This window comes from Bufo gargarizans, chromosome 6 (assembly GCF_014858855.1).
Source record: "Bufo gargarizans isolate SCDJY-AF-19 chromosome 6, ASM1485885v1, whole genome shotgun sequence".
NCBI classification, from domain to species: Eukaryota; Metazoa; Chordata; class Amphibia; order Anura; family Bufonidae; genus Bufo; species Bufo gargarizans.
The window spans coordinates 380,836,623-380,980,801 of NC_058085.1; the positions used below are offsets into that span (position 1 = coordinate 380,836,623).

Sequence of the window (144,179 nt, forward strand, 5' to 3'; positions counted from 1 at the left end):
CACAGGCAAAATACACAAATGCAATACAACACATTAACCTGTGTAGTGCCCACCTTTACCTAGTGGGACACTACATACCCCCATGCTATGACGTTGCCCGTCCTCGGCGCAACATGGAGGGTCCGCCCATCTGGAAGCGGCAACCTGAAAGACAGATGAGAACATGCATATACAGCAATCACCACATTTAACAATATAACAGTTAACAAATAGGGTCACTAAAAGGAGTGGTGACAAGGGGCGTCGTTCTCTTCTCTCAGGATAACATAAGGGAACAGGGGCGCTGACCTGGCGCAGCGTATCAATAAACCAGGATAGTCCATAATAATACTTTAAGTGCAAAGTGTCCATAATAGAACAGTAGAAAAAATGTAAGACAATTAAAAGTTCTTGGAGGCTCAAAGAACAAACATGAGTCTGTTCCCAGGTTCCTTTCTTATCTGCAGCAAGTATTTCACATCAAGCAGTGACAAAGGTACAAGATCACAGAGGCTTGCATATAGTGGAGTCCATCTCTGGGCACATTTCTTTAAAGTAGTAGCAAAATCTCAGAGGCTCTTGTACATTAGAGTCTATCCCTGGGCGCATTCCTTTTAAGATTTACGTTGCATAGTAAAAGTGACAGCACATGAAAATAGTCCACATTATTCAAATGGCATACATAAAATAAGTGCCGTAATACCCTTAATCAACCTGAAAAGGGGGTTAAAGGGTTAAAGGTGCAACATACACAAAATAGGCACAACTGAGATTTTTCTTCACTCTGAGAAAGCAGGCAGGAGGTCCTGTAAACAATATGGCCTTGCTGCAATTGGTATTTCAGTGGCCGACCATTACCACTGAGCCGTGGTTAACTGGCAGCAGCAACAGAGGGCCAAAACAACGAAGGACTCCTGTCCTGAAAGGGTTAATCTACTTTACTTAGGGTCCCTTGGCAAAATAAATCAAATCAAGGGCCTAGCAGGCCAATTCACAGGGGCAAGTCAAATCCACTAGGCATCTCAGTGGTGCTCCCTGGCTCCATTTGTAGACTGGGCCTGTACTGAGGATCAACAGGCGGATGTGCCCACAACACAGTATTGGGGGGCAACTGCAGCATTAATGGACCCCTAATAGGTATTGGCCCCATAGGCCTAGGGGTAATCAGGGTTGCTGACCGCACCGGCATGGCAATTGGAGGTTGCTGCACTGGCCTGGGCACCGCTGCTGCAAGCGGTCCGGTGGGTTCCTGGACGACTGGCTCTGTGCGCCGGTGCACAGCGTAGGAAGACCTCACCGCAGGTGCTGACACTAAAGAGGGCCGGCTGGAAGGGACATGTACTCTCACCTTAGACCCGGAGACGTCCGAGTCCTTAAGTCCACTTTCTTTTAGGTCAGGTGGAGTCTGGATCCTGGCGGAGGCAATCTGGCGCAGCTCACGCAGTGTCTTCTCCAGCCGCACGATCTGGTCGTCCAGGCTTTCGGAGTCGGGATCGCTGTCCTCCGCTGTCGCCGCCGGCACTTGTACAGGAGTTGGCGCATCCTGCGCAGCCGCTGCAGGTTCAGGTGAGGCGTCCGCTTTTCTTCCTCTTCTGATGTTGTCCAGGGCAGCACGGAATCTTTCGGCATCTTCCAGTTCACGGAGAGACTTCTCCCTACGAGGCAGCTCAGGTGAGGGCCATGGGCTTACCCTCTTTTCCACCACTGTAGGTTGCCAAAAGACGTTCGGGCCAATGAAGGAGCCCCGTCCTTGGAAGGCATGATGGGCCGGTTCTGGAGAGCGCACAGGTTCGCGCTCGCAGCCAGGGTGGTCCTCATCAAGGTCCCAGTCCTCCGTTTTCCTTTTAGGACGGGACACGGCAGTGGCGTAGGGGCCTCGCAGACCCTCGGCAGGGGTGAACTCTACTTCCTCTCCCTCGCGGAGGTTATGCAGATGCTCGGGGAGGTAACGCCGCTTGACGGACCTCCGATTCACGTATAAGTCTCTGCCGGTAATATAGTCTTTAATGAAACCGAAGCCTCGGTCCTTGTCAAAGGCCACAACCAACCCCATTCTCCTTTCCAGGCGGGGTTGGGCGTCAGTGTGGCACTCATGAACGGTCTTTGCCAATTCTTCATAGTAGATCTTGGTCTTGGTAGTTTTCTTTATTGCGGCCTCCCGGATCTCTGCCATCAATGCTGACCACTTAAACGAGGGCTGGAAAAAGTCTCTCCAGGAGCCATAGTAGGTCTCCGGTTGCGTCCTCGGTGGCGGGCAGGTGGGTCTCTCCGGTCCCGGAGAGTAGGCCGGTGGAGCGTCCTCTTGCTCTACACCAGTGACGTTCATCTTTAGCAGATCAGGGGCAAACAGCCCAGCAGAGCAGTCTTCACTCTTCAACATGCTCGATCCTTCTCTGGAGAGCGACAGGGTGGCGCCAACAATTGCAGACAGATCCTCCCATTGCACTGGGAGGCCGCCTTCCAGGTACTCCAGTATAGGGGAGGCGGAGTCCATTTCTGCAGACATGCAAATATCCAGACAGGGCGGTGGCGCGGACATACAGCCTTTCCCGCACTTTTCGGCAGAAGGCGCCAATTTTTACCGCCAATTCAGTATGAAGATGACGCAGCAAACAAATCCAGTCAAGCTAAGCGGCCATCTTTGAGCAAAATTGCTGTCTATTCACTGACAGCCAGCGGTGGCTTAAATAAGCAGAAAACAGTCCATACAATACAATCTTCACACCGCAATTATTACAGTTCACTTTGGCCCAGCAATTTTCAATAAAGCAATTAGGGCTTGTCACTTTAAGGCAATAAACAGCACACAGTTTCTGTATCCGCAGTGGCGCGGGAATGTTCGCATCCTGTTCGTGACGCCAATTTATGCAACACGCCAGACCTGCAGGGTATAGCGACAGTGAGGTCACGGTATGGACCATCGAGGGTTACTCACTTTTTGGAGGACCCTGGGCAGGCATGCAGCAGTGAATGAGAGGCAGACACTAGTTCCTCTGGGGGCACGCTCTGAGTGTAGAGACCTGGCCTGATGTTGGGTGAGGTGCCCTGGTTGTTGCAGGTGTTTAGAGTGCCTGAGGCAAGGTCCCTTTAAGGTCCGTGACGCCAGTGCCTGTAACGGTGGCACACCGGTTTTCAGTAGCAATAAGTGAGGTACACGGATGATATGGTGAACCAAACGTTGCTTTACTTATAACAGTCCAACTTTGTACATCAAGATGGTAATACAGTCCTTTACAGTCCCAAATGCACAGCAGTTTTATATCACAGCAGGTTTCAATCTTGCAAGATACTTGGAGGGTATATAGTTAATGCTTGGCAGTGCTATGCTGCTCTATCCCCACAGCTATGCTAGCTGGCTGGATCCCAAGGCCCGGATGCCTATTCGCTGGCTTAAATCCTTGGTATGAATTCCTTCCTCCAGTATTGGCACTTGCTTAAGGTTACAATACCTCTGTTTCCTAGCTGTCTCTCTGCTTCAGGTGACAGGTGACTGCAGGTTGCTCCCAGGAGGTGCTGTCCTACTACTGGGGTATCTCAACTGAGCTATCCTTAGCCTCAGGAGCTTCAGGCTGATGAGGTAACTCCTCTAGTCCCCTGGAATACACTACTCACTCCCCTGTCTGGGCCGTCCTATATATATATAGGGCTTTCTAGCTCCCTCTAACGCGTGGGAGGCTAAGCTGCACCCTGACAGGCCTGACACCCAGTTAACACAGGCAAAATACACAAATGCAATACAACACATTAACCTGTGTAGTGCCCACCTTTACCTAGTGGGACACTACATACCCCCATGCTATGACGTTGCCCGTCCTCGGCGCAACATGGAGGGTCCGCCCATCTGGAAGCGGCAACCTGAAAGACAGATGAGAACATGCATATACAGCAATCACCACAAAATACCTTGCAGATAAAAAAATTATATTTAAAATGTTTCTGTGATATAATCACATTTGCAAGCCCGTGTGTGTCAGGCCCACACAGACTGTACTGTGCCCACTGCCTACCACTTATATAGGTTGGCACAGTACCTTGCACGCATATTACCACTTGACCTAAAAAAAAAAATCTGACAGGCAGAGGCAGGCCACCCCGCAGGGGCCGTCGTGGTCGTGGTGCTGTGATTTCCACTGGCCCTGGAATAATGCCCAGTGTTCAGAGGCCACGTACCCTGAACCCAAAAAATTCTGAGAAAATAGTTGACTGGTTTACACAGGACACCCAATCTTCAACAGCTTTCGCTAAGAACCTTGAAGCACCATCCTCCTCCAGCTCAGCTTTGGTCACCTGCTCTCAAGTTACCACTCTCCTGCCCGCCGCCACCACCACCACTACCACCACAGCCACTTCACTTGATCTGTCAGAGGAGTTATTTACACATCAGTTGGATGAAATTAGTGATGCGCAACCATTATTGCCAGGGGATGTAGATAACAGGGATATGTCTCATTCAGGCAGCATTACACACATGGACGTACAGTGTGATGATGATGATGATGTTGTACCCGCTGCTGCTTCCTTTGCTGAGGTGTCAGATACAAGTGAAGTGGTTGATGATAACAATGTGTCCGTGGATGCCACGTGGGTGCCTGCTCGAAGAGAAGAAGAAGAAGAGGGGGAAATGCCGTCATTGCAAAGCTCAGCAGTGTGGCATTTTTTTTGTGTGTCTGCCTCTGACAACAGCGATGCCATTTGCAACCTGTGCCAAAAGAAACTGAGTCGTGGGAAATCCAACACCCACCTAGGTACAACTGCTTTGCGAAGGCACATGATCCTTTCTGACAGGACACTTGAAGCGGGGCAGGCCAGAAGTTCTATCGCAAACTGGGATAGTTCAGGCCACAGGTCAAGCCTGCACACCCAGTAGTCAAGTGGTTCATCGCTCCTCAGAGTGTCGATATCTGCAGTTAAGGCGAGGTAGTCTGCTACCTGTCGGTCGAGTCGTTCTCTAAGGCTGGATCCCGAAGGGCTGTGAAGATGTGTAGGACTGAAAAAGCTCCGCGTGTCCTCCATCAACAACACATCTGTAAAGTGTCCTGTCCTTGCCGCCATGGTCGTGGTAGGAGGAGGATTACTTTCACCTCTTCCCCTGTTAGATCCCCCTTATAAGCTGTGTAAAGCATATTTTTTAGTTTGGTTTTGAACTGCTGCATCCTTTATGACTTCCGGTAATTTGGTAAAATTTCCGCCACTTTCTGCTTATACTGGGGGTCTATTAGCGTGGCCACCCAGTACAGGTCATTCTCCTTCCTTTTTATACGAGGGTCCCTCAACAGACATGACAGCATGAAAGACCCCATTTGCACAAGGTTGGATGCCGAGCTACTCATTGCCTGCTGTGGTTGGTCTTCCTCCTCCTCAAAGCCACATTCCTCCTCTGACTCCTCTTCCTCATACTCCTCTTGCAGCGTTGCCGCAGGTCCGGCAAGCGATGATGACAAGGCTGTTTCTGATGGTGACCACAACTCTTCCTCTTACTTTTCATGCTCAGCTACGGCCTGATCCAGTACTCTTCGCAGGGCTTGCTCCAGGAAGAAAACAAATGGGATGAGGTCGCTGATGGTGCCTTCGGTGCGACTGACTAGGTTTGTCACCTACTCAAAAGGACGCATGAGCCTACAGGCATTGCGCATAAGCGTCCAGTAACGTGGCGGTCCTAGCACCCCGGTCATACAAATACTCGTTAACGGCTTTTTCTTGTTGGAGCAGGAGGTAGAACATTAGGAGTGTTGAATTCCAATGTGTCGGAATTCAAGCGCCTCACTGGCATGTTGTTTCGGCGCTGAATGTCTGAAAAGTGCGCCATGGCCGTGTAGGAACGCCCGAAATGGCCACATACCTTCCTGGCCTGCTTGAGGACGTCCTGTAAGCCTGGGTACTTAGACACAAAGCGTTGTACGATGAGATTCAACACATGTGCCATGCACGGCACATGTGACAACTTGCCCAAATTCAATGCTGCCAACAAATTGCTTCCATTGTCACACACCACTTTGCCGATCTCCAGTTGGTGCGGGGTCAGCCACTGATCCACCTGTGCGTTCAGGGCGGACAGGAGTGCTGGTCCGGTGTGGCTCTCTGCTTTCAGGCAAGTCAACCCCAAGACAGCGTGACACTGTCGTATCCGGGATGTGGAATAGCCCCTGGGGAGCTGGGGGAATTCAGTTGATGTGCAGCCAGACGCCGCAGCAGAAGAGGACTCAGCCGAGGAGGTTATGGAAGAGGATGGAGTAGGAGGAGTAGAGGAGGTGGCAGTAGGCCTGCCTGCAAGTCGTGGCGGTGTCACCAACTCCGCTGCAGAGCCACGCATTCCATGCTTGGCAGCCGTCAGCAGGTTGACCCAATGCGCAGTGTAGGTGATATACCTGCCCTGACCGTGCTTTGCAGACCAGGTATCAGTGGTCAGATGGAACCTTGCCCCAACACTGTATGCCAGAGATGCCATTACTTCCTTTTCAATCAATGAGTAGAGGTTTGGGATTGCCTTATTAAAAAAAAAAATTAGTCCGGGTACCTTCCACTGTGGTGTCCCAATAGCGACACATTTTTTGAAGGCCTCAGACTCCACCAGCTGGTATGGTAAAAGCTGGCGGGCTAAGAGTTCCATCAAGCCAGCTGTCAGACGCCGGGCAAGGGGGTGACTCTGTGACATTGGCTTCTTACATTTCCTTTACAGACACCTGACTGTGGGCAGAGGAGATGGAACTGCTCAAGGTGAGAGGCGGAGTGGCAGGTGGTTGAGAGGGGGCAAGGAGGACAGCAGTGGTTGACGTGGGTGAAGATGCTCGACCAGCAGGAGGATGGTGGCTTTGAGCTTGTGTGCTGCTTCTACTCGTCATCATGTGTTGATCCCATAGGCGTTTGTGATGTGCGATCATGTGCCTTCGCAAAGCAGTTGTACCTAGGTGGGTGTTGGATTTCCCACGACTCCGTTTCTTTTGGCACAGGTTGCAAATGGCATTGCTGTTGTCAGAGGCAGACGCACACAAAAAATGCCACACTGCTGAGCTTTGCAATGACGGCATTCTCGTGGTGGCAACAGCATGCGTTGATTGGCGTGCTGTCTGGCTGACCCCGGGTGCCGATACATGCTGTCTGACTGTGCCACTAGCTCCTTGGGACGACCTCCCCCTGCTTCCAACTCGTCTCCTCCTTCTCTCTGTCTCCCCTTCTGAACTTTCCCCCTCTTCTTCTTCTCTTCGAGCAGGCACCCACGTGGCATCCACGGACACATCATCATCATCAACCACTTCACTTGTATCTGACACCTGAGCAAAGGAAGCAGCAGCGGGTACAACATCATCATCACACTGTACGTCCATGTGTGTAATGCTGCCTGACTGAGACATATCCCTGTTATCTACATCCCCTGGCAATAATGGTTGTGTATCACTAATTTCATCCAACTGATGTGTAAATAACTCCTCTGAGGGATCAAGTGAAGCGGCTGTGGTGGCTGTGGTGGTAGTGGTGGTGGTGGTGGCGGCGGGCGGGCGGGAGAGTGGTAACTTGAGAGCAGGTGACCAAAGCTGAGCTGGAGGAGGATGGTGCTTCAAGGTTCTTAGCGGAAGCTGTTGAAGATTGGGTGTCCTGTGTAAGCCAGTCAACTATTCTCTCAGAATTCTTTGGGTTCAGGGTACGTGGCCTCTGAACACTGGGCATTATTCCAGGGCCAGTGGAAATCACAGCACCACGAACACGACGGCCCCTGCGGCGTGGCCTGCCTCTGCCTGTCATTTTTTATTAGATAAGTGTTACTATGCGTTCAAGGTACTTGCCACCCTATATAAGTGGTGGGCAGTGGGCACAGTACAGTCTGTGTGGGCCTGACACACACGGGCTTGCAAATGTTATTAGATCACAGAAACACTTCAATAGAATTTTTTTTATCTGCAAGATATTTGAGTGAATGACACCCTGTAATGGTATGAGTGCAGGCCTAGCCACTAGCCAGTGGGTACAATACAGTATGTGTTGGCCTGACACACACAGGCTTGCAAATGTGATTAGATCACAGTTAATTTTTAAATATAATTTTTTTTCTGCAAGTTATTTGAGTGAATGACACCCTGTAACGGTATGAGTGCAGGCCTAGCCAGCCACTAGCCAGTGGCCACAATACAGTCTGTGTGGGCGCCTGACACACGGGCTTGCAAATGTGATTAGATCCCCCCAAAAATATAATTAGATTTTTTTTTTCCTGCAAGGTATTTGAGTGAAGACTCAAGAGCCTGGAGAGTCTGTTCTTGAGTGGCTTCAATTTCCTCCACCATGTGTCCCACTTGCTTGAGATCTGATTGCAGGGCTGCTATTTCCTGTTTATGGGAGGCTTCCAACCTTGAAAAAAGAGCATTTAGCCCATGCTTAGTGGGTAGAGCCTTGAGGTGGACTTTTCAGTCCCAATCCCCATCCGGTGGGGTCTGCGTCTCCAGCATGGCTGTGTTAGCCGGCAGCCCAGGGGATCCATGTGACAGTGGAGAAGAGCCAGGTGTGGAGCGTCTGCTGCCCGCCATTGCATGGGAGGAAGGAGCTGCTGAGGAAGGGCTATTAACAGCCCCTGCATACGATAAAGCCCCTGATGAAATCAGCGGTGAGTGACTGGAGTTCGGGGATGCGGCTATAACGGCTGCCGCGACCTCCTCACCATTAGCAGCGTCCGCCATCTTGTGAAGCGTGGAGGCTTTAGCGCTTCTCACCGGCTGTGAGCAGGAGGCCAGGAAGCGTTCAATGGCTCCGGAATCCCTCTCCATTGGGGCCGGAGTGGATGAGGTTCTCTTCCTCCTGTTTTTCATGGGGTAAGATAGGCTGAGTGTGGCTTGTATCGGGTATGAACACCGGAGACAGTCAGGAGCTCAGAGTGCGCGCTGCTCACTCGGCCATTGGCAAGCCCCCCCCACGTGCTTTATTTAGTGTGATTTGGGATCACACATTCTCACACTATTTGTGCACTAGATGGCTGGTCTATCCGCAATAGACATTATCTATAGATCTTCGGTCGATTACTCAGTTTATTTTATGTTTTACTCTTTTTATGAGCTCTATACGTGGTGAATGTACACATTAAGGTGAGCAACATAGTCTTTGTCACAAACTATGTTGTAATCGTCCAGATTTTAGCTAAGTTGTCCCTACTGCTGTTGTGACCTTTCCTTTGTGATTTCTTACTATTAATATTAACATTGGTCATTGTATGGGTTGAAGGGTCTAATGCACCGCATTAGTAGGTAGAAACATGCTATCGTAAACCAATTAAATACGTAATGGGTAGTTGTATATAGAAAAATGTGTCACTGGAGCTAACTACCTAAAATATAACTTTTAATGTAAATAATTAAAAAATTACTACAACGGAGTCCCTCGTCTGGGGACTGATGGACATACAACACTTACAAACAAACACTCAGAGCCTATTATAAGAAGCAGACGGGATGGCTGGTCGTGATAGTACAACCGGGAGACAACCATATGGGTCCCTAATGTGTCTCTATGGTGTCCCTGACCTTGTCTCAGCCCAGAGATGCACCCTAATGGTGGGAGCACTCTGTCCCCGTGCCTAACCTGTCTGTCCTTATGAGGCCCTTGTAGCACAAAGACCCATATGGATGTCCGGGTCATGCATAAATGATAACATCTAGAAAAAAACCGAGCAGGAGTCTCAGTTTCTCCACAGCAACCAGCAATGAATATGATTGCAGCAGTGTAATTCACTTGCCAATCATATTGGTGAGTGCAAATGAACGTCAAATGGGAACGATCCAGCACAATATCTGAATCCCACAGTGTAACAACGATATTTACAGTACTATGGAAAAAATCACCATCTTCCACAATAAACGAAATTTTGCACTCAGCATTACATGATAGATTACACTCTTCCAAGAATAACGAAATATTGCACTTAGTATATCAAGATAGATTACAATACTGAAATGCAATCACAATCTCAGGAGGATAATTACAGTGATGTAATACACCCACCAAACGTGTTAATTGGTAATTTATACCGTCATGGAAAGATAGACCGACAAACTGATTGGATCCCCAATGTAACAACGATATTTATGATACTATGAAAAAGGTCTCCATCTTATATGAATAACGAAATATTACCCCCACTATGGCAGGATGGTTTACAGCGCTGTAAAACAGTCTCAGTCTCGACGCGTTTCCCCTTAATCATAAGGTTCATCAGTTGCTGCTAAGATAAAGCGGCTACATAACAACCGTTCAAAAAATATAGTACCATGGTTAGGGTCCAAAGATCAAAGAAAAGAACCAAGGTTGCTGGAGCACCCCGAGGCGGTATACCACTGTAAGAGACCATACAGATAATACAGGAACAAACAAGATGGTGTATAGTGATGATATACTTATCCGGTCCAGAAGGTCTCACAATCCAGTGGTCCTCAGTCAGGGGTACTCCAGGGGGCTGAAAAAATGATGCTCCAATTTGCAGGTCAACACACTAACTACTTATACCCTACAGGTGGGGGCGGTCCCCCATAGTCCTGCACCAATCACCTTTCCCCATTAACTCATGTGACCCCACATCTAGATAGACTTGTACAGGGTCCTAGGGGAATCCTACTATAATAGTGAGGGTATACTGAAAATTCAATGATTATTGGGCTTAAAAGAATGACCGATTTCTCCTAGAGCTCACCTCACTGCTTGCAAGGTGGTTACTAGTCCCAGATCATGGTTGGAACGCACGCCGAGATTACCAAGATGGCCGTGCGTTCCACCTACGGCAGCCAATCACCGCCCGCCTGCGTCATCAGTGCGCTGCAGGCCCAGGCTCTTGCGTTCCATAGCGGCTCCAAAGGGGCGTGGTTATGCGTTCCACCGTCAGAACAGCGCTCCCACGGCCCCGATTCGCCAGTTAGGTATGTTCAAATGTGGCAGGGGCATCGGAAAGGAGTACAGAGCCATACTATTAGGATGAATGGATGGGCTAATAGTGGAATAAAATATAACCCATGTGGATGGACTAGTAAAAAGAGTATCTCACAACAGTAGGTCAAACGAACATATGTAAGGGACCATACTAAAGCAAAAAGGGGGGAACTTATAGAGGTATTCCTGGCCACTTGCAGACAGGTAAAGGGTTAAGAGCATATGCAAGAGGCCATACTACAGCAAAAAGGGGGACTTATGAAGATATTCCTGACCACCTGCGGATAGATAAGGGATTGGGGACGAGTAGTGTGTCGAATATGTTTTCAATACATTGATACAAAAAAATAGATGATATACAGACCCTTCTGATTTATAGGAGTCCTAAATTCTGTATATTAACACTTCACGTGTCGATAGGCTTTTCGTTTTTTGTCAAAAGAGGATGAAGTAACGGGTAGAGCAGAAACAAGAGTACCAGGAACCAGATACATTATAAAAAACAGGAGAAGGTAAGTTGTTCATTCAAACCCGCTGGAGATTGCGACTGGAACCGGAAGATCCATCCCGATTCCTTCTGGAGGATCCTACGGTCCCAGTCGCCCCTCCTGGGTGAGCGTCTGACCAGTTCCAACGTGGAAAAACGAAGAAATCTCGGATCACCACGATGAACTTCCCACATATGATTTGCAAGTGGGGTGTCTTTTTTGTTTTTAATATCATTAAGGTGTTCAAGTATGCACTTACGAAATTCTCTAAAGGTTTTGCCCACATAGTCCTTAGGGCATGCGCATTGAGCCAGATAGACCACCCCCTCGCTACGACAGTTAATAAAGTCGCGGATATCATATGTTTTCCCCGTAACTGAGCATACATTTATTTTTGTGTTATTGATATTTTTACACGCCAGACAGGATCCACACCCGAATGTACCCAGTGGTTTCCGATCCAGCCACGTTCCCTTGGGAGCAGGTCCCGAATAGTGGCTATGCACAAGTCTATCGCGGAGGCATCTGCCCCTTCTGAACGTGATGCTGGAGCGAGGGGGAAGTCTATCCGATACATCAGGGTCCATTAAAAGAATAGGCCATAGTGGGGGTAATATTTCGTTAATCATATAAGATAGAGACCTTTTTAATAGTATCATAAATATCGTTGTTACATTAGAAACATGCTATCACCTGTAGAATGGTAAGTGGCCCCTACATGATTATAATCGCAGTAATACTAACAATGATTCTGATAAGATAATGATGTTGTGTAGTGACATCAATAATGTAGGTTTCTAATGAAACTATTTTGTTATTGTGGCGGAATGAATACTAGTAAGGGTTATACAGGTCCATCCTATTATGACCCCAGACACTAAAAGTTACGTGATGCCAATAAAATGTACCCACTAGAGCAGGGATGCTCAACCTGCGGTCCTCCAGTTGTTGTACAACTACAACTCCCACCATGCCCTTCTGTAGGATGAAAGCTGTAGGCTCTCCGGGAATTATAGGAGTTGTAGTTTTGCAACAGCTGGAGGGACGCAGCTACGGCTAATACAGCGCTGGAGGCTGAACATTATTGTTTCTGCACACCCGCCATCAGAGGCGTGCAGCGTCCTTCTTTGGTTTCTTTTTTGAGTGCTGGTAAACGCCAAGTATATGGGCGTGCGGTGCTCAACTAACCTTGTACTTTGCTCCTTCTGCTCCTAATAACACGGCAATATAAACCTAGGGGGCAAAGAATGCAATACTTTATGTGTGACAGAAGGGCGACTATGTGATATGAAACAATGAAACTGAAAGTAGCCACCCTCCTGCACGCAGCAGGATTTAGTAATTTGGCGGATAGCCACATAGTTTTAATGATCTAAATAAGCGTTCTTTTTCAGGCAGTCATTTTTTGTTTTGCTGGTGACGCAAACTGATATATTATTTCTAAGTTAATCCCCTGGCTACTCATACCACCCTCAAAAGACGGACATTATTCCACCGCCCCAGCCCCGCTAAGCCACGCTCCGACCCTGTTAGGTCACGGCCCCACCAAGTGAAGGGCAGAATCAACTTCAGGTCAACTGCCAAGGAGGGAGGGAGACTTTATCCCTGCAGCTCACACTCAGACAGCGCTGCTCACTGAGCTGTTCACAGAATAGCTCTGCATCCATCCAGGCCCTGTGCCGGACAGAGGAGAGGGAGTTTGAAAGCCGGACTGTCCTGCCTAAAACCGGACCTCTGGCCACCCTACACAGACTGCTCCCCCATTATACAGACTGCTCCCCCATATCTCCTCTCTCACACACAGACTGCTCCCCCATATCTCCTCTCTCTCACACAGACTGCTCCCCCATATCTCCTCTCTCACACACAGACTGCTCCCCCATATCTCCTCTCTCACACACAGACTGCTCCCCCATATCTCCTCTCTCACACAGACTGCTCCCCCATATCTCCTCTCTCACATAGACTGCTCCCCCATATCTCCTCTCTCTCACACACAGACTGCTCCCCCATATCTCCTCTCTCACACACAGACTGCTCCCCCATATCTCCCCTCTCACACAGACTGCTCCCCCATATCTCCTCTCTCACATAGACTGCTCCCCCATATCTCCTCTCTCACACAGACTGCTCCCCCATATCTTCTCTCTCACACACAGACTGCTCCCCCATATCTCCTCTCTCACACAGACTGCTCCCCCATATCTCCTCTCTCACACACAGACTGCTCCCCCATATCTCCTCTCTCTCACACAGACTGCTCCCCCATATCTCCTCTCTCACACACAGACTGCTCCCCCATATCTCCTCTCTCACACACAGACTGCTCCCCCATATCTCCTCTCTCACACACAGACTGCTTTTCCATATCTCCTCTCTCTCACAGACTCCTCTCTGCTCCCACAGACTCCTCTCTGCTCCCCCATATCTCCTCTCTCACACACAGACTGCTCCCCCATATCTCCTCTCTCACACACAGACTGCTCCCATATCTCCTCTCTCACACACAGACTGCTCCCCCATATCTCCTCTCTCTCACAGACTCCTCTCTGCTCCCACAGACTCCTCTCTGCTCCCCCATATCTCCTCTCTCACACACAAACTGCTCCCCCATATCTCCTCTCTCACACACAGACTGCTCCCCCATATCTCCTCTCTTACACAGACTGCTCCCCCATATCTCCTCTCTCACACACAGACTGCTCCCCCATATCTCCTCTCTCACACACAGACTGCTCCCCCATATCTCCTCTCTCTCACAGACTGCTCCCCCATATATCCTCTCACACAGACTGCTCCCCATATCTCCTCTCTTACACAGACTGCTCCCCCATATCTCCTCTCTCACACACAGACTGCTCCCCCATATCTCCTCTCTCACACACAGACTGCTCCCCCATATCTCCTCTCTCACACACAGACTGCTCCCCCATATCTCCTCTCTCTCACAGACTGCTCCCCCATATATCCTCTCACACAGACTGCTCCCCATATATCCTCTCAGACAGACTGCTCCCCCATATCTCCTCTCTCACACAGACTGCTCCCCCATATCTCCACTCTCACACAGACTGCTCCCCACTATCAGAAGGCGGCGCAGGCAGCGCGATGACGTCATCCCAACGTCTGAGCTGTACAGCGCAGGACACAGGCCGGAAGAGGCCTGCATCGCATCGCTGACATGGAGGTAAGTATGTTTTGTTTGTTTTTTCTTTATATATACACAATACTTTTACTGGCACGTGGGGGGCTGTTATTACTGGCACATGGGGGGGCTGTTATTACTGGCACATGGGGGGGGCTGTTATTACTTGCACATGGGGGGGCTGTTATTACTGGCACATGGGGGGGGCTGTTATTACTGGCACATGAGGGGGGCTGTTATTACTGGCACATGAGGGGGGCTGTTATTACTGGCACATGAGGGGGGCTGTTATTACTGGCACATGAGGGGGGCTGTTATTACTGGCACATGAGGGGGGCTGTTATTACTGGCACATGAGGGGGGCTGTTATTACTGGCACATGAGGGGGGCTGTTATTACTGGCACATGAGGGGGGCTGTTATTACTGGCACATGAGGGGGCTGTTATTACTGGCACATGAGGGGGGCTGTTATTACTGGCACATGGGGGGGGCTGTTATTACTGGCACATGATTGGGGGCACTATAGGGGCATCTACTGAGGCCACAAAGAAGGGGTATTTTATATGGGGCGCTCTGTACAGTACAATTTTATATTGGGACACATTACAGTGGGTACTATGGGGAAGGGGGGAGAGAAGTACTATGAGGTTATCTACGGGGGGCACTAAGAAGGGGTATTTTATACTTGCAATTTATGGGGGACACTGAGGGCATCTACTGGAGCATTTTATACTGGTACATTATGGGGGGCACTAGGAGGAAGGAGGATGTAGAGCACTATGGGGGCTCTATATAGGGGTATTTTATACTGGCACATTATGGGGCACTATGGGGTCATTAGCTCACCTGGGGGCATTACAAGAAGGGGTATTTTTTGCACTGTCACATTATAAGGAGAATTATTTCTACTGGGGGGGCATTATGGTGGGCTTTATTACTCCCCCAAGGTATGACCCCCTAGTAGCAGCACCGGCCTCTCTCTGCTCTGCTATCCCTCTGCCCCTTCTCCAAATCTGTCACGGCGGGCATGCACTCCGAATAACAGATAACGCACCAACCAGGCTCTGGACGAGAGACAGGGGAAGGGTCACCTCCTAGCTAATCCCTGACCTCTTTCCCTGCACTGCTCAGCCCACATACAGACCTTGAAGGTAGGTGTGATGTGTCCTCCAGCCTGGGCTGACAAAACCCTGAATTCCCTGCGATGGTGAAGTGGGGAAAAAGGAGCAGTCTGCTCGCACAGAACCTGGATGGGAAAGATGACACAAAACAACCAAACTTGAAATGACACTTATCTTCCAGAGCAGGAACAGACAGCCAACCTTCCCTCCTAGCTTCCCAGACCACAATGATTAGTATAATCCGCTCAGATCACTTGGCTAGAATGCCATTTAAACTAATGACTCCACCCAGTGCACCTGATGAGAGGCGGATCCAGCACGGCACCAAAACAAACACTTACTTCGTGCTGCTATCCTGGCCAATCTCCGCACATCGTCAGAGTGGGGCATGACAGTACCCCCCCCTTCTATGGGTGACCTCCGGACACCCCGGACCAACCTTATCTGGATGGGACCTATGAAAGGCCCTCACCAGTCGGCTGGCATTGACATCTGACGCCGGAACCCACATCCTCTCCTCAGGACCGTATCCCCTCCAGTGTACCAGGTACTGAAGGGAACCCCGAAGAACTCCCGAGTCGAGAATCCTGGAGGAGATCTCAAACTCCAAGTTTCCCTCGACTAGAACAGGAGGAGGAGGCAATGGCGATGGTTCCACCGGTTTCACTTATTTTTTTAGTAAAGACCTGTGGAAGACATCAAGGATCCTCCAAGTCTGCGGAAGATCCAGCCGAAATGCCACACGATTGAGCATCGCAGAAATTTTATACGGACCAATAAATCTTGGACCCAGTTTCCAAGATGGCACTCTCAACTTGATATTCTTAGTGGACAACCACACCAGATCACCCACACACAGGTCCGGACCAGTCACACGTCTCTTGTCAGCCATTCGTTTATACCTCTCATCCATCCTCTCCAAATTCTCTTGAATCCTCCGCCAAATAGAGGACAAGGCAGAAGAGAATCTCTCCTCCTCTGGCATCCCGGAGGAATCAGACCCAGAAAAGGTACCAAACTGAGGATGGAAACCGTATGCGCCAAAAAATGACGACTTACCCGTGGACTCCTGCCTACGGTTATTCAACGCAAATTCTGCTAAGGACAAGAATGAGGACCAGTCCTCCTGATTCTCAGCCACAAGGCACCTCAAGTAGGTCTCCAGGTTTTGATTAGTACGCTCCGTCTGACCATTCGACTGCGAATGAAAAGCCGAAGAGAATGAAAGTTGAATGCCAAGCCAAGAGCAGAACGCCCTCCAAAACCTGGAGACAAACTGCGTGCCCCTATCAGAAACCACATCCGAAGGAATACTGTGCAATTTCACAATATTATCCACAAAAATCTGCGCAAGAGTCTTAGCGTTACACAGACTCGTTAGTAGTATAAAGTGAGCCATTTTACTGAAACTGTCGACTACCACCAAAATTACTGTTCTCCCAGAGGAACTCGGCAGGTCCGTAATAAAGTTTATAGACAAATGCGTCCAAGGACGAGATGGAATAGACAATGGAAGAAGTGAACCAGGCGGTCGAGTATGAGCAACCTTTGACCGAGTGCAGGTTTCACAAGCTGTCACGTAATTCTCAATGCTCTTACGTAACCCTGGCCACCAGAACCTCCAGGACACCAGATCACAGGTGGACTTACCACCAGGATGTCCAGCGAGAACAGTATTGTGATGTTCCTTGAACACCTTGTATCGTAGGCCCTCAGGAACAAACAACCTCCCTGGGGGACAAGAACCAGGAGCCCCATCCTGGGCTCCCAACACCTCCATCTCCAATTCAGGGTACAGAGCGGAGACCACCACCCCATCCGCCAAAATCGTCGCCGGATCTTCTGAATCACCTCCCCCAGGCAAGCTGCGAGACAAGGCATCTGCCTTGACGTTCTTGACCCCTGGGCGAAAGGTAACAACTAAATTGAATTTGGTAAAAAAAACAGTGACCATCTGGCCTGCCTAGGGTTCAGACGCTTGGCAGATTGCAGGTAAGCCAAATTCTTATTGTCTGTATACAACGTAACGGGGTGAGACGCCCCCTCTAACCAGGGACGCCATTCCTCAAAGGCCAGCTTGATAGCCAACAACTCCTTATCCCCAACATCATAATTCCTCTCGGCGACCGAGAGCTTCTTGGAGAAGAAGGCACACGGGACCCACTTGCCAGGAGATGAACCCTGTGACAGCACCGCCCCAACCCCCACCTCTAATGCATCAACCTCCACCACGAATGGCTGAGACACATCCGGCTGCACCAGAATGGGAGCAGATGCAAAACGCTCCTTAATAACCGAAAAGGCCTGCAATGCCTCATCCGACCAGACAGAGACATCGGCGCCCTTCTTGGTCATATCAGTAAGAGGTTTAACTAGGGTAGAATAATTCGAAATACATTTTCTATAGTATTTCGTAAACCCCAAGAACCGCATCAAAGCTTTCTGATTCTCTGGTCGGTCCCACTCCAGAACCGCCCGGACTTTTTCGGGGTCCATACGAAAACCGGAATCAGAAAGCATGTATCCCAAGAACGGAAGCTCTTGCACCGCAAACAAACATTTCTCCAATTTGGCATATAACTTATTCTCCCGAAGGATTGTCAAAACCTGTCTCACATGATCCTGATGGGTCTTCAGATCAGGAGAATAAATTAAAATGTCATCCAGGTAAACTACTACGAACCTCCCCACCAAGTGATGAAAAATGTCATTGACGAATCGCTGAAATACTGCTGGCGCGTTCGTCAACCCAAAAGGCATTACCAGGTTCTCAAAATGACCCTCGTGCGTATTGAAGGCCGTTTTCCACTCATCCCCCTCCTTGATCCTGATCAGATTGTATGCTCCTCTCAAATCCAACTTGGAGAACACCTTGGCTCCAACAATCTGATCAAAAAGATCAGAGAGCAAAGGCAGGGGATATGGATCCCGGACTGTAATACGGTTCAATTCCCGGAAATCCAAACACGGTCTCAGTGATCCATCTTTTTTCTTCACAAAGAACAAACCTACTGCCACGGGAGACTTAGATGGTCTAATATGACCCTTTGCCAAACTCTCGGCGACATACTTTCGTATGACCTCTCTTTCGGGTTGAGAGAGATTGTAAAGCCGAGACTTTGGCAACTTAGCCCCCGGAATGAGATTCACTGGAATATCATAGTCTCGATGAGGGGGCAATTCCTGAGCCCCACCCTCCGAAAAGACATCTGCAAAATCCGAGAGATACTGAGGTAAAGCCGTAATGGACACACCAGAGATAGAAGTGCCAAGACAATTATCCAAACAAAAATCGCTCCAACCAATGATTTGTCTCTCTTGCCAGTCTATTATTGGGTTATGTCTAGTCAACCATGGCAACCCCAACTCTATTGGCGCTGGCAAATCCTTCATGACAAAACAAGAAATAATCTCCGCATGTGAATCACCCACCCTTAAATGAATCCCATGAACAATGTGAGTAAGGCTCCTTTGAGAAAGAGGGGAAGAATCAATAGCAAAAACACAAATCTCGTTCTCTAACGTGCATGTACTTAGTCCTAGGTTTTGAAGAAAAAGAAAGTCAATTAGGTTTACACCAGCACCACAATCAAGGAATGCATCAACAAACACATCTTTTAAATCTAGCACCACCATAGCTGAAAGGAAAACGGGAACTGCAGGGAGCTTGCACACCTGTCTGGTCCACCACACCATTCATACTACCAATTGTAAGGGAAGTTTTTTTTTTTTTTTCTCTTCCACCTGTAGTTTAACATAAGGACAAGAAAAAATAAAATGACCCCTCTTTCCACAATAGTAACATAGATAGTAGAGACTTTAGAAAGGTGCACAATCAGAATGGCAAGATATCTGACCTAACTGCATGGGTTCCTCCCCTACCCCAGAGTTATAAGTAATATCACCCCGGGCAGTAGGTGAAACAAAACCACACACAGGAGGGATCCCCTGCACGGAGGGACCCTTACACCTCTCTCTGATACGTCTATCCAACCGTATAGCTAAAGACATTGCATTCTCTAGAGTATCCGGGTACTCATGAAAAGCCAGGGCATCTTTCAACCTTTCAGATAACCCCTGACAAAACTGACTACGTAAAGCGGGGTTGTTCCACCCCGACTCAGTAGCCCACCTCCTAAACTCTATGCAGTAACCCTCTGCAGTATGTTTACCCTGTAGTAGGTTACGCAATTTCGATTCTGCCATCGGGACCCGATCTGGGTCATCGTAAATCAATCCCAGGGCTTTGAAAAATTCCTCCACCGACCGGAGGGCTAGAGAACCGGGCGGCAGAGAAAAAGCCCAGGATTGCGCGTCCCCTTTAAGCAAACACATGATGATACCAACCCTCTGATCTTCATTACCTGATGAAAATGGACGCAGTCGAAAGTACAATTTGCATGACTCTTTAAAGCGGAAAAAATCATCCGTACCCCTGTAAATTTCTCGGGAAGAGCGACTTTAGGCTCCCTACCAATTTGACCTGTACCTGATGCCAGAACCCTCTGACACTGTGTGACCGAACTACGCAGATCCGCAACCTCTAGGGATAAACCCTGCATGCGGTCAACCAGTGCATCAATTGACGCCATCACAAAAGCGCTGAGTAATGGCAGTCACAGTATGGCGGATTATAATGTCACGGCGGGCGTGCACTCCGAATAACAGATAATGTACCAACCAGGCTCTGGACGAGAGACAGGGGACGGGTCACCTCCTAGCTAATCCCTGACCTCTTTCCCTGCACTGCTCAGCCCACATACAGACTTTGAAGGTAGGTGTGATGTGTCCTCCAGCCTGGGCTGACAAAACCCTGAATTCCCTGAGATGGTGAAGTGGGGAAATAGGAGCAGCCTGCTCGCACAGAACCTGGATGGGAAAGATGACACAAAACAACCAAACTAGAAATGACACTTATCTTCCAGAGCAGGAACAGACAGCCAACCTTCCCTCCTAGCTTCCCAGACCACAATGATTAGTATAATCCGCTCAGATCACTTGGCTAGAGTGCCATTTAAACTAATGACTCCACCCAGTGCACCTGATGAGAGGCGGATCCAGCACGGCACCAAAACAAACACTAACTTCATGCTGCTATCCTGGCCGACCTCCGCACATCGTCAGAGTGGGGCATGACAAAATCCTTATTATAAAATCTTTCTTATTAGGATAAAGCACAACATCAGCTCCACTGAGCCCCCGGCCAAGTGTGGAAGTGGCGTCCGAGATCCCCAAGGGCCAAGTAATTGTAAGTTTTCATGTGAAATATGTTTGTTATACACATATAGCCTACACTGTGCCCCACAATGTACAGTAGACCTCTACACTGTGCCACACAATATACATTATACCGCTACACTGTGCCACACAATATACAGTATACCGCTACACTGTGCCCCACAATATACAGTATACCTCTATACTGTGCCCCACAATATACAGTATACCTCTACACTGTGCCACACAATATACAGTATACCTCTACACTGTGCCACACAATATACAGTATACCGCTACACTGTGCCCCACAATATACAGTATACCTCTACACTATGCACACAATATACAGTATACCTCTACACTGTGCCACACAATATACAGTATACCTCTACACTGTGCCCCACAATATACAGTATACCGCTAAACTGTGCCCCACAATATACAGTATACCTCTACACTGTGCCACACAATATACAGTATACCGCTACACTGTGCGACAATATACAGTATACCTCTACACTGTGCCACACAATATACAGTATACCCTCTACACTGTGCCACAATATACAGTAAGTACCTCTACACTGTGCCACACAATATACAGTATACCGCTACACTGTGCCACCACAATATACGTATACCTCTACACTGTGCCCACAATATACAGTATACCTCTACACTGTGCCACACAATATACAGTATACCGCTACACTGTGCCGACACAATATACAGTATACCTCTACACTGTGCCACACATATACAGTATACCTCTACACTGTTCCACACAATATACAGTATACCTCTACACTGTGCCCTACATATACAGTATACCTCTACACTGTGCCACACAATATACAGTATACCTCTACAACTGTGCCACACAATATACAGTATACCGCTACACTGTGCCACACAATATACAGTATACCGCTACACTGTGCACACAATATACAGTATACCTCTACACTGTGCCACACAATATACAGTATACCTCTACACTGTGCACACAATATACAGTATACCGCTACACTGTGCCACACAATATACAGTATACCTCTACACTGTGCCCCAAACAATATACATAAGAAAACCTCTACACTGTGCCACACAATATACAGGTATACCTCTAGATTGTGACCCACAATATACAGTATACCTCTACACTGTGCCACAATATACAGTATACCTCTACACTGTGCCCCACATATACAGTATACCTCTACACTGTGCCCCACAATATACAGTATACCTCTACACTGTGCCCCACAATATACAGTATACCTCTACACTGTGCCACACAATATACAGTATACCTCTACACTGTGCCCCACAATATACAGTATACCTCTACACTGTGCCACACAATATACAGTATACCTCTACACTGTGCCCACAATATACAGTATACCTCTACACTGTGCCCACAATATACAGTATACCTCTACACTGTGCCACACAATATACAGTATACCTCTACACTGTGCCACACAATATACAGTATACCTCTACACTGTGCACAATATACAGTATACCTCTACACTGTGCCACACAATATACAGTATACCTCTACACTGTGCCACACAATATACAGTATACCTCTACACTGTGCCACAATATACAGTATACCTCTACACTGTGCCCACAATATACGTATACCTCTACACTGTGCACACAAGAGACAGTATACCCGCTACACTGTGCACACAATATCAGTATAGCCCTCTACACTGTGCCACACATAGACAGTATACCTGCTACACTGTGCCACACATATACAGTATACCTCTACACTGTGCACACAATATACAGTATACCTCTACACGTGCCACAATACGGTATACCTCTATACTGTGCCACACAATAGACAGTATACCTGCTACACTGTGCCCACATAGACAGTAGGACCTCTACACTGTGCCACACAATAACAGTATACCTCTACACTGTGCCCCACATATACAGTAATACCTCTACACTGTGGACTACACAATATACAGTATACCTCTACACTGTGCCACACAATATACAGTAATACCTCTACACACTGTGCCCCACAATATACAGTATCCTCTAACTGTGCTACACAATATACAGTATACTCTACACTGTCCACCACAATATCAGTATACCTCTACACTGTGCCCCACAATATACAGTATACCTCTACAACTGTGCCACACAATATACAGTATACTCTACACTGTGCCCACAATATACAGTATACCTCTACAACTGTCCACACAATACAGTATACCTCTACACGTGCCCCACAATATACAGTATACCTCTACACTGTGCCCCACAATATACAGTATACCTCTACACTGTGCCACACAATATACAGTATACCTCTACACTGTGCCCAAAAATATACAGTATACCTCTACACTGTGCCACACAATATACAGTATACTGCTACACTGTGCCACACAATATACAGTATACCTCTACACTGTGCCACACAATATACAGTATACCTCTACACTGTGCCACACAATATACAGTATACCGCTACACTGTGCACACAATATACAGTATACCTCTACACTGTGCCACACAATATACAGTATACCGCTACACTGTGCACACAATATACAGTATACCTCTACACTGTGCCACACAATATACAGTATACCTCTACACTGTGCACACAATATACAGTATACCTCTACACTGTGCCTCAAAATATACAGTATACCTCTACACTGTGCCACACAATATACAGTATACTGCTACACTGTGCCCACACAATATACAGTATACCTCTACACTGTGCCACACAATATACAGTATACCTCTACACTGTGCCACACAATATACAGTATACCTCTACACTGTGCCCCACAATATACAGTATACTCTACACTGTGACCAACAATATACAGTATACCTCTACACTGTGCCCCACAATATACAGTATACCTCTACACTGTGCCCCACAATATACAGTATACTCTACACTGTGCCACACAATATACAGTATACCTCTACACTGTGCCACACATATACAGTATACCTCTACACTGTGCCCACAATATACAGTATACCTCTACACTGTGCACACAATATACAGTATACTCTACACTGTGCCCCACAATATACAGTATACCTCTACACTGTGCCACACAATATACAGTATTACCTACACTGTGCCACCACAATATACAGTATACTCTACACTGTGCCACACAATATACAGTATACCTCTACACTGTGCCACACAATATACAGTATACCTCTACACTGCTGCCCACAATATACAGTATACCTCTACACTGTGCACACAATATACAGTATACCTCTACACTGTGCCCCACAATATACAGTATACCTCTTACACTGTGCCACACAAATATACAGTATACCTCTACACTGTGCCACACAATATACAGTATACCTCTACACTGTGCCACACAATATACAGTATACCTCTACACTGTGCACACAATATACAGTATACCTCTACACTGTGCCACACAATATACAGTATCCGCTACACTGTGCCACACAATATACAGTATACCGCTACACTGTGCCACACAATATACAGTATACCTCTACACTGTGCAACACAATATACAGTATACCGTCTACACTGTGCCACACAATATACAGTATACCTCTACACTGTGCCACCACAATATACAGTATACCTCTACACCTGTGCCACACAATATACAGTATACCTCTACACTGTGCCCCACAATATACAGTATACCCTCTACACTGTGCCCCACAATATACAGTATACCTCTACAACTGTGCCCAACAGTATACAGTATACCTCTACACTGTGCCCACATACTACAGTATACTGCTACACTGTGTCCCCACAATATACAGTATACCTCTACACTGTGCCCCAATATACAGTATACCGCTACACTGTGCCACACAATATACAGTATACCTCTACACTGTGCCACCAATATACAGTATTAACCGCTACACTGTGCCCACAATATACAGTATACCTCTACACTGTGCCCCACAATATACAGTATACCTCTACACTGTGCCACACAAATACAGTATACCTCTACACTGTGCCACACAATATACAGTATACCCTACTACACTGTGCCAACAATATACAGTATACCTCTACACTGTGCACACAATATACAGTATACCTCTACACTGTGCCACACAATATACAGTATACCTCTACACTGTGCCACCCAATATACAGTATACTGCTACACTGTGCCCCACAATATACAGTATACCTCTACACTGTGCCACACAATATACAGTATACCGCTACACTGTGCCACACAATATACAGTATACCTCTACACTGTGCCCCACAATATACAGTATACCGCTACACTGTGCCACACAATATACAGTATACCTCTACACTGTGCCCCACAATATACAGTATACCACTACACTGTGCCACACAATATACAGTATACCTCTACACTGTGCCACACAATATACAGTATACCGCTACACTGTGCCACACAATATACAGTATACCTCTACACTGTGCCACACAATATACAGTATACTGCTACATGTGCCCCACAATATACAGTATACCGCTACACTGTGCCACACAATATACAGTATACCGCTACACTGTTGCCACACAATATACAGTATACCTCTACACTGTGCCCACAATATACAGTATACCTCTACACTGTGCCCCACAATATACAGTATACCTCTACACTGTGCAACACAATATACAGTATACCTTTACACTGTGCCCCACAATATACAGTATACCTCTACACTGTGCCACACAATATACAGTATACCTCTACACTGTGCCCCACAATATACAGTATACCTTTACACTGTGCCCCACAATATACAGTATACCTCTACACTGTGCCCCACAATATACAGTATACCTCTACACTGTGCCCCACAATATACAGTATACCTCTACACTGTGCCCCACAGTATACCGCTACACTGTGCCCCACAATATACAGTATACCTCTACACTGTGCCACACAATATACAGTATACCGCTACACTGTGCCACACAATATACAGTATACCGCTACACTGTGCCACACAATATACAGTATACCGCTACACTGTGCCCCACAATATACAGTATACCTCTATACTGTGCCACACAATATACAGTATACCTCTACACTGTGCCACACAATATACAGTATACCTCTACACTGTGTCACACAATATACAGTATACCACTACACTGTGCCACACAATATACAGTATACCTCTACACTGTGCCCCACAATATACAGTATACCTCTACACTGTGCCACACAATATACAGTATACCTCTACACTGTGCCACACAATATACAGTATACCTCTACACTGTGCCCCACAATATACAGTATACCTCTACACTGTGCCCCACAATATACAGTATACCTCTACACTGTGCCCCACAATATACAGTATACCTCTACACTGTGCCACACAATATACAGTATACCCCTACACTGTGCCCCACAATATACAGTATACCTCTACAATGTGCCACACAATATACAGTATACCTCTACACTGTGCCACACAATATACAGTATACCTCTACACTGTGCCCCACAATATACAGTATACCTCTACACTGTGCCACACAATATACAGTATACCCCTACACTGTGCCCCACAATATACAGTATACCCCTACACTGTGCCCCACAATGTACAGTATACCCCTACACTGTGCCACACAATATACAGTATACCTCTACACTGTGCCACACAATATACAGTATACCTCTACACTGTGCCACACAATATACAGTATACCTCTACACTGTGCCACACAATATACAGTATACCCCTACACTGTGCCCCACAATATACAGTATACCTCTACAATGTGCCACACAATATACAGTATACCGCTACACTGTGCCACACAATATACAGTATACCTCTACACTGTGCCACACAATATACTGTATACCTCTACACTGTGCCCCAAAATATACAGTATACCGCTACACTGTGCCACACAATATACAGTATACATCTACACAGTGTATTCTGTTCTATAATAACAGTCTTATACAAATGGCAATATTAATAGCAGCACCTAGGTAATTGTAGCAGAAATTGATTACAGTATCAAAGATAGTTATATAGCAGCAACTAAAGACGGCTTGTTACAATATTAGTTGTTAAAACACCAAAACAAAATTATCATGAATATCTCACATGGAGTTAATCGTATATCACCTACAATGCTCAAAAAAGCATCCACACAGAGAATTATTATAATCAATTAATTCCTTTATTAGACATCCATCAACGGTATATCATTAAAACATACATGAAAACAGCAATCATGGGAACACGACGGTGTTACAAATAATTGTATAAAAACAGAGAAAGCTCCAGACCAGAAAGGGACTAGTATCCCCCCGTGCAAAATTGGGGCAGTGTCAGCTTAGTGGGGCACATATAGCAAAAATGCACCCAGAGCATGCATAATAACACACTACAACCAATGGAAGTGTGAGCCCGAGTGCAGCCCTCACAGGGCAGAAACTGCAGGGGGAGAAAAAACAATTAAAGTGCATCAATGCAACAAATCAACTTCCTTACTGACCCTGGTCTGAAGCAGCCGCCCTGATGATCGTTTCGCTTCACGCTTCCCCTTCTATAGGTGCGGGAGGTGTTCTAATTGCAAACAAACCACCTTTCAAAAAAAGACCACAGAAGTGCAATCGAGTGCAAACAACTGCAAGATTGAAATAAATTAACTGCTGACACGCAATTCAGATAATGTGCTGTACTTGATCCAATGCCCTTGTGGCAAACGGTATATAGGACGGACGAAGAGACTATTAAAAACTAGGATAGCCGAACACATCGGAAATATAAAGAAAGGTTATGAGAAACACATCCTGTCGAAACATTTTAAATACCACCATAACCAAAACCCCTCTGGTTTAATGTTTGTAGCATTTGAGAAAATACATAAACACTGGAGAGGGGGTGACCATGTATCCAGGATGTCCCGACAGGAGTCGAGAAGAATTTTCGAGTTCGACACCATTCAACCAAATGGTTCGAACGCAGAGCTCGAAATCTTTGGTTTCCTGTAAAAAGGGACGCCCCTGGTTGACGGACAACGGCGGTTGCTGCTTTGTATCAGCACCCCCGTTGTCCCTTGGCCAGGGGCCTCCCATATAACCCCTATATATTCCATTGAAATTCTACATTCTTGGAGAACACTCTTTTTTATATATATTTATATATTTTTTTATACATTTTATATTGATAAATGATGTATGCTTTTGAAAAAACATTTCATGTATGCTTTTTAAATATATTTTATATGTTAACATTTGGATGCAGCATAGGGTTAATACAACCTGTATTGTTGGAATGATTGAATATCCCGATATAGAGAAATAAAACAGAGAGAGTTAATCCTGGATTGAATTCAGGTGTTTCCAATCAACTTGAACTAGATATAAGGATGACATAGTGTGGAGTCTGCTTGACCACTGAGGAAGGAGCGAGTCTACGCTCCGAAACATGTTTGGGTGAACAAGCATACAAACTGAGGCTCACAGCATTGGAGCACCGCAGAGAGACACTCACGGTAAACTAAACTGACCTACTTCCATATAAGCGGATACCGGCAGCTGATTATAAAAGCGAATCGAATAATGGAGGGGCGAACCTGAACTAAGCAGAGACGCCGCCATACCACGAGGGACGCTGACTTTTCATCACCGCTGCGATCGGCGTTTCTAAAAGGAACAATACAAAGGACGGTCTGTGTTTAAATTCCATGCGGGACGCCGCATTAGGGGACAACCGTGAGTAAAATTATCATTTTCTATATAACGGAGGAACTACTGGATATATAAAACGTGACTGTACATAAAGGTGCGATCATCTGCACCGTTCAGCAAAGGAGACATTACCTCCAACAGCCACTATAATATCGGTGCCATGACATGCTGAGATAGTCTTATTGCACACAATGCACGCTTTAAGGATGAACTATCGCTAAAACCATTTATCAAATAACCATAGAGACTCTCTATTAACTTCCACAACAACTAATATTGTAACAAGCCGTCTTTAGTTGCTGCTATATAACTATCTTTGATACTGTAATCAATTGCTGCTACAAAATTACCTAGGTGCTGCTATTAATATTGCCATTTGTATAAGACTGTTATTATCACTGTTTTATGAATGTTTAGTATTTTAAATTGTTATCTAAATAAAATCTCACTTTCTCATGAACCCATAAATTGAGTGCCTGCCCTGCATTACTTTATTTTCGAAATGGCTCCTTTCACTGAACCCACCTCTATTATCTTATCTTAGTATTCGACTAGAGGTAAACAGCAATGATATCCTTTTGGACTTTGATTCAAGACCGTGCCTTAATTGCAAGTGATGATAAAAATGCACGGAAGGTAGACTGAACTCCGAGCACAATGGCTGAAACAGTTTCAAAGTACCCTGAGAGTATAACTGGCTGATATTCCAGAGGCCATTCCTTTCCCATTGGGAGAAACCTTCCAGACAAAACAGCTCAGACAAGGCCTGATTACGCCATATAGGTGAGATGTGTATTAACCCTGTGATTCCCAAAACCTCTTTAACCACCTCAGCCCCCATATGCTTAAACCCCCTTAAAGGGGTATTCTCATCTTAATGATCACTGTTAAATCTGTTAATGATTTAACAATGATCATTCTTCTAAATATATTTAATTAACAAATCCCCACCCCTTAGAAGAAAATAAACCTATACTTACCTGACTGTTGCCTTCTGTCTCCCCTGGTTACGGCCACCGCTCTTCTCAGGAATCGCGGTGGCCGCGCGTGCACAGACGACTTCTCTTCTCCCGGCCGCCGAGGCCGCGCATGCGCTATGGTGATTTCTTCCTGGCCAGTATACTGGCGCATGCCCGGCCTCGGCGTGCGCGTTCAGTACAGCCCGCGGCCCGGCCCGGGAGAAGACCTCAATCAAGGTGGAGCCAGCCCCCTGCCGAAACCAGGAAGTGGACAGCGCGCCGGGAGCAGGTAAGTATGAACCGGCGTGTTGAGAATACCCCTTTAATGACCAGACCACTTTTTACAATTCTGCACTACACTACTTTCACAGTTTATTGCTCGGTCATACAACTTACCACCCAAATGAATTTCACCTCCTTTTCTTCTCAGAACCTTCATTTGGTGGTATTTTATTGCTGCTGACATTTTTACTTTTTTTGATATTAATCGAAATTGACCGAAATTTTTGCCAAAAAATGACATTTTTCACTTTCTGTTGTAATATTTTTCAAATAAAACTACATTTCTATATAAATTTTTCTCTAAATTTATTGTTCTACATGTCTTTAATAAAAAAATGCAATAAGTGAATATTTATTGGTTTGATTAAAAGTTATAGCGTTTACAAACTATGGTGCAAAAAAATGAATTTACGCACTTTGGGACAGATTTATCATTCCTCTGACCGCTCACTCCACTGTCACATATGGCTAAAGTCAGATTTATGACCGTCCCTTTAAGACTGTAATATATGTGGTTTGACTGCAGCAATTTATACGTCAGTAAGCAGCTTTGCAAAAGTCGCACGTTCTATTAAAAAGTCTCATAAGATAAGCATGGTCCTCACTGGAGTGAAATTGCGCATTTCTTTGCGACTTTTTTGTGACTTTTTAAATAGTCCCGATAGTAAATCTGTCTAGAGATTCATTTACAAAAGAAAACACGCCCACTTTCAGAAAACTGGCGAGCATAGTGCAGAGCAGAAAAAAGTCGCAAATTTGTGCGCAGTTTTAGGGTTTGCGCATATTTTTTTGTGACTTTTTCACTCCATTATTCTGACTTGAGCTAATGATAAATCTGGCCCTTTGACTTTCTGAGCACCTGTCATGTTTCCTGAGGTTCTACAATGCCCAGACAGCAGAAAACCCCCACAAATAACCCCATTTCGGAAAGTAGACACCCTAAGGAATTCACTGATGGGCATAGTGAGTTCATGGAAGTTTAAATTTTTTTGTCACAAGTTAGCGGAAAATGATTTTTTATATATATTGTAAGGGATTAGGTAGCGGGGCTGTCGTCTCCTGGGTAGACAGGCTCAGTTTAGCAGGCACACCGACGAAGTTACAGTCCACACGGCAGGAACTTCGTTTAACTGACCTCAGCCAGTTTTATTGTCAGGTTGAGGTACAGAACATAAAACATAGCAAACAAAAATCCTAAGCCTGTCCGGCTCTAACTATACAGCATGAAACCTCCCTGACCAAGTGCCGGCCTAATACCAAGCACCCAAACAAAATAGCAAAGTCCGTACCTCTTGTAGTGCTCTCACCGGCTCCATGCAGGTAACCTGTTCCCAGGCTGAGCGAGCTGTGTCTGCATTCTCAGCCTTATATCAGGCCAGCACACCTGAGGAGTAATTACCTGACAGCCCAAAAGCCGGACTGTCCGGATGGAGGGGGGCCCACCCTTCTCTCCCCACTCCAGCAACACAGGCCCTAAGAACAGGTTTTATGCAAACCCGAATTGCACAGACCTCTCCTGAACATTTCCCTGGTTGCTTTTAAATGACAGAAGTGAGAAATCTTGGGCACACATAGACCCCATCCACTACTAGTCCAGACACTCTGTCACATATCCTCCCCCCCTGTTTCAGACCCAGGGCTGGAACACATCTGGACATCAGACAATGTACACGGGACAAGGCATCTGCATTTCCCATTTGGGTCCCTGGCCTGTGCTTTACGGTAAACTGGTACTCTTGCAGGGCTAAGAACCATCTTGTTACCCTCCTATTTTTTTCCTTATTCTCACACATCCATTTTAAGGGAGCATGATCCGTGACCAATTCAAAGTGACGGCCAAGCAAATAGTAGCGGAGTGCTTCCAGGGCCCATTTAATAGCGAGGCACTCTTTTTCCACAATTGCATATTTTTGCTCATGGTCATTAAGTTTCCTGCTCAGATACAGTACAGGGTGTTCCTCTCCATCCCTTACCTGTGACAGTACTGCCCCCAGTCCCACCTCAGACGCATCAGTCTGTAGGACAAACCCTTTCTTAAAATCTGGGGTTATCAGCACTGGCTGAGCGCACAGGAGGGTTTTTAAAGTCTGAAATGATTTTTCAGCCTCTTGTGACCACTTGACCATGACAGAGTCCTTCCCTTTTGTCAGGTCCGTTAATGGGGCTGCAAGGGAAGCAAAATTAGGTATAAATCGCCGGTAATAGCCTGTAATCCCCAAGAAGGCACGGACTTGCTTCTTGTTTACCGGTTGAGGCCACCTTTGTATGGCTTCGATTTTGTTTAACTGGGGCTTTACTAGGCCTCGGCCTATGATGTAACCTAGATACTTAGCATCTTCAAGACCAATGGCACATTTTTTGGGATTAGCTGTGAAGCCTGCCTCACACAGGGAATTGATAACCGCCTGCACCCTAGATAGATGGGATTCCCAGTCTGGACTTTGGATGATGATGTCATCCAGATATGCGGCTGCGTACTGTCTGTGGGGTCTTAAAATCTTATCCATCGCCCTCTGGAAGGTTGCAGGGGCTCCATGCAAACCAAACGGCAAGACCACATAATGAAACAACCCATCAGGAGTGGCAAAGGCAGTTTTCTCTTTGGCCTCACTTGTCAGGGGAATTTGCCAGTATCCCTTGGTTAGGTCTAGAGTGGTTATATACCTGGCATTTCCGAGCCTGTCAATGAGCTCATCAACACGGGGCATTGGGTAAGCATCAAACTTAGATATGGTGTTCAACTTTCGGAAGTCATTGCAAAACCTCCAGCTGCCATCTGGTTTGGGGATCAGAACTATAGGACTGGACCACTGGCTATGGGACTCTTCAATTACCCCAAGTTCCAACATTTTCCTCACCTCTTCAGAGATAAGCCCTCTCCTGGCCTCTGGTATTCTGTAGGGCCGCAGCTTAACCCTTTTCCCCGGTTCTGTAATGATGTCATGTTTTATGACAGAGGTGCGACCTGGGATCTATATATTTTTTTTTACAAAGTCTCATATTCCACTAACTTGTGACGGAATACCTTGGGGTGTCTTCTTTCCAAAATGGGGTCACATGTGGGGTATTTTTACTGCCCTGGAATTTTAGGGGCCCTAAAGTAATTTGGAATCCAAATGCGTAAAAAATGCCCTGTAAAATCCTAAAAGTTCTCACTGGAATTTGGGCCCCTTTGCGCATCTTGGCTGCAAAAAAGTGTCACACATGTGGTATCGCCGTACTCAGAAGAAGTAGGGCAATGTGTTTTGGGGTGTATTTTTACAAACCGGATTCCAAAAAAGTTGGGACACTAAACAAATTGTGAATAAAAACTGAATGCAATGATGTGGAGATGGCAAATGTCAATATTTTATTTGTAATAGAACGTAGATGACAGATCAAACGTTTAATCCGAGTAAATGTATCATTTTAAAGGAAAAATACGTTGATTCAAATTTTCATGGGGTCAACAAATCCCCAAAAAGTTGGGACAAGTAGCAATAAGAGGCTGGAAAAAGTAAATTTGAGCATAACTAAGAGCTGGAAGACCAATTAACACTAATTAGGTCAACTGGCAACATGATTGGGTATAAAAAGAGCTTCTCAGAGTGGCAGTGTCTCTCAGAAGCCAAGATGGGTAGAGGATCACCAATTCCCACAATGTTGCGCAGAAAGATAGTGGAGCAATATCAGAAAGGTGTTACCCAGCGAAAAATTGCAAAGACTTTGCATCTATCATCATCAACTGTGCATAACATCATCCGAAGATTCAGAGAATCTGGAACAATCTCTGTGCGTAAGGGTCAAGGCCGTAAAACCATACTGGATGCCCGTGATCTCCGGGCCCTTAAACGACACTGCACCACAAACAGGAATGCTACTGTAAAGGAAATCACAGAATGGGCTCAGGAATACTTCCAGAAACCATTGTCAGTGAACACAATCCACCGTGCCATCCGCCGTTGCCAGCTGAAACTCTACAGTGCAAAGAAGAAGCCATTTCTAAGCAAGATCCACAAGCTCAGGCGTTTTCACTGGGCCAGGGATCATTTAAAATGGAGTGTGGCAAAATGGAAGACTGTTCTGTGGTCAGACGAGTCACGATTCGAAGTTCTTTTTGGAAATCTGGGACGCCATGTCATCCGGACCAAAGAGGACAAGGACAACCCAAGTTGTTATCAACGCTCAGTTCAGAAGCCTGCATCTCTGATGGTATGGGGTTGCATGAGTGCGTGTGACATGGGCAGCTTGCATGTCTGGAAAGGCACCATCAATGCAGAAAAATATATTCAGGTTCTAGAACAACATCTGCTCCCATCCAGACGTCATCTCTTTCAGGGAAGACCCTGCATTTTTCAACAAGATAATGCCAGACCACATTCTGCATCAATCACAACATCATGGCTGCGGAGGAGAAGGATCCGGGTACTGAAATGGCCAGTCTGCAGTCCAGATCTGTCACCTATAGAGAACATTTGGCGCATCATAAAGAGGAAGGTGCAACAAAGAAGGCCCAAGACGATTGAACAGTTAGAGGCCTGTATTAGACAAGAATGGGAGAGCATTCCTATTTCTAAACTTGAGAAACTGGTCTCCTCGGTCCCCAGACGTCTGAGTGTTGTAAGAAGAAGGGGAGATGCCACACAGTGGTGAATATTGCCTTGTCCCAACTTTTTGGGGATTTGTTGACGCCATGAAATTCTGATTCAACATATTTTTCCCTTAAAATGGTACATTTTCTCAGTTTAAACTTTTGTTCCATGATTTATGTTCTATTCTGAATAAAATATTAGAAGTTGGCACCTCCACATCATTGCATTCAGTTTTTATTCACGATTTGTATATACACACATGCTGGGTGAGAGAAATATCTCTGTAAAAGACAACTTTTCCCATTTTTTTTATACAAAGTTGTCATTTACATAGATATTTCTCTCACCCAGCATGGGTACATGTAAAAATACACCTCAAAACACATTGCCCTACTTCTTCTGAGTACGGCGATACCACATGTGTGACACTTTTTTGCAGCCTAGGTGGGCAAAGGGGCCCACATTCCAATGAGTACTTTTAGGATTTCACAGGGCATTTTTTACGCATTTGGATTCCAGACTTCTTCTCACGCTTTAGGGCCCCTAAAATTCCAGGGTAGTATAACTACCCCACAAGTGACCCCATTTTGGAAAGAAGACACCCCAAGGTATTCGGTGAGGGGCATGGCGAGTTCCTAGAATATATTTTATTTTTGCACAAGTAAACTGCAGCTCTTAGTCTACACTATTCAGATATCGGTGGAAGTCTTGCAGTTGTTGTTCAGTGCCAGACCAGATGAGGAAGATGTCGTCTATGTATCTCCACCACCCCCTGATGTGCTGGGCATGGTGGGAGCCATAGACGACATCTTCCTCAAATCGGCGAATATAGATATTGGCGTACGTTGGGGCCACGTTTGACCCCATTGCCACGCCCCGTTTTTGGACATAATAAGTGTCCTGAAAAAGAAAATAGTTAAACTCAAGTACAATTGTGAGAAGTCTAATGATGAAAGAACAGGCCTCAGATGTCAATGATGACATATCCAGCATGCTCTGAACCGCAGAGATACCTTTTTGATGGTCATTTGAAGTGTATAGAGATATGACGTCAAATGAAACCAAAATAACAGACCCAATCTCCTCCAGATTAATCTTCCTCAACTTCATCAAAAAGTCGGCTGTGTCCCTGATATAGGACTGTCCACTAGTGGAGAAGTCACGCAGCACCTTGTCTAAAAAGATTGCTACGTGACCAAACACTGAATCAGTCCCCGAAACAATGGGGTGCCCTGGTGGGTCCACAAGTGTTTTGTGGACCTTTGGTAATACATAAATCACCGGGGTAATGGGGTGAGAAACAGTCAAGTACTCACAAAGTCCCTGATCTATAATGCCTGCGTTCAAAGCGTCGGACACACATTGTTCAATCAATCGTATAATCTTGAATTTAGGATCCTGTAATACCACGCTATACACTTTGACATCACCTAGTTGCCTTAGAATCTCTTGAATGTATTTTGCGGTGTCCATTACTACGACTGCACCGCCTTTATCGGCGGGTTTTATCGTTAGATCAGTATCCCTTTTTAGTTCAGTTAATGCGTATGCCTCAGCCGCAGTGAGATTAGGGAATCTGAAGCTCTCAGAACGCGGGAGAGACCCCAGCTCCCCGATCTCGGATTTGACAGCCGAGACGTACGCATCAATAGCTGGTTCATTTAACACTGGAGTAAAACAACTTTGATTAAATAAATTAAACATTTGACATGAGAACTCACTCGATCTCTTCACCTGCTCCACACTGGTTCCATGGAACCAAACCTTGAGTTTCAATGAACAAAAAAAATTATTCAATTCAGACTCCAAATCTAGCCAATTTACCTGTGAGTTGGGACAGAAGGATAAACCCGTAGACAGGACGGGTAACTGTGCAGGGGTTAACACTTTGGAAGACAAATTGATGACAGCTATTTCTTCACTTTTTGATATTGTGTCCGTGTTTTCATATTGCGTTTTTTTTTTACTTCGTCTGTACCGACGGCCGCCTCTCCTGGTGCATTTTCCTTTGCTGTATTTGAGTCCCCTTTGTTCCCTAAAACTTGAATAGGATGAATACTCACAGTTCAATGATGCGTTACAACTACAGTTACAATAGCTACAATTTGAACTAGAGGATGGTAAAAGAATCAAATGGGCCCGGGACACTGAGGACTATAAAAAGGGCGACATTTACAATTGGCAACCTGGTAATTCGGTATACAATAATTCAAGGGATAACAAAAAACCAAGAAGAAATATTCAGTCGCATAAAGTAGAAACAGAGCCTTTTTTTAGGGAACAAAGGGGACTCAAATACAGCAAAGGAAAACGCACCAGGAGAGGCGGCCGTCGGTACAGACGAAGTAAAAAAAGACCGCAATATGAAAACACGGACACAATATCAAAAAGGGAAGAAATAGCTGTTATCAATTTGTCTTCCAAAGTGTTAACCCCTGCACAGTTAACCGTCCTGTCTAAGGGTTTATCCTTCTGTCCCAACTCACAGGTAAATTGGCTAGATTTGGAGTCTGATTTAAATTTTATTTTTTTTGTTCATTGAAACTCAAGGTTTGGTTCCATGGAACCAGTGTGGAGCAGGTGAAGAGATCGAGTGAGTTCTCATGTCAAATGTTTAATTTATTTAATCAAAGCACCCCATTGTTTCGGGGACTGATTCAGTGTTTGGTCACGTAGCAATCTTTTTAGATAAGGTGCTGCGTGACTTCTCCACTGGTGGACAGTCCTATATCAGGGACACAGCCGACTTTTTGATGAAGTTGAGGAAGATTAATCTGGAGGAGATTGGGTCTGTTATTTTGGTTTCATTTGACGTCATATCTCTATACACTTCAATTGACCATCAAAAAGGTATCTCTGCGGTTCAGAGCATGCTGGATATGTCATCACTGACATCTGAGGCCTGTTCTTTCATCATTAGACTTCTCACAATTGTACTTGAGTTTAACTATTTTATTTTTTTCAGGACACTTATTATGTCCAAAAACAGGGCATGGCGATGAGGTCAAACCTGGCCCCAACGTACGCCAATATCTATATGCGCCGATTTGAGGAAGATGTCGTCTATGGCTCCCACCATGCCCAGCACATCAGGGGGTGGTAGAGATACATAGACGACATCTTCCTCATCTGGTCTGGCACTGAACAACAACTGCAAGACTTCCACCGATATCTGAATAGTGTAGACGAAGAGCTGCAGTTTATTGTCACCTATTCGGATGTCGCTGTCCAGTTTCTTGATGCCAACGTTATAGTGTCTAATGGGTCTTTAATTACACAACTTTATACAAAACCAACAGATAGAAACATGACGTTGAGGTATGAGAGTTGTCACCCCCGCAGCATGGTGAAACATTTACCATATTCACAATTCTTGAGGGCAAGGAGGATAGTCATAGAATATAATACCTTGGACATAACGGTTGATGATATGATTTCTAAATTCAAGCAACGAGGGTACCCTAGTACATTATTAGCAGCACAGAAACAAAAAGCGTTAGCTTTAGACAGGGATTCCCTATTGCAGGCTAATAATAAAAGGAAGACAGAGAACAGAGTTACATTTGTATCTACCTACTCTGAGTACAGCAGTGATATAAACAAGATCTTGAGGAGGCATTGGCCAATTTTAAGGGGCTGCAAAAAGGTGGTGCCGGAATTTAGGACACCCCCCCTATGCGCTTATCGGAGAGGTAAAAATATCAGAGACCAGCTAGTGAGAGCTGACTTTGGACCCAAGATAGTTACTAGGCAAACTACGTTGGCACCATCGGGCACTGGATGTTTCCCGTGCCTTCATTGTGTCAACTGTCGTTTCATTTGCAGATCTAGGATATTCACACATCCTAATACGGGATTAACATACCCCATTAAGTTCCATCTGTCATGTGACTCTACTTTTGTAGTGTACGTTCTCTCCTGTCCTTGCCAGTTACTATATGTAGGCGAAACCTCAACGGATCTAAAGACCAGGCTCAATAATCACCGATTTACTATTAGAAAGGGCCGTACAGATCTTCCAGTACCAAGGCATTTTGCATTAAAAATACATAATGAAAAAGATCTAAGATGCTGGATCATAGACCAGATGCAAATGCCCCGTAGGGGTGGTGACCGTATAGCTCTACTTAAAAAGAGAGAATCATTTTGGATTCAGACTCTAAACAGTCTACATCCTAATGGACTAAATATAGACTCTAGGTATGGAGGTGGTATGTGAAGAGGCTTGTTTGCCTATATAGCTGTAGATGAAATGTGAAGTTTTTCTTCCTGCTGGGGACATGTTCATTGATAAAAAATATATTACAAAAAATGAAAATTGAAAAAAGTATTAACAAAAATAACAATGTGTAAAACAAGGGTATAAGGTTCTTTTGGTGTTATATTTATCACTAATATTTCTGTATCATTTCAGGAACACTTGAACTCTGGGGGAAGATATTATGGAAAACTGATGAGCCTGGATGGTGGATGAGGAGCCCACAATGAATCTCTTCCTTTTACTGTGAAAATGTTACGTTTACTCTCTGGGGGTTTGTGCGGTTGTCCCGATTGTATAGAATAGAGGATGTTTGTCTAAAGATAATGATATAGTTTATATTGCTGACTTCTGACCCTTTGTAAACTACTGTTCTGTTACATGTAACTGAGGAGAACCCTCTTAGTCACGGACTGTAGCAGGAATGTGACCCACGGTGCGGATGGCACTGACGTGCTTGCAGCAGTGGGGTTACAATTAGAGGAGGGTTTCCCATCTTGGAAAAGAGGGGACCTTATTTACACTGCTGGTAGTGGGATTTACCCACAGTGACTCTATGTAGAACGGCGCAGGATGTCGGCATTTACTATAGTGACTTTATATATCAACTGGTTATGTTCCCTTTCTTAATATGGCGGTCGCTAGCCCAATAATGACAAAGCGCATGCGCCGCTTTCCTCTACCATCGGAGGACGCGGCAAGTGACTGCAATGTGCGCCGGTTGCGTCACTTTCATGTAACGTTGCTGGTCATGTGCGTCACCGCTGGGACGCCTGCCGATGATGTGTATGCGATCGGGACATGCGCGCTAACATCTCAGAGACTCGCTGAACAGCGCGATAGTATGTGGGCACCATCATTTCCCCCAGGTATTAATTCATTAGTTTATTCCTTGGACACATGTTTATAATTAAAGTTTTAGCACCAATTATGTATGCACATGGAACAACTGCGAATAATCATGTATTCGATGTAATAATATATGATATTTTGCCGCATTATGCACTGTCCTCACTTATAGCACCAGTCACTTTATTAATTATCATGATTATGATCGTTTTATGAATATTTGTATGTCTTTTACACTGATTTTTGTAAAGTATCAATTATGTTGATGTATTAATTGGTACACCTTTATATGTATGCTGTGCACTTTTTATCAATGCTTGAGAAAGGCTCATGTAGATCCGAAACGTCGCTTATTGCCACCACATGGGTGAATAAAAACAACATAATGTTTTACTGAAGAACCGTTTTGGAGTGCAGTCCGATTTTTTTTGCTGTGTATATATATATATATATATATATATATATGGGCCTATAACTGCCCATGTATGCCCCAGGTTTACAATGAGTATATATGTGTATATAGATGCGCCCCAAGTATCTATATACATATATACTTAAATGCCCCCCATAGGGACAGCGTTTAGAGCCAGAAGGTGGGGCGGTTTTTGTTTCCTAACCAACCCCCTCCTAAATGCCAGCTCCTGCAGTGGGGTGGATATGTTTCCAGGTGGCTGGTGACTTCAAAGGCTAAGGGATCAATACATCTGAGGCCTTTTGTTGAGTTTATCAGCCTAGTTACTATGCTCTGCCCCACCTTGTGTTTGTGACATTGCTGGGCGTGTGGTGCTGTTGGCCTCAGGGGGCCAATTGGCTGTCCTGTGTGCAGGCATACGTCACAGTCACACTATGATGTCACATCCCTGAGGATGGGGGGGGGGGCTGTTTCTGAGGCTGATATATGAGCCCCAAGCCAGGAACAGGGGTCTCTTGGAAATGGACTACACACAGAGACACATGGGAACAGCTCCTTGAAGGAAGAGAGGCCGATATGCCCCTGGAGATGGCTGAGTATACCCTGGCATGGCATTGTATCTCTGCCCTTGCAGTGCCAACCATATTTACCCCTTCCCTGCCCAGCAGCATCAACCCCTGTTGGTGAAACCCCCTGCAAATACCCTGGCACTGCATTGCATCTCTGCCCTTGCAGTGCCAACCACATTTACCCCTTCCCTGCCCAGCAGCATCAACCGCTGTTAGTGTAACCCCTGACCTCCCTCCCCATTATCCCTGCATTTACCCCTACCTTGCCAACCCTGTTCCCCTGCTCCTCCCTGCTATACCCCTGCAGCAGCCTTCAGCCTGGTGTATCTGTGGCCTGCATTAACCCTTGCAGGTCCCAGTAAGCCCTGCTACTCACAGTCCGCTGCACCTTGTATTTCCTATTTCCCCTAGGGATAGTTTAGAGCCAGGTTGGGTGGGCTGCTAATGAATGTATGTGTGTGTGTGTGTGTGTGTGTGTGTGTGTGTGTGTACTGTATTAGATAGTTTTGTGGGTGGAATTTGGGAACTGTGTAGTGCAGTGAGTATTGTATTCATGGTGCTGTATTGTGTGTATTGTGCATTGTAGGTTAATAATAAATATATTGTATTATTTGTCTTATACCTACTGTGTAACGTGCTGTTATTAGCGGTAGCTAGCTCAGTTAGGCGCTCGCAGCTAGTTTAGTGATTAGCGTAAGGCAAAGTATTGTATTATTAATATATAAAGGTATAAATAGGCGGCATCATCACTAGACGACTCCTCCTATTTATGAATATTAATTATTGATATTTGCATAAATATTGGTAATTAATATTCCCCCTTTACAATACCCCTCTTGCATATGCTTTTAAGGCTTCCCATACAATTGCTAAATTGTCCGAGCCAACATTAATATCAAGGAACTCTTTTAAACATACAGATATTTTGTCACCTGTGTCTACCTGCTGGAGCCAGAACGGGTTCAAGCGCCATCTAGGTCTGGGGCCCTGTCGTGCAGCTCCCAACTCCAGCACCACTAAAGCTGGTGAGTGATCAGAGAGGCTCCTAGGAAGACAGGAAACCTCCCGGACCTTGTCCAATAACACAGGGGATCCTAACATTGCATCAGTTCTGGACACTGAGTTATGCGAGGAGGAATAGCACGAGCACTGCTGCCCTCCTGGATGTTTGTCCTCTAAATATCACATAGGTCATTTCCATAAGTAATCTACTCAGCGAAGTAGGGGACGGTCCCAGAGTGCCCCCTCCCGGGTGGAACTTATCAAGGGATTTATCAAGATACATATTAAAATCACCTACAATTAGAATAGGAACGCCGGAGATTGAGCAGTAAATTTTAACACTTTTTTCAAGATCTCACTTGAAACATAGAAACATAGAATGTGTCGGCAGATAAGAACCATTTGGCCCATCTAGTCTGCCCAATATATCTGAATCCTATGAATAGCCCCTGGCCCTATCTTATATGAAGGATAGCCTTATGCCTATCCCATGCATGCTTAAACTCCTACACTGTATTTGCAGCTACCACTTCTGCAGGAAGGCTATTCCATGCATCCACTACTCTCTCAGTAAAGTAATACTTCCTTATATTACTTTTAAACCTTTGCCCCTCTAATTTAAAACTGTGTCCTCTTGTGGTAGTTTTTCTTCTTTTAAAAGTATACAGTACGGAGGGGGATGTATACAGTGACCGATATCATTCGGAACTGAAATATGGTGCAGTCAAGACATAGGAATCGTCCCTCAGCATCAATGCATGCTTCATTAGAAGTGAAGGGAAGACTCCTATGTACAAGGACACAGACTCCCCTCCATTGGGTGGAATATGTAGAATGAAACTCATGCGCCATCCATGCTCTGTGTACAAGATGCGTTTTATCTGAAGTGAGATAGGTCTCAGACACGCAGATAATTGCCGGCTGATGGACTTGCAGAGCATGGAAGAGCGCATTACGCTTAGCAGACCGGCCCATCCCCCGAATATTCCAAGCTATAACTTTAAGGGTCCCCATCATCAAACCAATTCCAGAAATGTATTCGACTGTTACTGCGATCTCTTATAACAATGTTACTAGGCCTCATATACCACCCGCCACCTGTCTCAAGTACCCCAAAAACACCCGCCCACCCCCCAACATAGACAAACAAAAATACATTTCTTATTTAAAAAGAAGAACTGGGGTATAAAATACCTGATCTCTGATATATCAGCTAGTCAAAACTGTCAATAGATCAACTATTACAGTAATAACAATTTATTAACCATAAAGCAATATAACAGTATAAAGTGCATCTGTTCCTACAAGAAAGCTGAGGTTATTATAAGATATCACTGAATGCACCTAGCCAGGTATTGCCACGTAGATCTGCTTCATGCGCGTCCGGCCACTGGCATGCATCTTCAGGATTATCAAACATATGTGTCTTATCTTTCGTAACCACCTGCAGTTTTGCCGGGTACAACATCGAGTAAGGAAGCAGTAGAATCCGCAGCCTTTTCTTAATGTCCAGAAAACGAGCCCGTCTCTTCTGAACTTCTGCAGAAAAGTCCGGGAACAGAGAGATCCGGCTGCCCTTTATAGTAAGATCCGTACATTCTCTTGCCCCTTTCAGAATAGCATCCCGATCCCTGAAATGCAGGACCTTAAGCAGTAGTGGTCTCGGTGGCGCCCCCGGTGGTGGAGGGCAAAACGGTACACGGTGCGCACGCTCAACAGCAAAAAACGGAGATAGCTTTTCTTTGCCAAATTTCTCTACCAGCCACTTTTCCACAAATGTAACTGCGTCCGATCCCTCTGCTCGCTCAGGCGCGCCTATCATACGGACATTACTGCGCCTCAGCCTGTTTTCCATGTCATCCGTCTTGGATATAAGCAGTGAAACATTATGGCCTCTTTCAGACGGGCGTTGCGGGAAAAGGTGAGTTGCGGGAACACGCACGATTTTTCCGGGCGAGTGCAAAACATTGTAATGCATTTTGCACTCACGTGAGAAAAATCGGCATGTTTGGTACCCAAACCCGAACTTCTTCACAGAAGTTCGGGTTTGGGATCAGTGTTCTGTGTAGATTGTATTATTTTCCCTTATAACATGGTTATAAGGGAAAATAATAGCATTCTGACTACAGAATGCATAGTACAATAGCGCTGGAGGGGTTAAAAAAAATATAATAATTTAACTCACCTTCGTCCACTTGATCGCGCTGTCAGCTTCTCGTCTGTCTCCTTCTTTGCTGAACAGGACCTGTGGTGAGCATTCATTGCAGGAACAGGACCTGTGGTGAGCATTCATTGCAGGAACAGGACCTGTGGTGACGTCACTCCGGTCATCACATGATCCATCACCATGGTAAAAGATCATGTGATGGATCATGTAATGACCAGAGTGATGTCACCACAGGTCCTGTTACTGCAATGAATGCTCACCACATGTCCTGTTCAGCAAAGAAGGAGACAGACGAGAAGCTGACAGCGCGATCAAGTGGACGAAGGTGAGTTAAATTATTATATTTTTTTTAACCCCTCCAGCCCTATTGTACTATGCATTCTGTATTCAGAATGCTATTATTTTCCCTTATAACCATGTTATAAGGGAAAATAATAACGATCGGGTCTCCATCCCGATCGTCTCCTAGCAACCGTGCGTGAAAATCGCACCGCATCCGCACTTGCTTGCGGATGCTTGCGATTTTCACGCAACCCCATTCATTTCTATGGGGCCTGCGTTGCGTGAAAAACGCAGAATATAGAGCATGCTGCGATTTTCATGCAACGCACAAGTGCGTGAAAATCACCGCTCATGTGCTTAGCCCCATAGAAATTAATGGGTCGGGATTCAGTGCAGGTGCAATGCATTTGGAATACTCGCCCCTGTGAAAGGGGCCTATGAATCGCACGTTGAAGGTCTCGCTTCATTGGCGGCACTTGATCTTCCAAATCGCTTCCACGGACCTCCATTACTCCAATCCTTTCCCTCACTTGTACCTTATCTTGTCTGATAAGCCCAATATCTTCCTTTAGGCGCCCATATTAGTGCTGAGTGAGGCAAGCGCTTTGTTACTTTGCGCTACAGCTGCAAACACATCTTTGATGGTCGGTTCCGTTTCAGCAGCAACCACCCAGTCTGATACTGCACCAAACTCTCGGATTTCCACTGCAGGTACAGCTGGCTCTTCAGTCTTCTGGGCGGTGGACAATGTGGAGACTTCCAGCTCCAATTCATATGCGGAGGACGCCATGGTATGTGCGAACCTCTCTAAGCGCGGCGCTACCTCCGTCTTCTCCACAGGCTGCGCAGCGCCATTTTGTGTCATCAGCTCAGCGCTGCCACAGTCTTTTCCTTCCCTCTCCTTTGCTTTTTGACGCTTCATTTTGCGGCGATTTTTCGGCCAGGTGCGAGGGGAACAGTTCTGCCTTCAATATGGGTCACACTCACTATTAGCAGTTCGTAGGAGTATTCTCAGGATTCTGTGCCAGGAGCTCCGCGCCACAAACCCGATCAGGCCACGCCCCCCCATATCTCCTCTCTCACAGACTGCCCCCCCATATCTCCTCTCTCACAGACTGTTCCCCCATATCTCCTCTCTCACAGACTGCTCCCCCATATCTCCTCTCTCACAGACTGTTCCCCCATATCTCCACTCTCACAGACTGCTCCCCCATATCTCCCCCATCACACAGACTGCTCCCCCATATCTCCTCTCTCACACAGACTGCTCCCCCATATCTCCCCCATCATACAGACTGCTCCCCCATATCTCCTCCATCACACAAACTGCTCCCCCATATCTCCTCTCTCACACAGACTGCTCCCCCATCATACAGACTGCTCCCCCATATCTCCACTCTCACACAAACTGCTCCCCCATATCTCCTCTCTCACACAGACTGCTCCCCCATATCTCCCCCATCATACAGACTGCTCCCCCATATCTCCTCCATCACACAAACTGCTCCCCCATATCTCCTCTCTCACACAGACTGCTCCCCCATCATACAGACTGCTCCCCCATATCTCCACTCTCACACAAACTGCTCCCCCATATCTCCTCTCTCACACAGACTGCTCCCCCATATCTCCCCCATCATACAGACTGCTTCCCCATATCTCCTCTCTCACAGACTGCTCCCCCAAATCTCCCCCATCATACAGACTGCTCCCCCATATCTCCTCTCACACAGACTGCTCCTCCATATCTCCTCCATCACACAAACTGCTCCCCCATATCTCCTCTCTCTCACACAAACTGCTCCCCCATATCTCCTCTCTCACACACACAGAGCGCTCCACCGTATCTTATCTTCTCTTATATTACCTTCTCCTCTCTCTCACACACACGCCGCCCTCCGAGTCCTCTTGTTCTCCTCACACTCTTCTAGTATTAGATAAGCCCCTCCCCCTTTACACGCCCACTCCGGTCACTGGTATATATACTGTCTTGCATATTTCACTCTTGAACTGTTACTGACTCATTACTGATTACTCAGCAGCAGGAGATGCAGGAGAAGATGAGCCTTTCTCCGGCCGAGGGCTGCTCTGAGGTAATCTATGTACAAAGTGGCGGCTCACGCCGGGTCTGCTGGGGCTTGTGGTTCTCCTCTATCACTGTAGCTGTGCTCTGCAGGTTGTTCTGGGACTTGTGGTTCTCCTCTGTGTTACTGTAGGTCTGTACTGTAATGTACCATCCGCAGAGCAGAGTGTTAGGTCTGATAGGCAACTGCGAGTTATTCTGGGACTTATGGTTCTCCACATGGTTGTCTGCCGCTCCATTCATAGGCCCCTGTTCTTGGCCCCAGTGGTCCGACCTCTGCCTATCGGATTCTTAAAGGGGTTTTACCTTCTCATACATATCACTAGGTTTTGCCACCAGTGTCAGGTGAGTGCTGGTCCGGCTCCCAGAACAGGCCCCCTTAAATAAAGGAGAGGGCCCCCGCATGCTTGGTGTTCTCTCCATTCACAGCTATTAGACTTCTGAAAAGAGACGAGAGCGCGTGCAATTATTTCCCTTAGCGCTGAAGGGAGAGTGCACTGCGCATGCGTGGCCGAGTCTCCATTCACTGCTATGGGACCACCTGAAATAGGTCAGACAGTGCTCAGCTATCTTTGTATCTCCCATATGGAGACTGCGCATGCGCTGCCGCTCTCTGGTCACTTCGGAGGACCCAGGGGTGGGACCTGCACCTATCTGACCTTGATGTAGTGTCTGAGATGGGAATACCCCTTTAACCCCTCTAAGGCCACCTGCACATGTTGTGTATTACCGCCAGTAGATGGGATTGAAATCCTCTTTACGTGTCGTGGAAACGCTCCACACGATCACTGACTTCCGGAACGGATAGAATTAGATTTTATATCGAGCGGATGTCATGCAGAAAATCCCCCTTGACTTCAGTAGAGAGGTGATAATCTGCAGGAATAATTGCTGATATGGATATTGATGCAGATGATTTGCTGTGAATCTACAAAATCCCCAAGTCCTATATTGGGGGGAAAAAATGTAAAAAAATACTTGACCCCAGTGTTTTCCTGGTCTGGTCCTCTGTACCACTCGTCCTCCTGATCCTAAAGTGACCAACATGGCGATCGCCAGGGGAGGTGAATATTATTTTTATATTTTCTCTGCAGGTTTAGTGCAGATTTTCCACGTCCCGTGCAGGTGGCCCTAGGGCTCACGCACACGGCCATTGGCGGCCGGGGACCGCAAACAGCAGGACCGCAATATACAGGCCTCGGACGCGGGCGCACAGTAGCACGGATGCGGACCCGTTCATTTGAATGGGTCCGGAATCCGGAAGATACGGTGCGCATCGGATCAGATTTTCAGATCAGAAACCTGCGGAAGCACTACAGCCTCTGCACCGGATTGAGGACCCCATTCAACTAAATGGGTCCATGTCTGCGGACGGTGGGCACAATGGGTCTGCAGCACGGGCCTTGCTGGCACATGTTCGTGTGCATGAGCCCTTAGGCTGAGTTCACACTGCAGATTTGGTCCACGGATTCTGCGCCGAAACCTCCTGCCTCGCCATTCAGGAGGCCGCAGATTATTGACACATGGACATTTCCCTTCTTGCTGCGGTTTCCATGCTGACACCACTGCAGTCCGCCGGCCGATTAGTCCTATTGAATGGAGCTAAAACTACGAGCAGACCGCCGTGAAGGGCGAAGCCAGAGGGCTCCTGCTGTGGGGGATTCTGACACTGGTAAAATCCGCCATAGGAGCCGAGGCTAAGGATAGTGTCAGACAAGCGCGTTCAGTCCAGGAAACACGCTCCATGTGTGAGGGTTATGCCCCCGTGACACGGACTCATGTATAACGCTGGGGGCACATTTACCGCGGCGCCCCTGCCTGACCTCCACTGTAATGAATCGTACTAACGGCTTTATGTGAGTACAGTTCACTGCGGCGGAGGTCCGGCAGGACCCCACAGTATTATAAAGCATTATAACTAGGGCTGCAGCTATCGACTATATTTGTAATCAAGTATTCTATCAATTAATCCAACGATTAATCGAGTACTCTAATAACAAACAACTAATTAACAGAACGTTTTTCTTTATAAAAACTCATCAGCCCCTGTGCCATCAGCTTTTCCCCCCGTAGTGCCATTAGGCTGCCTCAGTTATCACTGTGGTGTTACATAGGACTGTAGGTGACAGGGACTGCATTATTTGTAAAAAGGGGCGTGTTCACAGGTTGGCGGGGGGGCAATACTCGGCTTGCCCCGGGTGCTGGCAACCCACGCTACGCCACTGGAACTCTGCCCTGTATGTTCCCTGCTGCTTGCTACCCCTCCTCAATTACACCCCTGTATAATGTACCCTGATACCCCTCAGTTATATGATACTGTATAACTGAGGGGTATCAGGGTAAATTACAGGGGGTAATATAACTGAAGGATCAGGGTAAATTATACAGGGGGTAAAACTAAGGGGTATTAGGGTACATTATTATACAGGGGTAATATAACTGAGGAGGGCTATCTCAGGCAACATGATGAATGGGGTAATATAACTTATATAATATAAGTTATATTACCCCTGTATAATAATGTACCCTGATACTCCTTAGTGTATTTGTGTGTGTGTGTGTATATATATACATACACACACACACACACTATATATATATATACATACACACGCGCACGCCTATGCCAATTCCAGAAATGTATTCGACTGTTACTGCGATCTCTTACAACAATGTTACTAGGCCTCATATACCACCCGCCACCTGTCTCAAGTACCCCCAAAATACCCGCCCACCCCCAACATAGACAAACAAAAATACATTTCTCCTTTAAAAAGAAGAACTGGGGTATAAAATACCTGATCTCTGATATATCAGCTGTCAAAACTGTCAATAGATCAACTATTACAGCAAGAACATTTATGAACCATAAAGCAATATAACAGTATAAAGTGCAGAAGTTGCTACAAGAAAGCTGAGGTAATGATAGGACAGCGCTGAATGCACTTTGTCAACTCCGGTATTGGCGCGTCCGGCCACTGGCATGCATCTTCAGGATTATCAAACATATGTGTCTTATCTTTCGCAACCACCCGCCGTTTTGCCGGGTACAACATCGAGTAAGGAAGCAGTAGAATCCGCAGCCTTTTCTTAATGTCCAGAAAACGAGCCCGTCTCCTCTGAACCTCTGCAGAAAAGTCCGGGAACAGAGAGACCCGGCTGCCCTTTATAGTAAGATCCGTACATTCTCTTGCCCCTTTCAGAATAGCATCCCGATCCCTGAAATGCAGGACCTTAAGCAGTAGTGGTCTCGGTGGCGCCCCCGGTGGTGGAGGGGGAAACGGTACACGGTGCGCACGCTCAACAGTAAAAAACGGAGATAGCTTTTCTTTGCCAAATTTCTCTACCAGCCACTTTTCCACAAATGTAACTGCGTCCGATCCCTCTGCTCGCTCAGGCACGCCTATCATACGGACATTACCGCGCCTCAGCCTGTTTTCCATGTCATCCATCTTGGATATAAGCAGTGAAACATTATGAATCACACGTTGAAGGTCTCGCTTCATTGGCGGCACTTGATCTTCCAAGTCGCTTCCACGGACCTCCATTACTCCAATCCTTTCCCTCACTTGTATCTTATCTTGTCTGATAACCCAATATCTTCCTTTAGGCGCCCATATTAGTGCTGAGTGAGGCAAGCGCTTTGTTACTTTGCGCTACAGCTGCAAACACATCTTTGATGGTCGGTTCCGTTTCAGCAGCAACCACCCAGTCTGATACTGCACCAAACTCTCGGATTTCCACTGCAGGTACAGCTGGCTCTTCAGTCTTCTGGGCGGTGGATAATGTGGAGACTTCCAGCTCCAATTCATATGCGGAGGACGCCATGGTATGTGCGAACCTCTCTAAGCGCGCCGCTACCTCCGTCTTCTCCACAGGCTGCGCGGCGCCATTTTGTGTCATCAGCTCAGCGCTGCCACAGTCTTTTCCTTCCCTCTCCTTTGCCTTTTGACGCTTTATTTTGCGGTGATTTTTTGGCCAGGTGCGAGGGGAACAGTTCTGCCTTCAATATGGGTCACACTCACTATTAGCAGTTCGTAGGAGTATTCTCAGGATTCTGTACCAGGAGCTCCGCGCCACAAACCCGATCAGGCCACGCCCCCCCATATCTCCTCTCTCACAGACTGCCCCCCCATATCTCCTCTCACACAGACTGCTCCCCCATATCTCCCCCATCACACAGACTGCTCCCCCATATCTCCCCCATCACACAGACTGCTCCCCCATCACACAGACTGCTCTCCCATATCTCCTCTCTCACAGACTGTTCCCCCATATCTTCTCTCTCACAGACTGTTCCCCCATATCTCCTCTCACACAGACTGTTCCCCCATATCTCCCCCATCACACAGACTGCTCCCCCATATCTCCCCGATCACACAGACTGCTCCCCCATATCTCCTCTCACACAGACTGCTCCCCCATATCTCCCCCATCACACAGACTGCTCCCCCATATCTCCCCCATCACACAGACTGCTCCCCCATATCTCCTCTCACACAGACTGCTCCCCCATATCTCCTCTCACACAGACTGCTCCCCCATATCTCCTCTCACACAGACTGCCCCCCATATCTCCTCTCTCACAGACTGCTCCCCCATATCTCCTCTCTCACAGACTGCTCCCCCATATCTCCTCTCTCACAGACTGCCCCCCCATATCTCCTCTCTCACAGACTGCTCCCCCATATCTCCTCTCTCACAGACTGCTCCCCCATATCCCCTCCATTATACAGACTGCTCCCCCATATCGCCTCTCTCACAGACTGCTCCCCCATATCTCCTCTCTCACAGACTGCTCCCCCATATCTCCTCTCTCACAGACTGCTCCCCCATATCTCCTCTCACACAGACTGCTCCCCCATATCTCCTCTCACACAGACTGCTCCCCCATATCTCCTCTCACACAGACTGCTCCCCCATATCTCCTCTCTCTCTCACACAGACTGCTCCCCCATATCTCCTCTCTCACACAGACTGCTCCCCCATATCTCCTCTCTCACACAGACTGCTCCCCCATATCTCCTCTCACACAGACTGCTTCCCCATATCTCCTCTCTCACACACAGACTGCTCCCCCATATCTCCTCTCTCACACAGACTGCTCCCCCATATCTCCTCTCACTCTCACACAGACTGCTCCCCCATATCTCCTCTCTCACACAGACTGCTCCCCCATATCTCCTCTCTCTCTCACACAGACTGCTCCCCCATATCTCCTCTCTCACACAGACTGCTCCCCCATATCTCCTCTCTCACACAGACTGCTCCCCCATATCTCCTCTCTCTCTCACACAGACTGCTCCCCCATATCTCCTCTCTCACACAGACTGCTCCCCCATATCTCCTCTCTCACACAGACTGCTCCCCCATATCTCCTCTCACACAGACTGCTTCCCCATATCTCCTCTCTCACACACAGACTGCTCCCCCATATCTCCTCTCTCACACAGACTGCTCCCCCATATCTCCTCTCTCACACAGACTGCTCCCCCATATCTCCTCTCACTCTCACACACAGACTGCTCCCCTCATATCTCCTCTCTCTCACACACAGACTGCTCCCCTCATATCTCCTCTCTCTCTCACACAGACTGCTCCCCCATATCTCCTCTCTTACACAGACTGCTCCCCCATATCTCCTCTCTCACACAGACTGCTCCCCCATATCTCCTCTCTCACACAGACTGCTCCCCCATATCTCCTCTCACACAGACTGCTTCCCCATATCTCCTCTCTCACACACAGACTGCTCCCCCATATCTCCTCTCTCACACAGACTGCTCCCCCATATCTCCTCTCTCACACAGACTGCTCCCCCATATCTCCTCTCACTCTCACACACAGACTGCTCCCCTCATATCTCCTCTTTCTCTCACACACAGACTGCTCCCCTCATATCTCAACTCTCTCACACACAGACTGCTCCCCTCATATCTCCTCTCTCTCTCACACAGACTGCTCCCCCATATCTCCTCTCTCACACAGACTGCTCCCCCATATCTCCTCTCTCACACAGACTGCTCCCCCATATCTCCTCTCTCACACAGACTGCTCCCCCATATCTCCTCTCTCACACAGACTGCTCTCCCATATCTCCTCTCTCTCACACACAGACTGCTCTCCCATATCTCCTCTCTCACACACACAGACTGCTCCCCCATATCTCCTCTCTCACACACAGAGCGCTCCACCGTATCTTATCTTCTCTTATACAGGTCCTTCTAAAAAAATTAGCATATTGTGATAAAGTTCATTATTTTCTGTAATGTACTGATAAACATTAGACTTTCATATATTTTAGATTCATTACACACAACTCAAGTAGTTCAAGCCTTTTATTGTTTTAATATTGATGATTTTGGCATACAGCTCATGAAAACCCAAATTTCCTATCTAAAAAAATTAGCATATTTCATCCGACCAATAAAAGAAAAGTGTTTTTAATACAAAAAAAGTCAACCTTCAAATAATGATGTTCAGTTATGCACTCAATACTTGGTCGGGAATCCTTTTGCAGAAATGACTGCTTCAATGCGGCGTGGCATGGAGGCAATCAGCCTGTGGCACTGCTGAGGTGTTATGGAGGCCCAGGAGGCTTCGATAGCGGCCTTAAGCTCATCCAGAGTGTTGGGTCTTGCGTCTCTCAACTTTCTCTTCCCAATATCCCACAGATTCTCTATGGGGTTCAGGTCAGGAGAGTTGGCAGGCCAATTGAGCACAGTAATACCATGGTCAGTGTTCTGTCCCCACATGAAGGCGAATGAAGGTGTAACTGATAATGACCTTGTGACTGTCCTACCTTCGTATCCAAGCAGTGGAGCAGACCGGACCGGCAGATGCTCAGGTTAGATGGACCCAGACGTAGACATGAGGATGCAATCAAACGTGGATTTATTTGATCCAGAGCAGTGACATACAGTGATGCAGTACTGTAATGCGGTAGTAGAGTAGATGCTGTTGTGTAGATGTCTTATTCTGAGGCTAACTGCTGAGGCAACTGCTGGTCAAAAACTGATGCCTTCACAAGCCAAGATGTGAGTCTCTAGTCACAAGGAGTGCAGCACTGAAAATGGCTACAGGAAGTGACAAGGACCAAGGCTGCTAAAACCACGCCCAGAAAGAAAAACTTTATAGACAAGGAACAAGGCGTGCAGCATACGAATTCCGGCCAGCAGATGGCAGCAGAGAACAATACGTTGGTAACAACATAGTGAAAGAAGATATAATAATACAGTGCAGGAATTCAATTTGAAAAGAACAGCACACTCCCCGTCTGAAATTCACTTTGGGGATTTCACTATGACGAATGTCCATAAAATATAAAACAACCTGTAAAAAGAAACATGTTAGAACGCAAACATAGATTAGTCCAGTTTTCCAAATTGGAATGGAGAAGATCTGCGAAGCTATATACAGTCCTGTTCACCCGTCAGGGACGTTCTCGATGGGTAATATCAAAATGAGTTCGTTGATTGGTCTTGAGAACGTTTTCAGCTCGCCTTTCCTGAAGATCTTCAACTCCACCTTCCGGACCTTACCATCCTTGCTAGGGAAAACCTTTGAAATTAGCCCAATAGGCCAGTCAATCCTTTCGGTTTGTTGCTCTTTCATCAATACAAGGTCTCCTTCCTTCAAGTTTGGTTTGTGGTGTTGCCATTTTCTTCTTCCTTGAAGAACACTGAGGTACTCCTTTCGCCACCTGTTCCAGAAGTAATCTGCTAGGTATTGTACACGTTTCCAGTGTTTTTGATAGATGTTCGCATGAGTGAATTCTCCACTAGGAATAAGCGTACTCTCAGTTTTTTTGGGTAAGTAGAATAGCCGGAGTCAGTATGGCTGGGGTCTCAGGATCCATAGACACTGGCACAAGGGGTCTTGAATTGATAATGGCTGAAACTTCAGCGAGAAGAGTAACTAGAGTCTCATGTGTGAGTCTAGACGAGTTTACATCCATCAACATAGAATTTAAGATGTTGCGTGAGATGCCGATCATTCTCTCCCAGGAGCCCCCCATGTGGGAACTGTGAGGAGGGTTGAAAATCCAGGTGCAACCTTTTTCCGCCAACTGATCTTGAATGGACTTGGTGTCGATGTTAAGTTCTCTACAGGCTCCGATGAAGTTGCTTCCCTGGTCAGACCTCAATTGTTTTACTGGTCCTCTGATTGCGAAGAACCGTCTTAAGGCATTAATAAGGCTGGATGTGTCCATAGATTCTATCACCTCTATGTGAACTGCTCGCACACTCATGCAAGTAAATAGTACGGCCCAACGCTTACTGTTTGCGTGACCGCCGCGGGTCCTGCGTGCGGATACCATCCATGGCCCAAAGACATCTAGGCCAACATAGGTGAAAGGCGGCTCTGTACATAGTCTATCTGCAGGCAAGTCGGCCATTTGTTGGTGTAGTCGTTTTCCTCTTGCTTTACGACAGTGCACACACTGATGCAGTACTTGGGCCACACGTTTTTTCATACCTATAATCCAAAGGCCTGCAGACCGTAATTTGCCCTCAGTAATTTGCCTGCCTTGGTGTTCGGCCCTTGAGTCGAAAACAACCCTAATTTGATTAGGTTTCCGTGGGTGATACACTCCAAATGAAGGCAAGTACCAGCACTCGTCGTTCTTCCCTAAGGATGGAGCTGGTTCTGCATGGTTGTTGCGGAATATTTTGTCGATAAAGGCAACAATGTGTTCTCTCATCTCAGGCTTACTGTTCATGGTACGCTGAAGGGAGTTAAATCTAGACAGAGCTTGTTCCCTATTGTTCGGGAGTCTCACCCTGGTAGCTCGGAAGGGTAATGGAGAAACCCAGTGATTGGTTTCGTCTTTAAGGAACTCCTTGTCCATTATCTTGATAAATTCTCTGTCTTCTACTGACAAAGCTACTTTATCATCGTCCTTGCTTGTGTGAAAGACTAATCTTCCCAAGTTGTCGGCAAAGCAGGGAGGAATGTCGTCAGGTGGTTGTATGAGGTCTGGAGGCTTCTCTTTCACCTCGTAGTGATGAGGGCAAGGCTTAATGCAAGTTGTGCGTCCATCTCCACGCACGTACGTTTTGAAAGAGTGGACTCTTGGTTGATCCAAACATACATTTCCTATGACTACCCATCCCAAGTCCAGTCTCTGGGCGTATGGTGCATAGTCAGGACCATTACACTGTTGACGCACCTTGTGTACCCTTAGATTGTCTCTGCCAAGCAGGAGTAGAATCTCGGCGTTGTTGTCCATAGGTGGGATAACATTGGCTAGGTGCCTTAGGTGTGGTTGGTGAAATGCAGCTTCCGGGGTAGGAATCTCATCCCTATGGTTGGGTATTTGATCGCATTTGATCAGCGTCGGTAGAGGTATTTCTGTATTCCAACTGACGGAACAAGCGATGAATCCTTGTGCCCTCCTGCCGCTAGTCTCTATGCGACCCGAGCAGGTGTTTAAGAAGTAGGGTTCTGACGGTCCCTTTATTCCAAAGGCTTCAAAGAATTTAGGTCCTGCTAGGGAGCGATTGCTTTGGTCGTCAATGATGGCATACATTTTTACTGCCTTTTCTGGTAGCCCCTCCGGGTAGACCTTGATAAGGCATATGCGGGCACAACATTTCTCACTCTGGCCCTCCCCACATACGTCCAAGCATTAACAGGAAACAGCAGTGGCTGTGTTAGCGTTGTTTTGGGGCTCCCCGCCATGACTTGGAGCGGGACTGGTGGTGACAGCAGCCGGTGAATCCCTTGTAAGTGGAGTTGGGTGCATAGCTGAGGCGTGTCTTTCACTATGACACTCCTCACACTTGATAATGGATTTACAGTCCTTAGCCATGTGCTCCAATGAAGCGCAGCACCTGAAACATACCCCAAGCTCGGTGAGGACTTTCTTGCGCTCCTGTATGGTTTTGGATCTAAATCCTCTGCATTTGTTTAGTGAGTGTGGTTTTTTATGAATGGGGCATTCACGATTGAAGGCCTTGTCTCCTGATGAGGTAGTGTACTGTTTACCAGTGGGTACTGCAGATGATGGTAGGTTAGTCTTCCTAACATTCACGCTGCTCTTAAAGTCTCTGTGTTTATGCACAATACTTTCATACCTTGATGATGGCATCGCTGAAGCTGTAGTATTAAACTCCAGGAAGTCGAGGCTGGGGTCATTCCTCATCTGGGACTGTTCATCGATGAACCTACAGAAATGAATAAATGGGGGAAAGGTGACATCATGCACTCTTTTGTACCTTGAGACTGATGCCGCCCACTTCTCTTGCAGGCTGTATGGTAGCTTCACGACAATTGGGTTCACCCCATGGGCAGTATCCAGGTAGCACAGCCCGGACAGACGAGGATCTCTTTTGGCGAGCTCCAGTTCCATGAGCAAATCACTTAAATCCTGAAGCTTGTGGACATCCTTGAGACTGATCTTGGGAACGTTCTGCAGTCTCCTGAATAGTGCCTTCTCTATTGCTTCTGCACTGCCAAAGGTGCGTTCGAGTCTCTGCCAGGCTGCTGCGAGACCTGCTTCTGCTTGTCCCACATAGACAGTTCTAAGGCTCTTGATGCGATTTGTGGAGCCTGGGCCCAGCCAGTTGATCAAGAGGTCGAGCTCCTGCTCTGCAGTTAGGTTGAGGTTGGCGATGGCGGCTTTGAAGGTTGCCTTCCAGGCTCTGTAGCTCTCCGCACGGTCATCAAATTTTGAGAGACTGGTGTTAATTAGCTCTCTGCTCACCATAAACCTGGCAAACTCAGACATATCTGATCTCTCACTGCTTGTTGCCATGACAACTTGTGATGCCCCTGGGGCGTATGGGTTGCATGGCGTGAAAGGGTGAGATGCTTCCGGGTAGAATGATGTTGCTGCAGGGTTGAGCTGTGGTCTAGCCTCTGTAGATTCTGATGACTGCTGCTTGAGCTGTGGAGGTAAGCCAGGAAACACCTGGTAGCCATCTTGCTGTAATAGCTGTCCTTGAGAGGGCGCATCTGGGCGACTGTTATTGGATTGCTCGGGTGCTGTGGGTGTCACTGGCACTGTGGGTAGAGCTGGCTTGGAGGTTTCAGTGTTATTGGCTTGGACAGTACTGCACACTGGGGGTGGTGCAGATAACTGTTTCAGTACATAGTCGCTGGTCCGATCAACTGGATCGTCTATCTCCTCTGGTGGTAAACAGACTGAATCAAGGCCTTGGCTCAATGCTTGCTCAAGTAGTCTTACTTTTGCTAATGCAATTTCCTCTTCCCTCTCTGATTCAAGGATCTTTATTCGAGCCTCTGCTTCTGCCCTCTTGGCTTCTGCTTCCGCTTCGGCCCTCTTGGCCGCCGTCTGTGCTTCTGCCCTCGCAAGGACTTCTTTTTCGGTGAAGGAACGCCTCACTTTGGATTGCTCTGCATTTATGCGGGCCTCTAGTAATCTGTCGCTCAGGGCAGAGGTTCTAGAGCATGATGATCTGTAGGACCGCGAGGAATGTTTGGATGAATGCGATCTGTGTGATCTAGTTTCTTGCAAATGAGAGATGCGGAGTTCCACTTTATCTTTAGCGTCCAGCACCATGGCGTCTCTTTGTCTGTCTATTGATTCTGCCTTGCACAATTCTGATGGGGCTTCTTCAATATTAGAGTCTTTTAGAAAGGTTATATACCTTGTGGACAGTCTCTTATATCTTTCATGGGCTGAGTTCAGCCGCCCGACGGCAACTTGTAAGCTGGTGGCATCGCCTGAGGAGGACTTAAGTCCTGATATGAGGGAGGAAACTCGTTCCCATAGCTCTTCCAGGTTGTCACATAGCTCATCTTTCCTGGTGTGATAATTTTCCGTGATCTTTATAGTTGGTTTGAGAGAGCGCCTTGGTCGCGTGACTTGGTCTGCTGGAAGTGTGGATTCTACCTCCAGCTCTTCATAATGATCAGTATTAGGTTGAATTTGCTTTGTTTCATCATTGGGGAACTGTACGAGGTCCTTTTCGGCCATTTTGATTTAAGGTGCGCTGTCTCTTTAAGAAAATAAACTGAAAATTGCCGTGCGGCTCAGATGAGGCACCCAGATAAGGTTCCTAAAGGTGTTTTGAGAAAATTGCGGGGTTTTGGTTTGAGGGAGGCCCCGCGTGCGTGAACAGTTCTTATATCATGCGAGCAAGGGTTAACATAGGATGTAGAAAGTGGCTTGGCGAGTAGTGGAGGACTTCCAGGCAAGAGTATATCTACTGCGGACACGCCGTGCTTCCCCTTGGGCTTGTGGGACGTGCACTGTTGCCGGGCAGATTTGCTGCGAGTGGGCCTGTTGCAGGGGAGGTTCCTGAGTGTGGCACTGGGCTCTGAGGGAACCTGTAGCCGGGCATTGGACTTTGAGACGGGTATTTACTGGGGTATAAGGCTTTAAGGTAGTTTTTGACTGTTCTGTCCCCACATGAAGGCGAATGAAGGTGTAACTGATAATGACCTTGTGACTGTCCTACCTTCGTATCCAAGCAGTGGAGCAGACCGGACCGGCAGATGCTCAGGTTAGATGGACCCAGACGTAGACATGAGGATGCAATCAAACGTGGATTTATTTGATCCAGAGCAGTGACATACAGTGATGCAGTACTGTAATGCGGTAGTAGAGTAGATGCTGTTGTGTAGATGTCTTATTCTGAGGCTAACTGCTGAGGCAACTGCTGGTCAAAAACTGATGCCTTCACAAGCCAAGATGTGAGTCTCTAGTCACAAGGAGTGCAGCACTGAAAATGGCTACAGGAAGTGACAAGGACCAAGGCTGCTAAAACCACGCCCAGAAAGAAAAACTTTATAGACAAGGAACAAGGCGTGCAGCATACGAATTCCGGCCAGCAGATGGCAGCAGAGAACAATACGTTGGTAACAACATAGTGAAAGAAGATATAATAATACAGTGCAGGAATTCAATTTGAAAAGAACAGCACAGTCAGTAAACCATTTACCGGTGGTTTTGGCACTGTGAGCAGGTGCCAGGTCGTGCTGAAAAATGAAATCTTCATCTCCATAAAGCTTTTCAGCAGATGGACGCATGAAGTGCTCCAAAGTCTCCTGATAGCTAGCTGCATTGACCCTGCCGTTGATAAAACACAGTGGACCAACACCAGCAGCTGACATGGCACCCCAGACCATCACTGACTGTGGGGACTTGACACTGGACTTCAGGCATTTTGGCATTTCCCTCTCCCCAGTCTTCCTCCAGACTCTGGCACCTTGATTTCCGAATGACATGCAACAGTCCAGTGCTGCTTCTCTGTAGCCCAGGTCAGGCGCTTCTGCCGCTGTTTCTGGGGAATGTGGCACCTGTAGCCCATTTCCTGCACACGCCTGTACACGGGGGCTCTGGATGTTTCTACTCCAGACTCAGTCCACTGCTTCCGCAGGCCCCCCAAGGTCTGGAATCGGTCCTTATCCACAATCTTCCTCAGGGTCCGGTCACCTCTTCTCGTTGTGCAGCGTTTTCTGCCACACTTTTTCCTTCCCACAGACTTCCCACTGAGGGGCCTTGATACAGCACTCTGGGAACAGCCTATTCGTTCAGAAATGTCTTTCTGTGTCTTACCCTCTTGCTTGAGGGGGTCAATGATGGCCTTCTGGACAGCAGTCAGGTCGGCAGTCTTACCCATGATTGCGGTTTGGAGTAATGAACCAGGCTGGGAGTTTTTAAAAGCCTCAGGAATCTTTTGCAGGTGTTTAGAGTTAATTAGTTGATTCAGATGATTAGGTTAATAGCTCGTTTAGAGAACCTTTTCATGATATGCTAATTTTTTGAGATAGGAATTTTGGGTTTTCATGAGCTGTATGCCAAAATCATCAATATTAAAACATTAAAAGGCTTGAACTACTTCAGTTGGTGTGTAATGAATCTAAAATATATGAAAGTCTAATGTTTATCAGTACATTACAGAAAATAATGAATTTTATCACAATATGCTAATTTTTTGAGAAGGACCTGTATTACCTTCTCCTCTCTCTCACACACACGCCTCCTCTTGTTCTCCTCACACTCTTCTAGTATTAGATAAGCTCCTCCCCCTTTACACGCCCACTCCGGTCACTGGTACATATATAACCTCTTGCACTTTTCACTCTTGAACTGTTACTCACTCATTACTCAGCAGCCGGAGATGCAGGAGAAGAGCCGAGCTCCGGCCGAGGGCTGCTCTGAGGTAATCTATGTGCAAAGTGGCAGGTCATGCTGGGGTCTGCTGGGGCTTATGGTTCTCCTCTGTATCACTGTAGTTGTGCTCTGCAGGTTGTTCTGGGACTTGTGGTTCTCCTCTGTGTTACTGGAGGTCTGTACTGTAATGTACCATCCACAGAGCAGTGTCAGGTCTGATAGGAGACTGTGAGTTATTCTGGTACTTGTGGTTCTCCACATGGTTGTCTGCCGCTCCATTCAGACTGGGGGAGCACAGGCCCCTGTTCTTGTGATCACCAGGGGCCCCAGTGGTCCGACCTCCGCCGATCCGATTCTTAAAGGGGTTTTACCTTCTCATACATATCACTAGGTTTTGCCACCAGTGTCAGGTGAGTGCTGGTCCCAGGACGGGGCCCCTGAAGTAAAGGAGAGGGCCCCCGCATGATTGGTATTCTCTCCATTCACAGCTATTAGATTTCTGAAAAGAGACGAGCGCTGAAGGGAGAGTGCACTGCGCATGCGTAGCCAAGTCTCCATTCACTGCTATGGGACCACCTGAAACAGGTCAGACAGTGCTCAGCTATCTTTGTATCTCCCATATGGAGACTGCGCATGCGCTGCCGCTTTCTGGTCACTTCGGAGGGCCCAGGGGTGGGAACTGCACCTATCTGACCTTGATGTAGTGTCTGAGATAGGAATACCCCTTTAACCCCTCTAAGGCCACCTGCACATGTTGTGTATTACACCCAGTAGATGGGATTGAAATCCTCTTTACGTGTCGTGGAAACGCTCCACACGATCACTGACTTCTGGAACGGATATAATTAGATTTTATATCGAGCAGATGTCATGCAGAAAATCCCCAAGTCCTATATTGGGGGGAAAAAAATGTAAAAAAATAATTGACCCCCGATGTTTTTCTGGTCTCGTCCTCCTGATCCTAAAGTGACCAACATGGCGATCGCCAGGGGAGGTGAATATTCTTTTTATATTTTCTCTGCAGGTTTAGTGCAGATTTTCCACGTCCCGTGCAGGTGGCCCTAGGGCCCACGCACACGGCCATTGGTGGCCGGGAACCGCAAACAGCAGGACCGCAATATACAGGCCTCGGACGCGGGCGCACACCGCACAGTAGCACGTATGCGGACCCGTTCACTTGAATGGGTCCTCAATCCGAACGGTACGGTGCGCATCGGATCAGAGTTTCAGATCAGAAACCCGCGGAAGCACTACAGCCTCTGCACCGGATTGAGGATTCCATTCAAGTAAATGGGTCCATGTCTGCGGACGGTGGGCACAAAGTGGGTGCCCATGCATTGTAGACTACAATGGGTCTGCAGCACGGGCCTTGCTGGCACATGTTCGTGTGCATGACCCCTTAGGCTGAGTTCACACTGCAGATTTGGTCCACGGATTCTGCGCCGAAACCTCCTGCCTCGCCATTCAGGAGGCCGCAGATTATTGACACATGGACATTTCCCTTCTTGCTGCGGTTTCCATGCTGACACCACTGCAGTCCGCCTGCCGATTAGTCCTATTGAATGGAGCTAAAACTACGAGCAGACCGCCGTGAAGGGCGAAGCCAGAGGGCTCCTGCTGTGGGGGATTCTGACACTGGTAAAATTCGCCATAGGAGCCGAGGCTAAGGATAGTGTCAGACAAGCGCGTTCAGTCCAGGAAACACGCTCCATGTGTGAGGGTTATGCCCCCGTGACACGGACTCATGTATAACGCTGGGGGCACATTTACCGCGGCGCCCCTGCCTGACCTCCACTGTAATGAATCGTACTCACGGCTTTATGTGAGTACAGTTCACTGCGGCGGAGGTCCGGCAGGACCCCACAGTATTATACATCATTATAACTAGGGCTGCAGCTATCGACTATTTTTGTAATCGAATATTCTATCAATTAATCAAACGATTAATCGAGTACTCTAATAACAAACAACTAATTAAAAGAACGGCAAGCGCTTCCCTCACGCTCTGTGGCCACATAACACAAAGGAATCCTTGATGCAAAAAATTGGCATCGAGGATTTTTGTGTCGAGTTACTTGATTCAATCGAGTAATCGTCTCAGCCCTAATTATAATGCATTGAGTCTACATCAAAGGAGCTGCGTTCAGGCCGGGAAATAGCGCTCACCCATGGAGCGTTTCCCGGAACAAACGCGCTCGTCTGAACCCAGTCTAAGACGCCGATCGTGCTGAACATCCGATCAATGGAAGCCACAGATCACTGCAAAGACCCGTCTGCTGTTATCACAGATCAACCATGAACAAGTCAGAAATCTGCGTCTGTGGTACGTCCGTCTTGTCGCTGCTCTCAGAGGCGGAGCTTCTGCCTACTGTGGATGGCGCCCGCGAGCGGTAGGTGATTCAGTAGGTCAGAATTTGAATAAAGTGCCTGGGGTGTAACCACTTACCATATCTCTCCCCCCCTGTGTATTCCTGCCTAACATATTGTTTTTAACCATTTCCTGACCAGTAAACGCTTTTTATTTCTATATCTTAATTTATTTTATGTTATTTTTTTTGTGGCCATCTGCATAGAAAAGTGAAGTAGAACCATCAGGATATAAGCAGACGGAGACTCTCCTGCCCAGCAGGGCTCTATGGACCGGTTCTGGAGAATCTCCGGGTGCAGGCGCTGAATGTGCACATAAAGATTTCGTGTTCTGCAGCTGTTTCCCCCAGTAAAGGAAGATGTGGGGCTAAGGGTCGGACGCCATAAAGCAGCCGATCTAATGGGTTAAATGGCCGTTCCCGCAGCTGGTGGGCTACCTTAGTGTTCCGGCACCAGGAACCTCCTTTCCTGCATCCGGACCGGGATCTCCTCCTGCAGCTGAAGCGGACATTTAACCCACCAGGATTACTGGTCAGAACCCGGGTCCAGGGGCCACACAGAGCTGAACAGGAATGGGTGCTTAACCCTTTAAGAACCATAATCCACCTGCTGGGGGACAAATCTTCCGAGTGCTGCCATCATTCACATGTACCTGGTACCCACATGAGTCTCGTTAGGCATAACCCTCATCATGCGGCTCACATGATGTCTTCCCGCTCCCTCGTTATGGGTCTCATTTTAGTCTTCAGGGTGCAGAGTATATTTGCTGAAGCGCTGCTGCCTGTTCCCCAGTTAGACAGATCATCATCGCTCCTATAGACCGCATCACTTAGGCTACATTCAAACTATTGCATTTCCGGTCCATTTCCAGTACACATTTTTGGCGATCCCGCATGGACCTATTCATTTCTATGGATGTTATCTGTGTGCTGTCCGCAGCTGTACAGAAAATTGTACAACCTGTCCTGTTCTTGTACTTTTTATGGACAAGAATAGGCCTTTTTACCAGTGCGGGATGCAAAAAGACTGCATCCGTATTTTACAGATCCGTGATTTACGGACTGCAAAATTGATACCTTATCCATAGGTTTGGTTATAAGTGTATGATTGCTGGGACCCCCGACAATTACTAGGACATGGGTTCCCAAGTCCCTGTGTGACTGGAGCCGTAGTGTGCAGGTGTCACTGTCTGTTGGATTGCCAGTTAGGCCTCGTTCACGACTCCATCAACCAGATCCGGCACAAGGCGGCCTGCTGGATTTCGCTGCATCTGGCATTGCTGGATTCTCTAGGTCACCCATTGACTGTAATGAGGTCCAGCAGTGATCCGACCGCTTTTCGGGTTTCGTCTGACAGTTGGTGTTTGTGCCGGATCTGCTTGATGGAGATGTGAACAAGGCCTTACAGAGCTTTACTCTCCGTCCTATAGAAATGAATGGAGCAACCGTTACACGTGGGCACCTCCTCTCCATTCACCCCCCCCCCCTCCCCTGCGTAAAGGAGAGGACAACCCCCTGTCCTATGGGGCTATAATTTCAGATTTTCGAGACACAGACCCCTTATTTTCCAGGCGTTGTTGCTCAGCCCCTCCTGATGAATGCTGCAGGGTCTGTTGTCTATCACATCTATCATCCCGTGGGCGGATAATTTGAAATACACCCCCCCTTATGTACAGGTGCTGCTATCCCATTGTGCCATTGTGTGTATTTCCATGATGCCATATACCTGCTTTATACATGTGATTTGTATCTTTCATATAGTTTGTATCATATATTTCAGGTTGTTGCAGAAAGCAGATTTCCATTGAAAGGAGGTGGAAAATGTGAGACCCCAGGAAAGTCCTTCTTACAGCGTTATGGTAAATGTCACCTCCTCATAGTGTGATGTCATCTTACCTTGCATTACAGAGGTTGTCCCACAAAACACATTTATTTGCTATCCACAGTATAGGCGCAGGGCTGGGCAACCTGCGGCGCTCCAAACTACAATTCCCAGCATGCTCCATTTATTACTATGAGAGTTCTGAGAAGAGCAGAGCAAGTATGCATGCTAGGAGTTGTAGTTTCACATCAGCTGGAGTGCCGCAGGTTTCCCACCCCTGGAGCATCTGATCAGCGGGGGTCTGACTGCTGGGATGTACGAAGAGTATGGCATGCACGGGTATAGACCCCGATCTTCTGTAATATCCTCTTTATTTCTGTATGGCCAGGAAAGTCCCAGGTGGTCACCAGGGGAACTGAAGGTGTTTCAGTTCTAGATATTCATTTCTTAATAAACCTTTTGTACACCTGCACATCTGTGCGCGCACCGCTGCAGCCCGTCACTGTTCACAGAATTAGCGGTTTGAGTACTGACTTACAACCGCTGCGCGAGAGAATAGTTTGATGCAACACGCCGTCCGCACCCCTCCCCCGCTGCAGTACAACTGTTGTATTTAGGATAGAAAACTATCAGTCATGGTCTGGAGATGGGGGAGGCTGCTGCCGCTCTCTGTGGGCTTTAGCGGGTCAGTGTGACAGACCGCTGAAATCGGCCAGATCAACACTACACTATATTGACTTGGTGAAAGCAGGATCAACAGCTCAATAAGAACGTAGCGAATATCCCATATACTGCAATGGTTAATTCATTACAGTCTATGGGAGAGGTGATCAGAGGATCACATGTTCAAGTCCCCTAGCAGGATTTAAAGGCTATGGACACCTTTGTAAAAAAATAAAAAAATTTACACTAATTTATTTATTTTGTGTAGAAAATCATTTCTCCAATTGCTTCTTTATTTTATTTTTTTCATTTTTGTTCTACAGCCTTAGGTGCTTCCTATGTACAGCAGGCTGCTCTCAGTCAGTTTACAGAGAATCCGTCATCTGACAGATTCTCTGTAACTCCTCCTCGCTCCACACGGGAGCGCACACTGTCATTCACTCCCTCCCCCCCCCCCACCCTTTCAGTGTAGCCGAGCAGTGCAGAGTGTCAGCTGTAACATACAGCTGACACGCTGCTTGAAACAGCAGACATAACCCCTTCCATGCTGTGGTCCTTATGGACCGCTGTCTAGAAGGGGCTAACCATCAGGCCTCTGCTCTGCTGTGGCATTGGCCTGATAATTGAAGGGTTAACCCCTCCCACCCCATTCAGGATGGCCGTCCCTCCACCCTTTCAACGCTGCCGGACAGAACACCGCCTGCATCTGGCTTGCAATGGTATATCTGAGCCTGATCAGGCTAAGTGTAAATTAAAATACACTGCAGTACACTATACAGAAGAGCCATCAGACCCACTGGATCTTCAAGAACCAAGTGGGTCTAGGTAAAAAAAAAGTGTAAAATTTTTTATTTTTTTAAATCTAACTTCTTCCTATATCCACACATAATTGGTTAAAAAATTTAAAACACTAAAAATGTTTGGTATCGCCGTGTCCGTAACAACCTGATTTATAAAAGGATCACGATGTGAACGCCATAAAAAATAACTGTGGCAAAATGCAAATATGGTAATAATCAAACCGTCATCTCATCCCACAAAAAATGCCGCATGGTGCCCACTGCATACACAGCTCTGCCGCATGGTGCCCACTGCATACACAGCTCTGCCGCATGGTGCCCACTACATACACAGCTCTGCCGCGTGGTGCACAGTATACACACAGCACTGCCACATAGTGCCCACTGCATATATAGCTCTGCCGCATGGTGCCCAGTGTGCTCTCAGCACTGCCACATGGTGCCCACTACACATTGCGTGCACACACACAGCGCTCCTGACTAGAAGACCATGCAGAAAAATATGCATGTCTTTTTTTCCAGAGTAAAATGGCCTGAGCAGGCATCTATGGCGCTTGTACAAGCGTTATTGCGACCTCTGGTAGACACTGAACAAATGTACTCTGTTGTACATAGCATTGTGTGTCGTCACACTGTACTAATCTGTGTGGGAAAAGTGACCGCTCATAGTGCGGACTGCACACAATACTGTATTCAGAACAGAGTGCATGTAGTGACCACGTGAGAGCTGTCAGTAATGAGATCTATATCCTGCTTATAACGCCATGGTTCTGACTGTAGATCTCTGCACTAACGTTATCAGCAGAAATATCTATTGTGTCTACAAATAATGGACTTTCTACATCTACAGAATGGAAAGTGAGAAATAGATCTGCTGATTACAGGCTGTAGCATTCTGTAAGACTCACCATGTTGTGGATTGGAATGAAATCTTACTACCAAGTTACTTGCAAGTTCCAGCAGCCTATATGTAAATGGCTGCTAGCTGTGCTGTGTAACAGGATGTGGGGGCAGGGCTGAGCTGGGTTAACAGGATGTGGGGGCGGGGCTGAGCTGTGTAACAGGATGTGGAGGCGTGGCAGCAGAGCTTGTGCTGGTGCATGTGAAATCCACAGGAACGTCCTCAGATTCTCACAGGAGATGACAGCACTTGGCAAAATTCATATCAGAGCATTTCTGAGAGCATGTGGAGCAAAGCTGATACCAATAAACAAACAAGTGCAATTTTATTATGTGCTGCATTACGGTAAGATATGGGGTTATTGATTTTTAATGCACAAAGGTGCCCATAGCCTTTAAATAAAGTGTAAAAACAGGAAAAAATATGAAAATTCACATCACCCTCCTTAAAAAGACATGCAAAGTCCAAAATAATAAATCAGACCACAAAAAATGAGCCCTCACACAGCTCCATAGACGTAAATATAAAAACGTTCTGGGGTTCAGAATATGGCAAACTTCAGCAATTTCTGACCTAAGACACATGTTAAGGCATATTTATAAATTTTATTTTATTTTTTCAAAAGGTCAATTAAGACCAAATAGGCCTTTCAGCTACATGTGTTTTTTACTACATATTAAAATGTAACCTTTAATGTTGCTAATGATTATGAACATGTACTATTTAAATAAAGCTATCTAAAATGTAGCATGTAAAAGTGATTTTAGACCGCTAGTGAACTGGTTAATCCATTATACCAGAATGTGGTTGTATTAGGTAGTGCAGGGAAAGTGGGTCAGTGAGATCACAGCAATAAATGGATACAGTGGATCCAAACCTAGGATCGAGCAAATAACTAAGTGACACTGCTGAGAATTTTAGATAGTTTTATTTAAAAAGTACATGTTCACAGGGGGCGGACATAAGCCGGTTCAGCTGCACAGGGGCCCGGCGTGTGAGGGGGCCCATTCATACTAGTAAGCGCATCCAGAAGCGCTCACTAGTATGCAAGAGATCGGCTTGCTTACTTACCTCTGCGGCGCTGGTCTCCTCCAGCCTGACTGCGTACGCTGTATGCAGTCAGGTCACGTGTGCAGCGCAGGCTGTTGGAGACAGGACAGGGAGAGCAGGAGAGGTAAGTTTTAATTATTTATTTTAGTATGATCTGAGGTCTGATATCATGGGGCCCTGGGGTCTGTCACATCATGGGTGGCCTGAAATAAGCATATGGGGGTGCCTGACTCTGGGGGTCCGACTCCTGAGTGAGCAAGGGGGGGGGGGGCCTGAATGAGCATATAGGGGGGGCTGAGCCACTGACATATGGGGGGGCCTGAATAAATAACTGATATTGGGGGGGCTGAGCAACTGACATCTGGGGGGGCTGAATAAATAACTGATATTGGGCGGGGGCTGAGCAACTGACATATTGGGAAGGGGCTGAATAAATAAATAACTGATATTGGGGGGCTGAGCAACTGACATATGGGGGGCTGAATAAATAAACAATTGATATTGAGGGGGTTTCCTCCTGAGTAACTGATATTGGGGGGGTTTCCTCCTGAGGAACTGATATGGGGGGGGGGGGGGTCCTGGTCAACTGGCATATGGGGGGGGGGTCTGTGCAACTGATATGGGGGCGTGAATGGGAATCTGATTGGGGGGGTCCTGAGCAACAGATATGGGGGCCTATCTGAGCAAGTGACATATGGGGGGGGCCTGCCTATTTTATATACTGTAATATGCAAAATAGCAGTTTTATATACTGGCACACCTGGGCACCATGGAGGGGGGGAGAAATATGGAGGCCCTATCTTATATACTTGAACACATGGGGGGGCACTATGGAGAGGGAGGAGCACTATGGGGACCCTATCTTATATACTGGCACACATGGGGGGCACTATGGAGAAGGGGGAAAGGAGCACTATGGGGGCATCTACTGGGGACCCTATCTTTTATACTGGCACACATGGGGGGCACTATGGAGAAGGGAGGAGAGGAGCACTATTGGGGTCATTATATAGGGGAATTATACTGGCACACATTATGGGGGCATTTTATTATGGCACATTGTCAGGCACCATGGGGATAAGGGGAGGTGCACTATTAGGGCACGATATAGGAGTATTTTATACTGGCTCAAATTATAGGGCACTATGGGGACCTTGTCTCAACTGGGGGCACTAAAAGGTTTTTTGGGCACACAGTAAGGGGCATTGGCACATTATGAGGGTACTATGGGGACATTGGCTCTACAGGGGGCACTAAGAGGAGGTATTTTTTATACTGCCACACAACAGGGCACTTTTATTTGTACTGTAACACATTATAAAGAGAATTATTACTACCGGGGGCATTATGGTGGGCTTTATTACAGTTGAGGGACTATGAGGAACTTGAATACTAGTATGAGCACTATGGGAGCATTATTACTTCTGGGACACAGTAGGATTTTATTACTGTAAGGGCACTATTACTACTACGTGTTGTCTGGTAGATAATTATTTCTATTGGTGGGACTTTGGGGAGCAGTATTACTGTGGGGGGCACCCTGGCACGGTATCAGCTTAGCACAATTATTTTTGGGGAACATTATGTTCACACTATTGGTGTCCGGGACACTGTTTCCTGGGCGCAGTTATTTTTTAGGACACGGTGTGCCAATAATTATTGAACAAGAACTATCTGTGTGTAACTTGTATAGGGAGCACAGTGGTCACAGTATTGGGGGTGGCAGGATAGAGTGTTCAGAAGGTGGGAGGATGATGGAAAAGTAGGAAACTAAGATGTCTGACAAGTTCTGCAGAGAGAAGAGATGGCTGAAAGAAATCATCATGGCGGTCTGGTCTGAAAGAAGAAGATGAGGACAGAGAACATCTACATCAAAGAAGACGTCACTCGATGTACAAGGTATGTGGACCTGTATTAGACTACTTTCACATCTGCGTTAGTGATTCTGGCAGGCTGTTCCAGCAGAGATCCGGCACTGCTGGATGCAGACACAATGCCCGTCGGCCCCATTGACTATAATGGGGTACGGCAGAGATCCGGCCACAATCTGGCAAAAATGCAGAGAATCAGCGGGATACGGCCGGCCGATTCCTTGCATTTTCTGCCGGATCAGGTGGCCGGAGCGTAGTGCCGCAGGTGTGAAAGTAGCCTTACCCTGTATGTTTTGTATTGCTCTAAGTAATGTTAGGACGGAATAGGTTAGGTTGCAAATTTGGCTTGGGAGGAGGGGGCCCCAGGCACATTCTTTGCACAGGGGCCCTCTACTGTCTGTGTCCGCCCCTGCATGTTCATAATCATTAGCAACATTAAAGGTTACATTTTAATATGTAGTAAAAAACACATGTAGCTGAAAAGTTTTTTTGGTCTTAATTGACCTTTTGAGGAAAAATAAATTAAAAAAAATTAAAAAAGAATATGGCAAAGCACACGAAAATGAAATTTTTTTCCAAAAACACAAAAATAACTATATGAATGTGGTATTCGTTGTAATTGTACTGACCCAGAGAATGAGGGGCATGGGGAACAAGCCCCCCACCCACAGCTATGTAAACAGAAAAATAAAAATGCTATAACTCCGGAGTGTGAAATAGAAAGCGGAAGGTCCTTAGGGCTCATGAACACGACTTTATGCATTTTGTGGTCCGCAAATTCTGGATCCATAAAACACTGTAAAAGGGATAATCTTTTTCCGCGACAATTAACATTGACAATTCCTTTAATAAGCTAAAAACATTTTATTTTCCAGGAAGAAGTGTGACCTTCCCCCTTTGGCTCATCCTGTTTCCACTGGTTATGGTATTAGCCAGTGTTCTACCTCTCGTCCTTGGTGGCACAGGTCAGTGTCCAGTATTTCATGTCCTCATATAGGCAGCGTTCACATCTCTGTGTTGGAGATCCGGTGCAAATGCCGGCTGTTGGCCGGACAAAGAAAACACTGCATGCAATGGTTTTGGTCAGGCCAAGATCTCATTGCAGTTAGTAGAGGATCCAGCAGGCGGCTCTGCACTGGAACTGCCTGTCACATCTCTGAACGGAGATGTGAAGGAGGCCTAAGGGTCAAGTCAGCCCATAATGTTACCCCCCCCCCACCCATGGGGCATTAAGAATAATTGCCGGGATCATGTGACTCATCGCTTTCATCTGCCGTCCTGGGTGGCGCCCAATTATACCCCGACTGTGCACAATGTCAGTCAGTCTGGTAAATATATCCGTGTGACCGACATAATAACCAAAAATGGTCATTTTATAGAAAGCTGTATAAATAAGAATGCCGGGAGCACAAGGCCTTTTATACGTTAAAGGAGTTATTCCAAGACTATAAAATGTCCCCCCATATGCCGGGCCCCTCACAGTGAATACACATACCTGGCTTCCCGCTCCCTGCGCCACTCCTGGTCCCCGCACCGCCGCTGCTGCTTCTCGCTGTGCACGGATTAAAACATATGGGGGGGGGGGGAAGCAGCCAATGGCAGGGACGGGGACGAGCCTCCCTAGTATCGCGGGTGACGCTAGGGAGACTTGTCCCCGTCCCCGCCTGCCATTGGCTGCTTCCCCCCAACACTGTATGTTTTCATCCGTGCACGGTGAGAAGAAGCAGCAGCGGCGGTGCGGGGACTGATTTCATAAATTGTGTTTTTTTTATTAATTATTTATTATTATTATAATTATTATTATGAGCAGAGAAATAGCGAAGAAAGTAGTTTTTTTGTTAATTTGGCCACTACACTCCCTTTACCATATATTACCTTACTGATCTGGACTCCCCCACTCCCAGGGCATTATGGTGGCCAGAAGTAGAAGCATACCTTTCAGCTTTAAAGCAGCATTTTTTCCATAGGCCATTAGATGGCAGCATGTTGTCCTTGCAGTGGCCCTATGCAGTAAAAATCACCTAAAAAGGACACTACTGAGTAAAATAGACATTTCAAAGTATTCAAAGAGGGGTATATCGTAAAACTGCCATTTTTCCACTTTTTGTTGGAAGATGGAACAAAAAAAAACAAACTGCATTTTTTCACTTTGCTGCTAATTTAGCCCAAATTACTGCAAACCTGCTGCAAGCTATCAAGAAAAAGCACCACAATATCAACGCGGGAAACACTCCTGAAAAAAAAAAGACACCCCAATTGTGGGCATCGCCCTCTCCCAGGGCATTTTATGGTGCCCAGAACTAAAGGCATACCTTTCAGCTTAGATACCAGCACGCTGTCTTTGCAACGGCCCTACGCAGCAGAAATGTTACAAATCACCCTAAAAATGACACTACTGAGTAAAATAGACAATGCAATGTATTAAGGGGTTTATTGTCATTCCTTTTTTTTTACACCTTTTGTTGGAAGATGGAACGTGGAACATAAAAAACTGCATTATTTTTTCACTATGCTGCTGATTTTAGCTCAAACTACAAACCATAAATAAATCCTACTACAGCCCTTTGTGTACCAAAAAGGGAACAGCAATATTATACATATTTATCTTTTGCAAGAAAATGTAAAAGCGTGCCCGCGTATGATACACTTTAAAACAGTTTCCAATACACAGTGGTGGCCGAGAAGGGCAGTCAGGGCAAAAGTGTCTTGTGTCTCGTTTTTTGGTTTAGTGTTGGGGTATAGGTATGGGCAATAAAGTGCCTTTCAACCAATCTCCTTATTTCTTCTGCTTCCAGAGGATGGGGCCTCTAACGGGGTACATTCATTTTTTGTATTTTTATTTTACCAGCAGGGATTGTGGAAAACCTCAGCGATTTCTCCTGAATGTGCCTCTTGCTCCTGTATTTGCTTCTTGCAGGCTCTGGAAAAGGGGAATACTTGTGTAGTAATTGCCTATAAATAATTTGTACCCATTAGTTCCCAGACGACTTTTGCATTTGTTCTTAAACCAGCTGGGCATCCTTGGGGGTTTAGTTCGCTGTCCCTCCCTTGGTGCACTCGAAATGCAGAAGTGTAACCTGTTGGGCTTTCACCCAATTTGTAAAGTTTGATGCCATATCTGGCCGCTTGGATGGAAGGAATTGCTTGCAATGTAGCCTTCCTTTAAATTTAACAAGTGACTCGTCAACTAATACATTTTCAGAGGGGGTATAAACAGTTAAACATTTTTCAGACCGGTAATTTAGAAGTGGCCTAATTTTATATAACCGGTCGTAATCTGGAGAAGAATTTGGGGGACACTGACTGTCATTGAAATAGAAGAATTTGAGGAGAATTTCCGATCGGTATCTGGACATAACAGTTGCAAAAAGACCGTATTGTAGTTACAAACAGCTGAAAAAACTGTAGTGGGTCAAATCCAGTTACATCCGATGTAATACCTGGTACAGCAGTAAATTCTGGGACAAACGGGAAGCCTGTACTTGGGGGCTGCCAATTCAGAGAAGTAACTTGAGGGAGCGGTTCAGGCCCTTGTGCCTCTCGGCTGGCAGTTGGTATATCTCTGCTGGTGCCTGGGCGTGTCAGCATCTTGTGGTTTTCTGGTTCTGCAACTCTTTTATAATCGTCCCATGTGAACACTACTGTCTGTGTATATATACTTATAGACATGATTTTTATTTATTTTTTCCTACCTGACTAATCTGGTTCGGGCAAATGGGATTATATATTGGAGATGATATATATCTATATACTATGTATACCACTGTTTGTTCTTCACTCGATCGCACTGTGAAGGCGGGGGAGCGCTGGAGCATGTAACCATATGACCACCACCGACTGGACAATCCTGATGGTCCGCAACTACTATTCTGCCCAGAAACCGATGCTATAGGCTTGAAGAATGAAGCTGGGTACATGGCGGGATGCTCTGCAGAGAGCAGTGAAGCAGCGCTCCCTTACTTTCAGGCTGCCAACATTTATACACGTGCCAACTGCGCAGGGCATGTGTAGTTATCACGTATATAGCCGTATGGAGGTCGGGAAGGGGTTAAGTGAACGGCCTTTAATCCAGCACTTGTTTCCATCTTAGAATGGCAGTATGATTGATGGTCATCCCATAATTCAGAATATTGAATTTTGTCTTTCACAAGATGGAAGAACGGAGCCTAGAAAATTGTTTAGGGAATTCTTAGGGTTTCTTCCAGGATGTTCTCTACCTTCCCAGTAATTGTGCACTAATCTCATACATGTCACACGTGATATCCCGTTACAGGTGAATGTCCTGCCCCTGTGACCACCCCCTCTGACCCCTGTGACGACGGCTGGATCTGGTACATGAAAAAATGTTATTATTTCTCTGCCAATATTACCGAGTGGGAGAAGAGCCAGGAGTTCTGTGTCTCCAGGAATGCTACTCTTGCCATTATAGACTTAAGACCTGAGCTGGTAGGTATCTATAGGATGTAGGGCTGGCTCCTACACTGCAAAATGTACAAGGAGTGGCACCACCATGCTGCTCTACATTAACCACTTAAAGGGGTTGTCCAGGATCAAACGAATTTTTTTAAAAGTAGCTTACTCACCATTAGTAGCCAAGTTTATATTCCCAAGATGTTTTTAGGTAGCTTTGACACTGCTGCATTGCTCCTACAGTCCCCAACAGACTGTTTACATATCTGTTTATGTATGACATCACTTCCTGCTGCAAAGCATTGTGTGTCCCAGTGCAGCTCAGCAGCAGGCGGTTTCTACAGTGTAAGATCAGCCTCCTGTGAAAAGAACACGTATTCCAGCTCTTCACGATATAAAGGCTTCTTTATTCAACTTCCTCAAAATCAGACATCAAAAAGTAGGACAGTACGTAGTTGTGACGCGTTTCGGGCTGTTACATCTTAGCCCTTCATCAAGACAAATACACAAACTTAAAATCTCCATTTTATACACAGTCAGAAGAAACCTCACCCCTTTGATTGGATAACTTCCATCACCTGGGATAAATACCAGGTGGCCAATAGTGGTCATGAGAGAAATAATTCCAATCAGGTTGGATGGGATTCCTAACCAAAGAAAAATAAATCATTTATATTGTAAAGTTAAGTCATGTTTCCTATTCAAACCCTTAGGTACACATGTTCCAAGATTGAACATCCAATATGTTTCTCGACTGTATAATTTTTGCCTACGATCTCCCCCTCTGACTGGAATGGTGACTCTTTCAACACCTTAAACATAAAACGCAGAGGTATCGCCCTTGTGTACTACCGCAAAGTGTGATGTGGCTGCTGAAACATTGCGCGTTAAAACATGCGGAATGTCACTAAGATGTTTGCGAATTCTCACTTTGAGCTGATTTATTGTGCATCCAACATATTGTAGCGCGCATGTTCGACATGTGATGACATAAACAACATATTCCGTGTTGCAATTAATGTACTGTTGCAATTTATGTGTGCTACCATTAGATGTAGAGATAACATCTTTGCTGACTGACATATGTAAGCAACATATACATTTTTTACTTCCACATTTGTAATTTCCCTTGGTGGTTAACCACACTGGTTCACACACTGCGTTTTCCACAAATAGGCTAGGGCTAACTTTTTGCCCAATGGTTGGTGCTTTTTTCGCAATGCACCTGATACCTGCCTCTGCGATATCTCCCCAGCCTTCATCAAAGCCTATCACTGGAAAATGTTTACACAAGATAGTGCAGATCAGGGGATATTCGGCACTATAATTTGTTACAAAAGTTACAGGTTCGCTCGACTCCCGAGTGTGAACTCGAACATTTGTATTATTTTTAATTGTTTTCTTCTTTTTATTCGCATTCTTTATTCGAGCGAATATAAGTGAATCTCTGTCCACCGATGTTGCGTGTTCCATCGCCTTACGAATATTCTCTTTAGAATATCCCCTAACCTGCAACCTTGCAGAGATGTCAGTAGCTTCCTTCACAAATAGACTCAAGGAGGAGCAATTACGTCGCGCCCTCAGCATTTCCCCTTTGGGGATGTTCTTGGCTACATGAGGGGGGTGGCAGGATGATGCATGGAGTAAAGTGTTCCCCGCAGTATTTTTACGGTGTGTACTGGTACAGACTATCTGGTTCTCTCGATCACCCCATGATAAAAGATCCAAAAAAACAATCGAGACATGATCGCTGACCATGGTAAGTTTGATCGAGGGAACACAGCTATTCAAGTACTCTACAAATGACATCAGATCTCTTACATCATCCTGCCAGACCCATAACATGTCGTCGATAAAACGTCCATACCATTTCATCGACATTAAATATGGATTACCATCCTGAAAAAAAAAACTGTTCTCCCACCATGCCATGAATACATTTGCCACTGAAGGCGAAAATTTGGCACCCATTGAAACTCCAGATATTTGTAAATAATATGAACCATTAAACATAAAAAAGTTGTATTTAAGTAAAAAATCGGTACAAATACAAATATTATCTTGAAGTTCCAAGGTGTAATTGCTGAATACATCTAAAAACCATTTCAAGGCTACAATCGCCAAATGGTGAGGGATATTGGTATACAGTGAATTAATGTCGGCAGTAACCCATATAAATTCCTCTTGCCATGCGAATTGATGGAAATTTTGAAGTACACTACATGTATCTCTAAGATAGCCCGGTATATGTGGTACAAGGGGTTGCAATAATGAGTCAACCCATTCCGAAAGTCGTTCCGAATACGATCCGATTCCTGCCACAATCGGTCTTAATGGTGGAGGAAAACCCTCCTTATGCACTTTAGGAAGGGCATGGAATATGGGCGTATTCGGGTGCTCAATGTATATGAATTATTTTTCCTTTTCCGATAGAACACCCAGGTGCACCCCTTCCTGAAGGATGTCGTGTATCCTGGACTGATACTGGGGGAGGGGGGTAGTTGCCAGAGGTAAATACACATTGGTGTCCTTTAACATATTCTGAATTTGCACTTTATAAACCTCACTATCCAGCAACACCACCGCTCCCACCTTATCAGCTCTACGGACAACAACATCCTTCATGTCAGATAGATTACTGAGAGCTAAATGTTCCTCTTTCGATAAATTCCTATTGGAAGTTTTAAAACCAGTAGATGAATTCTGTAGAGGTATATCATCTGGCTCTCGATACATTCCCTGTAATGAGGAGATTTGAACAAGCTCAGAAAAATCAAAAACATTCTGATTAGAAAACACATCTCCATTCAACAGACTATCCCCTGGTGAACCATCACCAGAGGCCAACGATTGTTTCACATTGTGATCGCTGTCCATGTTGGCGAAATGTTTTCTTAGGGTCAGTTTTCTTGCTAGACGATTCACATCTATAATGGTATGATAAAGGTCAAAATGGCAGGACGGGGAAAAAGAAAGACCTTTGCATAACACTTTTTTCTGCATATATGAAATAATTTTAGATGAAAGGTTAATTACCTGTATATCATCCGTTGTTACTTTCGACGGGCAGGATATCGTCGATCTTTTGTGATGCTTTCTCCCCGCCCTGTGTTTTTTGCCTGTATCTTATGGCCAGTGTCATCTTTCTCTTTATTCGCTGAGACTTGATTCTTCTGATCTTCACCCCCGCAGGGTCCAGAGGCTCCTGAGTTATCCATATAATCAGAAGTCACATTGTGCGGATCCATTTCTGTTGAGCTGAAGGACACCCTCGAATCTCGTCTATTCCTTGATCGATTCATTCTTTTCAGGATAGATCGAGGGGTACCCGATCTATTGTTGGACCATGTATATACTGTGTTGGTACTATAATCCAATAGGTCTCGATTGAATCTGCCTTGTTTAAAGTCCATCAAGCTCTTTTCTAATTCATTAAGGTTATCTTTCAGTTTCAAATCGATATCTATGAATTTCGGATCAAATTCGTAACATGAAATACTTTCTTGAAGTGTTTTAATTTCATAATGGTTTTCTTTGAGTGCGATTTCCTCATATTCCAGGTAGTGGTGGGTTTCTTTTTTATGCGTAAACCCCATGGTATCATCTTTTTTTCCAAATACCTCTTTAAAGAGCTTAAAATCCCACCACGTACACAGTTCCTTTGTGAGAAGTCTCTCTAGTGATGTCATTTTCATGATCAGATCCATTTCGCCCTGTGCAGGCTCATCTGGTGTGTTGAAAATGTTATCCATTTTTCTCAGCCGATCCTCATATTCTTCCACGGATCGGAAAGCTGCCGACATTTTTATATAGCACACTGGATCGAGGAAGTAAGATATATGAAATAACAGCCACGGTGGAGGGAGTGCACGCTGTCCAGAATACTTGAAAGTAGACAATGAAGAAATCACTGCAGCTCTCACCTCCTTGTGGAGCACGGATAATCAGACCTGGACTCAGTCTGGAGCAGAATGTGAAAAGAACACGGATTCCAGCTCTTCACAATATAAAGGCTTCTTTATTCAACTTCCTTAAAATCAGACATCAAAAAGTAGGACAGTACGTAGTTGTGACGCGTTTCGGGCTGTTACATCTTAGCCCTTCATCAAGACAGGTTGCAGGTTAGGGGATATTCGAAAGAGAATATTCGTAAGGCGATGGAACACGCAACATCGGTGGACAGAGATTCACTTATATTCGCTCGAATAAAGAATGCGAATAAAAAGAAGAAAACAATTAAAAATAATACAAATGTTCGAGTTCACACTCGGGAGTCGAGCGAACCTGTAACTTTTGTAACAAATTATAGTGCCGAATATCCCCTGATCTGCAATATCTTGTGTAAACATTTTCCAGTGATAGGCTTTGATGAAGGCTGGGGAGATATCGCAGAGGCAGGTATCAGGTGCATTGCGAAAAAAGCACCAACCATTGGGCAAAAAGTTAGCCCTAGCCTATTTGTGGAAAACGCAGTGTGTGAACCAGTGTGGTTAACCACCAAGGGAAATTACAAATGTGGAAGTAAAAAATGTATGTGTTGCTTACATATGTCAGTCAGCAAAGATGTTATCTCTACATCTAATGGTAGCACACATAAATTGCAACAGTACATTAATTGCAACACAGAATATGTTGTTTATGTCATCACATGTCGAACATGCGCGCTACAATATGCTGGATGCACAATAAATCAGCTCAAAGTGAGAATTCGCAAACATCTTAGTGACATCCCGCATGTTTTAACGCGCAATGTTTCAGCAGCCACATCACACTTTGCGGTAGTACACAAGGGCGATACCTCTGCGTTTTATGTTTAAGGTGTTGAAAGAGTCACCATTCCAGTCAGAGGGGGAGATCGTAGGCAAAAATTATATAGTCGAGAAACATATTGGATGTTCAATCTCGGAACATGTGTACCTAAGGGTTTGAATAGGAAACATGACTTAATTTTCTAATATAAATGTTTTTTTTTTCTTTGGTTAGGAATCTGTCACGGAATGTGTACAGGTAACAAGGCAAAACAACATGTATAAATGACTCGCTGGATCTAACAGCTAAGGAACAAAAGGGAGACCCCTGTAGAAGACCTGGCACTTTCCCTGGCTGCTTAGCCTATGCATAGATCCGAATGGTGGAGGTATGCATATCCACGTACCTTGACTATATAACCCCTGAGCACCCTACAATAGTGAGGGGACACGACCACCGGCTCCCTACACCAGACACGGAGGGAGTCAGGGTCACCTGGGATCCAGCAAACAGAAAATAACAGATAACAGTTTAACACTTAACTTTGTAGAGGAGAGGAGAACCAGATGGGCATGCACACATACTCCAGGAAGAAATATAAGCCGCCCAGAAAAGCCTTCTGGGGAAGAATTCAAAGGGAAGCAATTAGTCCAACACACGACAGCCGAGAGAGGCCAAGGAGAGGAGGAGCTGAATACCACAACACAGAAACTCAAAGAGGAGGTTCTGAAAGGCCTCTGTCAGAGCTTCTCAGCTGTCTGGTTGTGACAGTACCCCTCCCTCTACGAGTGGACTCCGGACACTCAGAACACACCTTCTCAGGATGGGACCTATGGAAAGCCCTGATGAGACGAGAGGCTTTAATGTCCGTCACTGGGACCCACATCCTCTCCTCAGGACCATACCCCTCCCAGTGAACAAGGTACTGAAGAGAACCGCGGACAAGACGAGAATCCACAATCCCAGAGACCTGAAATTCAAGATTCCCATCAACCATAATCGGAGGAGGAGGCAAAGGCGAGGGTACAATGGGTTGAACATAAGGTTTCAATGAGGACTTATGAAAAACATTATGGATCTTCCAAGTCTGAGGAAGATCAAGACGGTATGCAACAGGATTGATGACAGACAGGATTTTGTAAGGCCCAATAAACCTAGGACCCAACTTCCAGGAGGGAACCTTCAATTTGATATTCTTGGTAGACAACCACACCAGATCACCAACATTCAGGTCCGGACCAAGCACACGTCTCTTATCAGCCACACGCTTATATCTCTCACTCATGCTCTTTAGATTATCTTGAATCTTTTGCCAAATAGATGACAAAGACGAGGAGAATCTGTCCTCATCAGGTAAACCAGAAGACCCCTCTCCCGAGAAAGTCCCAAACTGTGGATGAAACCCATATGCACCAAAAAATGGTGACTTATCAGAGGACTCCTGACGACGGTTATTTAAAGCAAACTCAGCAAGGGACAAAAAAGAACACCAATCCTCTTGATTCTCCGCCACAAAACAACGCAGATATGTCTCCAGATTCTGATTGACGCGCTCTGTCTGACCATTCGACTGCGGGTGGAAAGCAGAAGAGAATGACAACCGAACCCCCAAGCGAGAACAGAAAGCCTTCCAGAATCTGGAAACAAACTGCGTGCCCCTATCAGAGACTATGTCTGAAGGAATACCGTGCAATTTGACAATGTGATCAACAAATGCCTGCGCCAGCGTCTTAACATTGGGCAAACCAGGAAAAGGGATGAAATGCACCATTTTGCTAAAACGGTCCACCACCACCAGAATCACAGTCTTCCCCGAGGAACGAGGCAGGTCCGTTATGAAGTCCATGGACAGATGTGTCCAAGGACGGGAAGGAATGGGTAAGGGAAGGAGAGGACCTGATGGCCGTGAATGAGGGACTTTGGCACGAGCTCAAGTCTCGCAGGCTGCCACAAAACCCTCAACCGACTTACGAAGCGCAGGCCACCAGAATCTCCGAGCGATGAGATCCAGTGTGGCTCTTACCCCCGGGTGCCCAGCAAGGACCGTATCGTGGTGTTCTTTAAAAATCTTGTGTCTTAAAGCGAGAGGCACAAACAACCTCCCAGGAGGACAAAGATCAGGAGCCTCTGACTGGGCTGCCTGCACCTCTGCCTCCAATTCAGGAAAAAGAGCAGAGACCACCACACCTTCAGCCAAAATGGGACCCGGGTCTTCAAAATTCCTGCCTCCCGGAAAACAACGTGACAGGGCATCTGCCTTCACATTCTTAACTCCAGGGCGGAACGTGACAACAAAATTAAACCTAGAAAAGAACAACGACCATCTGGCCTGTCTCGGGTTCAGACGCTTGGCTGACTCCAAGTAGGCCAGATTTTTATGGTCAGTAAATACGGTAATAGGGTGTCTGGCTCCCTCTAGCCAATGGCGCCATTCCTCAAAAGCCAACTTGATAGCCAACAATTCCCTATCTCCCACATCGTAATTTCTCTCTGCGGAGGAGAGTTTTTTTGAGAAAAAGGCACACGGTCGCCAATTGGCAGGAGAGGAACCCTGAGACAAGACCGCCCCCACACCCACCTCAGAAGCATCAACCTCAACTATGAAGGGTAACGAAACATCAGGTTGCACCAAGATGGGAGCGGAAGCAAAACTCTCCTTGATATCAGAAAAAGCCTTACGCGCCTCTACTGACCAAGAAGAAAAATCTACCCCCTTTCTGGTCATATTAGTGAGTGGTTTAACAATAGAAGAATAATTCAAAATGAACTTCCTGTAATAATTGGCAAAGCCCAAAAAACGCATCAGCGCCTTTTAATTCTCAGGAAGCTCCCACTCAAGCACAGCGCGACCTTCTCGGGGTCCATGCGAAAACCAGAAGCGGAGAGAAGAAACCCCAGAAATTGAATTTCTGAAACCGCAAACACACATTTTTCCAGTTTCTCATATAATTTATTCTCCCACAGAATGAGCAAGACCTGACGTAAATGTTCCTTATGAGTTTTGAAATCGGGAGAAAAAATCAAAATGTCATCCAAATACACCAATACAAATTTTCCCATCAAATGATAAAAAATGCTGTTCACGAAATGCTGAAAAACGGCTGGGGCATTCATTAAACCAAAAGGCATAACCAAGTTTTCAAAATGGCCCTCAGGGGTATTGAAGGCCGTCTTCCATTCGTCCCCTTCTCTGACCCTGACCAGGTTGTATGCCCCTCTTAAATCTAATTTGGAAAAGACTTTAGCCCCAACAACCTGGTTAAATAGGTCCGGGATCAGAGGAAGCGGATAAGGGTCACGAATTGTGATATTGTTCAGCTCCCTGAAATCCAGACAAGGTCTTAAAGAACCATCTTTTTTCTTAACAAAGAAAAAACCAGCGGCAACAGGTGACTTCGAGGGTCGTATGTGTCCCTTTCTCAGACTCTCAGAGATATAAGCACGCATAGCGATCCTCTCAGGTTGGGAAAGATTGTATAAACGAGATTTAGGCAGCTTGGCATCTGGGATGAGATTAATAGGGCAATTGTACTCCCTGTGAGGGGGCAAGTCCTGAACTCCACTCTCAGAGAAGACATCCGAAAATTCAGAGAGAAAAGATGGTATAGTAACAGACGGAACATTTTTCAAAGATTTTTTACTCTTTGTTTCTTTATTATACCCAGAGAACTGCCTGAATCTCCTAGAGGGACAAATATTTGCCAAATGATTAATACCTCCACAACAAAAACAAACCGTCCCATGCGGGCTGAATCTTCTATTGTCAGAAGCAATCAACCCCAGCTGCATGGGCTCCTGCTCAGAAGGGGCTGACAGCGACTGAGACCCCTGCGCACAGAATGGGACCGCTGCACAGTCCTGGGACAGAGTATGACATGAAGGAGAGATCTCTCCTCTCTCTCTAAGACGCCTGTCAATACGAACGGCCTGAGACATAGCAGAGTCCAAAGAAATAGGCCTTTCATGAAAGGCAAATGCATCTTTCAATCCCTCTGAAAGACCATGGCAAAATTGACTTCGGAGTGCAGCATCATTCCAACCAGTATCAGCTGCCCATCTCCGAAATTCTGAGCAGTATATTTCTGCGGATTGTTTACCCTGGCATAAGAGACGTAGTCTAGACTCCGCCAGAGCAATACGATCCGGATCATCATATATCTGACCCAGGGCTAAAAAGAATTCATCCACTGAACGGAGGGGCCGTGCCCCCTCCGGCAGCGAAAAGGCCCAGGACTGAGCGTTACCCCTGAGCAGCGATATATTGATCCCCACCCTCCGTTCCTCATCTCCAGAGGAAAGGGGAAGAAGGCGAAAATGGAGTTTGCAAGCCTCTCTAAAACGCACAAAATTCTCACTACCCCCGGAGAACGTATCCGGGAGCGAGATCTTAGGCTCAGAACAAGCTCCATGAACGCAAGCTGAACCGGTCACTTGAAGCTGAGAAAAAGTCTTACGGAGGTCAGCTACCTCCAATGAAAGACCCTGAAAGCGTTCAGCCAAAAGTGAAACCGGATCCATGCTTAAGACGGTTTTGGCGGCTTATAATGTCACGGAATGTGTACAGGTAACAAGGCAAAACAACATGTATAAATGACTCGCTGGATCCAACAGCTAAGGAACAAAAGGGAGACCCCTGTAGAAGACCTGGCACTTTCCCTGGCTGCTTAGCCTATGCATAGATCCGAATGGTGGAGGTATGCATATCCACGTACCTTGACTATATAACCCCTGAGCACCCTACAATAGTGAGGGGACACGACCACCGGCTCCCTACACCAGACACGGAGGGAGTCAGGGTCACCTGGGATCCAGCAAACAGAAAATAACAGATAACAGTTTAACACTTAACTTTGTAGAGGAGAGGAGAACCAGATGGGCATGCACACATACTCCAGGAAGAAATATAAGCCGCCCAGAAAAGCCTTCTGGGGAAGAATTCAAAGGGAAGCAATTAGTCCAACACACGACAGCCGAGAGAGGCCAAGGAGAGGAGGAGCTGAATACCACAACACAGAAACTCAAAGAGGAGGTTCTGAAAGGCCTCTGTCAGAGCTTCTCAGCTGTCTGGTTGTGACAGAATCCCATCCCACCTGATTGGAATTATTTCTCTCATGACCACTATTGGCCACCTGGTATTTATCCAAGGTGATGGAAGTTATCCAATCAAAGGGGTGAGGTTTCTTCTGACTGTGTATAAAATGGAGATTTTAAGTTTATTTGTCTTGATGAAGGGCTAAGATGTAACAGCCCGAATGCGTCACAGCATACTACTCTGCTCGTGATGTCTGTTTTTAAAGAAGTGGAATAAAGAAGCCTTTATATTGTGAAGAGCTGGAATCCGTGTTCTTTTCATATTCAGCCTCCTGCACATTATTCACTCCTCCATAGATCCGCCCCCCTCTTACATATTCATCCTCCAGCCTCATATTCATCCTCAGCCTGATTGGTCCCTTGTCAGCACCCGGTGACATCACCGGACTGGAGGGGGCAGAGCTTAGCGGGATCTCGGCCAGGCTAGTTACCGCCCCTTCAACACTTTTGCATAATTAGCTAGGCTGGCAGTGACGTCACCTGGCTCCCAGAGCAGCGGAAGAGGAAGCTTTCCTCCTCTGCAAGGGACCCGGTACGTCACTGAGTGAAAGAAAACCTTCACTTCCGGCAGAGAATTTATTGGAGCAAAAGGGGGCATTAGAAGTAAGTTTATCAGGTAGGACATGGGTGTTGATGATGTGTGTGACACTGCAGTACTATAGGACAAAGGTCCCAAATCCCGGACAACCCCTTTAACCTGAGCATCCAATTAGTGTATGCCGTGAGCTCCTGAGTTCCCTCTAGTGGCGGCTCTAGGTAGCCAATTGTTTATCATTTGACTCTCTAGAGGGAATTTATTAAAAGGGTCTTCCAGGACTAACCTATTGATGACCTAACCATAGGACAGGTCATTAGTTTTAGATGTATGTGGGTCTGACCTCCGGCATCCCCACCGATCTGCTGTTTGCGGCAGTAACGATTTGGGACACCACAGCTCCATGCACAGAGTAGTGGTCGTTGTCCGTTACTGCAGCCATTCAAGTGAATGGGAGCTGAGGTGCAGTACCTGAGAACTGCCACTACACAGTGTACGGCGCTGTGGTGTTACCGCTCCATACACTGTTTGCTAACTGCTTAGTGGTGCTAGGTGTTGGACCCACTGATCTGCTATTGGTGATCCAGTTTGTTAGTGCCAGAAAACCCCTTTAAACCCTTGGTAACCTTTTTTTGACATACTGTCTTAGTAACTACTTGAGTTACCGATGTAATAATTCTGGAGCATCTTAACCACCTCCGGACCGCCTAACGCAGATGTGCGGTCCGGAGGTGGCAGCCCTGCGCAGAGTCACGCATATACGCGTCATCTCGCGAGGGCCGGGATTTCCTGTGAACGCGCGCTCACAGGAACGGAAGGTAAGCGAGTGGATCTCCAGCCTGCCAGCGGCGATCGCTCGCTGGCAGGCTGGAGATCCGAATTTTTTAACCCCTAACAGGTATATTAGACGCTGTTTTCATAACAGCGTCTAATATACCTCCTACCTGGTCCTCTGGTGGTCCCTTTTGTTAGGATCGACCACCAGAGGACTCAGGTAGGTCAGTACAGTCGCACCAAACACCACACTACACTACACCCCCCCCCCCCCGGTCACTTATTAACCCCTTATAAACCCCTGATCACCCATGATCACCCCATATAAACTCCCTGATCACCCCCCTGTCATTGATCACCGCCCTGTCATTGATCACCCCCCCTGTCAGGCTCCGTTCAGACGTCCGTATGATTTTTACGGATCCACGGATACATGGATCGGATCCGCAAAAAGCATACGGACGTCTGAATGGAGCCTTACAGGGGGGTGATCAATGACAGGCGGGTGATCACCCATATACACTCCCTGATCACCCCCTGTCATTGATCACCCCCCTGTCATTGATCACTCCCCTGTAAGGCTCCATTCAGACGTCCGCATGATTTTTACGGATCCATGGATACATGGATCGGATCCGCAAAACACATGCGGACGTCTGAATGGAGCCTTACAGGGGGTGATCAATGACAGGCGGGTGATCACCCATATACACTCCCTGATCACCCCCCTGTCATTGATAACCCCCCTGTAAGGCTCCATTCAGACGTTCGCATGCGTTTTGTGGATCCGATCCATGTATCCATGGATCCGTAAAAAATCATGCGGATGTCTGAATGGAGCCTTACAGGGGGGGTGATCAGTGACAAGGGGGTGATTACCCTGATCACCCCCTGTCATTGATAACCCCCCTGTAAGGCTCCATTCAGACGTCCGCATGCGTTTTGTGGATCCGATCCATGTATCCCTGGATCCGTAAAAAATCATGCGGATGTCTGAATGGAGCCTTACAGGGGGGGTGATCAGTGACAAGGGGGTGATTACCCTGATCACCCCCTGTCATTGATAACCCCCCTGTAAGGCTCCATTCAGACGTCCACATGCGTTTTGTGGATCCGATCCATGTATCCATGGATCCGTAAAAAATCATGCGGATGTCTGAATGGAGCCTTACAGGGGGGGTGATCAGTGACAGGGGGGTGATCACCCTGATTACCCTGATCACCCCCTGTCATTGATAACCCCCCTGTAAGGCTCCATTCAGACGTCCACATGCGTTTTGTGGATCCGATCCATGTATCCATGGATCCGTAAAAAATCATGCGGATGTCTGAATAGAGCCTTACAGGGGGGGTGATCAGTGACAGGGGGGTGATCACCCTGAGTACCCTGATCACCCCCTGTCATTGATAACCCCCCTGTAAGGCTCCATTCAGACGTCCGCATGCGTTTTGTGGATCCGATCCATGTATCCATGGATCCGTAAAAAATCATGCGGATGTCTGAATGGAGCCTTACAGGGGGGGTGATCAGTGACCGGGGGGTGATCACCCTGATTACCCTGATCACCCCCTGTCATTGATAACCCCCCTGTAAGGCTCCATTCAGACGTCCACATGCGTTTTGTGGATCCGATCCATGGATCCGTAAAAAATCATGCGGATGTCTGAATGGAGCCTTACAGGGGGGGTGATCAGTGACAGGGGGGTGATTACCCTGATCACCCCCTGTCATTGATAACCCCCCTGTAAGGCTCCATTCAGACATCCGCATGCGTTTTGTGGATCCGATCCATGTATCCATGGATCCGTAAAAAATCATGCGGATGTCTGAATGGAGCCTTACAGGGGGGGGTGATCAGTGACAGGGGGGTGATTACCCTGATCACCCCCTGTCATTGATAACCCCCCTGTAAGGCTCCATTCAGACGTCCACATGCGTTTTGTGGATCCGATCCATGTATCCATGGATCCGTAAAAAATCATGCGGATGTCTGAATGGAGCCTTACAGGGGGGGTGATCAATGACAGGGGGGTGATCAGGGAGTCTATATGGGTGATCACCCCCCTGTCATTGATCACCCCCCTGTCATTGATCACCCCCCCCCCCGGTAAGGCTCCATTCAGACATTTTTTTTGGCACAAGTTAGCGGAAATTTTTTGTTTGTTTTTGTTTTTTCTTACAAAGTCTCATATTCTACTAACTTGTGTCAAAAAATAAAATCTCACATGAACTCACCATACCCCTCACGGAATCCAAATGCGTAAACATTTTTAGACATTTATATTCCAGACTCCTTCTCACACTTTAGGGCCCCTAAAAAGCCAGGGCAGTATAAATACCCCACATGTGACCCCATTTCGGAAAGAAGACACCCCAAGGTATTCCGTGAGGGGCATATTGAGTCCATGAAAGATTGAAATTTTTGTCCTAAGTTAGCGGAAAGTGAGACTTTGTGAGAAAAAAACAAAAAAAATCAATATCCGCTAACTTATGCAAAAAAAAAAATAATTTCTAGGAACTCGCCAGGCCCCTCATTGAATACCTTGGGGTGTCTTCTTTCCAAAGTGGGGTCACATGTGGGGTATTTATACTGCCCTGGCTTTTTAGGGGCCCGAAAGTGTGAGAAGAAGTCTGGGATCCAAATGTCTAAAAATGCCCTCCTAAAAGGAATTTGGGCACCTTTGCGCATCTAGGCTGCAAAAAAGTGTCACACATGTGGTATCGCTGTACTCAGGAGAAGTTGGGGAATGTGTTTTGGGGTGTCATTTTACATATACCCATGCTGGGTGAGAAAAATATCTTGGTCAAATGCCAACTTTGTATAAAAAAATGGGAAAAGTTGTCTTTTGCCAAGATATTTCTCTCACCCAGCATGGGTATATGTAAAATGACCCCCCAAAACACATTGCCCAACTTCTCCTGAGTACGGCGATACCACATGTGTGACACTTTTTTGCAGCCAAGGTGGGCAAAGGGGCGCATATTCCAAAGTGCACCTTTCGGATTTCGCAGGCCATTTTTTACACATTTTGATTGCAAGGTACTTCTTACACATTTGGGCCCCTAAATTGCCAGGGCAGTATAACTACGCCACAAGTGACCCCATTTTGGAAAGAAGACACCCCAAGGTATTCCGTGAGGGGCACGGCGAGTTCCTAGAATTTTTTATTTTTTGTCACAAGTTAGCGGAAAATGATGATTTTTCTTTTTTTTTCTTTTTTCCTTACAAAGTCTCATATTCCACTAACTTGCGACAAAAAATAAAAAATTCTAGGAACTCGCCATGCCCCTCACGGAATACCTTAGGGTGTCTTCTTTCCAAAATGGGGTCACTTGTGGCGTAGTTATACTGCCCTGGCAATTTAGGGGCCCAAATGTGTGAGAAGAACTTTGCAATCAAAATGTGTAAAAAATGACCGGTGAAATCCGAAAGGTGCAGTTTGGAATATGTGCCCCTTTGCCCACCTTGGCAGCAAAAAAGTGTGACACATCTGGTATCGCCGTACTCAGGAGAAGTTGGGCAATGTGTTTTGGGGTGTCATTTTACATATACCCATGCTGGGTGAGAAAAATATCTTGGTCAAATGCCAACTTTGTATAAAAAAATGGGAAAAGTTGTCTTTTGCCAAGATATTTCTCTCACCCAGCATGGGTATATGTAAAATGACACCCCAAAACACATTCCCCAACTTCTCCTGAGTACGGCGATACCAGATGTGTGACACTTTTTTGATGCCAAGGTGGGCAAAGGGGCACATATTCCAAAGTGCACCTTTTGGATTTCACCGGTCATTTTTTACACATTTTGATTGCAAAGTTCTTCTCACACATTTGGGCCCCTAAATTGCCAGGGCAGTATAACTACCCCACAAGTGACCCCATTTTGGAAAGAAGACACCCCAAGGTATTCTGTGAGGGGCATGGTGAGTTCCTAGAATTTTTTATTTTTTGTCGCAAGTTAGTGGAATATGAGACTTTGTAAGAAAAAATAAAAAAAATAAAATCATCATCATTTTCCGCTAACTTGTGACAAAAAATAAAAAGTTCTATGAACTTACTATGCCCATCAGCGAATACCTTAGGGTGTCTACTTTCCGAAATGGGGTCATTTGTGGGGGTTTTCTACTGTTTGGGCATTGTAGAACCTCAGGAATCATGACAGGTGCTCAGAAAATCAGAGCTGTTTCAAAAAGCGGAAATTCACATTTTTGTACCATAGTTTGTAAACGCTATAACTTTTACCCAAACCATTTTTTTTTTGCCCAAACATCTTTTTTTTATCAAAGACATGTAGAACAATAAATTTGGCGAACAATTTATATATGGATGTCGTTTTTTTTGCAAAACTTTACAGCTGAAAGTGAAAAATGTCATTTTTTTGCAAAAAAATCGTTACATTTTGATTAATAACAAAAAAAGTAAAAATGTCAGCAGCAATAAAATACCACCAAATGAAAGCTCCATTAGTGAGAAGAAAAGGAGGTAAAATTCATTTCGGTGGTAAGTTGCATGACCGAGCGATAAACGGTGAAAGGAGTGTAGTGCCGAAGTGTAAAAAGTGCTCTGGTCATGAAGGGGGTTTCACCTAGCGGGGCTGAAGTGGTTAATATTGTATGATGTAGCATTCCTTCATTATTCCTGCTAGAAGTTATGGATACATTACCAGCAAAGTTTGCAAAGAAGGTCCAGATGAGCGTCTTCAGTTGAGGGGCTGTCTCTCTGCAGTCTTCAGTCAGTGCTGCCAGCGTCAGACTGTGCAGCCCCCCCGACCCCAATTGTTAACACCCATCTGGGCTTTCATTGCAAACTGCTAGCAATTCATTCCTAATGTCTAGCAGGAATAATAGAGGAATGGCACAACATACAAACATAAGAATAGATGCTCCAGAATGGTTATTACATGGGGAATGCAGACATGTCAGGAGAGATGACTGGTCATAAGCTGTTTTAATTGCACTGGGATGAGGTGCAGACATAGTAAATTTGGCACATACAGTACAGACCAAAAGTTTGGACACACCTTCTCATTCAAAGAGTTTTCTTTATTTTCATGACTATGAAAATTGTAGATTCACACTGAAGGCATCAAAACGATGAATTAACACATGTGGAATTATATACATAACAAACAAGTGTGAAACAACTGAAAATATGTCATATTCTAGGTTCTTCAAAGTAGCCACCTTTTGCTTTGATTACTGCTTTGCACACTCTTGGCATTCTCTTGATGAGCTTCAAGAGGTAGTCACCTGAAATGGTCTTCCAACAGTCTTGAAGGAGTTCCCAGAGATGCTTAGCACTTGTTGGCCCTTTTGCCTTCACTCTGCGGTCCAGCTCACCCCAAACCATCTCGATTGGGTTCATGTTCGGTGACTGTGGAGGCCAGGTCATCTGGCGCAGCACCCCATCACTCTCCTTCATGGTCAAATAGCCCTTACTTTCAAAGTTTTCCCAATTTTTCGGCTGACTGACTGACCTTCATTTCTTAAGTAATGATGGCCACTCGTTTTTCTTTACTTAGCTGCTTTTTTCGTGCCATACAAATTCTAACAGTCTATTCAGTAGGACTATCAGCTGTGTATCCACCTGACTTCTCCTCAACGCAACTGATGGTCCCAACCCCATTTATAAGGCAAGAAATCCCACTTATTAAACCTGACAGGGCACACCTGTGAAGTGAAGACCATTTCAGGTGACTACCTCATGAAGCTCATCAAGAGAATGCCAAGAGTGTGCAAAGCAGTAATCAAAGCAAAAGGTGGCTACTTTGAAGAACCTAGAATATGACATATTTTCAGTTGTTTCACACTTGTTTGTTATGTATATAATTCCACATGTGTTAATTCATAGTTTTGATGCCTTCATAGTCATGAAAATAAAGAAAACTCTTTGAATGAGAAGGTGTGTCCAAACTTTTGGTCTGTACTGTATGTCTGGCAGTTATTACCACCAGATAATCAGATGTATGCCAAATCTTATATTCACACTATAATTTACAGCAGTTACTGGCAAAAACCATAGTACGTCTTTTAGTCCACGGGAGGCCACTTCCCCTCCTGCAGGCCATGTCCACTTTAAATAAAATGGATGAGGGGTTAGCAGCGTAAAAACGAAATGTGCACCTATTTAATTGGATCCCTGTATAGTTTAATACATTTTAACCCTTAATCTACTCTGGATTGAGAGACGTCGCTGGTTGATGGCGGTTTTATTTGTTTTATCTCCAGGATTTCATAATGAGATTTAAAGGGTCTTCTGATCATTGGATTGGTCTGAAAAGAGAATCTGACGGAAGCCCGTGGCTTTGGACAAATGGCTCAGTCTTTAACAATATGTAAGTATGACCTTTTTTTTTAAAGGATTCTGAAACTTTAGAATCTGAAAGTTTATTGAACTGAGAGATGGGTGTCCTTAAATTGGCCGTACACATCAGATTAATGACAGCGGAACCCGGCAGTTTTCTTGGGATCCGCAACCCTTTTTATGTGTTTGGGGGGAGCGTCCCAACTTTACCATCAAGGGAAATATCCGGATCAGTTACTAAGGAACTCTAGGTTGGCTCCCAGTTGCTCAGATCAGGTGACAATAATTGCGAGAGCCTAGTCCCAAAACTCCAGCAATAAAATATGAATGAAAGGACTGGCTGTGCAGGTAATATTGCCAAAAACAATCTGTTGAAGATGCCCTCAATCAGGGCTAATTACGTTTGCTCTACTGCTCCAAATTGTTCTGATCCTAGGATTTTACATGCATGGAAGAACCCACACCAGGCAAGGGTCAAAGCAGTTTCTTATTTATCACAGGAAGTTAAGTAGTACATACAGCCAGGTCCATAAATATTGGGACATTGACACAATTCTGACATTTTTGGCTCTATACACCACCACAATGGATTTGAAATGAAACTAACAAGATGTGCTTTACCTGCAGACTGTCAGCTTTACCTGCAGACTGTCAGCTTTAATTTGAGGGTATTTACATCCAAATCAGGTGAACGGTGCAGGAATTACAACACTTTGCATCTGTGCCTCCCACTTGTTAAGGGACCAAAAGTAATGGGACAGAATAATCATCATAAATCAAACTTTCACTTTTTAATACTTGGTTGCAAATCCTTTGCAGTCAATTACAGCCTGAAGTCTGGAACGCATAGACATCACCAGACGCTGGGTTTCATCCCTGGTGATGCTCTGCCAGGCCTCTACTGCAACTGTCTTCAGTTCCTGCTTGTTCTTGGGGCATTTTCCCTTCAGTTTTGTCTTCAGCAAGTGAAATGCAGCTCAATCGGATTCAGGTCCGGTGATTGACTTGGCCATTGCAGAACATTCCACTTCTTTCCCTTAAAAAACGCTTTGGTTGCTTTTGCAGTATGCTTTGGGTCATTGTCCATCTGCACTGTGATGCAAACCACAGTGGAGTAAGACACAAATACTAGATGGTATCAAACATATGTAAGAACTTAAAGGCTATGGACACCTGGGGGCAATTATTTTTTTATTATTAATGCATTGTAATTAGTTTGAGATAAAAATCTTTTTTTCAATTGGTTTTATTAACAATATGGAATCCTTTTTTCTTTACAGAGCTGAGATGCTCTACTAGCTGCCTGTGGGGATTTGTCTTTTCCATCAGACCAGGAGCTGACGGCTCTTTATCTCTGCTCTCTGACCTTATTAACACTCATTACAGCTCAGTTCTTATCTTAGGGATGGGGACTGAATGTGGCTGAAATAAGTGTTCATGACCTCTCAGTAGTTTAAGATAAGGGCACAAAGTGAAAGTATCAGTCACACAGAGAAAAAGTTAACCCTTTGTGACACAATGGCTCAATAGTATTAATAAAGGACAATTGAAAATATGATTTTTAGCTGAAAATGAGTCAAATGCAATCCTAAACAAAAATTGCCTCCAAAGGTGTACATGGCCTTTAAAGGGGTTTTCCCATCTCATACATTTGGGGAATATCGCTAGGATATGCCCCTAGTGTCTGCTAGGCACGGACCTCCCCTCTGGGACCCGCACCTATCTCTAGAACGGAGCCTACAAGTTTAACAAGAGCGGACCCCACATGCGCGGCCGCCCTCCATTCATTTCTATTCTAGTGCCAAATATAGCCAGTTGGGCATGCTTGGCTATTGTTGGCAGTCCTGTAGAAATAACTGGAGGGCGGGCGCGCATGCACGGTCCGCTCTCCTTCAATTTGTAGGCTCCATTCTAGAGATAGGTGCGGGTCCCAGAGGTGAGATCCGTGCCTAGCAGACATTAGGGGCATATCCTAGCGATATTCCCCGACGCGGGGCCCTCATGTATAAGGCAGGTTAAGGTGAGGCTGTAATTGCAGTCAGTGCTCGCCCCTTACAATATGGTAGTCAGAACCAAGGAGCTCGTACAGCAATTGACAAAGCAGAATAACAGAGTATATGAGTTAGGCCTCATGCACACGGCTGTAGTTTTGATCCGCATCACATCTGCATTATTTGCGGATTTGATGCGGACCCATTCATCTAAATGGGGCCGCAAAATTTGCGGACATCACACTGAACCGTATGCCCGTTCCATTGCCCCGCAAAAAATTGAGCACGTCCTACCGGCTCTCAGCCGGTATCTTTGTTTTGCAGACAGATAGACTCGTGGGCAGGAGCCCTAAGGCAGTTCATAGAGATGTGCTGTGTCCTCAGTGTTACTCGTAGTCGCCGTGTTACTTGTATGAAGCACTGCTGCCCTGAGCGTATTCCTCTAAGTTCACAGTTAATTCGTGCGTAGTGCGAATGCTGAGACGCCGACGTCTCCTGGTGATTAGTCTGGTATCGAACTGAACTGGTTGCACTAGAGATGGAAGATTATTAATGTTGGGAAGATAGTCCTCCATGATATATAATATATTGTAGACAGGCAGTCTTCAGTTGGAACTACTTCAAGAACAATGATTGCATGAGTGTGTATCAAATATATATACGTTTATTAAAAAAATATATATATATATATATATTTAATCCAGAGATAAAACCCCCAAAAAGATAAGGTTTAAACCATATTGGACAATGAAAGCACAATGTCTGTCAGTCATATAACGGCATACATATTATGTGATGTTATTGAATAATCTCAGTATAGTATGTTATATGTACGACAGACAGTGATTTCAATAGCTGTTTATACACAACATTGGTGGTTTACAGTAAATAAGGGAGTGATTCACTCTGACCGCAATATATATATATATATATAATTCTCAGTATATTGAGTTCATGTTTGTATTCAGTTCAAAAATTCTCCTCTGTCAATAAAGACTGAATAATGTCCCGCGTAATGGGGACTTAATAACAGTCCATATAATATATTCCACGTTGGTGGTATAATGTAAATCACCCTTGTATCACACGTGGTAGCGGTAGGCAACAAATAGGTGTTATAGTGTAAGCCGACCTGCGTCCCACGTGGTTAACAGTAGGATGGCAGTGAGGCTCATCTTACCTCCGCATCTCCATATATAATGGGCGCCGTTACCCCCCCAGTGTCAGCGTCCCACGTGGTATCGCTGAGCTCAGCGGTGCACGTGATACAATGCAAATTCTGCTCGAGCCGATCCGCTGTTAGAGAATATTCACAAAGTCTGTGGAGCGCTCCAACTTTTCTTTAATGCAGACAATAGTCTAGCGGTAGATGAATATAATTCTGTGGGTCTTGGTTCGTGTTTGTTAGATCTGTATTACCAAGCGCATATCAGAGTATACCGCACTCCTTCCTCTATGACCATATTTCATCAAGGAAACATCCCACTTATATACCCATATTCTGTCTTTTGCAAGACCCGAAATGGATTATCTGCTATCAACTAAAAAAATTAGTGTTCTAGGAATATATATTCTCTCTGTTTCGTTCATGTGGTTTTTCATCTATATGTGTTTTTTTGTATACAATTGCAACTTGTTTCCAATAATACACCTATATATTCATTTTCAACATATGAAAATATTGTGAAAGATATGCAAAATTTATAAATATCAGAAAAATATAATAACTAAAAATGTAATGTAATTAAGTGGCAAATTGATGTTTTCTTGCTCATTATAGTTGTCTTGTCATTACTTCTAAAGAATGGGCTTCTTATTTTCCACAGAGGATCTATTGTTGAAATAGAGATGGGGGCCTCCCACCAAGGAGAGATCGGAGTGCAGGTAAACAGCCTGACGCCGATCTCCCATCAGTGAAGGGCACCCATCCCTGATCTACAGGAAACCAAAACGTTGTAGTTCAGCATTGAGTCTCCCAAGTAGAAGTGTCAAAATCAAAAATCCTCCTTGATTCTAAACATGACATCCTTGTAACGTGGTTCCCTCCTCTCCAGTGTATTTTCACCTTTTCAAAGGCAGCGAAGGTCAAAACTGCTGGATCTTTATTATGAAACTGTTCAAAGTGTTTAGATAAGAAATGTTTTTCATAACCATTTCTTATATTTCCTATATTTTCAGATATTCACTTTTTAAGTGACCTTTTTCGTCCTACCGATATATTGTTTTTTTGGAAGGGCATTCAAATATATATATATATATATATATTCGAATGCCCTTGCAAAAAACAATATATCGGTAACACAAAAAGGTCACTAAAAAAGAGAGAGAGAAAAAATATATATATATACAGTACAGACCAAAAGTTTGGACACACCTTCTCATTCAAAGAGTTTTCTTTATTTTCATGACTATAAAAATTGTAGATTCACACTGAAGGCATCAAAGCTATGAATTAACACATGTGGAATCTTATACATAACAAAAACGTGTGAAACAACTGAAAATATGTCATATTCTAGGTTCTTCAAAGTAGTCACCTTTTGCTTTGATTACTGCTTTGCACACTCTTGGCATTCTCTTGATGAGCTTCAAGAGGTAGTCACCTGAAATGGTTTTCACTTCACAGGTGTGCCCTGTCAGGTTTAATAAGTGAGATTTCTTGCCTTATAAATGGGGTTGGGACCATCAGTTGCGTTGTGGAGAAGTCAGGTGGATACACAGCTGATAGTCCTACTGAATAGACTGTTAGAATTTGTATTATGGCAAGAAAAAAGCAGCTAAGTAAAGAAAACGAGTGGCCATCATTACTTTAAGAAATGAAGGTCAGTCAGTCCTAAAAATTGGGAAAACTTTGAAAGTGTCCCCAAGTGCAGTCACAAAAACCATCAAGTGTTACAAAGAAACTGGCTCACATGTGGACCGCCCCAGGAAAGGAAGACCAAGAGTCACCTCTGCTGCGGAGGATAAGTTCATCCGAGTCACCAGCCTCAGAAATCGCAGGTTAACAGCAGCTCAGATTAGAGACCAGGTCAATGCCACACAGAGTTCTAGCAGCAGACACATCTCTAGAACAACTGTTAAGAGGAGACTGTGTGAATCAGGCCTTCATGGTAGAATATCTGCTAGGAAACCACTGCTAAGGACAGGCAACAAGCAGAAGAGACTTGTTTGGGCTAAAGAACACAAGGAATGGACATTAGACCAGTGGAAATCTGTGCTTTGGTCTGATGAGTCCAAATTTGAGATCTTTGGTTCCAACCACCGTGTCTTTGTGCGACGCAGAAAAGGTGAACGGATGGACTCTACATGCCTGGTTCCCACCGTGAAGCATGGAGGAGGAGGTGTGATGGTGCTTTGCTGGTGACACTGTTGGGGATTTATTGAAAATTGAAGGCATACTGAACCAGCATGGCTACCACAGCATCTTGCAGCGGCATGCTAATCCATCCGGTTTGCGTTTAGTTGGACCATCATTTATTTTTCAACAGGACAATGATCCCAAACACACCTCCAGGCTGTGTAAGGGCTATTTGACCATGAAGGAGAGTGATGGGGTGCTGCGTCAGATGACCTGGCCTCCACAGTCACCGGACCTGAACCCAATTGAGATGGTTTGGGGTGAGCTGGAAGGCAGAGTAAAGGCAAAAGGGCCAACAAGTGCTAAGCATCTCTGGGAACTCCTTCAAGACTGTTGGAAGACCATTTCAGGTGACTACCTCTTGAAGCTCATCAAGAGAATGCCAAGAGTGTGCAAAGCAGTAATCAAAGCAAAAGGTGGCTACTTTGAAGAACCTAGAATATGACATATTTTCAGTTGTTTCACACTATTTTGTTATGTATATAATTCCACATGTGTTAATTCATAGCTTTGATGCCTTCATTGTGAATCTACAATTTTTATAGTCATGAAAATAAAGAAAACTCTTTGAATGAGAAGGTGTGTCCAAACTTTTGGTCTGTACTGTATATATTTGTCCAAAAAATAGAGCAGCAGCGAGCTTGAGAGGGGCTTTGTGTTGGAGCCGAAGCGTTGCGTCACCAATGGGTGAATAAACCACTATTTTCCACATTATCCTGGAGTGCTGCTCTATTTTTTGGACTGGATTTTTGGGTAAGCTTGCCCTTTTGAGCTTGCACCCGCAGTATTGTTTATAGCTTGGTGTTGCCTTACTTTTTCTATTGTGTGTGTGTGTGTGTGTGTGTGTGTGTGTATATAGATTTTTTTTATTTTATTTTGTATTTCAAAGACAAAGGTGTTTTGTGTGGAGCAGATCTTAATCCTTTCATATTGAGCCAACTGTGCATAGAATGATCTCCCCTTTTTCTTAATTTAATATAAGGTGCTATTTTTAATCCTAAATTTGGGGCCTTTGTATAGGTTATTTGAGGGGTGGTGTTTATCAGAGGGCCAATAACCTTGTCTTTCAAGATATAATGCCAATTACTTTTTATATTCTGTTCTATTTTCTTATATTGTATATTGAAAGGCAGGATGATCCGTATGATGTCACCCTTCTGATCCTCTCCTCTATCATAAAGAAAGATTGTCTATCCATTTCTCTAACTTTAGATAGAGACGTTTCTATAACGTCAAGTGGATATTCTTTCATCATCTCTTTGGCCTCCTCCTCAAATTTCTTATTATCAGTACAGTTACGTTTTATAGGACGGAACTGTCCCATGGGTATGTTTAACAACCATCGAGGTAGATTGCAACTTGAGTACAAAATAAAACTATTCTTAGTTATTGGTTTATGATATGTACCACGTATCAATTTATGATTCTGTACTGTAACTAATAGATCTAAAAATTTAATTTGTTCTTTACTAATATTCAATGAAAAGCGTAGATTGTTTGGATTATTATTTATCTCCTCCAAAAATAACTGAAGTTCTGGCTCTGTCTTTTGCCATATAAAAATAACATCATCAATGTATCTGTCCCCAGCCTCGGCACTATATTAAGTTATTACCATTGTGCCATAAATAGATTAGCATAGCTGGGGGCAAATCTGGTGCCCATGGCAGTACCCCTCATCTGTAAATAATAATCCGGTGCTATATAGAGAATGCCTATTCTTGTCCGCAACCGCAGACAAGAATAGGACATGCTCCATATTTTTTTGCGGGGCTGCGGAATGGAACACACGGTGTGCTGTCCGCTTCTTTTGCAGCCCAATTGCTGAAAGGATGCGGATCCATTTATACAGTCATGTGAATGCACCCTAAATCTGTGTTGGTGAGCGCTTCTCCTTTGCCGAGATAATCCATCCCACCTCACAGGTGTGGCATATCAAGGTGCTAATTAGACAGCATGAATATTGCACAGGTGTGCCTTAGACTGCCCACAATAAAAGGACACTCTGAAATGTGCAGTTTGATCACACAGCACAATGCCACAGATGTCGCATGGTTAGAGGGAGTGTGCAATGGGCATGCTGACTGCAGGAATGTCTACCAGAGCTGTTGCTCGTGCAATGAATGTTCATTTCTTTACCATAAGCCGCCTCCAAAGGCGTTTCATAGAATTTGGCAGTACATCCATCCGGCCTCACAACCGCAGACCACGTGTAACCACACCAGCCCAGGACCTGCACATCCAGCATGTTCACCTCCATGATCGTCTGAGACCAGCCACCCGGACAGCTGCAGCAACGATCGGTTTGCATAACCAAAGATTTTCTGCACAAACTGTCAGAAACCGTTTCGGGGAAGCTCATCTGCTCGTCATCCTCATCGGGGTCTGGATATGACTGCAAAAAGAAAGGAGGAGAGTCTAATTACTGGAGACATAAACGAAACAGAGAGAATATATATTCCTAGAATACCAATATTTTGAGTTGATGATAGCAGATAATCCATTTCGGGTCTTGCAAAAGACAGTATATGGGTATATAAGTGGGATGGATCCTTGATGAAATATGGTCACAGAGGAAGAAGTGCGGTATACTCCGAAACGCGTTTGGTAATACAGATCTAACAAACACGAACCAAGACCCACAGAATTATATTCATCTACTGCTAGAATATTGTCTGCATCAAAGAAAAGTTGGAGCGCTCCACGGACTTTATGACTATTCTCTAACAGCGGATCGGCTCGAGCAGAATTTGCATTGTATCACGTGCACTGCTGAGCTCAGCGATACCACGTGGGACACCGACACTAGGGGGGTAACGGCGCCCATTATATATGGAGATGCGGAGGTAAGATGAGTCTCACTGCCATCCTACGGTTAACCACGTGGGACGCAGGTCGGCTTACACTATACCACCAACAGTGAGTAAACCATACGGACTATCTGCCATCTTGTCAAATATTTGTTGCCTACCACTACCACGTGTGATACAAGGTTGATTTGGACTGTTATTAGGTCCCCATTACGTGGGACATAGAGCTGGTTTACATTATATCACCAACTGTAAATTGAAAATATGGACCATTATTGAGTCTTTATTGACAGAGGAGAATTTTTTAACTGAATACAAACATGAACTCCATATACTGAGATATATATATATATATAATATATTGCGGTCAGAGTGAATCACTCCCTTATTTACTGTAAACCACCAATGTTGTGTATAAACTCAGTGATATCTACTGTCTGTCATACATATAACATACTATACGGAGATTATTCAGTTACATCACATAATATATATGCAGCCATATGACTGACAGACATTGTGCTTTCATTGTCCCATATGGTTTAAACCTTATTTTTTGGGGGGTTTTATTTCTGGATTTTATATATATTTGTTATATTTTAAATAAACGTGTATATATACTGTACGTATTTGATACACACTCATGCAATCATTGTTCTTGAAGTAGTTCCAAGTGAAGACTGCCTGTCTACAATATAGTATATATTTATTGGGGTGAATCCTACAGACAGAGCGCCTTTCTTCAGATTAAACGGGGTGGTGAGCCAACTAATATATGGATATACTCTCCATGATGTAACCTTCCTATGTTGCCAATTGTGTTTCGGAGATTACCTGCTACTACTGAGGAATGAGGCAGTTTGCTCCGAAACGCGTTTAGCTCATGAAATCTTCCATTGTGAGCCGGCTTTTTGCCATCTCATAGATACAAGGACCTTTCCAGAAGGGGAGTGCTCTGTATAATTTATTTCCCCAAATTTATGTAATTAAAGTTGGATCATGTTCTGGAACTTCCCAATATACTTTTATATTTAATTCCTCATCGCTTTCAGGATCTCTGCTTGCCGTCAGTAATTGGAAATATTCTGTTAACATCCAGAGGCTGAAAACCCGCTCTGATTATAAGGAAGGCCTCTGATACACTGACAACCGGCAGCTGTGTGAGCAGAATGGGATGTCAGTCTCCGGAGTAAACAGCGGAGCACATTTATCAAGTTCTCCTGTTTTTAGGCATAATATTAGACGGGCGTATTTCATTTGGCTGTCTTTCTTTTTCCAGGTATTTATTAAAAGTCGCAAAGACGTTCACATATTAGACTAGGCGTATTTTTATTAGGCCTCATGCACACGGCCGTTGCGTGGCCATTCAGTGTATTGCGGACCGCAATTTGTGGTCCCGAAGGCACGGAGAGTATCCGCGCGGCTGCTGCAACTGATCCAGACCCATTCAACTTGAATGGGTACGTGATCCGTCCGCACTGTAAAAAAAAATTGAGCAAATAAAAATTTTGGGCGGAAAGGTTCTGTGCCTCCGTTCCGCACCACGCCTTCCAGAGTCACTTGAATGGGTCCCCCTCCGTGATGTGGTGAGCCCACGGCTGGCGCTCCCAGATTGTGGAAACGCTGTTTACTGGCCACGGCCGGCAACAGCTGTGTGCATGAGGCCTAAGTATGACCTCTAGTGGTTGTTCTTCAGTATGACAGGTTCATATTCACTTAGACTGGTCTAATTTATTTGTGCATTAAAAAATTTGCATGTCTCCAAGTAACAGTGACTTTTACTGCAAAAAAAGTCGCATTTCACTGCTCAAAACGCACGTCAACCATGGAGTTGAGTAGAAATTAGACAGTTTTTGTGACAAATTCAGGCACAAAAAAAAGGTATAGGTCAGTTAGTAGTTAGTAAACTTCTGAATTAGTAAAAAAATAAAATGCAAATTATCTAACAAGACACAAAAGACTCCAAAACAGTCACAATTTCTGTAGCAAATGTGAGAAAATAAAAAAAAGAGACCGCCTTTCTTAGCCTAAAAACAGGAGCAAACACTTCTGTAAATGTGCCCCAGTGTTTTGAGTCTCTGACAGCAAGCAGAGATCTAGAAAACTGTACAGGATTAAACTCTCAAAGCTTTTGGCTAAAGAGATACTACTTGGGGCTCATTTACGTGGCCAAGTTATTGGAATGATTAATGATCACATGGACTCCTGCTCATCGCCATATGTAAATGTGCCGCCAATCGCCTAACATAAAATCAAACCGCCTGTTCTGCAAGTATCTGCGGCAGATAGATTGGTTTGTCGGCAGCACATGTGTAAACCGGGAAGTGCTGCTGCAAACGCTGTGGAGCTGAAATCTATGGGGGCAGCTGTACTGGAGCGGCAGCAAGCGTGCGCGACCGACCGCCATTCGAATCAAACAGGGACACAGGGCCCCTCGTGATTGCCAGTGGTTTTCAAAGTTGTTGTTTTTTTTTTTTTTTTACTGCTGCCCTATACTCTGGATAGGTCATCGTTATCTAATCGGTGGGGGTCCGACACCCGGGAACCCCGCCGATCAGCTGTCTGAGAAGGCCGCTTTTCATCGCTCATGTGGCCTAGGTGTAGCTGAGCTACCATACCAAGCACGGCCACTATACGGCGCTGTCCTTGGTAAGCAGAAAGCACAGATGCTTTCTCAAAAAGCTAATTGGTGGGGGTCTTGAGTGTTAGACCCCCACCGATCAGATAGAACCGATCAGTAAAAAATAACCTTTAGTGGGAAAGCCCCTTGAAGAGTATCTGACGAGCAGTACCAGAAACCTCTGAGCAGCGCCTGCAGTTTCCTCTTCTGGATCTTCCCATACGGTGTGACATTCGTGTAGCTCTGTGTCATCTGAGCCGTCTCACCCACACTAAGGAAGAACTCTGTATTTTTAAGGTAAAGGTTATCAGACAGTCAGTGGCGATGAGGACACCTGATAACAGGGAAAGAGGAACTGAACATTGCATCAGGGAAGGCGTTCAACCTGTTGTGCAAAATAGGAGTTCTCCGTCCTTTCGTTTTGCCTCACTTCCCTGTTGTCTTGTCTGATTTTTGTTCTCGCTTTGTGACCATTATTATTCATGATTTGTACACGTTTGCATAAATTAAAATTAGATCACCCATCGTGGGTAAATTAAAGGGGTTTTCCAGTTGTTAGCCGTTATCCCGTATCTACAGGATAGGGGATACCTATTAGATCGGTGGGGGTCCTACCACTAGAGCCCCCACCGATCACAAGAATGGGGACCCCGTACTACCTGCAGCCCCCCGGAAAAGAACGAATCAGCTGGTCAATTCATCTCTATGGGAATTCCGGAGATAGGCGAGCGCTGTACTCAGCCATTTCTGGAACTCCCATAGAAATGAATGGAGTGGCTGTGTGCCTGTGCGACTGGCTGCTTCGTTCTTTGCAGGGGGTACAGGGCCCCAGCAGTAGGACCCCCACCAATCACAAGAATGGAGATCCTGTACTTCCTGCAGCCCCCTGAAAAGAACGGAGCAGCTGGTCCATTCGTCTCTATGGGAATTCCGGAGATAGGCGAGCGCTGTACTCGGCCATTTCCGGAACTCCCATAGAAATGAATGGAGTGGCTGTGTGCCTGTGCGACTGGCTGCTTCGTTCTTTGCAGGGGGTACAGGGCCCCAGCAGTAGGACTCCCACCGATCTAATACAAAAGGGGGGTAACTTGCAACAACCAGAATACTCCTAATTGATTTGCTGCTAGGTGCGATCGCTTGTATCTTGTAAGGCCCCGTGCACATGGTGAGAAATGAAAATACCTCCTAATATAAGGTTTCACCCATTTCAAGATTTTTCATACACATTCGACTGTGTACTGCCGGCTTACAGACGCACAGGGGTTGCGCCATGACTGATGTAGAAAATAATAATCAGACATCATATAGGACATGACAATCTCTTTGTAAGGGCTCATTCACAGGACCGTGCCTTTTTTTGCGGTCCACAAATTGCGGATCCGCAACACACGAATGCCGCCATTGTGCCTTCCGCAATTTGCGGAACGGAACAGGAGGCCCATTATAGAGATACCTATTCTTGTCCGCAAAACTGACAAGAATAGGACATGTCTCATAATTTTTCCCGGGTCACAGAACGGAGCAACAGATGCGGACCCATTGAAATGAATGGTTCTGTATACGGAATGCAAAAAGCGTTTGTGTGAACGAGCCCTAAGAAAGCTAGAACCAGCTCTGTACCTCACATGGATCCAGAGATCTCCACATTCATTATTCTGGATCCTATGCTACATTCTCTTCAGTCTGGATGCTCAAGGGTTGGATTCTTTCTCAGCGGGCAGATCCTTTCTGCTGCAGCTCTCTCCCTATCACAGCTCAGGGGGTGTGTCCTTTCTCGTGGGGTGTGTCTGTTCTTCTGCAGCTCTCCCTATTGCAGGTCAGGGTGTGTGTCCTTTCTCAGGGGGCATGTCCGTTCTTCTGCAGCTCTCCCTATTGCAGGTCAGGGGGTGTGTCCTTTCTCAGGGGGCATGTCCGTTCTTCTGCAGCTCTCCCTATTGCAGGTCAGGGGGTGTGTCCTTTCTCAGGGGGCATGTCCGTTCTTCTGCAGCTCTCCCTATTGCAGGTAAGGGGGTGTGTCCTTTCTCAGGGGGCATGTCCGTTCTTCTGCAGCTCTCCCTATTGCAGGTAAGGGTGTGTGTCCTTTCTCAGGGGGCATGTCCGTTCTTCTGCAGCTCTCCCTATTGCAGGTCAGGGGGTGTGTCCTTTATCAGGGGGCATGTCCGTTCTTCTGCAGCTCTCCCTATTGCAGGTAAGGGTGTGTGTCCTTTCTCAGGGGGCATGTCCGTTCTTCTGCAGCTCTCCCTATTGCAGGTCAGGGGGTGTGTCCTTTCTCAGGGGGCATGTCCGTTCTTCTGCAGCTCTCCCTATTGCAGGTAAGGGTGTGTGTCCTTTCTCAGGGGGCATGTCCGTTGTTCTGCAGCTCTCCCTATTGCAGGTAAGGGTGTGTGTCCTTTCTCAGGGGGCATGTCCGTTCTTCTGCAGCTCTCCCTATTGCAGGTAAGGGTGTGTGTCCTTTCTCAGGGGGCATGTCCGTTCTTCTGCAGCTCTCCCTATTGCAGGTCAGGGGGTGTGTCCTTTCTCAGGGGGCATGTCCGTTCTTCTGCAGCTCTCCCTATTGCAGGTCAGGGGGTGTGTCCTTTCTCAGGGGGCATGTCCGTTCTTCTGCAGCTCTCCCTATTGCAGGTCAGGGGGTGTGTCCTTTCTCAGGGGGTGTGTCCGTTCTGCTTCAGCTCTTTTCATGTAACAGACGCAGCTTCTAACAATAGACATGGGTGGTGGCACCTCAGTAGGTCAACGTGTACATTCCTATACAGGTTAAACACCAGGGGGCGCTAAAATTATAAACTAGAAAATATCTCAGCACTGGAGCATTTTCGTAACAGAAGGTCAATTTAATGATGGTAAAACCCCTTTAAGACCCCATGTATTAAAAGGGAAAGCATATTATGGCTTTGTACAAAGAGAGGTGTAACATAGCCGTGTGCTATTGCTGGAATGCCATCATTTCATGAATGGTTGGGGTCCGACCTCTGGGACCTTCCCCAATCCTGAGAATGAAGGGGCGGCAGCGCTGACGGCAGCTCTCCTGACCGTGCGGGGACTCTGCTCCGTATACTTGGATGAGACCGTGCGTAGTTCTCTGCACAGCAGCGCCCCAGCCGTGAAGGGGCTACATCAACACTGCAGACCATTCATTCTCGGAGCAGGTGGGGTTTACCAGAGGTCAGCCGCCACCGATCATAAAACACTGACATCCTAGAGAAATTCCATCACTGTATATGATGGGAACTTACATTTAGGTGAGATCTAGCTGCAGTGCAGAATTGTGGACTTCTTACATTGTCTTCATCTCTTCTTCACCTCCAGGTTCCCGATCATCGGCGTTTCGGACTGTGTGCTGGTGAACAGCGGTCGCATCTCCAGCGCTTCCTGTTACTCGGATAAACACTGGATCTGTAACAAGCCCGACACTCACAATTCTCATTTTTAATAGGAGACGCTATAAGACCAAGTGCACAGATATATGCAGTTGCCTTGATGCCCCCCCCCCCCCCCCCACCTCCCCATATACAGTAAAATGGTGGCCTGTCCAGGTTCTCCCCACTACAAGGCTACACTGCACTGACGAGTCCCAAAAAGGCAGAAATATTTGTGCAGGTGCTAGGGAGGGTCTCGCGCTGATTCGCTCAGTTGAGCATCTTGGATCTTTGAGTCGTATTCTGCAAATCAGTTTACGAGGAACGGAAGAGAAGCTTTTGTAAATTAATTCACCCTTTGTATCCCGCTGGCTCGGTGGACAAATTGGGTGAAGCTGGTGCAGTAGCATTCATTTTTTTAAGTTTGTATTGTCTGTGCCTCGTGGGCTGTGGTTTGCACTGAAGTCTGCGGGGTGTAGATACTTCCTGCATGAGTATTTTTACTACTGCAGCCTTCTCTGGCATGAAGTGCTCAGTGAGCATCGTGTCCGAGCCATATGTGATCATCTGCCCTCTGCTGCAGTGGTCACGTATCTGGACGGCTGTAGTGTCGGCTTCAACTCTTGAGGTAGAATAGTGTTCAAATCTTTAGAGTCTACGCCAACATTCAGAAAACAAAAGAAAAATCCCTTTTAAGCTTTACTTTATGGGTTAACCAACTGTAACCTACTCGTATATTAGATAAGTAGGACTCTCTCCCCCAAGTGGATGGGTTTTTCCATTTGATTACCGGTACTCTTTTAATCATTTTTTATTTCGAATTATACGGCAATCAACCTAATACATAGAGGGATTTAAAGGGCATCTGTCAGCAGTTTTGTACTTATGACACTGGCTGATCTGTTCCATGTGCGCTCGGCAGCTAAAGTCATCAGTGTTGGCCCCATGTTCCTATGTGCCCGCAGTGCTGAGAAAAATTATGTTTTATTATATGCAAAAGAGCCTCTAGAAGCAACGAGTCTAGAGTCTCTGATCTCTCTGCAACTGCCGCGTCCTCTGCACTTTGACAGGGTCAGGTGTAATGACCAAATGCTGACTTTATTACCATGGAAGAACAGATGAAAGCATCCATAAATCAGCTAGAGGATTCCATTATGGAATATAAGCATGATAAGTACCAACGGGATCTCCATGATTACATGTCCAATCAGGTCTATGAATGGGGGAGGCGGGATAATCTACATTCCACGCCCAAATCGATCCTGAAAAATCGGAAAAAAGGAAAATTGCAAAAAAGAGTATCGCGAGTTTGCTTTTCTTCGGACACTGATATATCGGACTATTCAAATACAACCAGGACATTAGACATTGAGTCTGACGCGTCCGTCCCCCTTACATCATTTGGCACCGGAGAGAATAAAACATCATATTATAAGAAATATAAATTAGATAAGGATAAAAGAAATCCGGTGCGTGTTACAAAAAACGCAGAACCAGAGCCGGGCGGAAACACCAGGCAGCAACATCTGAGAAAAACCCGACTTCAAACAAAACACAAATAACTCATGATTATTTAAACGTTTTGAATTTGTCTAGTATTGTACTAAGCAAGGAACAGGAATATGTTTTGTCATTGGGGTTGAATTATGCGCCATCTACACATTTTGATATGTTTTCTACAATATTAGATATTAAAAAGTTTGTGCGCAATTAACAGTCTCCCGACACTTCCATGATATCCCCGTCCCTGCTGATCCCCCGCTGACACAGCCATTTATCCAGGATGAAAATATATACAAAGACTTACTGTTCAATGAGCAGGTGTCATTATGTTGTCTTGCGGGGCTCCAGCAGGAGCAGGGAATTATGGAAATAGCTAAACCGGGTAAGAAATTGCATACCCGTAACCCCCAATTTTACCCAGTCATGTCACGCACGGATAGCATGAATACATTCCAAGAGGTACTGAAAAAGGAGCTGGGAAGATTAGAATCAGCTAGTTGTTCTGACAATTTAACCCGCTCTCAGATCCAGGCCCTCAGGGAATTGCAAAAAAGTGATAAAATTGTAATAAAAATGGCCGACAAGGGGGGGGGGGGCGGTGGTTGTCCTGGACAACAGGACATATAATAATCAAATGCAGGATATGTTATCAGATGCATCAACATACAGAACATTAGCCAGAAATCCACTCAAGGAGTATGAAACCAAGCACATGATACTGATAGACAAAGGCCGGGACTCGGGTATTGCGGCGGATGTAATAGCTTTATATCCCTCTATTCCTCATGGAGTCGCCCTGCTAGCCATGGAGTGTCATCTCCATAGACATACGGGATTCAGTTCTGGATTTATAGATTATGCATGTGAGGTTGCGAATTTTTTATTAACCCATAATTATTTTATGTTTGACAATGCCTACTACTACTTACAAATACGTGGAGTGTCAATGGGAGCAAAATTCTCGCCCTCAATGGCAAATCTAACCATGGCATACTGGGAAGACAAATATGTCTACAGTGTGAACAATCCATTTTTGTCTGGATTGGTCTGGTACGGCAGATACATCGATGACCTGCTCATGATTTGGGCAGGCGATGTATCTGCCGTCCCCAATGATTATAATTTGCGCTTGTGGTAGGCGTGTGTGGTAGGTGAATCCAGCATTGACTTCTTGGACTTGACACTCCATGGCTACCCAAATGAGACTGTGCATACTCGAACATATAGGAAAAAAGTGGCAGGGAATTCTATTCTGAATGCCAGAAGCCACCATCCTTTACACACTATAAAAGCGATCCCGGTAGGAGAATATATCCGGGCTGCGAGAAATTGCAGTTTACCAATGTACCTAGAAGAGGAATTCAGTATAGTAGATAGGAGGTTTAAAGCGAGAAACTACCCTGACTGGATGTTGTTGAGGGGTAGGAAAATTGCGCTGCGGAAAAACAGATTTGATATGCTCTTTGCACCTGGAAAGGAAGGGAGCAAATTTAAAAATCCAGGAAGGAGGGTGGGGGTACATGGGGACGGAGACCAGGACGGAGTTCCGACCTTATCCATTAAATACAGTAAGGAATTTAATAAAATCTGTTGTCAAACGATGCTTGCCGATACTGTATGACGATGACATCCTCTATAATGCACTGAAATCTGGCTGCAGAATAGTTCCTAGGAAGGCTGCAACCCTGTCCTGCTCTCTGTCCCCATCTCTCTTCACTTCTAAGAGTCGACATACAAACAAAAAGCAAAACTGGCTCAGCTATAAGGGTTTCACTAGGTGCGGGGGCAAAACCTGCAAAACCTGCAACTACGTGACTCCCTTACAATCCTTTGAGAATTCTGATCACTCCTGTAGTTTTCCAATTAAAAGTTATATCAATTGTAACACTACAGGGGTGGTTTATATCATCTGCTGCTCTGAATGTGACCTGTTGTATGTGGGGAGTACAGTGCGAAAATTTAAAAATCGGCTGTTGGAACATCTGAATTATATCAGTAATCCAAACGCATTAAATGTCTCCAATGCAGATAGACACTTTGTGCAGATGCACTCCCGCAAAGTTAAAAGCTTCAATGCATATGCAATTGAAAAGGTAATTGCACCCCCAAGAGGTGGAGACCACCGCAAAAAACTCCTTCTGCGGGAGGCATTCTGGATATTTAGACTTAATACTCGAGTCCCGGCTGGATTAAACCTAAAAAGGGAGCTAATGTATATTTATTAACAAAATTGCTGAAAGGAAGTAATTTTTTAAGTTTATATTTATTATTATTTGTATGCATATATATCTTCCAAGAGGAGACTAATAGATCCCTATGTTGAGAATCGATTGGCATGAATATGGCCATTCTAGTAATGTTATCATATGTTTTTATATGTAGTACATCATTCACATTGTGTGGTTTTTCTCCTTTCCATAGTCTAGTCAAATTCAACTAAGGGGTTAATGGGTTTGAGAGCTTCAGCGCAATGTGAAGGACATCTACTCTGTGATTAGCAGTGTGGATGATGGGTGTTCACCACAGTGAAACAACCAATGAAAAGGTGCTCTCCTCCCCAGATAGTTGGAGGGATGGGCTCAATATCTAGTTAAATTCTTGTGTTTCACTGTGCTGTACTGTTACGACTAAGGGTCTAGTACCCGAAACGCATCAACTTGTCTTGTGTACCAAGTGTCTGCTGTAAATGAATATTGAATAAAGAAGGAGTTTTAAAGAGGATCTTCATTTGCATCCGGAACCATTTCTTTCCAAGTTTTTTGCTGATTGCAAAGGGAACACACCTCACAGGTTCCTGGAGTCGGGTAAACACAATTGACCAGGAAGGTGAGCTGGATAAAGTATCTTAGTAATGACGTTTACACTGCCTGGCCCTGTTAAAATGCAGAGAGAGCTGAGCCTCTAGGTGTAATGGTAATGCCCCTGTTGCTCCTAGAGGCTCATTTGAGTATATTTAACCCCTTCCCGACTTCAATCCGTCTATATACGTGCTAATTACACATGCCCCGTGCAGCTAGCACGTGTATATGTAACATCCCAGAGTTATGTTACTGAACTCTTTCTCCCCGCTACTATTTGTTGGTAACATGTGCCTTGTCATCTAATGTGATTTTATGTAATATTCCTCACAAATGTGCATATTCTAAGCCTGTTACATGTATTTGCTGTAATTTCCATGTACACCAGCAGGTGGCAGCAATGTGTTTAGCAGGGCTTTAGTTCAGTTTAGCATATCTAGACTGGAATAGTACATTCCAGTTTAGCTTCCCCCTCTTTGAGGAGGTGTGGAATGTTCCCACGTCCTGCCTCATGGGGAGGAAAGGAAGTAGAGCTAGTGTGCCAGCCACCCCGGCTAGGGGAAGTGTAGCGTCACGCAAAGGGAGGGAAATGGGAAGGCCCTGTCCAAGGGAGAGGGAAAGATGGTGACCCCTGACTCACCTTGCGGCTGGCACCTGACGTCCCTAGACGGGTTCCTCACCCGTACGCCGATCACGTGCCTAAACCCTGGCTTTCCCTAAGATGAGCTCTATGTAGTGAACGGGGCGGTGGGATCACTAGTCCGCACCACTGACACTAAGAGGAAAACACCAAGGAGGGAACTGACAATACAGACAAACATATAATCCCAGGTGGGCGACAACAGCAGACCACCAAGGCCCAACAGGGATCCGGAGGGTAACATTCTGGAACAACAACCAGGGAACACAGCTACACAGCTCCAGTGGGTCAGTATAGAAGTCCAGGCAGGAAGCTCTATATCTGGCAACCAGAGAAGTGGGAGAGGGGAATATAAGGAGGTTGGGAGTGCTGGACAAGAAACAGCTGAGGAGAAGGAGCTACGGATCCCTGAGTGAGCCAAAAAGGGTTGCAAGGCAAACCCAGAAAGCTACCATAAATAAACAGCACTATCTTTCTACATAGAGCGAGCAGCCACCCACTGCGACTTCCTGACGCCGGGTATAACGGAGTCAGGCGTGGCTCTTGACACCCTCGTGACAGGAAGGCTGTGCAAGTAGGAGCTCCCAGAAATAGGGATCCCAACCCAGGATCGAGTCTCGGCTGAGACCAAAGATCTTCATCCCCAGTCTGAGCCCTCCAGACCTCCAGGATGAACCATTCCCTATGAGCATAACTGTGAGTAACATCCAGAGACCAGGAAAAGCCAAATTCCTCCTCAGCTAGTCAGTCCCCAATACAGAAGATAGACAAAGCAGAAGACAGAGACGACAGATTCCTGCCATATTCTCCAGGCACATGAAAGAAGCAGAAGAGATATTGATCCCTGCCATACATTGCCAATACCTGCTGGGACCCAAGACTATTGCTGTATCTCATGTGGATTAATGCTGCCTCCAGTAAAGACTAGTTGAATTATATTTCAAGTCTGAATCTCTTTCATTGCTACCAAGTTCCTCAATTACTCCTACTAGCAACACTCATTTATTGCAAGTGAGCCAGGATCCAGGAGTCCAGCCGTACCAAGGTAGGAGACACCGTTGACACTACCATATCTGCTACACAGAGACATTACCCCACTCTGGCATTCCTAACCTGGTACGTGAGTTGCAACACCTTAAAGGGCCCTGAGACTGTACCCTGCGCACGCTGCAATTGGCGTCACAAACAAAAAACTATAGACTTATATAGCCATATCCGGACCCACTGCATATTTTGGCGTCCGCCTAACCGTACCACGGTCCTGCTCATTGCATATAGACGTCAGGCAGCTCTTTAATCCAAGAGCTGCAAAACGCTTGGATTCAAGCTTCTGCCCCTGGACTGCTGCTGTCACGGACAGCATACAGTGCAGTAATGCCGGCAAGGGACCAATCAGAGTGGTCCCTTCCCAGCAATCAATCCAATTGGTTAGTCTGTGCAGACTAACCAATCGGATCGCGGCAGTGAAAAAATGTCTGTTCCAGGCTCTGATCTGAAATCGGGTAATGTGTCCTGGTGCCCCCCCTGTGTGCCTCCAACCCCCCCTGTCCCCGCCTGCCCCTGATGCAGTTCCCCGCCGCCCCCATCCATATTCATGTATCCTGCCCATGATGCGGTCCTCCCCCTCCCCGCCCCATACATTCATCCTGCCCCCATTTGTGCCCCCTCAATGCTGGCCGTACCTCCCCCCTTTCCAGCACTGCCCCCTGCCCCCAATGCGGTCCCCCTGCTGTGTTTGATGGTGGCGACTCCATTCCTGAGCCGCTACCATCAGCAGTGAGTGTCAGCTGTATGCTGACACTCTGCTGTAACCCTTTAGATGCCGCGGTAGCGGCATCCATGGGGTTAATAGAGGGAGGGGACAACCTCTCTCAACCATCGGGGCTGCCGCGCTGCGATGGCAGCGCCCGATGGTTGCCATGGCAACTGGACGCTTTGCAAAGGCGTCCGGTGTTGCCACCTACAGGAAATCTGATAGCATTATACTTTGCAATGCAATAACATTGCAAAGTATAGTACAGCCATCAGCCCCACTGGATCTTCAAGACCCAAGAGGGACTTGATAAAAAAAATAAAATTTAAAATAATAAAAGTAAAAATAAAAAAATAAATAAAAATTTTAATTAAAAAAATCTAATTGCCTTTTCCTATAAGAAACAAAACTACACATATTAGGTATCACCGCGTCTGTAACGACCGTCTCTATAAATATATCACATGATAGACCCCATCCGACACCAACACCATAAAAAAATTTTTTTAAAAAGCTATTTTTGTCACAGAAAGTGCAACACCAAGTGATCAAAAAGGTGTATATAAAAAAAATGGTACCATAAAAACCGTCACCTCATCCCGCAAAAAATGAGACCCTACATAGGAAAATCGCTAAAAAAAAAAAAATATAGTTCTTAGAACATTGAGACACTAAAACATAATTTTTTTATTTCAAATATGCTATTATTGTGTTAAAGTGAAATAAATAAAAAAAGTGTACATATTAGGTATCGCCGCATCCGTAAAAACATGCTCAATAAAAATATCACATGATCTAACCCCTCAGATGAACACCGTTAAAAAAAAAAAAAGCCACTTTTGTCACCTTACATCACAAAAAGTGCAACACCAAGCAATCAAAAAGGCAATTGGTAGCAGAGGATGGTTCACTGACTATCCAGGTGAGTAATAATTTCTGCCACTATTTATGTTGGTTGGAATGTTTCTCTCCTGGATACGGTGGATATCTGATGTATACTGGATGGCAGGTTAGTTGATGGCAGGTTAGTTTAGTGTTCATATGACTGTGGGACAGACACGAGGCAGCACTCAGTGTTCTGCGTATCCTGATAGGAGCGGCGTCTCCTATAGGCACAGTGGTTGGCAGGGGATGTTGTTCCAGGAACATATATCATATTGATGGCAGGGAATTTTCCGAATGTAGAACTAGTCTCTTCGGACGTTGGCAGGGATTTTTCAAGTGGGAATTAGTCTCATTTGACGGTTTATTGAGTTACAGGATAACTCTGGATATATGTGAAACAAGGAAACAAGGTACCAGGAATATATGTAAAGGAATACATATGATACAAAGGAAAAAAAAAGGAAACCGTGAGGGAAACGCATACATCTCAATGCAGATGTTGGTTTCTAACTCACTAGGATTGTCTGTGGAGTGAATTGTTTAAAGAACATAACTGTACAGTTAAAACTTGGAAGGTGACATTGATTACTGCAGTCTATTAAATTCACAAATGGTGTTGCCCATATTAGATATTTTACACGTGTTATAAGAATATTGTACTGGTGGAAAAAACTGATTGTGCTGGCTTAATTGATAACAGTACTAACACAATTACTTGCTGCTATTCAATTGCTGCTATTTCTACGCTGCTATTTCCACCTCACTGTTTGCTGCTTGAATATATATAGAGTTTATTGTCGATTGCATTAAACATTATGGGTAACAGCGTGGGAAAGGATCTGGATGGTGAGCCAGAGACCAGACCCACACCGTTACATTTTGTATCAGGCACCTGTGGGATTAGTGTAACTGATCCATTTTGGGTAAATATCTGTGACCGCAGTCAGCAACTGTGTATTACGCAGATCAGCGATGTAGGTCCTCGCAATGAAGGGGACTGGGAGGAGGTTAAAAAAATGGTGGGGCTTCACCCGAAATATAACTATCCAACCGGTGCCTGGGATGAAAATTATATGAAAACATGTTTTAAGAAATGGGAGAAAGCATTAAGAGTATAGAAAGAGATTTCCACCAACCCATCACATATACTTAAAACAAGATAGGGGGACAATGAGTAAAAAGGAAGAAGTTCCATGGCCAGAAATTCTGCCCTCCTTACCAGAAAAACCACCGGCATATGACGTGACGGTATTAGAACCAGAAAAGGCAACACTCCCAGCTGTCTCTACGGAGGACATGCTACAAGACCCTTATGATAAGGTCCCCTGTCCAAAACAAGCAACCGCACCAGAATTATTATTATTTTCTGGTGAGAACCAAAAGAGAACCGGACTGTACCCGGATTTGGGGGATAGAGATTCCCTTTTGAGTACTGCAGTTATAGTGGCAGCAGCACTTAGGGAACAAAAAGATGTGAGTCCACAAGTCAAAGAGGCTCAGGAAAGGAGAAATGAATATAGAAAAAGTATGAACATTTATGTACAGGAGTTGACCCAACTGAGGGATAAACTAAAGATAGACATAGTCTACATTAAACAACTTCCCCTTCAGGGTGTCCTTCCCGTCGTGTATAATCGCGAGAACCCAGATAATACTGACCTTCCTAGTGAGGAACAGATGGAGCAATTGAAGAGCATTTTGTGAGGAGAGTGTGGGAAAACCAGGGCTGTGACTAACAAAAAAAAAAAAAACAGCTGCTGACCGAGATAGAAAAACTAAGACAGGAGTACTGGAGTACCTCTGCAATCAGATTTACAGAACTGGTCTGAGCATGAACAGTACCCGTCCCCACGGGGGAACAATCACTATTAGGGGTGCCCAGAACGAGTCCCGTCCTTCATTATGCATTTTGTTCCAACTGATTGGCAAGTTTTACCACAAGTAATACTGCAAATTGATGGTATTAAAGTTAATTTATTGCTTGACACCGGAGCAACGACTTCAAGTGTAAACAAAATAGACTTCATTAATGATAAATGCACCGAAGGAAGTTCTATGGGTATAAATGGGACGACAGTGATACATAAGGTGTCAGCACCGCTCCCGGTTTGTACTCTTACGGGGGAACTAGTGACGCACATGTCTTTCGCAGTCCTACTAGAATGCCCCGTTTGCCTATTAGGAAGGGATCTAATGGCAGCATTACAGATTTCATTAGTCTTTGACAAAAAGGGAAGACTGACAGCAACCTCAATGAAATGTGACCTGACAAACCCAAAGAGACGTGACATGAATGGGTTCTTTTTAAGCATACCAATGTCCCTGGAAAATCATCCAATTTGGGCAAAATGTAAAGACTCAGTAGGAACGATTAACTGTGAGCCCTACCGGCCCTGTTTGAAGGAGGGGGTTATGCCAACCTTTCAGAAACAATACCCATTGAGTGAGGAAAAGTTAGAGGGTATAAGGCCACAAATTGAGAAATACTTGCAGATGGGAATTCTCAGGAAAATTGTCAGTCCCTGGAATACCCCGATAAATCCTGTAAAAAAGGCTAATGGCACATGGAGGCTGGTACAGGATCTGAGGAAGGTAAACAAGGCAATTATCCCACTTCCCCCCTTGGTGGCAGATCTTACAGCTGTGTTTGGGGCCATTCCTGCGGGATCCAAATACTACACTGTAGTTGACCTCAGTAATGCGTTCTTTTCCATACCAGTGGCTTGGGATGCAGAAAGTCTTTTTGCTTTTCAGTGGGCTGATGATGGTCAGGTGACATGGACCCGTCTCCCACAAGGTTTTGGGGATAGTCCAGCAGCCTTTTCTATTGTATTAAAGGCTACATTGGAAGATTGGGAACCAAAGAGGGGATCCACCTTAATACAGTACACAGACGACCTTTTACTCTCCAATTCGGAGTTAGAAGCCTGCGAAATAGATTCACGGAGTTTATTAGACCACTTGGCAAGTAAAGGACACCTGGCCTCGAAGAAGAAAATCCAATATGCAAGTACCCAGGTAGAGTATCTGGGGTGCATAATAGAGGCAGGAGAGAGAAAGATCTCACTCGCTAGAGTCAAGGCAGTGACCTCCCTAAGCAGGCCAAGGGACAAAGCTACAATGCTGTCCTTTCTAGGGTCAATAGTGTATTGTAGGCAGTGGATCCCTGATTGCTCCCATTGGGATTCAATCCTAAGAAAAACTACACTCACAGAAGCACCAAAGGTAGTGGAGTGGACAGAGGACAGAGTAGAAGCCTTTGAGAGATTGATTCGGTCCCTGACCCAAGCCCCAGCCTTGGCCCTGGCAGATTATGGAAAGCCATTCCAATTATACTGTGTAGTATCAGGAGAAACCTATGCAGCAGTTTTGACACAGACACATGGGGGAAGAAACAGGCCAGTTTCATACCTATCGAGAAAATTACCTCCTGTAGTTCTTGGAATGCCTCACTGTCTCCAAGCATTAGCAGCCGCGGCTATGTCAGTAAAGGATGCTACTAAGATAGTCCATGGAAATGTAATGGAACTTTTCACCACTCATACAGTCTTGTCCCTCCTTCAAAACATGACCACACAACACATGACAGCTCAGAGACTGTCCGGATATGAGACCATATTACTCAGTACGGCAAACCTGGTGATAAAGACATGTCCAGACACCTCACCAGTGATAAGATTTTTGCATACACTTTTGAGACTTAAGCGTGAAGGTTCTGACGAACAAGTAGACCCAATACCTGAACACAGATGTGATGAAATGATCTTGTCATGCACAACACCTAGGAAAGATTTAACCACTTCAGCCCCGCTAGCTGAAACCCCCTTCATGACCAGAGCACTTTTTACACTTCGTCACTACACTACTTTCACCGTTTATCGCTCGGTCATGCAACTTACCACCCAAATGAATTTTACCTCCTTTTCTTCTCACTAATAGAGCTTTCATTGGGTGGTATTTTATTGCTGCTGACATTTTTACTTTTTTTGTTATTAATCGAAATGTAACGATTTCTTTGCAAAAAAATGACATTTTTCACTTTCAGCTGTAAAATTTTGCAAAAAAGAACGACATCCATATATAAATTTTTCGCTAAATTTATAGTTCTACATGTCTTTGATAAAAAAAAATGTTTGGGCAAAAAAAATATGGTTTGGGTAAAAGTTATAGCGTTTACAAACTATGGTACAAAAATGTGAATTTCCGCTTTTTGAAGCAGCTCTGACTTTCTGAGCACCTGTCATGTTTCCTGAGGTTCTACAATGCCCAAACAGTGGAAAAACCCCACAAATGACCCCATTTCGGAAAGTAGACACCCTAAGGTATTCGCTGATGGGCATAGTGAGTTCATAGAACTTTTTATTTTTTGTCACAAGTTAGCGGAAAATGATGATGATTTTTTATTTTTATTTTTTTCTTACAAAGTCTCATATTCCACTAACTTGCGACAAAAAATAAAAAATTCTAGGAACTCGCCATGCCCCTCACGGAATACCTTGGGGTGTCTTCTTTCCAAAATGGGGTCACTTGTGGGGTAGTTATACTGCCCTGGCAATTTAGGGGCCCAAATGTGTGAGAAGAACTTTGCAATCAAAATGTGTAAAAAATAACCGGTGAAATCCGAAAGGTGCACTTTGGAATATGTGCCCCTTTGCCCACCTTGGCTGCAAAAAAGTGTGACACATCTGGTATCGCCGTACTCAGGAGAAGTTGGGGAATGTGTTTTGGGGTGTCATTTTACATATACCCATGCTGGGTGAAAGAAATATCTTGGCAAAAGACAACTTTTCCAATTTTTTTATACAAAGTTGGCATTTGACCAAGATATTTTTCTCACCCAGCATGGGTATATGTAAAATGACACCCCAAAACACATTCCCCAACTTCTCCTGAGTACGGCGATACCAGATGTGTGACACTTTTTTGCTGCCAAGGTGGGCAAAGGGGCACATATTCCAAAGTGCACCTTTCGGATTTCGCAGGCCATTTTTTACACATTTTGATTGCAAAGTTCTTCTCACACATTTGGGCCCCTAAATTGCCAGGGCAGTATAACTACCCCACAAGTGACCCCATTTTGGAAAGAAGACACCCCAAGGTATTCCGTAAGGGGCATGGCGAGTTCCTAGAATTTTTTATTTTTTGTCGCAAGTTAGTGGAATATGAGACTTTGTAAGGAAAAAAGAAAAAAAAAGAAAAATCATCATTTTCCGCTAACTTGTGACAAAAAATAAAAAATTCTAGGAACTCGCCGTGCCCCTCACGGAATACCTTGGGGTGTCTTCTTTCCAAAATGGGGTCACTTGTGGCGTAGTTATACTGCCCTGGCAATTTAGGGGCCCAAATGTGTGAGAAGAACTTTGCAATCAAAATGTGTAAAAAATGGCCTGCGAAATCCGAAAGGTGCACTTTGGAATGTGGGTCCCTTTGCCCACCTTGGCAGCAAAAAAGTGTCACACATCTGGTATCGCCGTACTCAGGAGAAGTTGGGGAATGTGTTTTGGGGTGTCATTTCACATATAACCATGCTGGGTGAGAGAAATATCTTGGCAAAAGATAACTTTTCCCATTTTTTTATACAAAGTTGGCATTTGACCAAGATATTTTTCTCACCCAGCATGGGTATATGTAAAATGACACCCCAAAACACATTCCCCAACTTCTCCTGAGTACGGCGGTACCAGATGTGTGACACTTTTTTGCAGCCTAGATGCGCAAAGGGGCCCAAATTCCTTTTAGGAGGGCATTTTTAGACATTTGGATCCCAGACTTCTTCTCACACTTTCGGGCCCCTAAAAAGCCAGGGCAGTATAAATACCCCACATGTGACCCCACTTTGGAAAGAAGACACCCCAAGGTATTCAATGAGGGGCCTGGCGAGTTCCTAGAAATTTTTTATTTTTTGCATAAGTTAGCGGAAATTGATTTTTTTTGTTTTTTTATCACAAAGTCTCCCTTTCCGCTAACTTAGGACAAAAATTTCAATCTTTCATGGACTCAATATGCCCCTCACGGAATACCTTGGGGTGTCTTCTTTCCGAAATGGGGTCACATGTGGGGTATTTATACTGCCCTGGCTTTTTAGGGGCCCTAAAGCGTGAGAAGAAGTCTGGAATATAAATGTCTAAAAATGTTTACGCATTTGGATTCTGTGAGGGGTATGGTGAGTTCATGTGAGATTTTATTTTTTGACACAAGTTAGTGGAATATGAGACTTTGTAAAACAAAAACAAAAACAAACAAAAAATTTCCGCTAACTTGGGCCAAAAAAATGTCTGAATGGAGCCTGACAGGGGGGTGATCAATGACAGGGGGGTGATCAATGACAGGGGGGTGATCACCCATATAGACTCCCTGATCACCCCCCTGTCACTGATCACCCCCTGTAAGGCTCCATTCAGACGTCCGCATGATTTTTACGGATCCATGGATACCAAAACACATGCGGACGTCTGAATGGAGCCCTACAGGGGGGTGATCAATGACAGGGGGGTGATCAGGGAGTGTATATGGGTGATCACCCGCCTGTCATTGATCACCCCCCTGTAAGGCTCCATTCAGACGTCCGTATGTGTTTTGCGGATCCGATCCATGTATCAGTGGATCCGTAAAAATCATGCGGACGTCTGAATGGAGCCTTACAGGGGGGTGATCAATGACAGAGTGGTGATCAATGCAGGGGGTGATCAGGGAATCTATATGGGTGATCACCCGCCTGTCATTGATCACCCCCCTGTAAGGCTCCATTCAGACGTCCGTATGTGTTTTGCGGATCCGATCCATGTATCAGTGGATCCGTAAAAATCATGCGGATGTCTGAATGGAGCCTTACAGGGGGGTGATCAATGACAGAGGGGTGATCAATGACAGGGAAGTGATCAGGAAGTCTATATGCGTGATCACCCACTTGTCATTGATCACCCCCCTGTAAGGCTCCATTCAGACGTCCGTATGTGTTTTGCGGATCCGATCCATGTATCAGTGGATCCGTAAAAATCATGCGGACGTCTGAATGGAGCCTTACAAGGGGGTGATCAATGACAGAGTGGTGATCAATGCAGGGGGTGATCAGGGAATCTATATGGGTGATCACCCGCCTGTCATTGATCACCCCCCTGTAAGGCTCCATTCAGACGTCCGTATGTGTTTTGCGGATCCGATCCATGTATCAGTGGATCCGTAAAAATCATGCGGATGTCTGAATGGAGCCTTACAGGGGGGTGATCAATGACAGAGGGGTGATCAATGACAGGGAAGTGATCAGGAAGTCTATATGCGTGATCACCCACTTGTCATTGATCACCCCCCTGTAAGGCTCCATTCAGACGTCCGTATGCGTTTTGCGGATCCGATCCATGTATCCGTGGATCCGTAAAAATCATACGGACGTCTGAACGGAGCCTGACAGGGGGGTGATCAATGACAGGGGGGTGATCAATGACAGGGGGGTGATCAGGGAGTTTATATGGGGTGATCAGGGGGTTCATAAAGGGTTAATAAGTGACGGGGGGGGGTGTAGTGTAGTGTTTGGTGCGACTTTACTGACCTACCTGTGTCCTCTGGTGGTCGATCCTAACAAAAGGGACCACCAGAGGACCAGGTAGGAGGTATATTAGACGCTGTTATCAAAACAGCGTCTAATATACCTGTTAGGGGTTAAAAAATTCGGATCTCCAGCCTGCCAGCGAGCGATCGCCGCTGGCATGCTGGAGATCCACTCGCTTACCTTCCGTTCCTGTGAGTGCGCGCGCCTGTGTGCGCGCGTTCACAGGAAATCTCGGCTCTCGCGGGAGGACGCGTATATGCGTCCACCCAGAAGAGCAGGGCCGCCGGCAGGACGCAATCCTGCGTACGGCGGTCCTGTAGTGGTTAAAGGACACACCACAGACTGACAGTATAGATGTTTTTGTGGATGGATCATGCACAAGACCAGATGATAGGACGTACCAAACAGGTTACGCAGTAGTCATGCTCCCAAATCAAGTGATAGAAGCTGAGCCAATTGTCACAACTTCGGCACAACAAGCACAACAAGCTGAGCTAGTAGCGCTCACAAGAGCCTGTGAAATATTCCCCAAAATAGTACCAATCAAACGGTCACCTCATCCCGCAAAAAATTATACCCTATTTAAGACAATCGCCCAAAAAATAAAAAAGCTATGGCTCTCAGACTATGGAGACACTGAAACATCATTTTTTTTGTTTCAGAAATGCTATTATTGTGTAAAACTTAAATAAATAAGAAAAAGTATACATATTAGGTATTGCCACGTCCATAACGACCTGCTCTATAAAACTGTCACATGACCTAACCCCTCAGATGAACGCTGTAAAAATAAATAAATAAAAAAACTGTTCCAAAACAGCCAATTTTTTGGTCACCTTGCCCCATAAAGTGTAATAATAAATGATCAAAAAATCCTATGTACCCAAAAATGGTACCAATAAAAACCTCAACGTTTTCTCCAAAAAACTAGCCCCTGCACAAGACGATCGGCAGAAAAATAAAAAACATATGGCGTTCAGAAAATGGATACACAAAAACATAATTTATTTTTCAAAAATGTTTTATTATGTAAAACTGAAACAAACAAACAAAGTAGACATATTTGATATCATTGCGTCCGTAACAACCTTCTCTATAAAAATAGCACATGATCTACCCTGTCAGATAAATGTTGTAAAAAAAAAAAAATACAGCCATTTTTTGGTTACCTTGCCTCACAAAAAACATAATATAGAGCAACTAAAAATCATATGTACCCCAAAATAGTATCAATAAAACTGGCACCTTATCCCCTAGTTTCCAAAATAGGGTCACTTTTTGGGCGTTTCTACTGTAAGGGTGCATCAGGGGGGCTTTAAATGGGACATGGCATCTAAAACCAGTCCAGCAAAATCTGCCTTCCAAAAACCATATGGTGTTCCTTTCCTTCTGCTCCCTGCCGTGCACCCTTACATCAGTTTACGACCACATGTGGGGTGTTTCTGTAAACCGCAGAATCAGGGTAATAAATATTGAGTTTTGTTTGGCTGTTAGCCCTCAATCTGTTAAAGAACAAAATGTAATAAAATGGAAAATCTGCCAAAAAAGTGAAATTTCATCTCCATTTTCTTTTAATTCTTGTGGAACTGTTGCCCCAGTTGCTCTATGTCATTAGAAACAGTCCCATTTATTTAGGGTACTCGGTTTTTCATGACATAGAGAAATTATTTAATGTATTAATGTGGTCAAATAAAAGGGTAAGGAGAAAAATACATATTGGCTTACAAGATCTTGCGAACAAGGAGGACTAGAGGTCTCAGATATCAGATTGTACTATATGGTAGCTAATATTGCAATAATGATGAATTGGACACAGGTGGACTTTTTGAGCCATTTTGTACACATAAGTAAGGGCGGTTTACCGGATATATTTACATTACTCGAATCAGGACAATTGGAAAGTACGCACCTATATAAAAAAAAGTCACTGGTGGGTTTATGGGGCAAAGTTAAAAAGATATTGAATTTAGAGGGGCAGATTAACCACCTCCGGACCGCCTAACGCGCCGATGCGTCCGGAAGGTGGTTGCTTTTCTCCTCCTGGACGCATATACGCGTCATCTCGCGAGACGCGAGATTTCCTGTGAACGCGCGCACACAGGCGCGCGCGCTCACAGGAACGGAAGGTAAGCGAGTGGATCTCCAGCATGCCAGCGGCGATCGTTCGCTGGCAGGCTGGAGATCCGAATTTTTTAACCCCTAACAGGTATATTAGACGCTGTTTTCATAACAGCGTCTAATATACCTCCTACCTGGTCCTCTGGTGGTCCCTTTTGTTAGGATCGACCACCAGAGGACTCAGGTAGGTCAGTACAGTCGCACCAAACACTACACTACACTACACCCCCCCCCCCGTCACTTATTAACCCCTTATAAACCCCTGATCACCCATGATCACCCCATATAAACTCCCTGATCACCCCCCTGTCATTGATCACCGCCCTGTCATTGATCACCCCCCTGTCAGGCTCCGTTCAGACGTCCGTATGATTTTTACGGATCCACGGATACATGGATCGGATCCGCAAAACGCATACGGACGTCTAAATGGAGCCTTACAGGGGGGTGATCAATGACAGGCGGGTGATCACCCATATACACTCCCTGATCACCCCCTGTCATTGATCACCCCCCTGTCATTGATCACCCCCCTGTAAGGCTCCATTCAGACGTCCGCATGATTTTTACGGATCCATGGATACATGGATCGGATCCGCAAAAACACATGCGGACGTCTGAATGGAGCCTTACAGGGGGGTGATCACCCATATACACTCCCTGATCACCCCCTGTCATTGATCACCCCCCTGTAAGGCTCCATTCAGACGTCCGCATGATTTTTACGGATACATGGATACATGGATCGGATCCACAAAACACATGCGGACGTCTGAATGGAGCCTTACAGGGGGTGATCAATGACAGGCGGGTGATCACCCATATACACTCCCTGATCACCCCCCTGTCATTGATCACCCCCCTGTAAGGCTCCATTCAGACGTCCGCATGTTTTTTGTGGATCCGATCCATGTATCCATGGATCCCTAAAAAATCATGCGGATGTCTGAATGGAGCCTTACAGGGGGGGTGATAAGTGACAGGGGGGTGATCACCCTGATCACCCTGATCACCCCCTGTCATTGATAACCCCCCTGTAAGGCTCCATTCAGACGTCCGCATGTTTTTTGTGGATCCGATCCATGTATCCATGGATCCGTAAAAAATCATGCGGATGTCTGAATGGAGCCTTACAGGGGGTGTGATCAGTGACAGGGGGGTGATCACCCTGATCACCCTGATCACCCCCTGTCATTGATAACCCCCCTGTAAGGCTCCATTCAGACGTCCGCATGTTTTTTGTGGATCCGATCCATGTATCCATGGATCCGTAAAAAATCATGCGGATGTCTGAATGGAGCCTTACAGGGGGTGTGATCAGTGACAGGGGGGTGATCACCCTGATCACCCCCTGTCATTGATAACCCCCCTGTAAGGCTCCATTCAGACGTCCGCATGTTTTTTGTGGATCCGATCCATGTATCCATGGATCCGTAAAAAATCATGCGGATGTCTGAATGGAGCCTTACAGGGGGTGTGATCAGTGACAGGGGGGTGATCACCCTGATCACCCCCTGTCATTGATAACCCCCCTGTAAGGCTCCATTCAGACGTCCGCATGTTTTTTGTGGATCCGATCCATGTATCCATGGATCCGTAAAAAATCATGCGGATGTCTGAATGGAGCCTTACAGGGGGTGTGATCAGTGACAGGGGGGTGATCACCCTGATCACCCCCTGTCATTGATAACCCCCCTGTAAGGCTCCATTCAGACGTCCGCATGTGTTTTGCGGATCCGATCCATGGATCCGTAAAAATTATACGGACGTCTGAATGGAGCCTTACCAGGGGGGTGATCAATGACAGGGGGGTGATCCGGGAGTCTATATGGGTGATCACCCCCCTGTCATTGATCACCCCCCCTGTCATTGATCACCCCCCCTGTCATTGATCACCCCCCCTGTCATTGATCACCCCCCCCCCCTGTAAGGCTAAATTCAGACATTTTTTTTGGCACAAGTTAGCGGAAATTTTTTTTTTGTTTTTGTTTTTTCTTACTAAGTCTCATATTCCACTAACTTGTGTCAAAAAATAAAATCTCCCATGGACGCACCATACCCCTCACGGAATCCAAATGCGTAAACATTTTTAGACATTTATATTCCAGACTTCTTCTCACGCTTTAGGGCCCCTAAAAAGCCAGGGCAGTATAAATACCCCACATGTGACCCCATTTTGGAAAGAAGACACCCCAAGGTATTTGCTGAGGGGCATATTGAGTCCATGAAAGATTGAAATTTTTGTCCTAAGTTAGCGGAAAGTGAGACTTTGTGAGAAAAAAACAAAAAAAATCAATTTCCGCTAACTTATGCAAAAAATAAAAAATTTCTAGGAACTCGCCAGGCCCCTCATTGAATACCTTGGGGTGTCTTCTTTCCAAAGTGGGGTCACATGTGGGGTATTTATACTGCCCTGGCTTTTTAGGGGCCCGAAAGTGTGAGAAGAAGTCTGGGATCCAAATGTCTAAAAATGCCCTCCTAAAAGGAATTTGGGCCCCTTTGCGCATCTAGGCTGCAAAAAAGTGTGACACATCTGGTATCGCCGTACTCAGGAGAAGTTGGGGAATGTGTTTTGGGGTGTCATTTTACATATACCCATGCTGGGTGAGAGAAATATCTTGGTCAAATGCCAACTTTGTATAAAAAAATAGGAAAAGTTGTCTTTTGCCAAGATATTTCTCTCACCCAGCATGGGTATATGTAAAATGACATCCCAAAACACATTCCCCAACTTCTCCTGAGTACGGCGATACCAGATGTGTGACACTTTTTTGCTGCCAAGGTGGGCAAAGGGGCACATATTCCAAAGTGCACCTTTCGGATTTCACAGGCCATTTTTTACAGATTTTGATTGCAAGGTACTTCTTACACATTTGGGCCCCTAAATTGCCAGGGCAGTATAACTACGCCACAAGTGACCCCATTTTGGAAAGAAGACACCCCAAGGTATTCCGTGAGGGGCACGGCGAGTTCCTCAAATTTTTTATTTTTTGTCACAAGTTAGCGGAAAATGATGATTTTTCTTTTTTTTTCTTTTTTCCTTACAAAGTCTCATATTCCACTAACTTGCGACAAAAAAAAAAAAATTCTAGGAACTCGCCATGCCCCTCACAGAATACCTTGGGGTGTCTTCTTTCCAAAATGGGGTCACTTGTGGCGTAGTTATACTGCCCTGGCAATTTAGGGGCCCAAATGTGTGCGAAGAACTTTGCAATCAAAATGTGTAAAAAATGACCGGTGAAATCCGAAAGGTGCACTTTGGAATATGTGCCCCTTTGCCCACCTTGGCAGCAAAAAAGTGTGACACATCTGGTATCGCCGTACTCAGGAGAAGTTGGGGAATGTGTTTTGGGGTGTCATTTTACATATACCCATGCTGGGTGAGAAAAATATCTTGGTCAAATGCCAACTTTGTATAAAAAAATGGGAAAAGTTGTCTTTTGCCAAGATATTTCTCTCATCCAGCATGGGTATATGTAAAATGACACCCCAAAACACATTCCCCAACTTCTCCTGAGTACGGCGATACCAGATGTGTCACACTTTTTTGCTGCCAAGGTGGGCAAAGGGGCACATATTCCAAAGTGCACCTTTCGGATTTCACCGGTCATTTTTTACACATTTTGATTGCAAAGTTCTTCGCACACATTTGGGCCCCTAAATTGCCAGGGCAGTATAACTACGCCACAAGTCACCCCATTTTGGAAAGAAGACACCCCAAGGTATTCCGTGAGGGGCATGGCGAGTTCCTAGAATTTTTTATTTTTTGTCGCAAGTTAGTGGAATATGAGACTTTGTAAGAAAAATAAAAAAAATAAAAATCATCATCATTTTCCGCTAACTTGTGACAAAAAATAAAAAGTTCTATGAACTCACTATGCCCATCAGCGAATACCTTAGGGTGTCTACTTTCCGAAATGGGGTCATTTGTGGGGGTTTTCTACTGTCTGGGCATTGTAGAACCTCAGGAATCATGACAGGTGCTCAGAAAGTCAGAGCTGTTTCAAAAAGCGGAAATTCACATTTTTGTACCATAGTTTGTAAATGCTATAACTTTTACCCAAACCATTTTTTTTTTTGCCCAAACATTTTTTTTGTTATCAAAGACATGTAGAACAATAAATTTGGCGAAAAATTTATATATGGATGTCGTTTTTTTTGCAAAATTTTACAGCTGAAAGTGAAAAATGTCATTTTTTTGCAAAAAAATCGTTACATTTTGATTAATAACAAAAAAAGTAAAAATGTCAGCAGCAATAAAATACCACCAAATGAAAGCTCCATTAGTGAGAAGAAAAGGAGGTAAAATTCATTTGGGTGGTAAGTTGCATGACCGAGCGATAAACGGTGAAAGGAGTGTAGTGCAGAAGTGTAAAAAGTGCTCTGGTCATGAAGGGGGTTTCACCTAGCGGGGCTGAAGTGGTTAAAGTCACACCTTTATGGTATAATATGAGGCTAGGTAGTGTTACTTTTTTGAAAGAGGCCAAATATTGGGTTGATAAAGGATTATGGTATATTTCACAATATTTTCAAAATGAAACACTAAAGGATAGGGACACATTATTAACCACTTGCTGTCACGGTAACGCCGATAGGCGTCCGGACGGCAGCGCTCTCAGGTCTCAGTGACGCCTATTGGCGTCATCTCGTGAGAACTGAGATTTCCTGTGAACGCGCGCTCACAGGAGCGTCTGATATACCTGCTACCTGGTCCTCTGGTGGTCCCTTTTGCTTGGATCGACCACCAGAGGACACAGGCAGCTCTGTAAGTAGCACCAAGCACCACACACACATTACACCTCCCCCCGTCACTTATTAACCCCTTATCACCCCATATAGACTCCCTGATCACCCCCCTGTCATTGATCATCCCCCTGTAAGGGTCCCTTATCACCGCCAGTTAGTTAGCCACTTGCTAGGTAGTTTAGCGCCCACCGCACCGCAGTCACTGATTAGTCGCTGATTAGCCTCATCGCTGTCGCTAATCAGCACTAGTACTATATAGTATCTGTAAGTGATCAATACTGATCACAATCAGATCTATATCAGTACATTAGGGTCACCTTAGGCTCTACAAAAAACGCAGTGTTCGCCTGATCAGGCCTGATCTTGTGCCCACACTTGCGTTCAGTCCGCCCCACCGCAGTGACAGAAATTGTTTTTTTCTGATCACTGCAAAAACACCGTAAAATCGCTGCGGCACTATAAAGATTACTTTTGAGCTTTTTGGATCTTTATTAGCGATCGCAGCTTTACTTCGCAAGCACTCCTTTTTACTAGGTAGGTTTGCTCTTTTTCCTGGGTAGTCTCAGAGGAATACCCCCTAAATTTAGTTAGCCCAAAATGTCAAAAAAGGGGTATTCTGCTGAAGAGACCTACAGGATTCTGGCCCTGATGGATGAAAGCGATGGGGACGCCTCACCCGCTGAATCCAGTGGTTCAGAATATGAACCTGTAGACAGCAGTGGCACTCTAACCGCTAGTGAAGATGACGAGGTAGAGGTCCCTTCTACGTTCAGGCGTACCCGATCCCATGTCAGTGTTCTGCATACCCCGCGTGATGAGCCTCATTTGCAGCAGAGTGGTGCTAGCACTGATCTTTATGGTGCGGCATTCACCAGCAGCGCACCACATCCTGGACCTTCTACCAGCACTGCCGTATTCCCTGGTGAAGTGGCGAGCACCAGAAGGGCAGTTCCAGCTGGTACGGTGGCACATGCAGTAACTCCCCCGTCGCAGCCACCACGTTCATAGGCCCGTAGAGCCCTTTGTCTCCCAGAGGTGCTGGCAAACCCAAATTGGCAATCCCCTGCTTCCGCCGCACCCGTATTGCCCCCTTTCACCGCCCAGTCTGGAGAGTTCGCGTGGAGACAGCTCATTTAGGATCAGCCCTCGAGTTTTTTGAGCTGTTCTTCACCGCGGATCTCTATGACTTAGTTGTGGCAGAAACCAACCGCTACGCCACACAGTATATAACCGCCAATCCAGAAAGCTTCTATGCCCAGCCTTTCCGGTGGAAACCAGTCACAGTTTCCGAATTTAAAATATTTTTGGGCCTTATTCTCAGCATGGGTCTAACTAAAAAAAATGTAATGCGGTCCTAATGGTCTAAAGACCCAATACATTACATGCCCATGTTCTCTGCTGCTATATCCAGGGCACGTTTTAAGGGCATCATGCGCTTTATGCATTTCGCTGACAATAACACCTGTCATCCAAGAGGCCACCCTGCTTATGACCGGCTCCACAAAATTCAGCCCCTCATAGACCATTTGTCATCCACGTTTGCAGATGTGTATACCCCCAATCAGAACATCTGCATAGACGAGTCCCTTGTACATTTTACCGGGTGCCTTGGCATCAAACAGTACATCCCCAGCAAGCGCGCCCGGTATGGGGTCAAACTGTATAAGCTCTGTGAAAGGGCCACAGGCTATACATATCGTTTTAGGGTCTATGAGGGAAAATACCAAAAACTGGAGCCGGTCGGATGTCCTGACTACCTGGGGAGCAGTGGCAAGATTTTCTGGGACTTGGTATCACCCTTACTCCACAAGGGGTACCATGTGGACAATTTTTACACAAGCGTGGCCCTCTTTCGGCACTTACATCTAGTCGGAATTCAATGCTGTGGCACCGCGCGACCTAGTCGCCGGGGCTTCCCCCATCGGCTCGTTAGTACCCGACTTGCACGGGGGGAGAGGGCTGCCTTGTGTGACCAAGAACTGCTCGTGGTGAAGTGGAGGGACAAGAGGGACGTTTACCTTCTATCTACCATTCACGCAGACACGACAGTACAAATTGAAAGGGCAACTGGAGTCATTGAGAAACCCCTCTCTGTCCACGACTATAACCTTCACATGGGAGGGGTGAACCAGATGTTGGCTCCCTATTCAGTGTCCCGCCGCACCAGACGCTGGTATAAGAAGGTGTCTATATTAAATTCAATTGGCTCTGTACAATAGTTTTGTTCTCTACAGTAAGGCTGGGAGAACAGGATCCTTCCTAAAATTCCAGGAAGAGAACAATTCGGAAATCCTGTATCCAGGAGGGTCCGTGCCCCAAGTCCCTGATGTAGTTAGCCGGCTACATGGCAGACACTTCCTGAGTGTCTATCCTGGTACCCCAACTCATCGTTCCCCAAGAAAAAGATGTTGTGTCTGTAGCAGGGCTGGAATAAGGCGTGACACCACCGTTTTTTGTCCTGACTGTCCTGACCAGCCTGCCCTATGCATAGGGGAGTGTTTCCTCAAGTTCCACACACAGGTACACTATTAGTGTAGGGATCGTGTGACACATGACAGGCACACAGTGGTCTTAGGGCCCTTTCACACAGAGCTGCCACAAACCTCTCCTTTCACCTGGGACAAAGTGCATAATGTACTTCGCCACATCTCTGGGCGATTTGCGCTTTGCACATTGTCCCATGGGGAAGGAGAGGTTTGTCCTCTAAAGGTAAAAAAAAGAAATAAAATCACAGGTAAGCAAAAAAGTTAATGTTCTATTTCAAATGTTGTATAAAGTTTATAAAAGTTGATGTTAATAAATGTATTGCGTTGCTGCCTGTTTTTTTTTTACCTTCTAGGTGGACCAAGCGATCAACCAGCTGCAGCACTGATGTGCATTCTGACAAAAGCATTGCGCTGCTGTCAGATTACACAAAGTTGGTGTATGCGGCGCTGCAAGACGAGATTTCGCCTCTGCAGTAAAAAAGAAACGTTTGCCGAGGCTTATGAGCTGAGGGGCGGTGTTCATATGCTTTGGCAAACATTTTTAATAAAAAAAAAAAAATTCTGGCAATGATTTATTCATCCACATCGATTGATGTGAATGGAGAAATCGGGTTTGCCAGGGCATACGAGCTAAGTGGGTTTGGATGTTGGGCGGAGCTCCTATGTCCTGGCAGACACCTTTCCCCTCTTTCTTTTTTTGCACATTTTTTGGCAGAGATTTTTTCATCCACATCGATTGATGCGAATGAAGAAATCTGTGCCGTTCATTTTTTCTTTCAGCCCAGAGGCTGAATGGAAAAAATAATCTCATTACCCGTATGCTCAATATAAGGAGAATAGCAGAAACTCCTAATGCTGGCCATACATGTAATGATTGTGGAGACCCTCAAATGCCAGGGCAGTACAAACACCCCACAAATGACCCCATTTTGGAAAGAAGACACCCCAAGGTATTCGCTGAGGGGCATATTGAGTCCATGAAAGATTGAACTTTTTGTCACAAGTTAGCGGAAAGGGAGACTTTGTGAGAAAAAAATAAAATAATTTCCGCTAACTTGTGCCAAAAAAAAAAAAATCGATGAACTCGCCATGCCCCTCACGGAATACCTTGAGGTGTCTTCTTTCCAAAATGGGGTCACATGTGGGGTATTTATACTGCCCTGGCATTTTAGGGGCCCTAAAGCGTGAGAAGAAGTCTGGAATCCAAATGTCTAAAAATGCCCTCCTAAAAGGTACTCATTGGAATTTGGGCCCCTTTGTGCACCTAGGCTGCAAAAAAGTGTCACACATATGGTATCGCCATACTCAGGAGAAGTAGGGCAATGTGTTTTGGGGTGTCTTTTCACACATACCCATCCTGTGTCTGAGAAATATCTCTGTAAATGACAACTTTTTACATTTTTTTATACAAAGTTGTCAATTTAAGAGATATTTCTCTCACCCAGCATGGGTATATGTAAAAATACACCCCAAAACACACTACTTCTTCTGAGTACAGCAATACCACATGTGTGACACTTTTTTGCAGCCTAGGTGCACAAAGGGGCCCAAATTCCAATGAGTACCTTTAGGATTTCACAGGGCATTTTTTACGCATTTGGATTCCAAACTACTTCACGCTTTAGGGCCCCTAAAATGCCAGGGCAGTATAAATACCCCACAAGTGACCCCATTTTAGAAAGAAGACACCCCAAGGTATTCCATGGGGGGCATGGCGAGTTCATAGAAGATTTTTTTTTTTTTGCACAAGTTAGCGGAAAATTATAATTTTTTTTTTTTTCTTACAAAATCTCATATTCCACTAACTTGTGACAAAATTTTTTTTTTTATATGAACTCGCCATGCCCCTCACAGAATACCTTGGGGTGTCTTCTTTCTAAAATGGGGTCACTTGGGTATTTATACTGCCCTGGCATTTTAGGGGCCCTAAAATGCCAGGGCAGTATAAATACCCCACAAGTGACCCCATTTTGGAAAGAAGACACCCCAAGGTATTCCGTGAGGGTAATGGCGAGTTCATGGAAAATTTTATTTTTTGTCACAAGTTAGTGGAATATGAGACTTTGTAAGAAAGAAAGATAAAAAAAAAATAAAGGTACTCATTGGAATTTGGGCCCCTTTGTGCACCTAGGCTGCAAACGAACGCAATATATGTTTCATTGTATTATCTACTAATAGTCTCCTTAATCATATGCACAATACCATGTGGAGTAAGGCTACTATCTAAGACAGTCTGCAAACCAGAGATCAGACTATATATTTCTATATGTGTGTACCGGTATATCCATACACATTTATTTGAGCTTGAATAACTGCAGAGCACTTTATCACTTTGCAGTAATACAGAATCTTCAGCGAATTATTGTGGATACAAGGGACCATGTGATTTTTACGCTAATTGCATTTTACTTATATTTTATATAATTTATGTCATACACGTGTCTACTTTATGTTATATAAGTATTTTAATCGTAGTTTAATTAATCTTTTATCACCAAGACAAAATGCAGAGTGCTCACCCATTACTTTTCTAAATAATTACAATTAGAGGGTGGGTGTCCCTCCATCTTGGGTTCAGCAGCAACTAATACATAATTTCGCCCAGAGTGAGCCACCGTTCTCAAAGTGTAATTTTTATTTAAACTATGGTAAATGAAAAAAAGTATTTTTGGAAATATCAGTGATATTTCTTCTTCTGAAAGCAGAACAACAGTCAATGAGGTGAACCGGAGTCCATTTCATTGGCATAAAGTAAGATATAGAATACTTTGAAACATAAATATTTGCTTTATGTAAAGTTTTTTTTAAGTTACATTTTTCATTTTATACACTTTTTACGGGAATCTGTCACAAGTTTTATGCCCCAGTCTGAGTGTGTTACAACCATCCTAAGAGGAGCAGAATGGAGGATGGGAGTAGTAGTGAATCTGTTTGCAACAGTCGGCAGTCGCAATCCTCACACTGTAGCTCTCTAGGACCAGGGAAGTGTTAGGAGGGAGCACCCTTTCTTCCCTCGGGGCACACACTGATGTTGGGGTGCCCTTGATGTTGTAGGTTTGGTACAGGTGGAAAGCAGGAGATGTAGGTGTAGTAGCCGGCAAATGGTGCTAGAGTCAGTAACCAGGCCAGGTGTGGAAAAATAGTACATCCAACGGTATTAAAGCACACTTCCAAATTTGAAAATATTCAGGAGGGAGCAGATAAGCTGATATATTGCTCTAAGATCCAGAGAAGTGGAGAGGAGGATGGGAGTGGTAGTGGCTTTGGCTGCAATAATTATTCACAGTGGCAATCCTCACACTGATACTCCCTAGGGCCAGGGCAGGAGGGAGTACTCTTCCTTTCATCGGAGCACACCATGATATTGGGCTCCTGCAGTTGGGGTGCCCTTGGTGTTATGAGAGTTGTATGGGTACAAGGCAGGAGATGTAGGAGCTGAGGCCGGCGAGTGGTGGTGGAGTCATAAACCAGGCCAGATGTAGAGGATAAACAGGTCTGTCTTTTCGGAAGTGCGATGTTTAATACCTTTGCATTAAATACAAAAGTATTAAGGGAGTGATACCTTTTATAGGATAACCAAAACATATATTGCCAGCATTCAGAGCACAAAGGCTCCTTCTTCAGGCTAGATTGCAAATAGAAGACTGAGAAACAGGCACAACACTTATAGGATGTTACAGCAAAACATGTACATGGGGGGGGGGGTGCATAATGAGGATGAGGCCGAGCAACAAGTGGACGTGGTCAGCAAAGACAATTTAGATTAGGGACTGGGAGTCGAACTGAGGCAGGTCATAAAACCAGGGGTGAGATTCCGTCCATCACTTAATGACTGGAACGCAGTCATTTTAAATTCCCAAGTTTTCTTGTGTATCATTCTTAAAATTTCCTTTGAGAATTAAAACGTTTAAGTCGTCCATGGAGTGTCCTGGTCCAGAAAAATGGATTCCCACAATTGTATTATGGATCTGTGCGGTTTCTGTTATGCAGGTGTCTTCTCCTGTATAGCGGAAACTGGACAGATCCATTATGCTGGCCATAGACTTCTATTATGACAGAATGCATAACGCAATGCCTCTAAAGGCTCTAAAGGCATTCGGTTATACATTCCGTCATGGAATTGCATTATGGTCCGTGCACCACTGCAGCCAAGGACTTACCCTAGCATTGACATGTCTCCCAAGTGGCATATCACTGGGTCAAGTGGCAGTTAAATGGGTATTCCAGTTGTTACCAGTTATCCCTTAACCACAGGATAGTGGATAACTATTAGACCGGTGAGGGTCCTACCACTGGGAGCCCCCCCCCCCCTTCCTCTCCCAGCAAATGAAGATGCCATACCCTTCAGAGCCCCTAAAATGAATGGAGCAGCAGATCGTGCATTCCATTCCTAAAATAGCGGAGTCCGGTACCCCAATACAGATGAATGGAGAAGCAATGTGCATGCTTGACTTGCCACTCTGTTCATTTTAGGGGGCTCCGAGGGGTACAGGGTCCCTGTGCTCATGATTGTGGGGGTCCAACAAGGCAGGCAAAACATGGTGGAAGAAGGAGGAGGAGAACTCATAGAAGATCCCAAACAGAACCTCCTGGTGACACTTCTCTAGGATCTGTGGCTTGAAGACTGGACATCAGTCATCTTAGGACACACAAGCAATCTTCATGGGTGTCAATCTCGGTCCTTCTCTATTCTCTTCTAATCTCGTTGTGAGTGACCCCTGATGATGATGACAAGCAGTACATCATACATTTTTACATAAGGTGATGATTGGGGTTAGTAGAGGTATTCCTGTAATATCCCTGGTGGTCTAGAGTAGTAAAGTGGTTAACACCTAGGAACCCTGGTGGACTAGGAGGATGAAGAAGCTAATGATGTAAGTCATTTTCTTGGTGGACTAGGATAGTTATGGGTTAATACATACGATTCCCAGAGGTCTACGGTGGATTGGAGATGAACATTTAGCATTATGTAATAATAATATTTATTATTACTGTATATATTTTCAGTTGGCGAGTGGCTTAAAGTTGGTCTAGTGCAAAAAAGCCAAATATATTTCTGCTACAGAGCTCCAAATTCCCTGCTTTTCATCACACCACCCCGCAGCAGCCACTAGAGGGAGCGCGCCGCACAGAGATTTATACAACGCTCTCTGCGCTCAGTAATACAGTCATGGTGCACTACAGCTCAGGACACACAAGAGCCGGTCTCCTATACAAAAAAATGCCAGTACTCAAGAGAATGAAGAAAAGTGGCCAGCAAACCAGTTTTTACTCAATGCAAAATGTCACAACACAGTAAGGGTCCATTCACACGTCCGTAATTTGGGTACGCATTCGTGCCGCAATTTGCGGACCCATTCACTTTCAATGGGGCTGGAACGGATGCGAATCCGCATTTCCAGGATCTGCATTTTCAGGATCCGTATGCGTTTTTTCGGTATCCGCAATTCTGTTCCTGAAAAAAATAGAACATGTCCTATTATTGTCCGGAATTGCAGACCAGAAAAGGCATTTTCTATTATAGTGTCTGTGATGTGCAGTCCGCAAATTGCGGATCGCACATTGCAGGTGTCCGTGTTTTGCGGATCTGCAAAACACTTACGGACGTGTGAATGGACCCTTAAGTGTATCCTAAAGACAGGGACGGGTCCATATTGCAAGTATGTAGAGGGCTCGCCCAGTCTCTAGGGTGTTCTGTACTGTGCTGGTTATGTGTAATATTCTGCATTTTGTAAAATAATGGTGTTGCTGGCCACTTGGATCAACGTTTTACCTTTTTATGATTTCTATGCATTAGTTCTGGTATTTTTTACCAGTTTTTTTGCAACAAAAGATTTGTAATTGTTTTCTCTGTGCAGTAGTGTGCTCCGTATATTTATTTTAACCCTTCATGACAGTGGTAAATTTGAGTCAAAATATTTCATTTTGATATATATGCTTTTAAAACAGATAGTGATACCTGTTTGGATCATTTTGTAAATTACTTTTTTGGGGGGCCGTTAGAAGGCTTAGAAGTTTAGAAACAAATCTTACAATTTTTAAGGAAATTTCCAAAACCCTATTTTTAAAGGACCAGTTCAGGTCTGAAGTCACTTTTTGGGGCATACATAATAGAAACCACCCATAAATGGCCCTATTTTAGAAACTACACCCCTCAAGGTATTCAAAACTGATTTTACAAACTGTTTTAACCCTTTAGGTGTTCCACAAGAGTTAAAGGAAAATGGAGATGAAAATTCAGAATTTCACTTTTTTGGAATATTTTCCATTTTAATCCATTTTTCCAGTAACAAACCAAGGGTTACCGGCCAAACAAAACTCAATATTTATTACCCTGATTCTGTAGTTTACAGAAAAAACCCATATGTGGTCGTAAACTGCTGTACGGGCACACGGCAGGGCGCAGAAGGAAAGGAACGCCATATGGTTTTTGCAAGGCAGATTTCACTGGGATAATTTTAAGTTGCCATGTCACATTTGAAGACCCCCTGATGCACCCCTAGAGTACAAACTCCCAAAAAAGACCCCGTTTTGGAAACTACGGGATAAGGTGGCAGTGTTGTTGGTACTATTTTAGGGTACATATGATTTTTGGTTGCTCTATATTACACTTTTTGTGAAGCAAGGTAACAAAAAAATAGCTGTTTTGGCACAGTTTTTATTTTTATTTTTTACAATGTTCATCTGACAGGTTAGATTATGTGGTATTTTTATAGAGCAGGTTGTTACGGACGCGACAATACAAAATACGACTACTTATTTTGGTTGTTTCTTTTAGTTTTACATAATAAAGCATTTTAAAAATGGTTCTCATTTTAAAAATGGTTCTCATTTTTTGCGGGATGAGATAACGGTTTGATTGGTATGATTTTGGCGTGCGTATGACCTTTTGATCTCTTGGTATTACACTTTTTGTGATGTAAGGTGACCAAAAAATGACTTTTTTTACACCGTTTTTATTTTTTATGGTGTTCATCTGAGGGGTTAGGTCATGTGATATTTTAATAGACCTGGTTTAACAGACCCGGTTGTTACAGACACGGTGATACCTAATATGTCAACTTTTTTTATTTTTTTGCTGTTATTGTGTTAAAAACACAATAACAGCATTTTTTAAACAAAAAAACATCATGTTTCAGTGTCTGCATATTCTGAGAGCCATATATATATATTTTTTATTTTTTTTTGGGCCGATTGTCTTAGGTAGGGTCTCATTTTTTGCGGGATGAGATGACGGTTTGATTGGTATGATTTTGGGGTGCGTATGTCCTTTTGATTGCTTGGTATTACACTTTTTGTGATATAAGGTGATAAAAAATGGCTTTTTTACACCGTTTATTCAATTTTTTTAACTGTGTACACCTGAGGGGTTAGTTCATGTGATATTTTTATACATCAGGTTCCAACGGACGCGGCGATACCTAATATGTATACATATGTTTTACACCATTACAGCATTTTTTAAACAAAAAAAATATCATGTTTTAGCATCTCCATATTCTGAGAGCCATATTTTATTTATTTTTTGCCCGATTGTTTTATGTAGGGTCTAATTTTTTGCGGGATGAGATGTTTAATTGGTACTATTTTGGGGTGCATACGCCTTTTTGATCGCTTGGTGTTGCACGTTTTGTGATGTAAGATGACAAAAAATTATTGTTTTAGCACAGTTTTTATTAAAATTTTTCTACGGCGTTCAGGTGAGGAGTGGATCACATGAAACTATTATAGAGCCGGTCGTTACGGACGCAGCAATACACAATATGTCTGTTTTTCTTTTTTTTTCTATTGTTTTCACAATTTTATGTGTCTAAGGCCTCATGCACACGACCGTTGTTGTCTCCCGTGTCCGTTGTTCCATTTTCCGTGATTTTCTGCGGACCCATTGACTTTCAATGGGGCCGTGGAAAAAAACGGAAAATGCACCGTTTGTCATCCGAGTCCGTGTTTCCAGTCCGTGAATAAAATATGACATGTCCTATTTTTTTCATGGACAACGGTTCGCGGACCCATTCAAGTCAATGGGTCCGTGAAAAAACACGGATGCACACAAGATTGTCATCCGCGTCTGTGATCCGTTTTTTTTCCTATCATTTGCAAGGCAAACTTGACTTAGATTTTTTTTTCACTTTCCTTAATGTCTGGTGATCCTCCAAAAATCAAGGAAAACACACGGAAACAAAAACGGATAACGGAACAACGGAACCCCGTTTTGCGGACCGTGAAAAAATACTGTCGTTTGCATGAGGCCTTATTTGGGGATTTTTTTTTTTTACTTGAAACTCTTTTTTTTTTTTTTTTTATGAAAAACACTTTTTATTTTTGTCCCACTCTGGGACTTTAACTTCTGGGGTCTGATCCTCTCTGCAATGCATTACAATACAACCTGTATCGTAACACATTACATGTCAGCTTTTATGCCTAAGGGCTGGATCTCACATTCTTCCGTAGGAGGCAAGCCTCGATGCCTATGGAAGGCATCGGGCTGCCTTCTCTGCCATCGGGTCCCCACCACTGCAGCGCCTGATGCGGAGGGCACCCGTACCCTCCGCAAACCTTCTGCATGCCGCGGTCAGCTTTGACTGTGGCATACAACTGGCTAATACACCGACATCTGTGTCTTCACCGATGCCGGTGTATGCAGCAGGGACCCGGCTGTCAGTGACTGCCAGGTCTGTGCCGCTGATTGGGCGGGAGCAGCTCCTGCACCCGCCCGATCAGCCTGCCGTACATGTATGTCCTGCCGTACATGTATGTCAGTGGTCCTTAAGTCACGTCCAGCTGTGACGTACATGTACGGCAAGGGTCCTTAACTCCTTAGTGACCAGCCTGTTTTGGGCCTTACTGACCAAGGGTTTTTCTTCCTTTTTTCATCGTTGCATTCCAAGAGCTATAACTTTTTTATTTTTCCATCTATATAGCTTTATGAGGGTTTGTTTTTTGCGGGACAAGTTGTAGTTTTTAATGGCACCAATTTGGGGTACACATAACTTTCTGATTCACTTTTATTACTCTTTCTGGGAGGGAGATGGGAAAAACAGCAATAGGCCTCATGCACACGACCGTTGTGTGCATCCGTGGCCGTTGTGCCGTTTTCCGTTTTTTTTCACGGACCCATTGACTTTCAATGGGTCCGTGGAAAAATCGGAAAATGCACCGTTTGGCAGCCGCATCCGTGATCCGTGTTTCCTGGCCGTGAACAAAATATGACCTGTCCTATTTTTTTCACGGCCAACGGTTCACGGACCCATTCAAGTCAATGGGTCCGTGAAAAAACACTGATGCACACAAGATTGGCATCCGTGTCCGTGATCCGTGTCCGTGATCCGTGTCCGTTTTTTCCTATCATTTCAATGGCAAACTTGACTTAGATACTGTATATTGTGTGGCACAGTGTAGAGGTATACTGTATATTGTGTGGCACAGTGTAGAGGTATACTGTATATTGTGTGGCACAGTGTAGTGGTATACTGTATATTGTGTGGCACAGTGTAGTGGTATACTGTATATTGTGTGGCACAGTGTAGAGGTATACTGTATATTGTGTGGCACAGTGTAGAGGTATACTGTATATTGTGGGGCACAGTGTAGCGGTATACTGTATATTGTGTGGCACAGTGTAGAGGTATACTGTATATTGTGTGTCACAGTGTAGAGGTATACTGTATATTGTGTGGCACAGTGTAGAGGTATACTGTATATTGTGTGGCACAGTGTAGAGGTATACTGTATATTGTGTGGCACAGTGTAGAGGTATACTGTATATTGTGTGGCACAGTGTAGAGGTATACTGTATATTGTGTGGCACAGTGTAGCGGTATACTGTATATTGTGTGGCACAGTGTAGAGGTATACTGTATATTGTGTGGCACAGTGTAGAAGTATACTTTATATTGTGGGGCACAGTGTAGCGGTATACTGTATATTGTGGGGCACAGTGTAGAGGTATACTGTATATTGTGGGGCACAGTGTAGCGGTATACTGTATATTGTGGGGCACAGTGTAGAGGTATACTGTATATTGTGTGGCACAGTGTAGAGGTATACTGTATATTGTGTGGCACAGTGTAGTGGTATACTGTATATTGTGTGGCACAGTGTAGAGGTATACTGTACATTGTGTGGCACAGTGTAGAGGTATACTGTATATTGTGGGGCACAGTGTAGAGGTATACTGTATATTGTGGGGCACAGTGTAGAGGTATACTGTATATTGTGTGGCACAGTGTAGAGGTATACTGTATATTGTGGGGCACAGTGTAGAGGTATACTGTATATTGTGGGGCACAGTGTAGAGGTATACTGTATATTGTGTGGCACAGTGTAGTGGTATACTGTATATTGTGGGGCACAGTGTAGAGGTATACTGTATATTGTGTGGCACAGTGTAGAGGTATACTGTATATTGTGTGGCACAGTGTAGCAGTATACTGTATATTGTGGGGCACAGTGTAGCGGTATACTGTATATTGTGGGGCACAGTGTAGCGGTATACTGTATATTGTGGGGCACAGTGTAGAGGTGTATATTGTGGGGCACAGTGTAGAGGTATACTGTATATTGTGTGGCACAGTGTAGCGGTATACTGTATATTGTGGGGCACAGTGAAGCGGTATACTGTATATTGTGTGGCACGGTGTAGAGGTATACTGTATATTGTGTGGCACAGTGTAGAGGTATACTGTATATTGTGTGGCACAGTGTAGAGGTATGCTGTATATTGTGTGGCACAGTGTAGAGGTATGCTGTATATTGTGTGGCACAGTGTAGAGGTATACTGTATATTGTGGGGCACAGTGTAGAGGTATACTGTATATTGTGTGGCACAGTGTAGCAGTATACTGTATATTGTGGGGCACAGTGTAGCAGGTATACTGTATATTGTGGGGCACAGTGTAGGTACTGTATTGTGGGCACAGTGTAGGTATACTGTATATTGTGTGGCACAGTGTAGAGGTATACTGTATATTGTGTGGCACAGTGTAGAGGTATACTGTATATTGTGTGGCACAGTGTAGAGGTATACTGTATATTGTGTGGCACAGTGTAGAGGTATACTGTATATTGTGTGGCACAGTGTAGAGGTATACTGTATATTGTGTGGCACAGTGTAGCAGTATACTGTATATTGTGGGGCACAGTGTAGCGGTATACTGTATATTGTGGGGCACAGTGTAGAGGTGTATATTGTGGGGCACAGTGTAGAGGTATACTGTATATTGTGGGGCACAGTGAAGCGGTATACTGTATATTGTGTGGCACTGTGTAGAGGTATACTGTATATTGTGTGGCACAGTGTAGAGGTATACTGTATATTGTGTGGCACAGTGTAGAGGTATACTGTATATTGTGTGGCACAGTGTAGAGGTATACTGTATATTGTGTGGCACAGTGTAGAGGTATACTGTATATTGTGTGGCACAGTGTAGCGGTATACTGTATATTGTGTGGCACAGTGTAGAGGTATACTGTATATTGTGTGGCACAGTGTAGAGGTATACTGTATATTGTGTGGCACAGTGTAGAGGTATACTGTATATTGTGGGGCACAGTGTAGAGGTATACTGTATATTGTGTGGCACAGTGTAGCGGTATACTGTATATTGTGGGGCACAGTGTAGAGGTATACTGTATATTGTGGGGCACAGTGTAGAGGTATACTGTACATTGTGTGGCACAGTGTAGCGGTATACTGTATATTGTGGGGCACAGTGTAGAGGTATACTGTACATTGTGTGGCACAGTGTAGAGGTATACTGTATATTGTGTGGCACAGTGTAGGGGTATACTGTATATTGTGTGGCACAGTGTAGAGGTATACTGTACATTGTGTGGCACAGTGTAGCGGTATACTGTATATTGTGGGGCACAGTGTAGAGGTATACTGTACATTGTGTGGCACAGTGTAGAGGTATACTGTATATTGTGTGGCACAGTGTAGCGGTATACTGTATATTGTGGGGCACAGTGTAGAGGTATACTGTATATTGTGGGGCACAGTGTAGAGGTATACTGTATATTGTGGGGCACAGTGTAGAGGTATACTGTATATTGTGGGGCACAGTGTAGAGGTATACTGTACATTGTGTGGCACAGTGTAGAGGTATACTGTACATTGTGGGGCACAGTGTAGAGGTGTACTGTATATTGTGGGGCACAGTGTAGAGGTATACTGTATATTGTGTGGCACAGTGTAGCGGTATACTGTATATTGTGGGGCACAGTGTAGAGGTATACTGTATATTGTGTGGCACAGTGTAGCGGTATACTGTATATTGTGGGGCACAGTGTAGCGGTATACTGTATATTGTGGGGCACAGTGTAGCGGTATACTGTATATTGTGGGGCACAGTGTAGAGGTATACTGTATATTGTGGGGCACAGTGTAGCGGTATACTGTATATTGTGGGGCACAGTGTAGAGGTATACTGTACATTGTGTGGCACAGTGTAGAGGTATACTGTATATTGTGTGGCACAGTGTAGCGGTATACTGTATATTGTGGGGCACAGTGTAGCGGTATACTGTATATTGTGGGGCACAGTGTAGCGGTATACTGTATATTGTGTGGCACAGTGTAGAGGTATACTGTATATTGTGTGGCACAGTGTAGCGGTATACTGTATATTGTGGGGCACAGTGTAGAGGTATACTGTATATTGTGGGGCACAATATAGAGGTATACTGTACATTGTGGGGCACGGTATATGCTATGTGTGTATAACATAAACATATTTCATATGAACACTTACAGTTACTTGGCTTTGCCCTTGGGGATCTCGGACGCCACTTCCACACTTCGGCCGGGGGCTCGGCGGAGCTGATGTTGTGTTTTATCCTAATGAGAAAGATTTTATAATAAGGATTTGGAGAAGGGGCAGAGGGATAGCAGAGCAGGGGGAGGCCGGTGCTGCTACTAGGGGGCTCATACCAAGGGGGAGTAATAAAGCCCACCATAATGCCCCCCCCCCCAGTAGTAATAATTCTCCTTATAATGTGACAGTGCAAAAATACCCCCTTGTAATGCCCCCAGTTGAGCTAATGTCCCCATAGTGCCCCCATAATGTGCCAGTATAAAATGCCCCTATATCGTGTCCCCAGTAAATTCCCCCATAGTGCTCCTCTCCCCCCTTCCTGCTAGTGCCCCCCATAATGTACCAGTATAAAATGCCCCATATATAGTGCCCCGGTAGATGCCCCTCAGTGTCCGGCCTCTGATAGGCTGCCGGCCTAGTGTCCCCCATAATGCCCCCCAATAATGTGCCAGTAAGTGTCCCCATAGATGGGGACACTTGCCAGTATCAAGTTCCTCTCCCCCCCCCCACATGTCCCAGTATCATAGTGCCATCTCCCCACATGTGCCAGTATCAAGTGCCTCTCTCCTTCCCACCCCCCATGTGCCAGTATCATAGTGCCAAACCCCCCCATGTGCCAGTATCAAGTGCCTCTCTTTTCCCCCCCATGTCCCATTATCATAGTGCCATCTCCCCCCAAAAAAGTGCCAGTATTAAGTGCCTCTCCCCCCCCATGTGCCAGTATCATAGTGCTAACCCCCCCCCCCACACACATGCCAGTATCAAGTGCCTCTCTCCTCCCCCCCATGTCCCAGTATCATAGTGCCAACTGCCATCTCCCCCCCCCCAAAAAAAGTGCCAATATCAAGTGCCTCTCTCCCTCCCACTGTGCCAGTATCAGGTTCCTCTCCCCCCCCCCATGTGCCAGTATCAAGTGCCAACCCCCCCTCTCCCCTCCAGGTGCCAGTATCAGGTGCCTCTCCCCCCCATGTCCCAGTATCATAGTGCCATCTCCCCCCCCCACAAAAAAAGTGCCAGTATCAAGTGCCTCTCTCCCCTCCCCCCACCCCATATGCCAGTATCAGGTGCCAACCCCTCCCCCCCCATGTGCCAGTATGAGGTGCCTCTTCCCCCCCATGTGCCAGTATCAGGTGCCAACCCCCCTCCCCCCCAGGTGCCAGTATCAAGTGCCAACCCCCCTCCCCCCCATGTGCCAGTATCAGGTGCCACTGCCAGTATCAGGTGCTACTCTCCCCCCCCCCCATATGCCAGTATCAGGTGCCACTCTCCCCCCCCCATGCCAGTATCA

General features: G+C 45.3%; 1 protein-coding gene across 1 annotated transcript; it reads left to right on the forward strand.

Annotated features, from left to right (window-relative positions):
* Nucleotides 1–46,001: 46,001 nt before the first annotated feature.
* LOC122940197 (C-type lectin domain family 2 member D-like) lies at nt 46,002–105,716 on the forward strand. The gene is made up of 6 exons (XM_044296639.1): nt 46,002–46,054; nt 64,277–64,355; nt 70,479–70,568; nt 73,877–74,049; nt 91,391–91,497; nt 105,552–105,716. The coding sequence occupies exons 1-6, from the start codon at nt 46,010–46,012 to the stop codon at nt 105,673–105,675; spliced, it is 618 nt and encodes a 205-aa protein (XP_044152574.1). The 5' UTR covers nt 46,002–46,009; the 3' UTR covers nt 105,676–105,716.
* Nucleotides 105,717–144,179: the final 38,463 nt, after the last annotated feature.

Bases quoted from the DNA above. Each gene is read 5' to 3' on its own strand.
- LOC122940197 (XM_044296639.1), top strand. From the start codon at position 46,010: ATGCAGGAGAAGATGAGCCTTTCTCCGGCCGAGGGCTGCTCTGAG. The intron at 46,055-64,276 runs GTAATCTATGTA...CATATATTTCAG, and splicing joins CGGCCGAGGGCTGCTCTGAG to GTTGTTGCAGAAAGCAGATT. The intron at 91,498-105,551 runs GTAAGTATGACC...CTTCACCTCCAG, and splicing joins GGCTCAGTCTTTAACAATAT to GTTCCCGATCATCGGCGTTT.